Here is a 143,434-nt window from a genome sequence, read left to right on the forward strand (position 1 = left end):
TCCTCAGGGCTCATTCTATGGAAGTACTCACTGCACTGTATCTGAAAAATAATGTAATAGAAACAGTGGACTTTTTAAAAGGAAGCATAGCTAGTAGGTAAAGGTGGTCTTGTGTTCTGGGAAGATCATGGAGAAATATAAAATCCTGGATTGTGATTTGCAGACTATTTCTAAATTAGAGCTAACATCTAGTTGTGGTTAACAGGTCTACAAATATTCACTGGAATAATGGCAAAGACAATTTATTGCAGAAGAAAATAGTGAAGGCGAGTTTAACTTCTCTGACTTCTCTGATGTATCAGTATACTTAAGAAAGGAATTAAATACCTGCAAAATAAAAAGAAACTGAAGAAAGAGACCCTGAAGTTTCCCCAGGGCAGCAGAACTGGCTAGATATCTGGAAAGCTGTTTCCAGTTTCCAAAGCATAAAATTAAAACGAGTCAGCTAAATTTGTTTATGGATTTTATTTAACCACCGTAACCTTTATTTAGCCATAGTAACCTTTGTTATTTTTTCTACTAGTGAATGGCAAGTGTGCTGGAAGCATGACTAAAGCCCAGGCAGATACAGAGTAAGAGGACAGATCTCTGGAGGTAAATTAAAAAAAATAAAAAATAAAAAAATATCAGAACTACTAGAAATGGATACAACCTTTGAACCCAGACCTAACTATCCTAAGAAGAGAAAATGAGAATGCAAGGAAATAGAAGACAGTGAATAGATCTAGGGATAAGAAACTTACTAACCTGTTCTGTAATCATTGTTCTTCAATATATGTTGCATACGTCCATTCCATTTCACATGTGCACAGTGCTCAGAGATTTTTGGTACCTGTTGTGATGGTGCATATGCCCTCTGCTGCCTTGTGCTACTGTGTGATGGTATAAAGGGCCGTGCCATCCCAATCCCCACCTCAGCTCCTTCTGATAGGACAGACTCTGCTACAGAGGGAAAGGAAGCTGCATTGTGGAATGGACATGTGCAATATCTCGAACAGTAGTTAAGGAACAGGTTAGTAACAATTTCTTCTTCAAGTGATAGCACGTGTCCACTCCACTTCAGATGACTCACAAGCAGTTTGGTCTAGAGGTGGAACTAGAGTCTACCTGGATAAAGACTGAAGGACTACCTATTCAAATCTAGCATCATCTCTAGATTGCTGAGAGATGGCATAATGTGAGGCAAAGGCACGCAGTGTAAACCAAGCTGCAGCTCTACAAATGACCAGAATAGGCACCAGGGCTAGAAGGCCTGCAGAGGTTGCATGAGATCTGGTTGAATGCGCCAGCACCCTCTTCAGAGGAGTCACATTGGCTGTGTTGTAGCACAAATGTAAGAGATTTGAAGTCTTTTAATCCTGTCTGTAACTGCCACAAACAATTGGGTTAGTCCTGTCCAAGTAAAACACATCTCACATGTGGAGTCTCACCTCATTCCTTATGAACATGAAGGTTCGGGAAGAAAGTTGACAAATATATTGCCTGATGGATGTGGAAGTCAGAACCACTTTGGTGAGAAACTTCAGATAAGGGTGCAGGTGTCCCTTGTCCTGTAGAAGACAGGACTCGGAGGTCGACACTAGAGCTCATAATTCATCCACTCTCCTGGCTGAGGTAATTGCCATCATGAAGGCTACCTTTGTCAAGAGATGGAGTAATGAACAAGTGACTAACGATTCAAAAGGAGGAGCAATTAGATTTGTCAATACCAGGTTTAAGTCCCAAGGGGAAACAGGATTCTCTACTTGGGGATATGACTGGTCCACACCCTTCAAAAACCTGATTTACATGGGAATGCAAAAAAGAGAGCTATTACCAATTGGAGGGTGGAAAGCTAAGATAGCTGCCAGGTGGACCCTGATAGAACTAATGACCAGGCCTTGCTGTTTCAAGCATACCGAAGAGTCCAGCACATGTACTGGAGCCCAGACCAGGGAAACTCCTTTCTGTTGAGACCAGATGGACAATCTCTTCCATTCACCAAGTAAGTATACCTGAATAAAAGGTTTTTTACTATTCAAGAGCACATCTTGCGCCCCTTTGAATAGATCTCCTTTTGAGGTGTCAACCACAGAGTATGCAGGCTGTCAGCTGAAAGGCCTCTAGGTTGGGATGGAGGAGGCGACCCTGGTCCTGTGAGATCAGGCCTAGATCCCATGGTAGTGTCAAAGGAGCCTAGTCGGACAGGTTCAGCGGAGTGAAAAACCAGTATTGGGGATGCTACACTGGTGCTATGAGTATCACTTGGGCATGGTCCTGCTTGATTTTTTAACAACTTTCTGGGTAGGAGTGGACTAGGACGGAGCTTATAGGAGCTCGTTCATCCAGGGCAACAGAAAAACATCCGAGAGCTCCAAGACCGTGACCTGCACATGAACAAAACTGATAAAATTTCCTGTTGATTTTGGTTGCAAACAGATCTATATGGGGAATCTCCACAGCTGAAAAATGAACCTGGCTACATCTGGGTGGAGACCCCACTTGTGGTGGCTGGTGAAAGACCTGCTCAACTGGTCTGCCCGACTGTTCTGGATGCCCCGAAGGCAGGAGGCTTTGAAATGGATTGAGTTGGTGGTCACACAGCAGTACTGCCTAAAGGCATAGCAAAGTTGGCCAGGCTCCTCTTTGATATACATTTACATATACATTTGCTATAACCTATTAGGCCATTTGTTTCTTAAGTCAGGACTAAACCTTCTACAAGACAGACATGATTCCAAGTTAAATCAAAGCAGCCTGGCCAATTGTGCAACACTTACATGTGGGGGTGTTCCTTCCACTTTTAATCAGATGAGAAGGAGAGTTTGTTTCAAAGCAGGAAGATGAATGAAGAATTTTAAGAGTTTTAGAACCTTTGGAAACTCCAAATAGAGTCTCTGGAGCCACTGGCCCCTCACCGGCAATCTGTGTGTGATCTTATCCAGGTACTTCTATGGCCCTCATCATCATGGTTTCTGGTTTTGTTTGTTTTACTTACAAGAGGTGCTCAATGATCTCTTTAGTCCCTGCCCCCAAAAGGCAGGCTTCAATACTGGCTTTGTTTCTTATGGGTCTGAGAATGAGGGTATTCTTACAGGGAAGTTTGGGCAGAGAAGAGTTTTACACAAAGCCCCATCTGCTGAAAGATGCCAAAGAACCTCATCAATATCATTCTAGAGCTTTGCAATTAAACTGACATCAGGATAGTGTCAGTGAGTCACCAACGGGTTCCCATAGCAACTTGGAATGTTAAAATTAGTTCAAAGAATCGTCTCACTCCATTATTTAACAAAAAAACTGAAAAAGCATTTAAGAGACAAAATCATCTGAGGACCCAACTCCCTGGAAGCCGGCCAGCACACCCCAAAAGCAGCTTTAAACAAAGGAGACTGGCCAGGACACAGAGGGATGAGCTATCCATGTTGATCTCTACAGGACTCTGATGACAAGTTTACAGAGCCACAAGAAAGGAGAAGGGAATGGAAGCCCCACTCCTAATGAAATGAAGGAAGGCCCAGAGTTAGGATGAAGAACTTATGGATTTATTAAAGAAACTATACAAAAAGGCACAATGGCAGCATGGGGGAAGGGCTACTATGACATCCTGTTCGTCTCCAACACTGTCTGCAAGATCTCATCAATCTGGTCTGACTCATAGTTAACATCCTGCAGTTCTAGGTGAGGGAGGACCAGTGAGAGGAGCTGGCTGACATTCCTACGCAGGTTCTTCAGCTTCTCCATAGTGCTGTGGACAAGAGGAGAAGAGTCAAGAGTCAGAGACAACCGGTAGTTCCAATACATCCCTTCCCTTAACTTGCGGTCTTCCTTCCTATTACCAGTGCTGTGGGAGGCTGAGGTTCTTTGCTCCATTCTAAAGGCAGTGCAGGCTGCAGATGGTAGGATGGGAAGATCTTGGGGCCAATGCACAGGATTGGAAATAGGGGAATGTAACTCAGTTCTCAACTCTGTTGTCAGTTTCTCATGTGACACTGTGCAAATCAGTTAACTTCTCTGTAACAGGGGGGCAACAATACTTGCCACACAGAGAGGTTGTATTTGTAAATCTAACTTAGGGTTGCATAGCTCAACATTCGCACTTGTTCCTTATGATTCCATAAGTGCTGTCAGGTCAGAAGCAGGGCTAAAAAACACATCCTCGATATGGAAAGTCCCATATTTGTGGGAAAGACAGTTCAGTACCTACAGAGTATTTCTTTCCCCTGACACATTCTCTTATCCTTAAGGAAGCCAATATTGTCTGAATGATTCAACAGGAATACTCCATAAAGTGAACAACGTACTGCAGGAGAGAATCCAGCCCTGGCAAAGGAACTCTGTGTGGGGTATCCTTCAAACCTGTAGCTATTTGGCTTCACCTGTAGCTCTCCTCTGTAGCCCCCCTTCTCCTCACAACCTAGCAATCCTTAGTAATAACCCACTGTTACTCATGCAGCATCTTCAATTCATGAGTACCAAAGTGTTCTCCCAGAAGCCAGTTTCCTATGTGGATGTTCCCCCGCAAGGTAACCCATGTTCTCTCCCCCCACCTTGGGACTGATTGATATTGTCTATGGTTTAACCCACAGTTCTGACCTTTTCAAGTCTCCCCTCTCTGGGCTCCTGCAGGAGACATGTGCCTCCCTAAGCACCTCCAGGTGCATCTCTGTCTCCTTGAGCCGCTCCTTCAGCTCGGTCTTTTCCTCTATGGTCCTCTCCAGCTGAGCCTTTAGCTCTTGCAGTTCAGCCTGGCGGTAACCCATGTGTTTCTTGCTCCAGTACAAGCCTTCGGTCTCCTGGGCCCTGAGAGTTGCCAACTCCTGTTGGCTTTTCAAGAAATCTGTCTCCAAGTGGCACTTCTCCTGTTCTAGTTCCTCCACCTGAGTTAAAGAAATAGCAAACGCAGGGGAATGCACAGGAAGTGAGGTTGCACATTAAGGGGGAAAAGAAAGGGAAAAAAACAAAAAACAAAAAACACAAAACACCAAACTTTCCAGGAGCTGAGGAACAGGGTAATGGCTAGTAGAGTAAGGAAGGAATCCTAACCCCTACTAGCCTTACGTGAGACACAAGGCAAGGGGATTTTCTCTCCTTGTTAAGTCAGTCTTGATCTTCCCCATCCAATTCCCTATTGCTGCAGAACTTTATCCCTCCTGCCCCACCAGAATTCACAACCAGGTGCTAATGTTACCTTGCCCTGGAGCAAATCCCGTTCTGCTGAGACCCTCTTCAGCTCCACCGAGAAATTCTCCACAGTTTGTCTCAGCTCCTCCTGCTCCACCATATCCCTCTGATTTGTGGTCTTTGGTACCTGCAGGTCTCCTCCTCCTCTGTCCCCATCAGGGGGAGGATCATTGTGGCTCCGGGCCTTCACCTCAACCTTTGCTTTATCGAGTCTCTCCTCCCACCCAAAGGGGATTAGCTGAATGGGAGCCTCACCATACGCAGCAGCCTTTGAAATACCAACAACAGCCACGAAGGGCCTCTTGTCCACCTCCTCCACGTTCCCACATGTATTTACACAGACACTCTTATCTGCTGCCTGGCTTTCTGATATTAAGGCCGGCATTTCTTCTTCCAGTTCCACCTGGACCACTGCAGTCTCCTTTTGCTCTCCTTCAAAGTGACCGAGACTTGCTGGAGTCTCTTTGGTAGGACAGAGACCCCCATTGTGTGAAGCATCCCCAGCTTGGTTGGTTCCACTGAGTGCATCCAGATGTTCTCTGACTAGGCAGGAGTCTATGCTCCCCTCTACACTCTCATCATCCTTGTCAGACTCGCTGCATAACTGGTCCTGGTCCACTTCAGTGGAGCTCTCCCTTTCAAAAGAAGTTGCGGGGCTGGGACTGGTCAGATCTGGGGGGGATGGGTCTATCTGCTCCTGATATCGCTTCCGCTTTTCCAGCAGCTCTTCTTCTGTGGACAGCTTGTGCTTGCTGCAAAAGAGAGGACTGGATCAGCAAGCCTGAACCCCACTCTGTACAGCAGCCAGGCAGTGCCACCACCCCATCCCACTGAGAAAACTAACCTCAGTGTTTAGGGAGTAATGCTGATCTCCAAGAGCAGTCAAGAGTCGCTTTCCCTCTCCCTCTCCCTCTCCCCCTCCCCCACTGGTCAGGGGTGCTCGGGAGGCTTCACAGAAACATTAAGATGAGACCACTGCTGGAGGCAGGAGACCAGTTTTGCAGGCCTAGTGGTCTGACTACCCTCAGCACTAACACAGCACTTTAGATTTTCAAAGTGCTATACAGAAACTAATAATCATCTCAACTCTCTCCCAACCCCTGAGAGAAACAGGTAATTAATTGTTATCTTCATTTTACAGATGGGGAACTTGCCACGTCAGTGGCAGAGCTGGGATTAGATCTCTGGAGTTCCTGGTTCCCTACTCCTCCCCAAACTCAATCCACTAGAACCCACTGCCCTTCTAATCCAGTATAGCAAAGCCTGTGAATCTGTGTCCCTGAATGGAAGCCAGCTGCAGCTTGCAAAATCTCTCATGAAAAATGTTTGGTTGATACATTTCATTAAACACAACACAGGGTATGTTTAAAATGTTGGGCTTTTTTAAGTATCAGGAAAATGATCCAGTTAAATAAAGTTTACAATACATTGTGAAGCATATATTGTCCACATTCTCAAGCAAAATCTGTGCCACTCACACAGTCAGATGGCTGATGGACTTATTCACATAATTAAAAACAAAACTGAACTTCAGCCAGGAACAAGCCAGCTCATTTGTACGTGCACAGTGCACCTACACCCATAAAAACCCTGCACTGATCTAGAGAAGCTGGTCTGCGTTCGCTAAAAACTCTCAGACTCGTGCATTCCAGGCCACTTCTTAAAATAGATCTTCCCCAGCGGGCAGACACCTTCCTCTCAATTTCACACTGTCTCTGCAGTAACTACAGTGCTTGCTTATGTCAGAAAAAAATAATCAGGGCAGTATTAACTAGATGAACATACATTTGCTTTAGCACAAAGTGGCTTCCTGCTTATGTCCCCCCCTTTATTCATATTTAGGTTGTTTAGTTTTGCTCCCTGATTGTAAGGCTTCAGGTTTATTCAAATCTCCCCTTGTTGCCTCCATCCCACACTGCTTTACATTTCTCCAGGTTGCTTTGCACTTGATTCTTTACATTAGGAAAGAGCAGGAGTTGGCCATTATCCTGGCCAAATCCCACCTTGGCCAATTCCATTCTACCTTCCTAAACTTCCTGGTACAACAGTCAGCCAGAATTTAATTTTCACTTCTGTGCCTAGAAAACCCTAAAATCTGGTATGCAGTCCTGCTGATTCAGAATGGCTGCCATCATCTACCCAGAGGTGGCTGTGTTTTAGTGACAGGCTAAGTGGTTCCTCTCATGTATGGTCTACTTAGAGATCTGTTATGATTGGAAGGTTTGATCCTCTACTACAAGAGTTCTCAAACTCTTCAACACCATGGAATGTTTCAATACGAAGATTCGGTCTACCATTTGCAATGGCAACTACAGTGACTGCTCAGGGGGAAAAGCAGTGTTAGGAAGGTGTTGAATGTATTTTCAGCTTCTTGGCATGAATTAGTAGCTGGAAATAAAAGCACCAGGTAAGCAGCATTACCAAAGTGTTCCACTGACCACAGTTTGAGAACTTCTGCTCATGCCATTGCATTATTTCTAAAGTATTTTAAATTCACTTATGCTACATTTCACTACCCTTGTGCATATAGAACAGGCTTCACCATCTGAGCAGCTCCTCTTCCAAGCTGTCACCCAGAGTGGGGCTCTAAAAGGGAAGGTGGACAAATTGTGCCACCAAGTGCATAGAAGGGTGTACTGCAACACTTAAACAATGATCGATGACTTCTCACATAGTAAATACATAACTGGAGACAATGCTAGGACAAGTGAGACGAGGGGAGAAAATGCACCTAAAACCCAAGTGAAGTTCAGATTTAATTAAGAAGCTTCTCTTAACCAAAGGAGCTGTTCCACCTGCTCGTGGCCAGAAATCAACTGAATTTTCAGCTAGAGCTCTTAAGGGCTGACTTCACAAATTTTGCTGAATTTCCTGTCTCCATCTGATGACAGGAAGTCACATTGACCATTATCCAGACTGACCCTAGGGGCTGTGGGAGAACCGGAACTGCACCAGTTAGGTTTGCCAACTTTCTACTCGCACAAAACCGAACATCCTTGCCCCGCCCCTCCTCTGAGGCCACACCCCTGCCCTGCCCCTTCTCTGAGGCCACACCCCTGCTCACTCCATTCCCCCTCCCACTGTCGCTCGCTCTCCTCACCCTCACTCACCAGGCTGGCTCAGGGGATGGGGTGCGAACTCTGGCTGGGGGTGCGGGCTCCAGAAATGAAGAGTTCAGGGTACGGGAGGGGGCTCGAGCACTGGGTTGGGATGCAAGAGGGGGTGAGGGCTCTGGGGTGGGGCCAGGGGTGCAGGAGGGGGCTCCAGGCTGGGGCTGAGGGGTTTGGAGTGTGGGAGGCGGGTCTGAGTTGGGGAAGGGGGTTGGGTGCGGGAGGGGGGTGAGGGCTCTGGCTGGGGGTGCAGACTCTGGGGTGGGGCTGAGATGTTTGGGGTGTAGAGGGTGCTCCGGGCTGGGTCCGAGGGGTTCAGAGGGTGGGAGGGGGGGGAAAATCAGGGCTGGGGCATGGGGTTGGGATCGGGAGGGGGTCAGGGGTGCAGGCTCCAGGCGGCACTTGCCCCTGCTTCCAGGAGGTGCTTAAGGTATGTCCCTGCTCTGGCTCCTACGTGGAAGCGTGGCCAGGTGGCTCCGTGCGCTGCCCCATCCGCAGGCGCCGCCCCCTCAGCTCCCTTTGGCTGCAGTTCCCAGCCAATGGGAGCTGCAGAGCCGGTGCTTGGGGCGGGGGCAGTGTGTGGAGCCCCCTGTCTGCCCCTACACATAGGAGCCAGAGAGGGTACATGCCGCTGCTGCCGGGAGCCACATGGAGCCACGGCAGACAGGGAGCCTGCCTTAGCTGCTGACCAGACTTTTAGCTGCACAGTCAGGGTCCCTTTTTGACTGGGCATTCTGGTAAAAAAACAGACACCTGGCAACCCTAGAACCAGTGCAAAGAACTGCTGAGATGAATTTAAGTTGAGACTTTATGTATGTAGAGCTGTGAAGGTGGTGGCACCAACGAGATAGAAAAAGGCACTGGTCAACGTGAAAGGAGGAAAAGATTAAAAAATTAGGACATAGCAAGGATTTCTGTTCCTTCCTCTATTCCCACCCTGCTCCCACTTTCCTTGTCCTAGGCTAAGGTAAAAAATCAAATTTGTGTCACAAACTGCAAGAGGCTCACCTCAAAGAGAAACACAAAAGGAAAAACGACTCTGCAAACGTGATCCTGATTAGTTAGCAATATTCCAAACTTCGTCCTTTCAGCATTTAAGGGAGGGTATCATAGGTACCAATGTCAAGGACAGGAGAAGCCTAGTCAAACATGCCCTAGGTACTGGTTAGAGAATTAAGTGAACCACCATCCCTTCCCCTGATCTACCGTGATTCACTGAGTGCTGCTATAACTTCAGCACTGAAGGTTCAGCAGAGGATACACAGATACTAGCTGAAGCTGTAATTAAACCAGGCGGCCTTGCAATCCATTTATCAAAGCTCTCTGTGTTCCCATTTCAAGGCCAGCAAAACACTAAGAAGAAAGCTGAATTGTGTTCAGAGAATCTGAAGTTAAAAAAGGAAAGTGTAAGAGGAATGAGGGAAGATCTTCTGGCTCCAGCCAACACCTGCTTTAATCAGATTCTCAGATAATCCTCTCTCACTCTCTGCCTCATGTCCCTACACTCCAAGAGCAAGCATACCCCTCCCCCCACACAGAATCTCACACACAGGGTGGGTGTCCAACAACAGGAGGAGGGTTGTTATTGATAAGGAGGCAGTTGTTTGCACCATCGCACCTACCTTGAAGCTGTCTGTGGTATATTTTGCTCCAAAGGCCCAGTGGTCAGACAGACAGCACCGATCTTGTCAAGAGCAGGGGGAGGAGTGAGAGAGCCAGCAATCCCATCGGGCCCCTCTTCTGCAGGCTCTTGCTTTGCCACACGTGTTACACTGTTATTCTGAGCAGGACAGGGCTCTGGTGTAGTGGATAATACCTGGCAAGGAAGGGAGCATTGAAACAATATAACAAACAGCCCCTCTCACATGCCAGCTGCAGCTTTGGAAAAAGTTACTTAACCAAACTGAAAGCAGCACAGGAGTGTACTTGAGTATTCAGCCTGAGTCCCCATTCGAGCAGATCCACCAACTGGGAATTAAAAGAAAATTTTCCTAGTAGGTACCATCACTGGGGCTCTGCCAGCTAAGACTAACGTCCACTCACCCCCATCACCATTCTCTGATGGGTCATGGACTGCACCCACATAACCATCAGACAAGTCTCTACAAGTCCAGGCCTCACCCATTCCCCTTGCGGTTACCACTTCAGGGGCTCTGCCAGCTAGATGTTGAACTGGTCCCCCTTGCAATAACCACCTCAGCAGACTTTACCAGCTGAGAACCAAACCAAATTACTGCACGGTCACTGTCCCGAAGGGGCATTCCTCTCTCCTCCACTTCCCCAGTCACTACCACAGGTGGCACGGTTAGTGTTTAGAACTATAAGAGTTCATCTCCTTCCCAATTCAGGCAATGGTGCTTTAGCTTCTCCATGCCAGGATGCGAGGCGTTTCCTGGTGCTTCTGTGAGAATGTCCATGCACAGAGGGATACATGCAAGCGACAAACTGACTTTCTTTCTACACATACACGGGCATGCACCTGGGGATATTGTGGAATGACCATGTCACGAAAGAAACATTAATGACTATGGGAAGAGAGGAGGAATTGATGCCACTACTGTGGGAAGACACGACAAACATGAGTGAGGACAGAGTAACACCTCAGAGAACCTCCTAGTCTCAAACCAGATCAAATACTCTGCAACAGTGATCAAAGTCTCATCTACTTACGTGCTTCACGGTATGCATGGCTTATTGGGAGGTGGCTTATGGGGAGGAGAGAAGGTGGGAGTGAGAAGTCCTCCTGTCCTCACCAGGTTTGTCCTTCCCAATGGATCAGGGAAAGACTAGTCTAGCATGCGACATGAGGGTATTTTTGGGAAGAGGGCATGCAACAAGATTAGGCTGGGGTTGGAATGGGAGCGGGAAGATGTTTTAATACCATGATGATTGTTGGGAGGGAATTGTCCCTAAAGGACGGCCAACCTGATCGCACGCTGCAGTGTCCAGAGCTGCCCGGAGAACCCATCCTGGGCAGCCGTGTCCGAAAGACAGTGCTCCTGAAAATTCAAAACATCAGTCTTTATATAACCAGATAACCTGAAAGTGGGAAAGGGCCTGAGAGAACCAGCCCTGCGACCGCAGGACGGGAAGGGGGACCTCACCGACCCCTCTTCTGTGTTGAGAGGGGGCAAGATCAAGCCCCTTGATTAAGACAGGGCTTGGGAGAAAGAATGGCATGTGAGCTGGAGCTCCTAAGCACTGTCACGCTGTTAATAAGTATGGTGTTAATATTGCTCTGGTGTTTGCATGTCCAAGCTGTGCATACACAGGGTTTTCTTGTTCCAGCCAATACACCGTGATCCTCGTGTCAGCTCCTCTCTCAGCAAAAGACAGAAATAAGAAAGACCGGGGCAGGGCAGAGACTTTGCCATCCCCAACAGCACAGAGTTCCCCACTCTCCAGACCATGACAAAGCCTTCTCCAGTCATTTCCTTCCTCTCACCTCGTGTTCCAGGTTCTCCAAAGATGACGACGACCTCCTCCTCTTTCTCTCTGCGGTCTGCTCTCTAAATGATGGGAAGGAAGAAGGCATTCAGTTTCCGTTCTCTGTAAGGCTCAACCAGGATCTGAAGTTTATCTCTGCCAGGAGAAACAGCTGGGAGGTGGCATGGGCAAGACTTAGGACATTAAGATACCTCAGCATGAGGAGAGTTTATTACCACAGTGCAAGAACACTGTCATGGTATCACCTATGTGACTCCAGTGAGCAGGCAGTTTGGATTAACTACCGAAGTCTAGTTTCAGAGATAGAGATCCTAGAAAGTGGGTGAGAGAAACCAAGAGGATATCATTGATGTTGACCCAGGAACCACTGACACGTGCACCTCCTGTGAGAAAACTGGGACATGTCACCTGGACCTTGAGCTGCTATGCAGAGGTACTGCTGTTTCCTTCTCCCCCTCCCTGGTTGGGTTGAATGGGCAAAAGCAGCAACAGGACTGGGGAGGGAAAACAAAATTGGTTTGCTGACTCCCTTGCTGTTGCTAGTCCATCTTCAGGATGGAGTCAGCATATACTTAACTGTTTCCTGAATTTTCGGTCATAGCTGGGGCTCATCTCCTCATCACTGGGCTCCTGCTCCTCAGGTGCTGAGCAGCTTCTGCAATGAGATCAGTCCGTCATGCTTGAGCATGAGAGAGTACAGTTTGATTGTCGCCTACGAATTCCCCAAATCTTTAGGATCTTTGTATATGTCTCCAGCTGCTCTCTCAGACTCTTCAGTACTTTATCTTTCCTTATAACCTTTGCATCTATTTCAGACAAAGAGAGCTATAGGAGCAGCCTGGAAACAACAAAATTTAAAATATTTAGGGGAAAACAAGCCACTTATCTCCTAAAATTACACAGATGAGGCGGCAGAAAGTGAAGCTTTTAAGATCTGAGTTTACGGCGTCAAGTATTGTTGCATGTGTGTCATTTCCTCTCAAATTATGATTTACTATGGAGAAGAAGTGTGGCAATCCCTGCATCCCACAGTGGCCAATACCAGATGCCTCAGGGGAAAGCATAAGACCCCCATAACGAACAATTAGACTGTAATATGCCTATAGGGAAAAATAACTCCTAATCCCAGACAGTTAGTGGTTGCTTATAACCTGAAGTAGGAGGGTTTACATCCCTTATACACTAGTGTAAAAAAAAAAAATGCAACTGTGGATATGAATTGTATAAAAATATCTAATTCTACTAAATTCCTGGCCTCCATTTTACCTTTTGGCTAATGTTCTGTGTAAACACTGAGTTCCCGTGTCACTTTTAAATTTGACTGAATATTCCCTGGTCCTTATATTATGAGAAAGGGCAAACAGGAGTTCCCGACTGACCACCTTTACACCATTCATTATTGTGTATACATCCAGTAAATCCTATGTCTAAACTAGTCGGTCCTAATCCTTTTGATTTCTCCTCCTATGGAAGTCTTTCCATGGTTCTAATAATTTTCATTGACCTTCTTCTTTGTGAGATAGGGTGACCATGAGTAGGCACAGAATTCCAGGTTTGGGTTTACCAGTGATTTATATAAAAGCATTATAATAGTCTCAGTAATATTCTCTATCCCTTTTTAAAGTACCCTACCCTCCTAGTAACAACATGGTGGTTGTTTTTCCTTTTTAAACCACAACTATGGCACACTGAGCAGATGTTTTCACTCAACTGTTCATAATGATCTTAGGTCTTTCTCCTGAGAGGTTACAGTTAATTTATAAACCATCTGTACGTAAGAGTAACCTTAATTGTTCCTTCTAACCTGAATTGCTTTGCCCTTGTTTATCTTGCTCCCCAACTACTCAGTTTAAGTAGACCCAGCTGAAGTTGCTCACAATCCACTCATCTTGACTGAAAATTGTGTCATCTGTAATCTGACACCTCCTTTTCCAGATTACCAATTAATATATTAAACAGCCACCATCCTAGTCCAGAATCTTGAGCCATCCTCCTATTAACCTCCACCCATGTGGGGACCTGTATTTCAAGTGGGATTTTTGTTCCATACCTATATTTTCCGAGTGGCGATAATAAGGGCTGGCCAGGTAAGCTTCTATATTTCGAGATCTATGCAGATGCACATGTACATGGGAAAGGAAGCAAGGGTCAGCAAAAATTGGGACAGTGAGTGTTTGTATTAAGAGTGGGAGGCAGCAGGGTAGAAAGTTCAGACAAGGACTAAGATAGGTGAGCTCCTTACTTGTACTTGGGGTGGGGATGGAGATGACAGAACCACTTCTCAGGTAATGATGCAGGATCAACCTTGTCAGGGAGCTTCCTCCATTTCAAACACTCCTCACACTGCACCCAAGTCTGGTCTGGTCTCCCTCTGGAAAGAAAGATACATGGACTAGGATACAAAGCAAAGAACTACCCCTACCCTATATTTCATCCCTTGAATACTGAGAACACTGCATCCAGCGCTGCAACTGTGTGGCTGGCTAGCCTAGTCTACAGTTTCTGGCCGTGCATGTCCCTATTTAGTTTCGTTTTTAACAACTGTCCATTCTCAGATGTTCCCATTCACTCTGCAGGTAGTGCCTGGATCACATGAGCAGCCCCCAGTGAAACTCCTTCCCCATCACCAGCAACAGATTCCCTGTGGACATAAAGTGCTTGGCCTTGCGGAGGAGCGATAGCCATCAGCACCATACCCATTCCCCATCGCCTCAACCCCACACCTCGCCATGCTCCGTCTGCTGCACATAGCTCCCTCAGAATAGATTGCTCACCTCACTATTGTGCTGTTCATATCAGAGCTATGAAAGTGAAGGCTCGATTGTATTAGCACCTAATCCGGACAAGTAGCTCAGCCAAGGCATTGCATGTCCCAGCCTGGGACACCACATTATCCTCTATACGTTTGCCAATGCCCCTCCATTCTCACTATTGTTACATGTCCTGCTCACCCCCAACATTAGCCAGTGGACTAAGCTGAGATCACTAAAAACTTATTACACTAGCAGCCTTTGCAGCTAGATCTCCCAATGTAAAGGGATACTAATAAACCCTCCATACTCTCTGCCCTTCCTCAACTCCCCACCCCTTCTCTGCAGATGAAAGGCCCAGTGCTTTTAATGCTGCACTAAAATTAGACCAATATCATGTTCGAACTCACGCTATCACATTGGCAGCACTGGAACTACCCAAGTTCATCTGTGCCACCTTCGCCTTCCAATAAGTGTTGAGTTTCTGTCCCAGTGCAGTAATTGTCCGTCTAGAGGGAAGGCAAGAGCAGTGAAAAATCAGGCAAATTCCACTGAAAGTCACAACAGGTAGCACAAGTAACACAACCCAGGTGAAGAAGCAAACCTCCTTTACTGCCTGTCTCTGCCTTTCACTTCAGTAACCACAGGTGCTCAGATATGACAGTGGTGGGGACGGAGAAGGCACTCAGATGTGCCACTGCAGGAAGAGTTTGGGTTTTGGAACATTCATCGAGATTTGTACCAAGAATAACCCTGATGTATCACCCATCCCACAGCTTCAGAAGTGTGCCAGTCCCACCCTATGTTACCAGTACACAGGGATCCTGATGCTCAAGATCTCTGGGGTCTTACTCTCTGCCACCCAAAATGCTCTTAGAGCCTCTCATTGGAGCAGGATTGCCTTTTTGTTCAGAGTCAGGGTCATTTCCTTTCCAAACCAGGGGTCGGAGCACCCCAGTTTTCACAGAATTTAAAGCCAGAAGGGACCATTAAGATCATCTAGTCTGACCTCCTGTACAACACAGGCTAGAGAACTTCATCCTATACTTTCTGCATCCTTTAGGGCTCAAGGTCAGGCTGTGCACAGAAGCTAAGGTCTCATCTTTGGCCCCAAATTCGGCTACAGCATAAACACAATTTTTACCAAGGAAGACTGAGGCCTCACGGGCTAAGACCAAACCCAGGCAGCTAACTAGTCCTGGGTAGCCCTGCCTGGAACCTTTGGGCAATTCCCCCCCACCCTCCAAAGAGAAGCCATCAGGCCTCCTAACATTTCCAGATAGCCTAATGAAATGTCTCATCCAGCCACTGGCTGCTATATACGATTCAAGTAATCACTGGGACTAAGGCCAGCATCAATTAATTTAAAACAAATTAGATACAAGCCCAAGCATGGGTATTGTGCACAGGTAGAGAGGGTGGAGCAGACATAGGGTTTTCTTCTCCCAATAGGAAAACTGCATTTCTACCCTTTGCATTTGGATGAGGCCAGTATATCAGAATAAGGTCTTTAAGTGCTTTTTGGGACAGTCTCTCTATCTCCTACACATCTCAACAGAAAATGTCTCATCACACTCACCAGAGAATACCTTACAATGCAGAGACACCTGACACAGTTATGAAAAGAGAAAATCCAAATTCTAGATAGCCATGTTCAGATGGGAACACAAAGCACAGGCTTAACCCAATGTCACCCCAAAGTACTGTCTTTCTTGTTCTACAGACCAGCCTGCTATAGGGAGCAAGATTTGGGGACGCCTAGTCTCCCTTAACTTTAGGCAGCCCCTGCATTCAAGGATTAATTGCATCCATAATATACCCTTTCCACTGATAAAACAGGCTTCCTGGTGTCAGATTGACAGCAAAAGCCCCCATGGAGCAGCAGCATGAAACTCGTGAACCTCAGAAGGATGTACGTTCTGGTCAAGTCAATAACCTAGCAGCTTGGTGGGGGAGGGGGTCATGAAGATGACAGACCAGAGAGGCATTCACAAACATCTCACCTCTCACTTCCTGCTGAGACAAGGGGGCCCCTAACCTCAGCACAGCAGCCCAGAGCTCTGGTAGCTATTTGCATTAACTTAAGAGCAGCTGGCTATCTGCAAAGCAAAGACAAACGGCAGGGTCTGCTCTGACCCCCCTTCCCTCCCCAACTGCCCGTTCTAAATTTGATGCTTACACTCATTTGTAAATGTTCATCTCTATAGCGCAGCATTTCCCCAAAGTTAGTGGTAGGTCCAACTGAGTAGCTGGGAGGGTGGGGGGGACATGGAACAGTGCCAATGCCAGTTTCTCTCATGCTGCCCTGCTATCATGACAGGGTTCAAGTGGAGGACATGACTGGTTTAATTTTCCAGCTGTGGGGCTCACTTTCTGAAAGCCTGGGAAACACTGCTTTAGTGAATGAAAACACACTGTTCTATTTCAGATAAATCTCTGGGGCACGGTTTAGGGTTCATGGGTGGAGACATGCATGAAAACTAGCACTAGATGAATATGGAGACTATTCCCTCTCTCAACCCAGGAGAGCAAGGTCTCTCCAGACTGCTCAGAAACATGGCCAGACATTTTCTGGTAGGGGTGTCAGAAGGAAGATAGGCCAACATGGAGCTACTTCATACGTAAAGCCCATGCATAGCAGTAGCCCCAGCGGCAGGCCACCCTTACCGGTATTCCTTGCTTTCTTCAAAGTCCTGTTTGTTGTGTGCTGGTTTCAAGAAGTTGCATTCAATCACCCCGATCACGCCCATGCCATCCCCCTACACCAATGGTTAAAAAAGAAGGAAGAAAACCAATCATTTCAGCCATACTGGTTACAGAAAAGGAGGTAGCACCTTCAGGAGAACAATTCCTATTCCCCTGGAATCCTGGCAACAAGATTCAAGTTACCACACATCCCCCTCTGATACAAGAGTTGATGGTAACACCTCTGCATGTGCAATGTACAGCAGCAACATGCATCAGATATGAACGCTTGGCAATCTCCAAGGGCCTGATCTCAGTCCCCAGCTGGCAGATCCCCTTGAGACAGTGCGGACAAGGGAAGGCGTAAGCACAAATCCATAGGGTATAAACCTGGAATATCATCTAGCTTCCTTACTCTGAAAGCCACCAATGTATCTGTATCTAAGATGACCCCTAGAAGCAAAGGAATGACAGCCAGCTTGCTGGCACAGCTATGCTGCCCCATCACTGCACACACGATTCTGTAATGAGTACACCACTCAGAGAAGGGAGCAGTCTGGCTGAGCAAAGAGGATGACTTTCACAACTTGAGTTCCCCACCAGCATCTACCCCTTATAGCAGCAATAAATAATCTCAGAGGACGCACTTGGATCTCAGCTTCTAGACAAGAGTACAATATGGATATATGTATAGTAAACGGCTGATGGGGACAGACAGTCCAGTTACCAGCTTCAAGAACTCCTGCGCTAAGCTGGTGAGATCCTGGAAGCCCATGGGACCAGAGTAAGGATCTATGGACAGGGCCTACCTTTGGTGAAGCCATGTTCCTCTCTCCTCCCCCATTCCTGAGAGCAGAGGGGAAGCACTGATCACTCACCTTCATTTGGCAGCCCACTTTCTCATAGGACTTGATGAGTCGGTTGTTGTGGTACATCATGATCCCAAAATGGCTATTATTCTTGCAATTGAACCCAAAGGTGATCTTCACCCTCTTGTTCTGAGAGAAAACTCGTCAAAGGAGAAAAAACAGCAAGCTCCGAGGAAGAAAGAAATGAATAGCGTTTTGTGGGAAGGCCATTGTGTGTGTGGTTGGGGGGGTGGGGGTGGGTGTGGGTGAAAGGGGCCACTGATGGAGAACAGCAGAAGGTGAAGAGTCTCCAAAGAGAGGTAAATCTCACAAGTTTTCAATGTCTCAACCTCATGATGTAGGTTGTGTGATGCAGATATTGTGCTGTTTAGACTAGAGCAACACCTTTGCCTCTTTAGCAGGAGGGTAGAGCTGAGCATTGGCCTTTGTAGAATGAGGAAGGCCCAGCATACACAGCCAAAAAAGGTGGATAAGCATAACTGTAGCCCATCTGAGTTCCACCAGTTTAACACAGCCAGTCTGGACAGAACAAGACTGTTACAGATAGGTTAAAATAACATGTTTTATCCTAGGTCTCTAAAAAGGCTACAATACTAATTTTGTTATAAAGCAGTCAAGTTCTGACCAAAGAACCACGATCAAACTGAGTTATAACCCAGACGGGCCAGCAAATGACTAAAAACGTGATTAAATTTGGTTGTTTTGGCTTTGTAAACAAGACCAAAGAAACCTCAAGAAATAATGAAATGAAGACATCAAGGCCCACAAAGGTAGAGGAAATTCAACAGACACCCACTTCACTTAGTTTCAGTTCTGGGGAAGAAATTCTGCTACTAGATTTAAAAAAATAGAAGCTATTTATAAAGAATAATCTTGTTACACCAGAAGTATCCTTCTGGTTGGCCTATCCCTTTAAGAGGGCTCCCACATTTACGGAATATATGTGAAGATGGTATATTTTCATTGTGTGTCACTCTCTGGGGTTACCTTAAGTGTATTCTAACAATTTTTATTCTTCAGTGTCAGGGATATATTACATTTTATGCATGCTGGCTCTGCAGAATCAATAAAGTTGTGAGAGAACAAGCCAAAGTCCATTCCTTCTTGTTCATTGTCATCGCTTACTAAACTCCACTTAGGCATACTTATGCTCAAGTGTCACCGAAGGCAGGATCTAAATCTGTAAAATCTTTAATAGTGAGCAGGATGCACAAACAAGAAAGGACCCATGCTGAGTCTCTGATCCCTGGCTGAGTATGCAGGGCTGGAAGTTAAAAACAACTCCATCTTTTTATTCTTTTCACATTTGACGTGGAAATTGAGACAGGTGGAATCCCAGGATTCCATTTTACAGAGTCACTTTTCAGAGCAGAACCACTTTTTAAGTGTGTTTAGGGGGAGGGTAGATTTTTACAAAATGTCATTTATTTAATATTAAATATAAGCCACATTCTGTTTCAGGGATATTTTAATAGACATCTAGGTAAGCACAGCTTGCTTTGTGCTTTGCCTTGACTTGGAATCATGTCTCTCTTCTTCAGTCAGTGTGTTCTCAAAACACACACAAAGGGTAAAGAAAAATCGTGTATTCATACAGCTAACAAGCAAAAAAATGAATGAAATGAACACAGATCTCAAGCTTTCCATTCAGTCAGGAAAAATAAAGCGAGCAACTGAATGCTGATAAATGGGTTAAAGAGGGGAGCATGGAGCAAGGTTTCCCTTTTATCATACACAAGTTCTGGTCTTGTACATAGAAATCAGGCCCTGGTTTATACTGAGGATTCTTCCCTATATATTTTTAAAGATGTTTATAGTTTTAAACGGGTTTAAATAGGTTTGTGCTGATAACATCAGATAAGCTTGGTATTGGAATTCAGTTGCCAGGACTACTGAAGCATGAAGATTCCCTCCACTCATCTGGACCTCACTCAGACTTAAAACATGCAAGGGCTTCCATCCAGTAAGTTGACATACCCTTTGCTTCTCCAACAAACAGTTTTCAAGGCTCTTTCTTGAACTATTCAGGTTGGAATCTAGCCTCTATGGGGGTAAGGGAGGGCAGGAGAAGAAAAGTCAGTCTCCAAGTTCATTTCAAACCTCGGCTTCTCCACCCTGCTGCTCCAGGCCACCCAATCCAGTTTTGAGTACAAAGGAGGAGCTAATTTCAATTGGGAAACAAGTGATCCTCATTGTGTGCTACCCTGGATGCAAAGAAGTTACCAGGAGGCAGGAAAGGTTAGAGGCAGCTATAAGGATACCGTGGAGGTAGGTCTGTACACATCATATTCAATATTAGCCAAGCTCTTGGAGATCAGCTGAGTCTTCACTTTCTTCTGTCGCAGAACAATCTGCATGCGGGGCTTCAGGTACAAGATACTGCAGTATGCCTGGGAGCAGGAGACAGGGCAAGAAAAGAGGTATTATGGACACAGACTTCACTGGAGACCTTTAGGGAAAAAAGTGAAGTCATTTGACAACACAATCAGTCCCGTATAGCCAAGTAGCCGAGTCCTTTCCAGGCAAACACAGCTTGGATTCATTCCACAGCTTTTAATTCCATGAGAAGTGCTACACTGAAGGGCCCTGGCATGTCTGACATCAACACAGACTCTTAGCTCACACTGTTTACCTAGGACAGACACAGGGCAAGGACCAATCTACTTCTTTGGTGTAACTCCAGCATCCCTAACTCACCCGTAAGGAGTACTCGGTTTCTGGTGCAGAGGACTCTTGAACCTTCTCAAGGCGAGGAGGAACCTTCCTCCCAGCATTCTCTGATTCCTCCGTGCTGAAGTCTGATATCCGAATGTCATACTGGTCTGTATCAAAGTCCAATTCAGGCTTCCCATCTTTATTTCTGAAAAACATGATAAACAAAAATCAGGACATCCTATCCAGCCACTCTGTATCAGCAATAGAACAACTTTATAGCAGTCAAGCTATAAAGCAGTGGTCCCCAAACTTTTCAGGGTTGTGCCCCCCCTTCCCCTTAACCGTATCCGTGCCCTGTCTCCTGCTAGCCAGGGCCGGGAGCGGGGCTGCAGCTCCCAGTGAGGGGGGAGAATGCGGACTGGGGTAAGGGAGCCAAGGCTGGGGCCACAGCTGGGGGCCAGGGTGGCAGGGCCGCCCAGAGGATTCAGGGGGCGTGGGGTCTTCGGCAGCAGGGGTCCTTCCGCTCCAGGTCTTCGGGGCACTTCGGCGGCGGGTCCCGGAGCAAGCGAAGGACCCGTCGCCAAAGACCCGGAGCGGAGAGAAGCCCTCGCCGCCAAATTGCCGCCGAAGACCCGGAGCGGAGAGAAGCCCTCGCCGCCAAATTGCCGCCGAAGACCCGGAGCGGAAGAAGCCCTCGCCGCCGAATTGCCGCCGAAGACCTGGAGCGGAAGAAGCTCCGGGTCTTTGGCAGCGGGTCCTTCACTCGCTCCGGGTGTGTTCGGCGGCACTGAAAACCCACCGAAAACTCTCATGGGGGCCCCTGAAAACTCTTGTGGGGGCCCCGTGGGGCCCAGGGCAAATTGCCCCACTTGCCCCCCTCCCACCCCAGGTGGGCCAGGAACGGAGCCAATGGCAGGGCTGGGAGCAGTGCCCCGGCCGGGGGTGGGGCTGGGGCTGGGAGTGGTCAGGGGCCGGTGGCTGGGCCAGAGCAGAGCTGGGGGTGGAGCAGGGCTGTGTGATGCTCCCTCCCCGCCACCCCATGGGGGGGCTGGCCTGGCCCCACCATGCCCCCTCCCCGAATCATAGAACTGGAAGGGACCTTGAGAAGTCATCTAGTCCAGTCCCCTGCAATTCAAGGCAGGACTAAGTATTATCTAGACCATCCCTGACAGGTGTTTGTCCAACCTGCTCTTAAAAATCCCCAATTATGGAGATTCCGCAATCTCCCTAGACAAATTATTCCAGTGCTTAACCACTCTGACAGTTAGGAAGTTTTTCCTAATGTCCAACCTAAACCGCCCTTGCTGCAATTTAAGCCCATTGCTTCTTGTCCTATCTTCAGAAGTTAAGAAGAACAATTCTTCTCCCTCCTCCTTGTAACAACCTTTTATGTACTTGAAAACTGTTATGTCCCCTCTTAGTCTTCTCTCCTCCAATCTTCCCTCATAGGTCATGTTTTCTAAACCTTTCATCATTTTTGTTGCTCTTCTCTGGACTCTCTCCAATTTGTCCACATCTTTCCTGGAATGTGGTGCCCAGAACTGGACACAATACTCCAGTTGAGGCCTAATCAGCGCGGAGTAGAGCAGAAGAATTACTTCTCGTGTCTTACTTACAACACTCTTGCTAATACATCCCAGAATGATGTTTGCTTTTTTTGAAAAGCATTACACTGTTGACTCATATTTAGCTTGAGATCCACTATGACCCTCAGATCCCTTTCCGCAGTACTCCTTCTTAGGCAGTCATTTCCCATTTTGTATGTGTGCAACTTATTGTTCCTTCCTAAGTGGAGAACTTTGCATTTGTCCTTATTTAATTTCATCCTATTTACTTCAGACCATTTCTCTAGTTTGTCCAGATAATTTTGAATTTTAATCCTATCCTCCAAAGCACTTGCAGCCCCTCCCAGCTTGGTATCGTCCGCAAACTTTATAAGTGTACTCTCTATGCCATTATCGAAATCATTGATGAAGATATTGAACAGAACCAGACCCAGAACCGATCTTTGCGGGACCTCACTCGTTATGCCCTTCCATCATGACTGTGAACCACTGATAACTACTCTCTGGGAATGATTTTCCAACCAGTTATGCACCCACCTTATAGTAGCTCCATCTAGGTTGTATTTCCCTAGTTTGTTTATGAGAAGGTCATGTGAGAGAGTATCAAAAGCCTTATTAAAATCAAGATATACAACATCTACCGCTTCCCCCTATCCACAAGGCTTGTTGGCTTTCCTTGACAGGGTATCAGGTTGGTTTGACACAATTTGTTCTTGACAAATCCATGCTGACAGTTATTTATCACCTTATTATGTTCTAGGTGTTTACAAACTGATTGCTTAATTATTTGCTCCATTATCTTTCCGGGTACAGAAATTAAGCTGACTAGTCTGTAATTTCCCGGGTTGTCCTTATTCCCCTTTTTATAGATGGGCATTATATTTGTCCTTTCCAGTCACCTGGAATCTCTCCCATCTTCCATGACCTTTCAAAAATAATTGCTAATGGCTCACATATGTCCTCAGTCAGCTCCTTGAGTATTTTAGGATGCATTTCATCAGGCCCTGGTGATTTGAAGACATCTAACTTATCTAAGTAATTTTTGACTTGTTCTTTCCCTATTTTAGACTGTGATCCTACCTCATTTTCACTGGCATTCACTATGCTAGATGTCCAGTCGCCACCAACTTTTTTGGTGAAAACCTTTAGGGTAGTATGTGACAGACAACTGACACAGAACACTATACAATAATAGGTAAAGGGGAAATTTTGCAAAGAGACTTAGGCAGCACCCTACTCTAATGAGCAACACACAGGACCTTTATATCGCTACGCACCAAAAGCAGGATCTTGGTCATCAAAGTGCAGTTCTACTGCGAAAAGTGACTAAAGAGGGTACCGTGCAGTTTCATTACTGGGATCTCAATGACTTCTGTATCAAATGTGCTCAGTCTACAAATAAAATGAAGTATTTCTGAGGGCCAAGCCTGAAAATTCTGAGTTTCAAGATGGGTTCTTCACTTCTCATGTGCCACAAGCTCTAATAAAAGATCTGCAGGCCCTCAGTGACACCCATGCTAACCCACTAGGGAGAATACACTCCAGAAGATTCTCTCTTATTAGGGTTAATCTACACTGGCAATGCTAAAGCTTTGTGTGGTCGAGGCGCAACACTGGGAGAGAGCTCTTCCAGCACTGAAAAAAATAAAAAAAACACCTCCACAAGGGGCATGGCTCCCAGTGCTGGGGCACTGTCTACACTGGTGCTTTACAGTGCTGAAACTTGCTGCGCTCAGGATTTTTTTTCCCCACACCCCTGAGCAAGAAAGTTGCAGCGATGTAAATTGCTAGCGTAGACAACCCTTAGCTGTGGTGGCTCTGCAGGGCTAACAGGAGGGAAGAGCAGCAGCAAAACATATTTAGTCACAAATGCCAGAAGATCTGACTGGGATCCACCCAAGAAGCAAACTTGTGGAGTAGGCGCTGCCATTGTTACACTTGAAAGAACCAAACATAGCAAGTTGCATAAAACTGGGTATTTGACCCTGATGCAAATTGGGCCTGTCTAGGTACAGTAACTCCTCACTTAACGTTGTTGTGTTGTTGTTATGGTGCTGACTATTAGGGAACAAGCTCATTTAAAGTTGTGCAATGCTCCCTTGTAGTCATTTGGCAGCTGCCTGCTTGCAGGATTCTCTGGAAGAGCAGCCCCTCCCTGTGGGGATTAGAACCAGACGGGGCCAGCAGCTCCCCCCGCCTCCCCCGTTTCCCCAAATTCCCTGTAAGGTATGTGGCTCGGCAGCTGCCCAGCAGCAGTTCAGCTGTCCCTCCCCCCACTGCCGTACTGCTCGTGCCCTGCCCTCTGCCTTGGAGCTGCTCCTGGGAGCTTCCTGCTTGCTGGGGGGAGGGGGGGATGCTGATATCAGACTGTCCCCCTGCTCCTGCCCCACTCCTCCCCCCCCCCACACACACACCTCCGTAGACCCTCTCCACAGAGTGGAGGAGGGGGACCGGGCTCAGGGACAGAAAGGAGGGAGCTTGATGGAAGCTGTTGCTTGAAGTGGGGTCAGCACACTTAAAGGGACAATGCATGTCTCTCACACTCATGCATGCACCCCCCAGCACCTGGAAAGTCAGCACCTGTGCAGTCATGGATGTGCTGTCAGGAGGAGGGACTGATGCGCTCCAGCTGGATAACGTGGGCTCATCATCATGTTCAAAAGCCTTATTAAAGTCAATAAAGCTTTTCAACATGATGAGCCCACGTTATCCAGGGAAGTGTTTGCAGCTACTGCCCTGCATCTATTGTGTTTCCTCCCTCCTGCCTCAGTCCATGCTGCGTGGTACAGTATGAGGCTACATTAACAACAGCGTATTAACCGTTGAGGGCTCAGCCAAGTGCTAGTTCATCATTTAGCAGCAAGGCATTCCCTGGGAAATAGTCCACCCTCTTACTCCACCACACACTCACAATCATTCATTGCTGTGTACAATATTAAACTGTTTGTTTAAAACTTATATTGTATATGTATATAATGTCTTGTCTAGCGAAAAAAATTTCCCTGGAACCAAACCCCCATTTACATTAATTTTTATGGGGAAATTGGACTAGCTTAACATCGTTTCGCATAAAGTCGCATTTTTCAGGAACATAACTACAACGTTAAGTGAGGAGTTACTGTACTCAATCCTTAGGCTACTGAGTTATTACCTCTTTCTCCCCTCAGCCTTATAAAGGCTGAACCTATCTTTCCCACTCATCCCTCCTTGTGTGCCCTGGCTCCCTGTACCTGCGGATGTTCCAGATGAGGATCCGTGTGCCCTTTTTGCCTGGAATTGCATCAAACTGAGCAAGCAACTCCTCCTCAGTACTGAAGAGCGTATGTTTCAGGATGGCCTCGAGGCTGGGCCCAGAGTCTTCCGTAACAATCATTTTCTTTAGAAGCCACAGAGTCAAAGAAAGAACAAGACTGCCCCTGGTTTCCCCTCTCCCCACTACCAATGAGACATTAAAAATTCAGACACTACTGCGTAGGCAGGGGATGTACATGGACATAGCACCCACCAGGAGGAAAGGGGGAGAGGGGACAGAGGGCTCCGCACACTGCCCTCACCTTCAGACACCCTCCCCTCCCCCCAACCCCCAGCCTCCATTGGCCGGGAACGGGGAACCGTGGCCAATGGGAGCTTCGGGGAAGGTACCCGCAGGAGAGGGCAGCGCGCAGGGAGCCCTTTCCTCCCCCTCCCCAGGGCCGTGGGGTTGGCTTCTTCCAGGAGCAGCATGGGGCCAGGGCAGGCAGGAAGCCTGCCTTAGCCCCTCCGCGCACTCCTCCTGCACCCCAACCCCTGCCCTAAGCCCCTCCGCACTCCCTCTCCCGCACCCCAACCCCCTGCCCCAGCCCTACATTCATGGCCCTGCATGCAATTTCCCCACCCAGATGTGGCCCTCAGGCCAAAAAGTTTGCCCACCCTTGCCCTAGTACTCCATAGGGCTGACGCCCTCCACAGATGTTACCTGGAGGCAGCAGCACATGCAGGTGACACTGTGGGAGGCTACCCAGATATATCCCCTTGTGTGAAGACACTATGCAACAATGGTGCCTCATGAAACAGTGATCCATGGGCTTCCTCAGTAACACACATCTCCTACCCCTTCCTCACCACCCAGATGGTTCAGATTACACACCACTCTTGCCTTACAGGGAAGGATATTGTTTTGCTGGTTGAATGGTATCACTGGGACAACAACAGCCTGAGCATGGACACGTTCCAAATAGGTCTGCGAAAGGAGCCCCACGCTGAGTGCACCTCCATTCTTGGTGAAGACAATGGCATCCTTTCCCAGACGCATGGAGCCTGACTTGAAACCATTACCATACACTCCAATGGATGGGTGGTTCTTCTTCACTGCTTTGTCTGTGAAGCCAAAGCTGCAAATCACACACAGTCAGTCAATCAATCAAGTGGAGAGCTGTCTGATAGACAGAGATGAGCAGGAAGAGGAATAGTTGGAGTGGAAAGCGATTTTAAATGTGGAACTCCATGGTGATCACCTGGCTCACAAAGTGGGGAGAGGGATAGCTCAGTGGTTTGAGCATTGGCCTGCTAAACCCAGGGCTGTGAGTTCAATCCTTGAGGGCACCATTTAGGGATCTGGGGCAAAAATCTGTCTGGGGATTGGTCCTGCTTTGAGCAGGAGGTTGGACTAAATGACCTCCTGAGGTCCCTTCCAACCTTATGATTCTATGAAATGAATAATACTTTGCCTTAATACAGCATTTCCCATCCAAAAAATCTCAAAGCACTTTGCAAATGGAGGTTCAGGGAGGTTAAGAGACTTGCCCAAGGTCACACAATAAACCAGTAGCAGAGTTGTCATTAGAATCCTGTTCTCCTGGTGCCCAGTCCTATGCTCTAATCATTAGACAGTGGTGCTTCTTACTGCACTATGTGGCAGTGAGTGTAAGTTTTATAATTAATTAGAATTTCTTTAGTGCCTTCTGCCCAAGGACTTCTAGCATTAATTAATCCTTATAACTCTGGAATGTGGTGCTCATTATTCTCCTTTTACAGATGGGGAAAATGAGTTACAGAGAGGTGAAACAATCTGCCATAGTTTGCACACTAGGCTAATGACAATCAGGATTAGACCCAGTGTGTCCCTGTCTGACAGTGCTCTAAGCACTAGACTATGCCAGTACCGTAGACATTAGACAAACAAGCATGTTTACTCCCCAAGTGGAATAAAATCCTCAGTAGGGGTTGGCAAGACTGAAGAGAGTCCAGCTTCCCCTCCCATCAGATACATAAACGAGGTTGGTTCAGGCATCTACAATGGCCGCTGCCCTGATTTTCAAGAAAGGGTTTGTCACGACTGCCCATATTTTACTTTATGGGTCACAACAAACTGACAACACCACGCCTCACTGATACTGCAATTACATTATACGCTACCTCAATGTGATCAGCCTAACGCACCAGTAGAACATATGTGAAGAAGAACTTCAAGACGTTGCAACGATGCAGTTTAGATAAGAAGTGCATCTTCAAGACTCAGCCACTGTGACCCAAACTACTAAAACCAACCTTGTACTTGTTAAAGCCCACAGCACTACTCCATTACTCCTCTAACGCTTTGCATGTCCAATTCACCCATTTTTATAACTCTACTTTTAATAGTCTGCAGTCAGGAGAATTAATAAAAGGTGGCTCTTTGATATTGTGGCTGCCTTTGGGGAGAGAGGGGAGAATAAGGAAAAATAACCAGAAAATTCCCTTCCCTCCTCTCATTATCTGTCCTTCACATAGGTATCTATGTGTCAGCAACTCTGGGCCCCTCCATCCAATTCTCTTTTCATTCTTTCCTCTTGGTGTGCATGCATGAGACAGTCAGTCCTTCCCCTCCACCACACACCATGACAAGAAGGGTGAAGAAGTGATGTAGGAAGGAAAGAGGGTCACTTTGTGGCTTTGTCACACCTCATTCTAGCTCACCCTAGATTAGTCCTACAGAAGATTTGGAAAGCGTCTCTCTCTAGTTCTGGGGAAGAATTTTGCAATGAGCTTCACACGTGAAATGATCTCAGTCTTAGAATTTTAACAGCTAGAGAGGCCTGCTGTCCCTCCCCCACTTCAATTTCACAGCCACTTCATGTTAACTCAAGAGAACCTGAAATAAGAGACCAAGCCATTGCTTTCCTCCCTCACCACACAGAGCAGGAAGGGGCTAAGGCTTCTGGTTTTCACTTCCTGAACCCCTCTGACTTTTCGGAAGAATTGTGGTTTTGTGTTCACAGCATTTGAAGAAATGATAGATTCTCTGCCTCTGTCCCCCACCTTTTCTTATCTAGCTACAAATTGTTGCAGAGGAACAACCAAACCACGCCCTACCGCAAGTGACTATCTGCTTTGCAGACGCCTGCTGGAAACAGCAAAATTATTATTAGGTCTAATGGAAACCTAGAGGTTACATGGCATTTGTTCTGAGAGGAGAAATAGCAGAACAGGACAATGGATAGTGCAGCAGCATCCAAGTGAGGAGAAATACCCACAGATGTACTGGAACTGCAGCCTAGGGAGAGAAAGGAGGGAGGGCTTGGTGATGCTCCTAGGAAAAACAGACATGAACACCAAGACTAAGAAGGAAGATGGGAATGTGTGACTGGTGTGGCCCCGAAGGAGTAGACAGCTGATGTTCCCGGGCATCTGCCAGTCACAGAGGCATAACGGAAGAGGCAGGCACAGGAAGATGCAGAAGCAAGTTTTTACTATTTTCTAATCTATGATAAACTCCTGGAAAATTAACTGCCAGTTCTAAAATGCTTCTTCAATGTACACAGCACCTACTGCCATAGCCGCTCAGGCACATCTTTTTGGTGTTTAAGATACAGATTCCATGCCCTTCTCTACCCTCAGCAAAGGATGATGATCACATGGCGTCTAGTATGACTACTACCAGCAGATACAATTAAAGCACAAGAGGAATAAACTAACCTAAACAAGAGCAAATAAGATCAGCAGGTCTTACATCACACCCTAAAGTTTGTTGAACTCAGGCTGTGGCAGATCTGAGTGAGGGGTGGAGACTCTACTGAGAGAGCCAACTCTTGAGAATTTTACCCTAGGACCCAACTGCAAGAGCATCCAGCTGATCTTTATGCCTTTGGCAGGGGACAGGATGAGAGGTCATCTCTTAGAGAATGCTACTGAGTGTTAGGGATAAAAATATTTTAGATGATGTTACACTGAGGCAAATTTGATATTCTGTGGTTTAGAATAAAAAGTAACAAGTCAAATTTTAATTTTTTAAAGTTAGTTATATAAAAATTGAATTGAAATTCCTCACTGTAGAGAGTCAGGCCGTGTCTCTCTCTGCCACTGTTAATGAAAAGGCATGAAACTGGCAATTAGGAAAGCCTATCTTCTTACATCACAGAATGAAAGATTAAAGAAAAGTCACGTTCTCTAAAACCACAAGCCATTTTAACATTCTGAAGGGAAGGGAGACAAGATGGGCAACTCATCATTACTACAAGTCTTCAGAAACGAGATCACAGAATCATAGAATATCAGGGTTGGAAGGGACCTCAGGAGATCATCTAGTCCAACCCCCGGCTCAAACAAATCTTTGCCCCATATCCCTAAATGGCCCCCTCAAGGATTGAACTCTCAACCCCAGGTTTAGCAGGCCAATGCTCAAACCACTGAGCTATCCCTCCCCTCGACTGATTTCATGGACTTCTGATTTCATTTACTAACTCCAGGAGACATTTGTTTATTTTAAGCAAATACTCCTTGCCCCATGTACTGTACTGAAGCATGTGCTCTTGCTTACGGATTCTAATTCATGCCAAATTACTTCAGCCAAACCAGGGACAGTTGTTACATGAGGAACCCTGTGTATGGAACAGCCCTGAATGTAAAAAGTCAGGAGTCCCTGGACCATGCACTGTATGTTAAAAAGCAGCTTGTGGGAGGGTAAATCTAAAAGCAGTTATCTTAGAATTTTGCACAGTGTGAGGGAAAGGAAGAGAAGAGAAACCACAGGGAGAGCCCTGTGTACATCTGAATCAGGATTCCTTAAGTCCAGAACCCTGGGTCAATGACAACACTTGCTTGCAAGATCTGAATCTATGGTATCAAAACCACATCTGGGGTGAATTCTTACCATATCTGGGGTGAATTTTTAGCTTGTTACCTGAGCATACGGTGAAGTTTGTGAGGCGTCATTCCAGCACCATTATCTGTGAAAGTCAAACAAAGCTCCCCCTTGATCTCCACAACATCAATGCAGAGAAGCTTAGCTGTCACACCTGGATCTGAGGCATTGTCTGTGAAAGGAAAAAACCTGGCCAGTTAGGCATACTCATGGTCCTCAACTATTCCTGACACACAGATCATCTCCTCAGATCTTGGAAATGAAAGCATTCTTGAACCCTCCTTCTCCCAAATAAAGGGAAATGTCTGATAGAGGATGTACCATAAGAACATAAGAAAGGCCATACTGGGTCAGATCAAAGATCCATATAGCCCAGTATCCTGTCTTCCAACAGCGGCCAATGCCAGGTGCTTCAGAGGGAATAAATAGAACAGGTAATCATCAAGTGACCCATCCCCTGTCGCCCATTCCCAGCTTCTGGCAAACACAGGCTAATAGCCATAGATGGACCTATCCTCCATGAACTTATCTAGTTCTTTTTTGAACCTTGTTATAGTCTTGGCCTTCACTACATCCTCTGGCAAGGAGTTCCATGGGTTGACTGTTCGTTTTGTGAAGAAATATTTCCTTTTGTTTGTTTTAAACCTGCTGCCTATTAATTTTATTTGGTGACCCCTAGAGTTCTTGTGTTATGAGGACTAAATAACGCTTCCTTATTTACTTTCTACACCCCAGTCATGATTTTATAGACCTCTATAATATCCCCCACTTAGTCGTCTTTTCCAAGCTGAAAGGTCCCTGTCTTATTAATCTCTCCCATATTCCCCAAAACTGCTTATCACAAGAAAAGAACTTCTTATCTGCAGAAGAGTGTGTAAATATAAATTATACATACAGAGAATACAGGAATACTATCGTATAACACAAAAGATTTAAACAGAATGAGGTGGGGGGGCATATTTTTTATGAGTGAGGAAGCCACAAATGAGTTATGCGAGCCATCTCAAACAATTGCCAATAAAATCAACCCCACATGTCATCCTTGTGTATTCTGTATGTGCTACATGCATTACAGAAGAACTGTTTTGAAAATGGTTTAGAAATAAAAATGTTATTGGAACCCTTGCATTGTAAACCAAGGTACCATGGTTACCTTGAGTCCACTTATATAGGGCTTAGAGGAAGTCAATGTGAATTTCTAAAAAAAGTGCCTTTTCTATACATAAAAAGATCATGATTTTAAGATTGATATCTTGAGACCTTCCAGAGCTACAAGGAAGTGTCCCAAGAGGAAGCTCTCTTGTAATCCTAAAGGGTCATAAAATATCAGCCCTTAAGCCCAAGTAGGACTGATCACAGCCAAACTTGAGCATCAGGCAGGTAGAATTTGACAGAACTGGTGGCTGGAATGCTGAATGTGAGGTGAAAGCAAGAATCACTTGAGCAAGATGCTTACAAAAGAAAATTAAGATGACTGGCTATTTGTAGCTGCTCCGAAGTTTGCACAGTTGGAAACTGCTAAAGGAACATGGACTGACGGTCAGAGCAGGCAGTCAAAGAATGTATGATAATTGCAAAACCATGGTAATACATATTATATTATGTAAGTAGACACACACTACAAAAGTGATGATAATATTCACTGTATCATGGGTTAAGTAGTGATCATGCCCCTTTGACTGCAATTATTCCATCTCACCTGGAATTTATTCTAACATTCCAAATTTCTGAGCAGGTTCAAACAGCCAACACTTTGGTTCTTTTCAGTTGCCTGTCCTAGAACATTTCATCCTTCTGCATCCAATTGTGGAACTTTCCATCGAATCATGCCTACCGGAGGCACAGGACATGTAAAGTTCAATCCCCAGATGCCACAAGAGAGGTTTGCACTACCCTATGCTAGCCTGCTTATGACTCCTTGTCCTCAGTACTTGCTCAGAGTTTTCTCAAGCAGCATGAAACCACAGCTTTACTGCTGACCATAGGGTTCCGAATAGCAACAGCAAAATGTAACAGTGTTCTTAATTTTACATTCCTGCTGCTGGACAAGACACACACACACTGAAGCCATCTGTCTGCAGACTCAGATAGGCATTGCTGCACCAGTCACATTCAGGTCAATAAGAGCTTCAAACATGAGGCTAAAGAATTGCATCACTGTTAAATGAGGAGGGAGCTGAGACTCAGATGGCTGCTTCCCCTCTCCCTGGCAGAGCTGCCCTGCCCAGCACATGCACGGTGACTTAGCACAGTGGTTCTCAACTATTCCAGACTACTATACCCCTTTCAGAAATATGATTTGTCCTGCATACCCCAAGTTTCTCCTCACTTAAAAACTCGGGCTTCATCTTTCTGCCCTGGGCCCCAGCGAGTCTAACACTGGCACTGGCGACCCCATTAAAACGAACTCAACCACAGTTTGAGAACCACTAATATAGTATATAGAACTGTTACCAGTGCCATGAACACCCTTCCCCAGTGCCCTCCAACCCCTGTGGCCTCCCGCCCCGCCAGCACAGCTACCGGTGCCCTGAACACCCTCCCCAGTGCCCTCCAACCCCCCCCCCCCACCTGCCCCTCCCTCCAGCAGTTACCAGTGCCCTGGACACCCTCCTCAGTGCCCTCCAACCCCCTACCCCCCCAGCACAGCTACTGGTGCCTGGACACCCTCTCCAGTGCCCTACAAGCCCCCCTAACCCCCCCACAGCACAACTACCGGTGCCCTGGACACCCTCCCCAGTGCCCTCCAAGCCCCCCTAACCCTCCCACAGCACAACTACCGGTGCCCTGGACACCCTCCCCAGTGCCCTCCAACCCCTCTACCCCCCACCGCCCCACAGCACAGCTACCGGTGCCCTGGACACTCTCTCCAGTGCCCTCCAACCCCCCTGCCCCTCCCCACAGCACAACTACCGGTGCCCTGGACACCCTCCCCAGTGCCCTCGAACCCCCCGCCCCTCCCCACAGCACAACCACCGGTGCCCTGGACACCCTCCCCAGTGCCCTCGAACCCCCCGCCCCTCCCCACAGCACAGCTACCGGTGCCCTGGACACCCTCCCCACTGCCCTCCATCCCCCCCGCCCCCCACCACAGCACAGCTACCGGTGCCCTGGACACCCTCCCCACTGCCCTCCAGCCCTGCCCCCCGCACAGCTCCCAGTTCCCCGAGCATCTCCAGTGCCTAGCCGGCCTCACCCAGCAGCTCGGCCATGGCGCTGAAGGGCCGCGTGTGGCTGGTGCTGTTGCTCTGCAGGTAGCGCGGGCTCATCTGCGGGGAAAGTGACAGAGCGGGGCGGTCAGGGCCGGGCTCCCGCAGGCCGGACCCGCCGCCCCGGACCCGGATCCGGGCCCCCACCTACCGCGCTGAGGCGGATGCCCTGCTCCGTGTTCAGCCTCCGGGCCATGGCGGCCCAGCGTTCCGCGCCGCGGGCTCCAGCGGGAGAAGGCGGGGAGCCGCGCAGTGACAGCTCCGACTGCAGCAACGCCGAGAGCCCCTTCTCCCTCAACCACAGCAATATGGCGGCCCCCAACCCGGAGGTCCCGTCCCATGCCGTACAACAACATGGCGGCCCCTGCTATGAGCTCGCTGCCGTACAGCAACATGGAGGTCTTCACGGCCTGCGCTACCGCAATACTGATTCCCCCTTCACGCTGCAGTACAGAAAGATGGCGACCTCCACAGGGACACTTCCACATCCGTACAGCAACATGGCGGCCTTCTCACCTATCCTAATGAGAGATCCCCCACCTGGGGCTCCCTAAAGGCCTGGATGTATTTGCATATCCACCGCCTGGGGCAGCAGCCCGTCTCTGGGAGCTGCCCCCACTCTGGCTCTCCTATAACTAGGATTCCCATATGTCTAGGTCAGGAAACCAATCTCTATCAAGGAAGATTTTTGAAATGAGTAAATGTCCGTGATTTTGCCAGCTGTATTTACGCATTGCTGCTGGAGGCCCAGAAAGTGGCAGCTGCTAGTTGGGTACCCAGCTCTGAAGGCAGTGCCTCCACCAGCACTATCCCAGCTCTCCCCTTTCCCCCCCCCCCCCCCCCCCGTAGTGCCCTCTATTTGGGAATTTGAAATACAGTAACCCCCTAACCCTACTCCTGTACTGCCAATCTCTAGAGATCAAAAATCATGAGTCAGACCTAAAAAATTGTGAGTGTTTTTTTTTTTTTTAAAGGACTATATTGTGTTTTTTGGTCTGTCTTGATTTTTGAACTTACCCTACCCAATTTCAGTGCATGCATGTAACAATTAATGCACCCCACTTGTCCAAATGTATTAGGTAAGGTGATTTTGGCCCCTGTTACTGGAGCTCTCATCCTATCTGCCTGCCCCCTGCCCAGCAATTAATCCTATCCCCAGTCCCACTACCAGTTCTGTATGATCATTCAAGTATGCAGACGTTCAGGGAAGCATGGGCATGAAAAGGTGTAACCTGAATTTAAAAACTTGCCAATGAAAGGAAACAAAATAGGTAATTTAGACTTACCTCTGGCATGTCCCTCTGTTTTCTACTCTCCTGTAAAGTGGAAGAAAATTCCACCTTCTCCGCTCCCTATGAAATTAAATTTAAATCCCAGCCAGTGTTGAGCTTGGAACCATCCCCATTGTGACGCACAAACATTCCGTGGCAATGTAAACTAAGCAGGCTGAGGCCACCAGACAGGGCCCAAAGGAACTCTGGTGTTTAAAAAGTCCAAGAATGCTCCTCAGCCATTGTGCCTATCACACTGCTGTTTTGAAGAATTAAGCCTCCAGAGTTTGTAAGGACAAAGGTGGTCAGGACCAAAGCCAGAGAGCTCTGTTGTACTGTGTAGAGCATTCTTCAAGACTGGATGTAGTAACACTTCTGCATTCTGCTTTTGTTTTGCTCCAAAGCCACCCCCACCCCCGCCAGCATTGCAAGTAGGACACTACACATCGCTCCATTTGAACTCAAGCCTGGATTTTGCGCATGGCACATGATGAAAGGCTACCGAGAGCTGACAATAGCCAGAAAAATCAAACTGACAGGCTAGGGGTAGAGTAGACAAGGGGAGAAAAAAGCAACAGACAGCAAGGCTATTAGCTGGATTCTTGGGGAAGGAACCAGCTGTTATAGGGAATTTGCATCCCTTCTGGGTGTGTGGCAGGTGTTGCACAGCCCATCTCTGTTAAAGCCATGAAATCTGGTTCCATCAATCAGAGGGCAAGAGGCTCTCAAATGCTTCTCTACAGAGACAGTCAGGTTGGTGGGGAAGAAGCATTACAATGGCCTGCCATATTTGTTGACAGAGGAGCCTATTCCTGAAGAAAATAGCATAATTCTCAGAAAGCAATTGAACATTTATATCAAGAACAGCATCTGCAGTGAGACTAGCTGGGAAAAATTACAAAGGCTACCAATCTTTGTGCTTCGGGGCTCTAGCGGATCAAGAGTGAGGGGTCAAGTCGTTTTCCCAGTCACATAGCATAGTATAATCAAATACACTGATGTAATCGTGTTGCTATGGGATGAGGGGAGGGGCATTTATGTCTTTCTTCTGAACCCTCCAGTGCTATCCACTGTCAGAGACAGGCTCCCAGACCAGACAGACCATTGCTGGTAACTTGTGAGGAAGGAGTGAGATCTGCTGTTATTATCTAGAGTCTGCAACGCACAATATACCTGGTCCTAAAAGAAAGGCCCTATGCAGAAGGCTTCTACAGTCTCCAAAAAGATTTCTGGGCAAAGGAGATGATGGATGCAGCTCTCCTGCAATACTGAGAGGGCAAAAGGCTCAAGAGCATCTGGGGAACTGAGACATGCACTAGGAAAATACAACTTGAACACATTTATTTACATATTCTCCCCCCTTAAAGGCCATTCGGATGGCAGCACCAAAATACAGATATAAACAGGCGGGAACAGCTATCACTTACTCTGGAGGTGGTGACAAAACAGGCATCCTGTACAAACAGCATAAAGCTATTTGTTTAAACTATATACAGAATGGAATACAGCACAGGACTCAGCCCTCAGAATATGCTGCATGGTATGAGTGTTCAAACACACAGCAATTTAAGATCCTCAGACTCCTTCAGACCAGTGTCTGTTACCAAGCCACTGACCTCAGCATCCCTTCTGCCTTACACCGGGTGAGGTTGCCTCTGTTCCTGTCATCCTAAGAGTCACCTCTGTCCCATGCTGAGTGGGGCTGCCTCTAGCTTTCCTCTCCGTCTCACTTGAAGGAACTTAGCTCCCAGGACTCCCCTGCCCCACGCTGGGACTTATATACCTGAATGTTGAGCTCAGAATCAGAGCATTAAAGGACTGTTCCAACAGCTGAGTAACCACAATCCATGAGGATCCACACACACCCCACAGATTACTTGTCCACTAGTTGGTAGTGGGTTTCTCTGCACTGTCTGTGGCACACGAGCTGTGGGAGGCAGAGTCAGCACTTGATGACTGCACCTTACATTTCCCAAACTCTATCACCAGCGTTTTCCCCAGCAGGCTATAGCCGTTCACCAGCAGCATTGCTTGCCGTGCAACCTCGACACCTGGAACAGGAGAGTAAAGTGAGCTCAGGTTACAGGGCACATATAACTGCTCTGACAACCAGCTCTGCTCTCAAGGCCACTGGGTTGAAGCACAGACCTCAGGACCATGTGGTCTTCTCCTGGCTATTTCTAGCTCTTGTGCACTGTTATACAGCATAGTGCTGGGAGCTCATTGGTAGAGCAGTATGTGGGGAATGCCAGCACTGAGTGAACATATGACACTGAATCACCCTTATTCTATGGGAGGGCTGGAATTCATCACTGGGGCAGTGTGGGGATGCGGAGGTCAGATAAGCATGGCGGCCAAATTCCCCTCCTACCCCAGGGAGCGTGGCCCTTCCAGCACAGTGCACTGTGGAGCTGACACTGCACCATCACTCATCAGGAAAGGCCTGTGAGATGCAGCTGAGCGACTCACTGGGAAAGGTGATGAAGGCCTGGCCCCTCATGCGGCCACTCAGCAGGCGGAACTGGATTGGTGGGCCATCCTTCTCCTGGAACCGAGCAAACAGCGAGACCAGCTCCCTCACTGTCACCCGAGTGCTCAGGTTCTTCAAATACAGCACCTAATCAGCCCACAGAACAATAGGGGGGAGAGAGAAAGAGACACCACAGCCTTGTGTGAGAAGGGCCATCTCTATACAGCTAACTCCCCTCTCACTTCCACAGCCCCTCTGCCACACACCGGAAGGGGCTGGCCCTGCCTCTCTCGCCCCCCTACAGCCCCCCACCCCACACGGCGAGGGGCTAACCCGCCCCTCTCGCCCCCCTACAGCCCCTTCTGCTCCACATGGGGAGGGGCTGGCGCTGCCCCTCTCACCCCCCTATAGCCCTCCTCCCTACCCCATACTGGTGGTTGTATGTTTAGAAGACAGAGACAGGCATATATAGGAGGGCATCTTATGGCTTTTTTGAGGCTGTATCATGCTACATCTACATCGGTTCTTGTTGGCTCCAGTTATTTATATCATGAGCTCTTGCTGCCTGTTAAACAAGGTTTAAACATAGCATTGCGGGAAGGCATTCAGATTACTCATAACTAGTTATGGAGGCGGCACTATGTCTGTCTAGGTCTCTGAGAGCCAGAGATCTTCCTCCCACTATAGTCCATCTGGGGCTGGGTTTGAAGCATGGCTGGCAGTTAGGTATCCTAGGAGTATTTAAGCAGGGGAATCTCTTTTGTTGACTCCAAAGATCATCTTTATTCCCCCAGCAGAGGAAATTATTTCTCCTTTGGCTGGGAGGCAACTGCACACACTTGTTTGGTGATGCTCCATCATTAGCAAGCAGGAATCTTTACCCATTAGGATTCTGCCCACTAGCCCCTTCTGGCCTTGGAATCCAGAAATCTAATACAGGTGCCAGAACAGTGTCCCCAGAGCTCTGCATTAGGGCATACAATCATAGGACTGGAAGGAACCTCAAGAGGTCATCTAGTCCTGTCCCCTGTACTCTTGGCAGGAAGAAGTATTATCTAGACCATTCCTGACAGGGGTTTATCTAACCTGCTCTTCAAAATCTTCAATGATGGAGATTCCACAACCTCCCTAGGCAAATTATTCCAGTGCTTAACCACTCTGATAATTAGGAAGTTTTTCCTAATGTCCAACATAAACTGCCCTTGCTGCAATTTAAGCCCCTTGCTTCTTGTCCTATCCTCAGAGGTTAAGAAGAACAATTCTTCTCCCTCCTCCTTGTAACAGCCTTTTATGTACTTGAAAACGGTTATCATGTCTCCTCTCAGTCTTCTCTTTTCCAGATTAAACAACCCAATTTTTTCCAATCTTCCCTCATAGGTCATGTTTTCTAGACCTTTCATCATTTTTGTTGCTCTTCTCTGGACTTTCTCCAGTTTGTCCACATCTTTCCTGAAACGTGGCATCCAGAATTGGACACAATACTCCAGTTGAGGCCTAATCAGCATGGAGTAGAGCAGAAGAATTACTTCTCGTGTCTTGCTTACAACACTTCTGCTAATACATCCCAGAATGATGTTCGTTTTTTCTGCAACAGTGTTACACTGTTGACTCATATTTTGCTTGTGGTCCACTATGACCCCGAGATCCCTTTCCGCAGTACTCCTTCCTAGGCAGTCATTTTCCATTTTGTACAGGTGCAACTGATTGTTCCTTCCTAAGTGTAGTCTTTGCATTTGTCCTTATTGAATTTCATCCTATTTATTTCAGAGCATTTCTCCAGTTTGTCCAGATCATTCTGAATTTTAATCCTATCCTCCTGCACTTGCAACCCCTCCTAGCTTGGTATCGTCCGCAGACTTTATAAGTGTATTCTCTATGCCATTATCTACATCATTGATGAAGATACTTAACAGAACTGATCCCTGCGCGACCGCACTCGATATGCCCTTCCATCATAGATTCATAGATTATAGGACTGGAAGGGACCTCGAGAGGTCATCGAGTCCAGTCCCCTGCCCACATGGCAGGACCAAATACTGTCTAGACCATCCCTGATAGACATTTATCTAACCTACTCTTAAATATCTCCAGAGACGGAGATTCCACAACGTCCCTAGGCAATTTGTTCCAGTGTTTAACCACCCTGACAGTTAGGAACTTTTTCCTAATGTCCAACCTAGACCTCCCTTGCTGCAGTTTAAACCCATTGTTTCTGGTTCTATCCTTAGAGGCTAAGGTGAACAAGTTCTCTCCCTCCTCCTTATGACACCCTTTTAGATACCTGTAAACTGCTATCATGTCCCCTCTCAGTCTTCTCTTTTCCAAACTAAACAAACCCAATTCTTTCAGCCTTCCTTCATAGGTCATGTTCTCAAGACCTTTAATCATTCTTGTTGCTCTTCTTTGGACCCTTTCCAATTTCTCCACATCTTTTTTAAAATGCGGCGCCCAGAACTGGACACAATACTCCAGCTGAGGCCTAACCAGAGCAGAGTAGAGCGGAAGAATGACTTCTCGTGTCTTGCTCACAACACACCTGTTAATACATCCCAGAATCATGTTTGCTTTTTTTGCAACAGCATCACACTGTTGACTCATATTTAGCTTGTGGTCCACTATAACCCCTAGATCCCTTTCTGCCGTACTCCTTCCTAGACAGTCTTTTCCCATTCTGTATGTGTGAAATTGATTTTTCCTTCCTAAGTGGAGCACTTTGCATTTGTCTTTGTTAAACTTCATCCTGTTTAACTCAGACCATTTCTCCAATTTGTCCAGATCATTTTGAATTATGACCCTGTCCTCCAAAGTAGTTGCAATCCCTCCCAGTTTGGTATCATCCGCAAACTTAATAAGCGTACTTTCTATGCCAATATCTAAGTCGTTGATGAAGATATTGAACAGAGCTGGTCCCAAAACAGACCCCTGCGGTACCCCACTCGTTACGCCTTTCCAGCAGGATTGGGAACCATTAATAACAACTCTCTGAGTACGGTTATCCAGCCAGTTATGCACCCACCTTATAGTAGCCCCATCTAAATTGTATTTGCCTAGTTTATCGATAAGAATATCATGCGAGACCGTATCAAATGCCTTACTAAAGTCTAGGTATACCACATCCACAGCTTCACCCTTATCCACAAGGCTCGTTATCCTATCAAAGAAAGCTATCAGATTGGTTTGACATGATTTGTTCTTCACAAATCCATGCTGGCTGTTCCCTATCACCTTACCACCTTCCAAGTGTTTGCAGATGATTTCCTTAATTACTTGCTCCATTATCTTCCCTGGCACAGAAGTTAAACTAACTGGTCTGTAGTTTCCTGGGTTGTTTTTATTTCCCTTTTTATAGATGGGCACTATATTTGCCCTTTTCCAGTCTTCTGGAATCTCTCCCGTCTCCCATGACTTTCCAAAGATAATAGCTAGAGGCTCAGATACCTCCTCTATTAGCTCCTTGAGTATTCTAGGATGCATTTCATCAGGCCCGGGTGACTTGCAGGCATCTAACTTTTCTAAGTGATTTTTAACTTGTTCTTTTTTTATTTTATCCGCTAAACCTACCCCCTTCCCATTAGTATTCACTATGTTAGGCATTCCTTCAGACTTCTCGGTGAAGACCGAAACAAAGAAGTCATTAAGCATCTCTGCCATTTCCAAGTTTCCTGTTACTGTTTCTCCCTCTTCACTAAGCAGTGGGCCTACCCTGTCTTTGGTCTTCCTCTTGCTTCTAATGTATTGATAAAAAGTCTTCTTGTTTCCTTTTATTCCCGTAGCTAGTTTGAGCTCATTTTGTGCCTTTGCCTTTCTAATCTTGCCCCTGCATTCCTGTGTTGTTTGCCTATATTTATCCTTTGTAATCTGTCCTAGTTTCCATTTTTTATATGACTCCTTTTTATTTTTTAGATCGTGCAAGATCTCGTGGTTAAGCCAAGGTGGTCTTTTGCCACATTTTCTATCTTTCCTAACCAGCGGAATAGCTTGCTTTTGGGCCCTTAATAGTGTCCCTTTGAAAAACTGCCAACTCTCCTCAGTTGTTTTTCCCCTCAGTCTTGATTCCCATGGGACCTTACCTATCAGCTCTCGGAGCTTCCCAAAATCTGCCTTCCTGAAATCCATTGTCTCTATTTTGCTGTTCTCCCTTCTACCCTTCCTTAGAATTGCAAACTCTATGATTTCATGATCACTTTCACCCAGGCTGCCTTCTACTTTCACATTCTCAACGAGTTCCTCCCTATTTGTTAAAATCAAGTCTAGAACAGCTTCCCCCCTAGTAGCTTTTTCAACCTTCTGAAATAAAAAGTTGTCTCCAATGCAGTCCAAGAATTTGTTGGATAGTCTGTGCCCCGCTGTGTTATTTTCCCAACATATATCCGGATAGTTGAAGTCCCCCATCACCACCAAATCTTGGGCTTTGGATGATTTTGTTAGTTGCTTGAAAAAAGCCTCATCCACCTCTTCCACCTGGTTAGGTGGCCTGTAGTAGACTCCTAGCATGACATCTCCCTTGTTTTTTGCCCCTTTTAGCCTAACCCAGAGACTCTCAACACTTCCGTCTCCTATGTCCATCTCTACCTCGGTCCACTGTGACTGTGAACCACTGATAATTACTCTCTGGGAACGGTTTTCCATTCAGTTTTGCACCCAGCTTATATGGTACAATAATAACTGGGAAGGGGGAACATACCCAGTTTATTACCTTCAGCTTGACGTTTATCATACCTTGCTTGGCTCTCCCGGCTCGTAGGAGGAAAATCGGGAGATGCTCCTGATCTCCTCCTCCGAGAGACGATTCTTGCGGATCTCCTCTTCTGGGATGAACTCCACAGGCTCCTTTACAGTTGCAGGCCCCAGGGTGGATCTCTGGGCCACAGACCCCGCTGCCTTAATAATGGGGAGGCTGGGACCTCCACACTGTTCTGTCTGCTCTCCCTGGTCCGGAAGCTGTGTGGTACCCTTAACCAAAGGTCCACTTGGGGAGGGGAAGCAAGGCAAGCATGGATCACTTTTTGTAGACTGGGATTCCCCGGGCAATGGCTTTTTTAGCATCTCTTGACAGACAGTCTCCAAGTGACCCATGGGGTCCTTTTCATTCACCATCCTCTTCTGAGCTTCATCTAATCCACAGTAAAGAAATATGGTGACATGACAAAACCCACCACCACCACAAGTAAATAAATAGATCACTGAATAGAGTTAGAGCCTGGGCCCCAAAGACCGGAAGTTCTGCTCTGGGGCAGCTCAGTCCAGCCTCCAGCAGGAGACTGGGGGTTGCTGAAAGGCAAAATGTAGGCTGCCAGCAGTAACTGATGGTATTCTAGATTAGAACAGGTTTCTATGAAGAACAGCAACTCTACCAGAATGTTATCTATGACTCTCATTCCCAACTCAATTATCCTGTGGACTTTATAATCTGCCACTTGATTTCAATACGTTCCAGAGATCAGCACACTGACTGGTTCCCCTGCGCTCCAGCTAGCAGAGACCTTTCTCCACCTGGTCCGTGCTTATAGCTAGTGAAGCTTATTTCCTACCATGCAGCTTTTTAAAATGTGATTTTGAACAAACACATTTTGTTGAGCTTTCAGGGACACTATCAGGTTAAAAATCAGGGATTTAAAGGAGCTTCCTTGCCTTGGTTACAAATAACATCTGCCTTGGTTTATTTAATGGAAGCAATGGCAAAAATGAAGCTTTCCCCCCATCCATGTAGCATTAAACAGGGTGCTTTTTTACTGTGTTAGTGTCACAGCGGAGTGCAGTGTAACACCAGAGGGGTTAGTCCACGGACAGCTGCACTTCCTGGACGCTGCAGCTGTAGGTGGGAATGGGGTATCAATGTCATTAGATTGTCAGCTCTTTGGGGCAAGGACCATCTTTCCGTACTGTGTTTGTACAGCGCCTAGCACAAGGCATTGACCAGGACCCCTAACCACGCCAATAATACAAACAAACAACAACAAGGCATTTTTTAAAATAAGTCGTGAAAAGCACCTTCTTTAAACAGTTTTTCTAACAAACAAAACCTAATTGTTAGGCTTGCAATACCCCTTTAACTGTGACCCTCGCTATGATCTGGTGTATGATGCGTTTCCGCAGTCGCCTAGGGCAGTGCTAGATACGGGTCAGATTGTGAGACAGAATACAACAAAGGGGCAGGCAAAAAGTGATGCTCAGGTGAGAAGCAGTGTGGTGAAGTGGAGAGGGTCCTGGGCTGGGAATCAGGACACCTGGGTTCTAGTTCTGACTCTGCCACTGACCCTGCTGGGTGACCTTGGCCAAGTCACTTCCCTCCTCAGTTTCCGTCCCATCCTGTGTCTGTCTTGTATATTTAGCCTGATAGAAATTCAGGATAGGTACACTCTTTGTGTATTCACTCTGCCTAGTACAATAGGCACTGATTTTGGGTGGCCCACTAGGCACTACAGCAGTATAAATAATTAATAACAGAACCAGGTTACATGCTGCTATTATATATACAGGCTGAATTCTGTCTCCAGCTACACCCATGCCATCCCAGTGAACCAACTGTGTTGCACAGCTGTCAGTGCTGAATTCAGCCTGCCAGTGGGGGCACGTTCATTCCAACAGCGGCTCTGTGCAGTCTCATATGCTAGAAAGTCCTTTCTTTAAATGGTCTGTTCATGCAAGATGCTCTGGGCAAAAGGAAAATAGCTCCTCCCCTCGCATCACAGGGTCCAGAAGTAGAACCATTTCTTCAGGGAGAAAGGGCAAGAAGGACACAGCCCAGATCTACGTTCACAGAACACTTGCTCCTGCACTCCCAGGTGCTCAGTGAGTTACTCCCACCCTAATGGCGTTGGGGAGCCCGCGTACCTTGGTGGTAGAGTGCTCGCAGGAAGGAGTGACGGTCCATCCCCTGGAAGAGCGCATTCTCAATCTCCATCTCCCGCCGGCTCAGCTGTTTGCTGCCAGCAAACCTCTGCGGCAGGGACAAAATGCGCTGGCGCTCTGTGATCTTCTCCTGGATCGCTTGCAGCCGTTCCTGCATGGCTTCAGGGGCTGCCCCCAGCCCAGAGCCCTGAAACGCAGTAGCAGCACTGCTTAGGAGAAAACCCACCCAATTCAGACTAGAGGGACGCTTATTAGCAACAAGAGGCAGAGACAGCATTATACTCAAAGCTAGGAACCCACGACCCAGAGGGGGTTAAAAGGACATGCAGCTCATTCTCATCTGACCTTACTGATAGTTCTGATTTCATTTACTTTGCTCCTTATTTACTTGTATCCATATATCCACCTGTTTCTGGCTCTCTTTAACTGAGCAATAGGTAACATCTGCTCCTGTTCGCCGGTCTATTTGTAGAGCCCTGCACAGATATAAAATTTATATCCACGGATATAAATCAGTATCTGCAGAACTCTACCGGGAACCGAAGTGGCGAAAGCAGCAGCCTGGCGGGCCACCGCTCCCAGGAGCCAGTGCCCTGCGCCAGCAGCTCCTCCAGCTGGGCTGTACCTCTCCTAGCACTGCCCACTGCACTAGTGCAACCAGGGACAGCTGCCGGTGAGCGTGGTGCCCGCCCCAATAGGCGGGGTTGGGGGTGGTACAACCACGCAGGAGGAGCTGCCAGCCCAGGGCACTGTCTTCTGGGAGCGGCAGCCTGCCAGGCTGCTGCTTTTGCCACTGCACTTCCCGATAGAGCCCTGCAGTTCTGTGGATACCGATTTATATCCGCAGATATAAATCTTGTATCCGCACAGGGTTCTACCTATTTGTGAATGCAGCTCTATGGAACATAGACTTACTGTTAGCCATTCCTTAGTAGAATGCTTAAGGTGCCTTAAAAGCTGCAATTTATTATTGGCTATTATTAATACCCTCTGCAGAGCTTTGGACTCCAGATTCCATTATGTTCTAGAGGGCCCTCTATGCTGGATTCCAGGTTCCTGCAGTTGCTAGTAAAGCTCCTTCCCCACCTTATCTGCTGAAGCATGTTTCTTCCAGAGCAGGATCTCTGAGTCTGAGAGCCCCAGTTCTCGAAGAGAGGCTGTTTCTTGCTCATTCTCCTGCAGTGCCTGGAACTGCGATAAGGTCAGAGTCCCTGCCGCCTCCTCTCCAAAGGGCTTATAAAGAGTGGCTGGGGCGAAGCATTGCCGCTTGGACACGCACCTGCAACACAAATCAACAGCAAAGTGAGAAGTCCTTAGGGCTCAGAAGTTAAGTGTGAGGGGTAGGATCCTGGCCTTTAGATAAACCTGGACACACTCTCACCACCGGCAGCCTAGCATGGGCACCAGAGATGCTGTGCTTCTGAAGGTCTGTCCTCTCTAACCTGGGCACATTCCACATTCTTTTACCTGATACTATAAGATTATAAGGCAGGGGCGCATCAAGCAGTGTATATTTCTATTATGTGCAGTGTCACCTAGTGGCTGAAAAATCTAACTACACCATGTGTTTGCATGATGAGAATGCTGGGAGAAAGAACCATGCTCCAGTGCTCACCGCTTGAGTGAGAGACAGCACAGGAAGCTCTGCTTGTGCAACCTGCCTCCGTGTGTTTGTCAATGACTCACCTACACCAATATCTTCTCATCATCTGCATGCTACAGTATTAATGCTGTTGTACTGCTGGTGGTGCTGCCCTCAATAATCTGAATATGCTCTGTCGGCCAGCACCCAAGTGCCAGCAAGGGCAGCCTTTAGCCTTGTGCTTTGCTGGGAAATGCTGGCTAGTTCAATACTTACTGTTCAATGGAGACAGCAGTATCAAGCTGATGATGAAGGAGGCTCTTCAGCTGCCTCTCTCCTTCTGTCTCCAAATCCTCCAGAAGGAGATCATCGCTAGACAGGCTGCTGTTGACCCTGGGCGTGGAAACACAACAGAGGGAGTCAGTAAGTTACAGAGAGTGCTTTACTCCCCCCCACACACCCAAATCTACCATATTGATAATTCTACAGATGTTCGGTCTTTCAGCCCTTTATTAGACCACTAGGAAGACAATGTGACAGTCCAGATGGGCTATAAAGCACAAGCTGGAACTAAAAATAACCTTCATGGCAGAACTCTCACTGATGTCAATTAGAAAGGCACACAGATGATTTTTGGAAAATTAAAAATATCCTAGGAGCCCCTTCCCGGCCCCGGCCCAACTCCACCCCTTCCCCTGAGCGCCCCGCATTCCCCCTCTTCTCTACCAGCCACAAGAAACAGCTGCCCGAGCGCTACCGGCTTCACGGTTGCCGGGCAGCCCCCAGACCTCCAGACCCTGTGCCCCTGGCCGGGCGCTTCCCCTGCGCAGCCGGAGCCCGGGAGGGGAAGCGCCCGGCCGGGGGCACAGGGTCTGGAGGCTGCCCGGCAAACCGTGAAGCCGGTAGCGCTCAGGCAGCTCCGCTCTTCAGCTGCGCAGAGCTGAGGTGTGTGGGGGGGAGCAGCAGCAGCCACCGCTGCAGGGGAATCCGCCTGCAGCTCGCAGCCTGCTGGAGCCGCTCTAAGGTAAGCAGGGGACTAGTATTTTCCTGGACATGTTCGGCTTTTTGGCAATTCCCCCTGGACGGGGATTTGAGTACCAAAAAGCCGGACATGTCTGGGAAAATCCGGACGTATAGTAACCCTAATATCTACCCTTAGTTGTCTCTTTTCTAAGCTGAACAGGCCCAGCATTTTTAATTTCTCCTCATACAGAAGCTGTTCCATACCCCTAGTCATTTTTGTTGCCCTTCTCTCAGTACTTTTCCCAATTCTAATATATCTTTTTTGAGATGAGGTGACCAGAACTACATGCAGTATTCAAGGCGTGGGCATACCATGGTTTTATATAGTTGCATTATGATATTTTGTTTTACTATCTATTATTGGTATGATGTGCCAACTTAGTATGACCCCTCTCTGTGTTAAATAGGAACTTTCTTTTTTAAAATCTCTACTTGGTTTTGCCCTTGCCAAAAACTCCCCCCATCTCACCATAATCTCCCATGTTTAACTGGAGTAGAAATTAACACAGAAGTGTTTAGGGTATTGCATCAGTGATACTGAACTTTGGTAGCAAATGGATACTGTTCAAATATCTCACTGCAGAGCAGACAGGCTGGCCTCACTCACTCCAGGGGGTGACAGGCTCATGAAAGATTGCAAGGTGGCCAACCCAAAAGCCTCAAAAATCATGACTTGGGCCACCCACTGAAATAATTAGATTTATTTTAAAATAATAAATACTGGGCTTTTTATTTGTGTTGAGGTTTAAGATCCTTTAAGGCAAACTCGCTTGGTGTTTTCAAGCTTTTCTCTGCCATCACGAGAGCCAGTACCTTTTTTTAAAAATGGAAGCTGAGATATTGTTGCCCTCTCTTGATTCCAGGAACTGGGGCTTTAAGAAAAACACTAAGTATTGTAGGACTCACAATAAAATCACAAGAGCTGGCAATGCAGGAATTCACGTACAGGCTGTCTGCATTAGAGGAATCTCACAGGAACTTGCATACAAGGAAATCATCTCCCCAGAGCACCTTCAACCCCCACTCTTCCTCCCCCAGAGCACTTCAACTCCCCATCCTTCCTTCCTGCCCCCAAACTCCCCCTCTTCCTCCAGAGCACCCCAACCCTCATCTTCCCCCCCACCTGAGCATCCCCAACCCCCAGTCATCTTTCCCCATCCTCTTCCTTCCTCCCTAGAGCACTCCAACTCTGCAGCCCCCAGCACCCCCTATCCTTCTGCCCTGCTCCCTCCCATCTCCCCTCCCTTCTGCCCCCAGAACACCCCCATACTTCCACCTTCAGAGCACCCTCAACCCCCCAGTTCTCATCTTCTCCCCACCTGAGCATCCCCAACACTCAGTCATCATCCTTTCCCCGTCCCCTCCCTTCCAGAGCACCCACAACTCTGCAGGCCCCAGCACACCCCAGCCTTCCTCCCCAACCCTCCTCCTTCCCCCACTTCCCCTTCCTTCCTCCCTCCCCTAGAACACCCCCAACCCCTACCCCAGAGCACCCCACTCCCATTTCCTTCCACAGCGCCACCCCTATTCTGCCTCCCCACCCCGCCCTCCAACTGCCCGAACCCATCAGCAGCCCAGTCCCTGGCTGCCCCCGAGGGAGTCACGAGCGCCCAGCTGCGAGATCCGAGATCCCCCGCCCCCCGCCCGTATCACCAGGACCCCTCCCCTCTCACCTCCGCATGGCTCCGGCCCCCAGCACCTCTCACTCCCCCTGCCCGTCAGCTCAAGGCCTAGACTGCAACTCCCAGGAGCACCGTGCGGCGGGGGCCCGAGTAGAGAGGCGGGGCGGCTCCAGGGGCTGCTGGTTGTTGTAGTGCAGCCAGGCTCAGCTAAGCCACCATTGCTAGCCGGCAGGGGAGTCCCATAAGGGCCAGCCAGAGCGCGGCTGCCGTATGGGGACTCTATTAACCACGCCCCCTTCCCAGGCGCCCGAACCCCACCAGGTTTCGTCACAGCGAGCTAAGTCAGACAGACTGGGGCACATGAGCTACAACCTCTTGCCCCAGCTAGGGCTACCAACTTTCTAATTCCAGAAAACCCCAAAGCCCTTACCCGGCCAACTATTTTGCCCCTTCCTGAGCCCCTCCCTCCCTCCATCCCCTGTCCCTCCCTCTCTTGCTCTCCCCCACCCTCACTCACGTGCTCAGTTTCACTGCAAGTCCCAAACAGGCTTAGGTTTTTTTTGGCACCTGGATCATGCTAAATTCACGTTTTATTTATTACAAGATGGTAGAGCTGGCAGCAAAATAGTCAATAAGGGTAATTTAAAAAAAAAGGAAATTTCACTAAGATTTTCATGATTTTTTTACCCTTCCCTCTTCCCATTTTTCATAACCAGCTCTATGGTTTTGGTTCACTAAAGTTACTGTAACTGTATGTGTGGAATTAGGACCACACATTATCACAGCTGCAATGGGTCCATTAAAGGCTCACTCCCACAGCCTAAATACAAATCCATAGAGCACAACCACAGAAATGCACACCTGTCCAGATATCTATAAAAATAAAGCAGTTTCTACAGATTCTCATACTTACATGTAGCTACACATGTATTCAGGTGTACATCTCCAGCATGCACTAACACATCTACTTCCACATTATTTATTATTACAATTGTTTAGTGCCTAGAAACCCCAAATAAGATCAGGGCTCCAGGGTGGTAGGTGCTAGACATACACATAAAAAGAGACAGTCTGCAAGTGTTTATAATGTAGCTAGACAAGGGTGGGGAGAAATGTATGATACATTGGCTCTTCTGCAATTACTAGTCAACATTCACTGTTTAAGAAATAATATTTTTCTTTTACAGTTCCCTTCTCTTTTAAAAACTTGTTATGAAATGAATACACATTTTATGCCATCTATTTTCTTGTGCCAAGCCAGCAAAAGGAATAAAAGTCAAAGAGAGTTAGGCTACAACTTTTATTCACACAGGTATATACACATGCAGCAATACATGCACCTCTCTACACAAAGACACACTTGCCATGCATGTATGCACACACACACACTTGCCTACACAGACACTTTCCCATACACTTTTCCAGAGGCTGCCTAAATCACCCAGGCAGGAAGGGAGGAGAAAAGATGGGGGGGGGGGGGTAGAGGAGAGAGGATGGGAAGGGAAAGAGGCCAAGGATAAGAGCAGGGTGGGGGTGAGAGGGGGCAGTGAAGGAGAGAGGAGGGGATGTGGGGTGGATGCAGGGCCGGCACTTTGATTTAGGTGACTAGGGCGCCAGGATTTGGGGGGGGGGGGGAGGCATTTTGCCGCCCTCGGCAGCAATTCGGCGGCAGGGGGGTCCTTCCACGCTCCAGGTCTTCGATGGCAATTCTGCGGCGGGTCCTTCACTCACTCCAGGACCCACCATCGAAGTGCCCTGAAGACCGGGAGCGCAGAAGGACCCCCCCGCCTAGGGCACCAAAAACCCTGATGCCGCTCCTGAGTGGATGGAGGGGGAGGTAGAAGGCTACAGGTGCATGAGGATGTGGGGTGTATAGGGCCATAATGGGAGTGCAGCAGGGTATTATGGTGAAAGGGGTGAGGGACATGGGGGTGGCAGCTCTGGGAGATGGAGAGGATGGGTGGGAGAGCACTGTAAGGGGTACAGGGCTGGGATGGGTAGGTGTGGGGGGCAGGATGGAATGGGACAGGGGAGAGATGCACTGACGGGGGATGGGGATACAGCCCCACTCCCAGCACTGGGAGACGAGGATACACATACCTCCAACTCCTGGGTCCTGGTGATGGGGTGACAGACTGCGGTTCACAGCAGGGCACATGCCGCAGCTTGAGTGAGCCACACGAGAAGAGGGCCAGGCAGCAGTGGGAGAAGCGCACGCCACACAATACCTCAACAGGCACCTGCTGAGCGCTTGGCAGTGGCGCTAGTTCCTCCTGCGCCCTGACCCAGCCAATGGGAGCTGTGCCTGTGAGCAGGGACACACACACACACACCCTCCCTCCCCCCCTCAAGGCTAGGAGCTGGACATGGCGGCTGCTTTTGGACCCGGGAGCCACACGGGCTGCGGCGCTAGGAGGGAGTTTGCCAGCCCTACTGCAGCAGCGCAAACCGGACATTCAGAGGTGCTGACCGGAGCCATCAGGATTTCTTTTCGACCGAGTGTTCCAGTCCAAAACCGGACACCTGATCACCCTAGCCCCAGCGTAGCTATGGCCCTGCTATGCAGACTGGCCTGCTAGTAATCATCACATTATGGTGGGTCCTAGGCACCAACCACAATCAGGGCCCCCTTGGGCCAAGTGCTGTACAAACACAGACAAGTCCCTGCCCCCTTATTACACTAAATCTTCATCCAAATAGGGCAGTAAGCCCCTCGGGGCCAGGGCTGTTCAGTTCCTATACAAATATGTAATAAGGAAGGCCTGATTCTGACCTCACCTTAGTGAGTGGCAAGAGTAACTCTGTTAAAGTCAGTAAATGTCAGGAGACTTAGGCCCTTACTATATTGCAGGTGGCAACTGGAGCGATGGGGCAAACCAAGTGAGGAAGAATAGCAGCATGCATTAGCGTTGTTATATTAGCATTGGTCTGGAGATATCCATGTATACTTAGTGAACTGGAGTTAAAGAGAGTTGGGTAGAGAAGCTGCTCCTTCTCCATCAGCAAATTACTGTACAAATTAAGATCAATCCAGTTTCACAACATTCCTACAAATAACAAAATCAGTTTAAAACCATATAAAAGATAGAGGTCTACTGCCACTTACCCTCACAATCCATATATGGTATAGAAGAGCTCATTGAACACTACAAGTGCTAGAAGATAAAGCCCAGATCCTAACTTCCACTGAAGTCAAATATCTTTGTGAATCTGGGGTTAAGTGTTTCTGAAGTGCCAATTTTCCTCTGGAGAGAGGTGGGTGAGCTTTTGAGCTACACCAAGACCTGAAGAGCTCTGTATAGCTTGAAAGCTTGTCTCTTTCACCAACATCAGCTGGTCCAATAAAAGATATTACCTCACCCACTTTGTTTCTCTAGCATCAGGGAGCAACACACCTACATTTCCCCCATAACCTGATACACCATCTTTGAAATCAGAAAAGAGATTGGCCGAAGTTATGACATCTCAGAAAAGATTTGTGGAGTACAAGCAGGAAGGGAGCACCCAACTTATTGCAGACAGCAGCATGCAGACCAAGTTTTCAGATGTGAAACAGGCCCAATTTAGGATGGACTGATTTCAGTCTTGCATTTGTACTTTAGCTAGTTTGCTAAAGAGCTGTGAACTAAAGAAAGGTTTATTCTTATTAGTTGGCTAACCATTAAAACATGATTTGCAATAAAATACAGCCTATACACTAAATTTGATACTTTTTGCTCAGCAGGATATGGTCCATTTATACACATTTAAGTAATTTTATATCTTAAATTAAGATTAATATTTACAGTTAGAAAATGACGACTAGTGTATTTCTTTAGTAGATTAATTTTTCACTTGTGATTTTTGTCAAGCTCTATTTGGATGGAATGTGGAATTCAATTATAAATGCCCCCCCCCAGCATTTTAAATATTTATTTAACCAAATAAAAAAGGACAAGCAAGCTTAAATGTGCTGGATGAATTTAAAACTTATTTATTAAAAACAAAGGAAGTATTATCTGTACTTAATGAATGGAACTAGTTCTTTCTAGTCACCATCCACTCATACTTGTCATAGATTGGAAGAGAAAACAAGCTTCCCTGTTTTGTTTTTCAACTCCCACTCATCTTAACATTTAATGAACTAGTCATTGAACTGAACTAGTTGAATAAACTGAAATGAAGAAAATATTCTTTGCATCTGCAGAAGAGGCTATTGTTTTCAAAAGCTGGTTTAGCACTTCAACAAACTGGTTCCTGGTGCTTTGCCAGTGACTTCCACCAGTTCAATGATTTGACTTCCTTTAAAACTTCAGCAGCGAACGTACTGCTTGAATTATTTAAAATTATTTTAATAGCACATACTAAGTTTAGATCTTAATATAGTTCATCATAAGTCCAATTTTAAAGCAAAATTGAGCTGGAGAGGTTAGTCATGTGACTACACTGTAGTTTAAAACACTCAAAAGATAACAAACAAGAACTGAGTAAAATACCTGAAACATATGTACAAAAACCACAAAACAAGGACACAGATGCTGCAGAACTAAGAAGCTCCAAGCAATCTCTATGGTATGAGTCAATGTGAATTCCAGTAAGGTGGATATTGCAGACAATAGGAGGTTTGGCATGAAAAAGCATTTTATTGAAACAAAAACACAACAACGTGATATCACAATTTTTACTCTATTTTTCCTAAGTTTTTACATAAATGGCTATCAAGTGAATATTACAGCAGTAGAGATTTCTTGGATCACTCAATCGAATGTGATCCGAAAACTGCGTTCCTGTTCCTTTCGGCGGCTCTCACAAACCTTCGTCACCTCCTCTACCTTCCTCTGCAGCAGGGCTATGGGGAGAGGGGAAAAAAACGTAATACACACATAAGGATCACATGAACATCATAAGAGACAGCCCTAGGCAGTACAAGTCTGGAGGAGAGAAGAGTGTCTCAGAAAGAGTAAAGATCAATGGTTAAGATAGGTTTGGGAACAGAAGGGGAGAGAAAAACCCAGCATGAGACACTGCTGAACTGCAAAAGGCTCATCGGATGGCTATGATGGCAGAAACTCTCAACACCCAGAAACAAGTGGACAAGCCCAAGAGGACATTTTGGCCATCACTCCAATCTTCCTTGCTGACCCAACTTCAATTTGGTTTACGTTAATTTATGTTATTTCATTTACATTTTCAACAAAAGTTTTACAAAGTTAGAAACTAAACACTTGCTGAACATGAGTAGCTGGAACAGGTTCCATATCTGGAAATACACAAATCATGCACAGGCACACGCACACACTATCCACTCTGCCCCCTTCATGACCTATAATCTGTTCTCAATTATTGTCTATAAAATAAGTAAATTACTGCAATAGTGCTGTATGCTGTAGGCACTGAACTGAAAAAGCCTACTCTTTCTGAAAGCCTGTAAATGACTCCTGCAGAATAATTTCACCAATCTTGATCATAAAGCTGCACTATGGGTCTGTAGTATGGAGACATTCTAGTCCATTTAAGTTCTTGTAATACATCTAACATGTGATACCAGACTCTTCCAGTAGTACATTAAGTGACCTAATTAGCATTTGGGATGTTTTCTTTCTTCTTTCCTCTTAAAAGGGAAAATTATATATGGGTTTATTATATATAGCATATTTTACGTTCATTAAAATGTATGCGTTTTTGTTAATGAAGGCAGGTTGAAACGCACTTTGCACTTGGAACAGAAAGCAGCACGTTTTGTGTTGGTACTTAGAGTCTGCAGGAGTTCATTCCAATCTTAAGCCAGACTCAAGGAAAGCTCTGTCTCCTGGACGAACAAGCTTCCCCTTTGCAGTTAACGTGCAGTAGAAGCATTAACACACATGCAGTGGCCCATATTTTCAAGAACAAATAACTCTGCAAATTTAAATATCCTTTCAAAGCTCCAAATTATGCAGGGCACTCTTTTTGTACTGCGAGTTTTAGCCCCACTATCAGCTACACATACAGTATATGCATCTCAAAATTTAATACTCCCATTACAAAGCAGAGCTCTCACCAGAGTCCAGTCAGCTATTGTAACCCTCAAACTTTTAATAAGAGAAATAGAAGAAAGTAAAATTCCTTAGAGTTCTTTTGGCAAGAGGAGAGATTTAAGATCATCTAGACTATACCTGTGTTCCCCCAGCTAAGATCTTGTCATCTTAGGGTACCATGGTGTGCCAAGGAGTGGACTCATTGGAAATGGGAAGCAAATTAGCCAAAGGTATGTTTACAGATCTCAGCAATGTGAGAGTTTGGAATCTACTAGGTGTCTGTTCCACATTTTAAAACCCCCACACTGGGCTAATACAGCTCTCTGGATGCAAATGTTAAAGTTACACAAGTCTTAAGAAACCCCTCAGCAAGATAACAGATGTTACAATTATTATCTAGAAAAGCTACTTTGCTTTTATGAGGTGGCCCTGAAGGTGTTTTAAGGGAATGGGATTTAGAAACTTGTGAACAGTTTCTATGTTTTACATTTTTAAAATCAAGAAAAATATAATCTTGGAAGCATCACTTCTCCCAGTCCTGCCAATGGGACAAGCCATTCTGGCTGTTGCAGAAGGGGGGCACATGATGGGTAAGTGTAAATCAGAACAGGAACTTTTACATTTGCTAAACATCCCAAGGGAACAAAGGAAGCACACAAATCATTCAGGGAAAAAAGTACATTTTGTAACATCAACTGCTCCTACCCCTGCTTGAGGGACTTGCCCTACCATACTAAAGTTGACAGGTTCCTCTTTGAAACTTGCATATCCCCTAAAAATAGACACTGGACTATTCAATTAATCTAGTGATCTAATTAATTGGCTGAATAGCCATGATTTATAATTAGGACCCTACCAAATTCAGCCATGAAAAACGCATTATGGACCGTGAAATCTGGTCTTTTAGACTACAGAGATTTCACGGGGGATACCAGTTTCTCAAATTGGGGGTCCTGACCCAAAAGGGAGTCGTAGGGGAGTCGCAAGGTTATTTTAGGGGGATCACGGTATTGCCCCCTTCTTGCTGCGCTGCCTTCAGAGCTGGGTGGCCGGAGAGTGGCAGCTGTTGGCCAGCACCCAGCTCTGAAGGCTGTGCCCCGCCAACAGCAGCACAGAAGTAAGGTTAGCACAATACCATACCATGCCTCTATTTCTGCGCTGCTGCTGACGGTGGCTCTGCCTTCAAAGCTGGGATCCCGGCCAGCAGCCGCCGCTCTCCAGCTGCCCAGCTCTGAAGGGAGCCACCGGCTGCAGCAGTGCAGAAGTAAGGGTAGCAGTACCACAACCCCCCACCCCACCCACTCCTTTTCGGGTCAATTACAACACCATGAAATTTCAGATTTAAATAGCTGAAATAATGAAATTTACTATTTTTAAAATCCTATGACCGTGAAATTGACCAAAATGGACCGTGAATTTGGTAGGGTCCTATTTGTAATACAAGAAAAATTCTCACGCTGATGGAACAAATTGCAACCCCTTTAATAATCATCTTCAAAAGAAACAGGCAACTGTTTTACACCAGACTGACATTGAGGACTGCAACTGGACCCACAGATCTGCTGCTACAGGTGACATCCCAGAAGCTGTCAAATCTCATCATGACGACAAGTACTGAGAAGTTAACACCTTTTAGGAATCTGGAAGCCAAATACAGCTCTGGTATAATCAGACAAACCTATTTAAATCAAGGGAGTTTGCCTTCTTTCAAAAGGGATGAATATAAACCATGGGTTTGGGGACATTCACAGCTTTGCAGGAGTTGAGAGTGCAGCAGAGCTAGTGTACCTGGGTCCTGGAAAGAGCAGCACCACATCACCCAACAGTGTCCCCTTGTGGCTAATTAGGTTCAGTTAAGGAGAGCTGCAAACTAGCTAGAATACACAGGATCCTTTACTGGGAGACAGATGGTTCCTGGTCATGAAAACTATGTATAATAACTTCAGAAAAAGCAATTAAACCCTGGAAGCATCCCAATATTTTAGTGAAAAAACCCAGTCCCTGAAGAGCAATCTTCCTTTCTAATACCCAGCATAACATCTGTTCAGTATTATCTTTTCAAAGTTACTCTGCAACTTCTGCAGTGTCCCTCAGAAAATGGAGTTACTGTACCTGCAGGGAACGAACGTTTGACCTCAGCTAACAGTGTAAGGAGCAATCTTCCTGAGCTGAAACTTGGGAGAGAGAGGGGCCACAGGATAGATACTGAGGTAGGAAGGCCAATGGAGGTGACCAGAGCATTTTAAAAACTGGCATTTGTGACCCTCAAAAGACATTTTCCATAAAGAAAAGGCTGATAACATTGTAAAAGCCCATGCTCAGACTATCAATAGGGAAGCCATTTTCTATTGATAGTTTTAGAACACTGATTTTCCTAACATATTTAGCAAATGGCCAGGAACTTCATCCAGAAACTACTGAGTCTATAGCACTTTAATGGAGAATGAAGAGAGAGGGGAATCCAAATGATATTAGGCTGGTACTTGGGGAAGACTCCTCATGTAGCTTTCTGAAGTGATCTATGGTCAAGAAACGCACACACACACACACCAGAATTGCACTTAGTACTTTAACTTCATAACAAGTGATTGTTTTGCACAGTCCACTACCAGTACCTGTCACTGTCTAGCTGATCTCTCAACCTACAGTCCCTCCACTAAGCACTGAATAGAGAGGCCAGAAAAAGATTACACTTCCCCTCTTCCTTCAAGATATCCAATCTTCCTTCCTAAGTGCAGTTCAGACCTGACATTTTGGCCAGTCCATTTTTTTACTTAAAAAAAAAAAAAAAAGGCTTCATTAAGGTTCTTACCCGAGTTCTGGTCAATCCACTGCAATGAATCCATGTGTGCATTCAAAATTTTACAGATCTGCTGGAGCTGGAGAGAAACAGATGCAAGATTTTAGGCGTGAGTTATTCTGTTGTAACATGTGGAAATGAACAACAGTAAGAGAAATACCAGTTATACACCAGTCTAGCCTGGTCCTCGGGGCTTGCTGTAGCAGTCAGGGCTAAGTACTCCATACATTTAGCAAATCTAGCAGTCACTTCACCCAGGTGAAGCTGATACAGAAGAAGCACATAGCACAGCTGTATGGGGACCTCTGGTTTGGAAAATATCCTTGTGGCCTGTGCTTTCTTAGGCTAATAGAGATCAGATACCTCATACCCATAAAAGGTTTACTCTTAAGGTGGTGTAGAAAAGGCTGGGAAAGCTCCCTGCTCTGCAATGTTCAGCAAAAGGGAAGTTCTCCACTGACAAGCCTACAGGCAAAAACCATGATGGAGATTAAAATCAAGTTGATATGTAGGAGAAAGATGAGAATTCAGGTCTGAATTAGAAGATGAAAAGTATAACAGAAGATGGAAACAATGACAGATGTACATGGGACAGAAGAGAATTCTGATCCGTCACAAGGAATATGCAAGAAGCATAATAATAAGCAGGATTACAGCCACGCTATCTGTGGTATTTAGTCCTAAACTCAGGCAAGAGATGGCCTGTTGTCCTTGGGGCAGCTGAAGTGGCACACAGAGGACTATCCAAAGTTCACACCCAAAATCTGATAGGTCTGTCTGCAAAAGTCTACAATATGGTGGAAAATATCTTCCAGACTTCAAAAATATATGTATATAAAAGATAAATACAACAACAAATGAGTGATTGTGGGGGGAGGTTTTGCAATCTCTCTGCTGGCAGCATTTATAATGTTCATGTGACCCTAGAGTAAGCATAAGGGAGCCACGTTGGCTTGTGCTGGAACAGGAGTTTGATCAACAGAAAAAAACTAGGGAGTAAAAGCTGTAAAATCCTCTTCAAATCCTGAAAATACAAACGACATGAAGAGTATTCAGAACTACACAAGTTAAATGGCCCATAAGAGATTTTTACCACCTTCACAAGAGAACTTGGCTCATACTCACTGGGTCGCTGGTATCGGCAGGGCCCCCAGATGTGTTCAGGTGCTCAATGATGTCTTTGAGATCCTGTGCCATACGCTTCAACTGGGCATCTATGTTTTCAGCCAATTTATAGCTGTAAAGCACATAGGAGGAGATGTGGTCAGAGTGTTTCATATCAAACAGATATACCAAGTACACTGGAGGAACATTTTGCCCCGCCAACTAGGCAACACCAATATTCTTTCATAGGAGAGAGACGTGAAGACACTGGGAACAGAGATGTCGTCAATGCTCTTTGACATTTAAGATTCAATAGAATATTCTCCTCACACCCTGCCAGAGGAATAAAACAAACCAACTGGTCCTGATCCTGCAAGACATCTCTTGGGCACGTCAGACACCCTCTCTGGTTGCCTTACTAGAATTCACCAGTCCTTGCCCTAAAATGCTTCCATGACTTGAATAATCACACACACTGCTTCCCTGGCTCTAATCAGCACCCATGGGACTTCACTTTCAGTAGTATTAGAGAGATCATTCCAAAAATTAATAGACTGACCTCAAATAGCTAGTTAAGTCCACAGCCCCCAAAAGAACTCCATTTATGTTATCTAATAAAATATACTGACAGCTCTACTTCCTCATTCCTCTATCTACACTTCCAATATGGGAAATGCAAGCCACTGGGAAGACTATGTTCCAGAAAAAGGTTTTACCAGTTTCCTCATCCTATAGCAACCCCCTAGAATGCCCTGTAGTCCAAGTTTAGTTCTTCCTGTCCTCAAATGTTACTACATTAGCTCTGCCCTATCATGTGCTTAACTAGGATCGCTTCCTTACGTTCGCTCCCGCTCCTCATCTGCGTGCTGCAAGTAGATAGTCCCACTCTGTTCCTTTACAGACTCCTCCAGAGGGATCAGCAAATCTTCCAGCTCCTTCTGTTGTGACAGGATGAAATCAAGTTCCTGATCCAACCTGCAGAAAGGCAAATGAACACGTGTGCTACTGAAAGCAACTTAGGGCAGAGTTATATGTGGTGTATAAACTCTTCATCATCGGAAGGCTGCAAGGAGATGGAAAGATCACTATCCCAGGAAAACATAGCACATCACTAAAGCACACAGTCTCTCTTACCTCTTCTGATCCAGCTTCACTTTCTCCACTTCTCTGTGTAATGAAGTAATCTAAAACCAGACAGGAACACATAGCATTTAACAGACTGTAGCAATAGAATTCAGAAATCATCTGTCAGGATGTAGGGGTAGAGGGAAACGGGTGGATTGAGAAAATACACCATGAAAATTGTGTACCAGAAAGACGAAATAGTGGTATACATGTTTATAGAGAACATTTTAGATTTAGCACTGGAGTTATGGCCACAAAAGCCAACTCCTAGGCAACAGGCTGGCCTAAGATTTCTCATCTTATCTGGGCAACTCTTAATCATTCTGGGCCAGATTTGTAAAGTTGTCTAAGAAGCAGATAGGTGCCTAGTGGGATTTCCTCCTCCCCCCAAAAGACCCACCAATGGAAGTTCGGCATCTAGGTACTTTTGAAAATCCCACTGGGTGCCTATTTGTATCTTTGGGCACTCAAATATCTTTAAAAATCTGGCCCTATGTGAAAAGCAGGTTGATAAGGCATGCCATCTCACCTTCTCTCCATTCTCAATCAGTGTCCGATCCCAGGCATTGACCTGTGTAGCCTGATGAAGAAAATGTTTCTCCTGGTCTTCCAGTTCTAGGCTCCATTTATTAATCAGACTCTCCAGCTGAGCATAAGTCATCACTGGGGGAGCACTAGGGTTGGGGAAGTTGAGAGAGCATTAAGCTAGAATGAATACAAGCTCAAAAATGACAAGATATAAAGCTGACAGCACAGCTAGTGTTAACCGCACGGCCACTGAATTACAAATAGACCTCAACAGTACATCCTTGCCAGGATATAGTATATCTATGATACTCACTGTACTTCTGCATTCCAATCCCACCACAGTCTCTTTGTCTGATTCCTCTACTCAAAATCCAATAAACTGACATCATCATGAATTTGAACACACACTCTCAGTACCCAGCCACTGAACTAGGACACTTGGCAGTAATTCAATTGGCTGAAAGGACTCACCTGGTTGTTGTGGTGGCTATAGTAGCAGTAGAAGTCACAGCACCAATGGTACCAGTGGTGGTCAGTGGTTTAAGATTCAAGGCAAAGCCTGTGCTAGGGGCAGAAGAAGTGCCTGCAAGGAAAGATTTAGTGTCACACCACACATAAAAGGAGAGGAATGAATACAGAGGAGGAGAGATCAGCTGTGATCTAGCAGATTGGATGCAAGATTGGAAATTAGGAGGCATGAGTTCTATTCACAAATTACCTTGACTATGTGATCTAGATTAGCCACGTCACTTGAGTTTCTCCATTTGTAAGATGTAGATAACACTACTTATCCACCTTTGTAAGGTGCTATGAGATCTTTAGAAAGCTCTATTCTGTATAAGCAGCAAGTAGTGGCTTATTTCTCTTAGTTTTCAAATTATATAGATATATAGAGAGAAGAATAAATAAATAAAATCAATTTTGCTACAATGGACAGGGATGGATTGAAGATCCCCAAGTTCCCTTCCAACCCAAGTGGCTCTATTAAAAGGAGGGACTGAAAGCACATATTTAACCAAGTAATATTGAGAAAGATACAATGCAAACTCTGCACACATCTCTCTCAACCCAGATCTGCAGGACCCCAACTACAATAATACTGAATCTACACATAGCTCTGCCAATGCATGCAATTTGTGAGCTGCATCACCACTCTTCTTTGGAACTGGACTTCTTATAAGCAGAGCTGGTGAACTAAAAAATGTTTTAATGATGCTGATGAACATCTGTTAATAAAACTTGACAGTTATACAGCACCTTCTGTCCCAGGATCTCAAAGCTCTTTATGAACCTTAAGGAAACAAGCCACAGTGCTTGTTGGGCAATAGCTTTCCTTTTTGCAAAATAGTAGTAAGACAGACAGGCAAGGATCACAAAGCAACTGACTGGCAGAGTCAGGAACAGGATGCTGGGTCCTGGATCTTGGTACTGTGCTATTATTAAATCTAGACAAGGACTTCTCAACCAGTCGGGTGCAACTCAGAAGTGTGAACAACCCACTGGTTGATGGAAGTGGGCAAAAGGCTTCAAAATTCTGCATTCTCTAGGATCCAGGGCAGGGAAGAAGCTAGATGCTCCCTTTCTATCCTATTTCCACCCCATCCTAGTCACCCCAACTAATCTTACTGCAGCTCCTCAGTCCTCCCTATTTCTCCCTCCCCTCTATCCCTACACAATGTGCAGCTAGATCCACAGCCTCTTGAAGCAATGCTATGCCTGCTATGTAGGAAGGCTGGTGGCTGGAGAGGGAGATGCTACCCCAGTAACCAGCAGCCCCTCACCAACCCTGTAAACCAGACTGCCAAACTCTTACAGCCCCCAGCCAAGACAACCTGTGGTTTTTTGCTGCGAACACAAGTCCACAATGGCCACAAAGAATTGTGGGACCAGATGTATCACAACACAAAACAGTGGATGGCTTTCAGATCCTGTGTAGAAAGAGACTGAGAATCATGGGACTATACAATAGTGTTATCAGCATGATCATTCTCATTCTTTTCAGAATCTAGTCCTTACTTGTGGTAGTGATGGTTGCAGCAGTCGTTGTTCCAGGGACCTTTAATCCAAATCCAAGAGTACCCAGACTGGTTGCTGCAGTTGAGGTGCCACCAACTGTAAACAGAAGAGAATAACACAGTTTCCTGTGCGTCCCACTGGACTGGGATCCCCTTTAGAAAGTTACTGTGCTCTGGTCCCTGTTTTATCTGTACTAGCAATGAACCAATAACTAAGTAGGCTGAGGGAACATCCAGGCACCTAGGTGAAGAATGGCAGGTTAAAACAATGGATACATACAGAAGGCTTCACAGCTGTTTTAAGAGTTCTTCTCAATTCAGCTGCAAAGCTACTAACTATTATATTTGGATAATTTGAAACATGCAACATTCAACTGATACAAATTGCTAGAACAGGCAATAGGACCCAAAAACCAGTCTCAAGGTAGCTTGGGAACACAGTCCTGGAACTATAAGTACTCAGAGGCTAAATGAGAGTGAGGATTGCGAGTAACTCATTATGGAAACAATCCACTGAATCAAATACAGCATCCTGGATATGGCTAAACTCAGAAGACTATCTTGCCAAATTTACTAAGCCCCACAGAGATACACTTTGGAAAAGGGATGCCAAAACATAAGCAGAATGAAGGCAGTAAGCCAAATTCATTTCTGGTAGAACTCCACTAACTTCAATGGAGTTACACCAGGGACAAGTTTGGTCCCCACGAGGTGCATGATTGACTCCATTCTCACTGAGTTTTTGCAACATGTAATGTAATTTGATTGGACTGATCTGGCTAGGCTGTGTTCCCATGAACACAGCCTAAAGATCTCAAAATACTGTCTGGTTTCTTCTAATGCAAGTGAGCTGCTATTTCTTACTTCAGGTGGCTCAGTTTTGCATGCTCTCTCTGGTAAATTGCACTGTTTCTCTCTTATACAGAAAATGAAGGTGATCCTGAAGTTATGTAGCATACGTATTTAATGATGGACCGAACTTTCTGCTTTTATGTCCTAACACCTGAAACAGCTGAATAACATTCAAAACAAAATTACTCTGGTCCACAGAGTAAAGAAAGTGTCATCTATGAAAAAAACCCTCCACAAACAGTGCAGCCAAGGTACAGGCCTTTATCTAAAAAAGAAGAGGACACCTGATTGTCATGAGCAAGCCAAAAGCCCTCCTCCAGGCTCTTTGCAAGGGTAGGGGCAAAGAAAGTGGGCATTCTGGAGAGCTTGAATCACAGCTGATTAGACCAAGAACCACCTTATCCTGAAGCTTTAAGATCTTAACTATATGTAATACTGTTGCAAAAAAATCAAACATCGTTCTGGGATGTATTATCGGGAGAAAGTGCAAAGGAGAGCAACAAAAGTGATTAAAGGTCTTGAAAATAAGAACTAAGAGGAAAGATTGAGGGGGGAAAAAGGGTTTGTTTAGTCTGGAAAAGAATAGACAGAGGAGACATGATAACAGTATTCAAGTGCATAAAAGATAGTTATAAAAAGGAGGGTGATAAATTGTTCTCCTTAACCACTGAGGAAAGGACAAGAAGTAATGGGCTTAAATTGCAGCAAGGGAGATTTCGGTTAGATATTATGGAAAACTTCCTAATTTTAAGGGTAGTTAAGCACTGGAACAAAATTACCTAGGGAAGCTGTGAAATCTCTGTCATTAGAGGTTTTTAAGAACAGGTTGGACAAACACTTGTCAGGGATGGTCTAATACTTAGCCCTGCCACAGTGCAAGGGACTGGACTAGATAACCTATTGAGGTCACTTCCAGTCCTACATTTCTATGATTCTATGTTTTACATCAAGTACTTGGAGAAAATCTGGTAAATTATTCTATTATTCATACAGCAAATACATAAGCTACTAAAAGTTACAGATGGGCAATCAAAAAAGATATTCTCCAGTAGCCAAAAGGACTGTAGTGCAATAAACCCACACTTTCACTTCCCCAAAGGACTTTTAAAACATCTCTCTGGCTAGGTACAAAGTGGTATTTTTCTACACAAATAGCTATATTAACAGCAGAAATCACTCCTTGTGGCAAAATTCTTGTAGTCAGGTTTATTTCCCCATTGGTGACTATGACTGTTAACACATTTATAGGGTTGGAAAGTGAGAGAGCTGTTAGACACAGGGTCAGATTAACTACCCTACAGTGGGCAGAAGAGAGTTAGTATTTCCTGGTATGAAGTAGCTGGCACATCTTCTACCACAAAGGAATTACCTAGATACGCAGCATATTAAAACCACCAAATATTCACATACACCCTTCCCCAAACCAGCACCTCACTTGAAAATGGAATGTGAAGACCTGACCATCATCAACACTATCTCAGAGATAATAGCACAGGGAGGGCAAATCTACACTACAAAATTAAGTCAACTTAAGTTACATTGCTGTACAGTCACTGTAGTCATTAAATTACATTTTTCCATGTCCAAACCCCTCCTCCTGCTGTCGGCAGTGCACGTCCTCACCAGGAGCGCTTCCACCAATTTAACTGACAGTGTGGAGCACTGACAGCTCTGGGCTGTCAGCCGTCAGGGACTGACAGCCATAACAATCAATGCAGTGTCTATACTGACACTGCATCAACCTAACTATACAAACCTAAGCGGTACAACTCTCGGACAGGTGGAGTTATTAAGTCAGTGTAGTGAGTGACTTACATCAGCAGGAACAACACTAATGTAGACACTCACAGAGTTAGGTCGATGTAAGCAGCCTTATGTCGACCTAACTCTGTAGCGTAGATCAGGCCTGATTTTAACACATGTAATCAGAGTCACTGGCATGTTCAGCTGTGATGATATCAGGACAATGGACACAAAAAAAAATCAGAGTTAGTTAAAATTGCCACTCTTCTCACATGCATTATGTTCTGGACAAAAGTTTCTATGCAACAAACAGGATACATCACTGACAAGATTTTTGCCCTGAAGCAGACAAAGACAAGCTGACACTATCAAAGACCAAAATAACTGTAGTTGTACCTTAACGTGATTCCTTTAGTGAAAAAGCACCATCACCACAGACAGAACCTGCCAACCTACTCCTTGACCATCTACTTGCCAATACGAGGACAGACTGTGAGGAAAACTGTCTGATACATGTTCTGTGACTTACGTGAGAGGCCTGTGGCAGCAGAGGAGTTTGGTGCTGAAGAACTTGCTATGGATGCAAACAAAGTAGGCCCAGATGAACCAAGAAGGGAAGCTGTGGTGGTAGGAGCTGTGGATGTTGCAGTCAAGCCTAGAACAGAAAAAGCCAAAACCCATACAAACATATCCTTCTCTGAAGCTTCAAGACACACACTCAGAATAAACAAAGCAGAGAATGGGACCTTCTCTTTGACACACCTTTTCTCCATTCATCTACACCAGCAGTTCTCAAACTGTGGGTCGTGACTCCATTTTAATGGGGTCGCCAGGGCTGGCGTTAGACTTTCTGGGGCCCAGTGCTGAAGCCCAAGCCCAAGCCCCACCAGGCTTCAGCCCTGAGTGGCAGGGCTCAGGTTACAAGCCCCCCACCCTGGACCGAAACCCTTGTGCTTTGGCCCCCACGCCCAGGGTGCCGGGGCTCAGGCTTCATCTCCCCCTCCACCCCCGCCTGGGGTCATGTAGTAATTTTTGTTGTCAGAAGGGGGTCATGGTACAATGAAGTTTGAGAACCCCTGATCTACACTAATCTTCCTTCTATTGATGCAAGAGTCTTCTCCTCTGCAGCTTCTGTTTTCAACTTTAATTTTAAAGTATCTCTTCCCCCTCCCCCCCCGCATCACCCTTAAACTCCTCTGTTTTATTTTACCCCATAAAGAATTGTGAAATACAGTTTTCATACGCAAAATTCTGTACAAAGTAAAATTGAGCTGTACAGTAAAATAAGAAGGTGCTTAGAGAACTTACAGAATCTGACCAAGGAGCAAATTCCCTGCAAGACAAAGTATAACGCGTCCACTCCACTCCTATTTTGATCTGTTCTCCACTTTCCAATAAACAGAACTACTTCAAGCAGGGTAGTCAGATCCCCTTCACTTTGACTCATCTTTCAGTCACCATGCCCCAGTCACCACCTACCTCCGAGTTTGGTTCCAAATGATAAACTAGGTCCCTGGATGGTAGTAGCTGTCAATGTTCCTGTGGGTGCAGAGGTGGCTGCTGTCGAGGCCAGTATTCCAAAATTTAAACCTGGATTAAGAAATACAAAAAGACATGAAACAAGAGCAAACAGTTCTAAAGCAGAGACTCTGAAATAGCTGCAACTGCAGAGAGAGAGAGAGAGAGACTGAAAAAAACCCACAATATCCAAATGAGTAGAGCTAAGAATATCTATTATCAGATTAATATCGATGTCCCTCTGACAGACCTAGATCCAGCACTGTCAATGGGATTCACTAGATCTAATATATTCTGTCCATAACAACTTGTAAGATTTGCTCTAATGCAGACTAACTGCAGCTGACCATCACCCACTCAGGCTATAGACTTCCCCCCACTTTTTAATGTTTAAAAGACCATCACTGTAACTTCGTGCTGATGTGTCAAACTTGACTTTTTGCTGTTTCTACTTTGTCCCTGTCCGCGGTACTGGAACTATTCTTAATGGCCTGGGAAGTATACAGTAGTGGCTTCAAACCCCTGGAACAGAGTCCATTGAGCAACTGACTATAAATGCAAGGTCTTTTTACCCACATCTTATTTCTAAAGAGAACTGATTTTACAAATGCAACCAATTTGCAATGTGGCAGAATTATTTCAGTCCTTTGAGGTTGAAACCCAGCGCTTACGGAAAACACAGTTCTAACAAGAGATAGTCATCTGTAACAGTCACAGTACTATGGTACCAAACCCTTTCCACAAAAGGTTTGTGGAACTGTGATTGCAAAGACATTCCAAGTCCTGCAAAATAAAGGTCAGATGATCCCAGTCATCTCTGCAGTTCTGTTTCTTTCTAAACTCTTATTTCATCTCATCATCTGTGTGTATCTAGATGCTCATACACAAGACACGAGTAAGTCAATAGCCCTAGATAAGCCTGCAGACCACTCATCCCAGCATTATGGCCTTAGATTGGAGTGCTGTGAAAAAATACATTTCCTCTGCAAAATGGCCTACAAAAGAGACAGTGGCCTATTAACCAAGCTGGACTAACTAGACCACAAACTAATTTGTTGACTCAGTGCCTGTTCACACTCTGTTACTTCCCATTATAGCAATCTGAAATAGCAAACAAAAACACTTCTGCTAAGGTTCTGTGTGTATTTTCTAAATTTCAGATTATCTGGTGGGCATCAAGAAAGAGATAAACCTGACTATCAACATTTAGGATACGAAGTATACTCTGTAATTCTGTCACATTATTGAGACCATCCATAGAGATGCCATATTAAAGACAACCTGAAAAACTGTTACCGATAACTGGCGACTTTGGGCAGGCATATATTGAAAAATGGTGACCTACAGCACCAATTCTATTTCACACCAGACTGAAACAGCAGACTTCAGTGTCCATTTCTCAAACAAACCATCAATTCACCTGCATTATTAAAACTTTTAATAGGTAAATACCATTTCACTTACATAGCTTCAGAAGGCAGCTGACTGGAGGAGCTTTAATATGAATATAGTACAGTAACTCCTCACTTAAAGTCATCCCAGTTAATGTTGTTTCATTGCTGATCAATTAGGGAACATGCTCATTTAAAGTTGTGCAATGCTCCCTTCCAACGTAGTTTGGCAGCCGCCTGCTTTGTCTACTGCTTGCAGGAAGAGCAGCCCATTGCAACTGGCTGGTGGGGGCTTGGAACCAGGGTGGACCGGCAGCCCCCCTAAGTTCCCTGTGCAGCAGCTGCCTGCAGTTCAGCTGTCCCTCCCCCCACTGCCATGTGCTGCTCCTGCCCTCTGCCTTGGATATGCTCCTGCTTGCTGTGCGGGGGGAGGGAAGGAAGAGGGGGCTAATGTCAGGGTGTCCCCCTCCCTCCTGCTCCCCGCTTACCCCACCTTCCATAGAGCAGGGGGGACACACCAGGGCTCAGGAGGGAGGGAGCTTGCAGCAGCTGCAGTCTCAGCAAGCTGATCTAATTAACAAGGCAGTGTACTTAAAGAGGAAATGCACATATCTCCCTCCATTCCTGCTGCCTTGTAGAGTGAGAGAGTTAACCCATGAGGGCTCAGCCAATTGCTAGTTCAACATTTAGCAGTAAGGGAAATATCCCACCCTCTGACTCCTCCACCTCAACCAAGCTTCACAATCATCATCACTGTGTATCAGTATTAAATTGTTTGTTTAAAACTTATACTGTTTGTATGTGTGTGCGTGTGTGTGTATATATAGTCTTTTGTCTGGTGAAAAAAATTTCCCTGGAACCTAACCTCATTTACATTAAATCTTATGGGGAAATTGGTTTTGCTTAACATCGTTTCGCTTAAAGTCGCATTTTTCAGGAACATAACTACAACTTTAAGTGAGTAGTTACTGTACTGCTAATACTTGGGCTTCCGATTCAAGATTGATACTCACCTGTGGACTGTCCCCCAAGACTGAAGGCAGTGGCTGGTTGTGCAGTAGTTGGTGCAATGGTGGCAGCAGCTGGGGCTGCTCCAAAGGTTAACCCTGTAGGTGCTACTTGCTGAGTTGTATTTCCCACAGAGCTGATATTAAAGTTCGGGGTTCCAGTCTGAGCTGTTCCGCTGCTGGCAAAGTTGAACCCTCCAGTTGTCCCAGCCTGAGCAGTGGTGGTGGTAGTGGGGCCAAAAACAAAGCCAGAAGGAGCTGCTACTTGACTTGAAGACACACTGCTTGGTATAGAGCTGGTAAGGGCGGTACTATTAGCAAGTCCAAACCCCCCAGTGATTCCTGTAGTCTGAGGGGTGCCACTGCTGCCCAAGTTTAACTTTGGTACACTTGCCCTAGACAGAAAAAGAATAGCAAGATGAACTGCCATGTTTATAATATAGTCCAGCAAGCTGCTGAAGGGCAGTTTTTCACAGCTTGTCTTTAACACTTTAGATAAGCAAAGTTTCAGGAAGGTCAGCCATTTACCAGAATTCTTTGTAGAGCATTGGATTTAATCTCAAAGAGATAGCTCAGTTCCTATACACTGTATTACAACCCATCATGACTTAACTCCACTTACCTTGAGGCTTCCTTAATTACCTCCTCTCAGTAAAGTCTACCTTTTCCATACCACTTGGTATGCCTGGGACAGCCGCTTTCCTTTATATGTCAAACATCTTCCCCATCTTCCTTCTTTTGAATCCCCCACAAGACTCAATCTTTCAGCTAGCTTTCCACTTGGATCCTCTCCACTCCCAATGTATTTTTAAAAAATGTATAGAAAAAGACAACTCAATGATGGCAACTCACAAGAACGATAAGAACAGATACTTCCTCTAGTTAGTTCTTACCCCAACGAGAATACATTTCCTGCTGGGGCTGCAGTTGATGTGGCTGGTGATCCGAAACTGAATCCAGGAGCCTGTGCAGATGTAGCAGGGGTAGCCAGGGAGAACAGACCTGTAGACTGGGTGCTTGCTGGGGTCTGAGTTGGTGTCCCAAAACTGAATCCTGTTCCACTGCCAGGTGTGAAGGAATAGCCTGTCGGTGCTGTGGTGGCTGCTGTCTTTGGAGTGCCAAAGTTGAACCCTCCCCCAGCAGAAGCAGATCCAAAGTTAAACTGACTCATGATGATTTCTGACTCTGAGAAGAAAAAGAATAAATAAAAAACCACTCAACAGCCCATTGCACTTTGTGCCACCCTAATTTCTGACTGGCTAGGGAATTTAGCTGTTCTGTGCATCCACACATTGTGAGTAGGCGATGAAATACAGTTAGTGTGATTCCCTTTCAATGTGCTACTGAGATCTACCTTCAAAGGAATATTTCAATGCTTTCATTTTCCCCCATGAACATTTGTACCAGCGAAACACTAATTCACCAGAGTCACCAGAGGCTACAAAACAAATATGTTAACTATAAGAATTTGCCAGTCACTAGTGCTACAAGGATGAGCACTAATGAAACTGACCTTAAGTTCTATGATCTACAGAGAAAGGCAGAGGCTGAAGTGGGCAGTAGCCCACGAAAGCTTATGCTCTAATAAATGTGTTAGTCTCTAAGGTGCCACAAGTACTCCTGTTCTTTTATCCTAACCTGAGACACACAGAAGGCACATGACCGTACCCCTTGGGAAATGCGCTATAGCAGGGTACAGGTATCCCTAACTGAGCTGCAAGGCTGTGCCATGAGATGCCAACAGCAGTTGATTAGGGGAAAGATCACGGCAGGTACCGCCTGCGTAGGGGTGGATCTTACTGCAGCAGGCACCACGGAGAGCATCCACCCCCCACAATAGACACCCCTTCGCACCGAGAAGCTCCGTGCTGGGCCCGTAGCACCCGGGGACGGGACAGAGGAAAATGTTCTAGATCCCAAGGCCCTGCCCCCACTGGGCTCATCTAGTTAAATGTCACTATGCCGGGGGGGGGGGGGGAATCGGGACGCGCTGCCCGGGGAGGGGCAGGTTTCACCCCCGTGCCGCTGGGAGGTCAGCGAGGCCCATCAGGTCACCGCCCCCGCCCGAGCCTAGCGAGCAGGGCCAGGCCCAGGCCGCCCCTCAGGGACCGCCGAGCCCGTGCTCCTGCACGCGCCGCCATCGCTGCCCCCACCCCTCAGGGCAGAGCGGCTCGGCGGGCGGGGCCGCGCAGGGCCGGGGGGAGCAGGCGCCTCCTCACCTGGTCACTCAAGGCCCAGCCCCGCACCACCGGTCTTTGCCTTACAGATCGCGCGCGCCGGCCCTGACAGTGAGAGACGACTGTGCGTGCGTGTGTGACGCTTACAGAGCGCGAAGGTGGTGGGCCCAGCTTTCGCCAATCACCCGCAGAGTTAAGGGATTCTACCATGTTACTGGCTGAACGTGCTGCCATTCCGATGTGCTCTCACGGGGTTGGCTGAGAGGTCGAGATCACGGGCCGCGTCGGGAGGGGGGAAAGACTCGCCGCTGCCATGGTAACGGCAGACGCTGCGCTGGAGCTCGGCTCCCCGGGTTGGAGACCGCCAGGTATCGGGCCGGGGGAGCGAAGGGCCGGCACCCCGGGGGTGGGGTTGGGGGAGTCAGGGAGTGGGAGGGACCCTCGGGGGATTGGGACGGGGAACGCGGGGAGCCAGGGGGTCCCCCCGGGAAGGGGACGGGGACTCGCGGGAGGGACAGGAGCGCGGGGGGTGACGGTGGAGGGGCCAAGACCCACGGGAGGGCTTGAGGCGGGAGCTGGGGAGAGGAGGAGGAAGGCCCGGGGCAAGCCCGTTGCGAAGGCGTCGGGAGGTGGGACAGAGACCGGGATCGGGTCGGGCGAAACCCTCGACGTGCCGAGTAGTACAAGGGGCATCGGCCGCATCGAACCACCTGGCCCCCGTCACCGCCTCCGCTGACCGTGGCTGCCAGGGCACCTGGGCTCAGTCGCTGGGGAAGACCCTGAAAGCATGTGCTTGCAATATCGCCAATGCCACTCCTATTACTCAGGCTCCTGGTTGCCTGCTGCATCATGTGCGGATCCCCTTCCCCCAGGGGTGGGATTTTCCCCAATATCCTCTGCATTTGGGTCATAACGTGCCCCCCCCCCCCCCCAAGAGTCCCGCTATGTGCTCTGGAGGCGAAGCTGTGAGCAGGGGTGAGGTCCATAACCTTTGGTCTGTGGCAGAAAGCTCTGATACCAGGTGCTGTAGCAAAGCTGGAACTATATAGCTTAGACAGTTGGCAGTACATGGTTTGAAGGTTGGGGAGTAGAAAGAGCAAGATGAGGATAGTGGGCAGATGCCTGTGCCTCAGCCTTCACCCTGGAGCAAGGGTAAAGAAAGAAATGTATTGGAAATGGGACCTAACAAGAGCAAAAAGGGGACAATGTCCCTAAGAAAAACAGGAGATACACCAAATGCCCAGGCCTATGAGAAATGGAATAGTCCCAGAATCAGCCAAAGAAAGTGGTTTCTTTCCCAACCAACCCCACCATCCACCATCCACATTGAGAAATCTGCCAGACACCTTTGAAATAAAAAGAAGCATCTCTCAAGGGGATAGAAAAGTTACTCAGAGGCCTTGTCTACACTCACATTTTGCTTCAAATTTCCCATGAAGCATTACCACTATTTCAGCTCCAGCACTGGTAGCAATAGTGCAAGCATAGTTTAGATAGGCAGCCACCAGCGTTTTTATTCTATGGCTAAGAATTTAAAAGGTAGCTGCCAATTTTGCATGCCTCAATTTTCTGGTGCTCAATTTGAGATATCTTAAAGAGGTCTGATTTTAATAAAGTGCTGAGCATCCACCCTCTGAAAAACAGGCCCTTTTAAGATGTCTCAAATTGGGCACCCAAATATTAAAGCACTCAGAGCAACTAACCACTTTTGAAAATCTTGTCATAAGTTATCTGTACCTTCTCTGTACAGGATTGGATGACACAATAGTTAAAATAAAGTGGCTGGTTCGCACGAGAGCTGTGCCAATGACAGCAACAATTAGACATTTTATGAAAAATAGTCAGTATAGATATAGCCTTATATCCTAGGAAAAGGACAATTGATGGAAGAACCACAAAATGATTCTGTATGATGCCTGTAGAAAGAGTCTCACCGGCTGCGTCTACACAGGGGAATGGAACCATAGGTAGTTGATGCAGTGGGATAACACCAGCATAAGAACCATTGGTATTGTGCGTCAACAATAGTTGTGTTGTTTTGTGTGTCATTTTCCCCTGTGTCCCAACTAGTGCTGTACTACATTGTTGTAGTTGAATTGCCCTTTGAGTACCAATCCCACGGTTCCTGGCACAGCTAACTAAAGCAAAAACTTATGGGAGATTTTGAAAGACCTTCTGAGATCCCAAGGGAATTCTGGAAGAAGAGGGCAAACAGTCATCGTTCACCTCATAAGTAGAGCCCTGCAAACCTTGGCTATTCACAGACTATGTTTTCAGATCGCGGATCAGATGTGGACATAAATTTTGTATCCGTGCAGGGCTCTCTACTCATAAGGTTTAGAGTTGGAGGCTTAGAGAATCAGAGAGTTTGGAAAATGCTAAGTATTTCATCTTCCATAAGATCATCTTTATTATTTTATGTTATTTTTATTGGTTTTAGGAACCATATAACTTTATTAATACTATCAAGTGATTATATCTCAAAAATTATATATAAGTAAAAACAACTAAGAAGTCAAAATCATCTCCTTATCACAAAAAGCCTTCACCAGATTACATCAAACAGAACAAACAAATTCACCAACATTCACAATAAGTTATAAGACCATATAACTTAGCAATTTTCTCACATCCATAACATCTCTGTAACAGAGGTTGACATCTTCTGTTATATAGGGCTAGCTGAAATTTAACCCCAATTCTGTAAGGTGTTTAGATGCTTCTGTGATCAATAGAAACAAAGGGGTTAGGGCATGAGCCTACAACTGGGAACACCCAGGTTCAAATCCTTGTTTCACCACAGCCTTCCTGCGTGACCTTGGACAAGTTGCTTAGTCTTTCTGTGTATCAATGCCCCATCTGTAAAATGGGGATGATAGCACTTCCTTATCTCACAAGGGTTTTGTTAGGATAACTACATTAAAGAATATGAGGTGTACAGATTTTTTCCTTTTACCCCCATTGGTCTGTCTGTATCCATCTGCTGTGTCTTGTCTTATTAGATTGTAAGCTCTTTGGGGCAGAGACGGTCTCTTTGTTCTCTTTTTGTATAGCATGTAGCACAATGTGGTCCTGGCCCATGAGTGGGGCTCCTTGGGGCCACAATCATAATAAATAATGAGGCAATAGGGGCTAGATAAGTACCTTAGAAAGTTTTCTAAGTATCTTGCTTCATAAATAGTGGGATCAGCGTGTGAATTTCTGACCAGAAATGATCACATCTAGAAAACAAACAAAGTGCTTTTGTATTGTTATTTAAAAAAACAAGGAAAAAGCAATTGTTCTTTCTTCAGCTGTTATGTTTGTTTCTGTACACAGGTGAGCAGTAGATATGGATCTAGATAGCGTTTCCTCATTCTCTTCTCTGCAAGCTCTTGCTAAACTGCTTGCTGACCCTCAGGAAGAAGACAGTGATGACAATGACTTCGGGGTGAGTACCTGACAAGAAATAAAGAATTCTGTAGTCCAATGGGGTCAAATGCAGGTCCGGTAGAAAATGCTGCAACTCCCATGGAAGTAAAAAGTTCAAGGGCCTGATTCTCCTCTCTCTTGCTGGTTTTACGTTGGTGTAACTCCATTGACCTCTATAGAATGATTTTAATTTTCACCAGTGCAAGTAAAAAGAGAATCAAACCTCAGAAATTTTTTCAGGTGCTAGACTGATTGAAACAGGAGGAAAATTATTGCAGGGTGGCATTCTACAGAGAGAGAAAAGAAGAAATAATAGGAGAGCTCATGGCCTGGGAACAGGAGAAAAATTGAATGCTCTAGTCAAAAGGAAATGAAAACATGTATCTGAAATAGCCTCAAATGCAGACTTAGCCCTTCCTTTCCCCACAGTCTGCTATAGATGAAGGCATTTACTCCTAGAGACAAATGGCTTCATAGGAAGGGATACAAAGATGCAGTGCAACTTGACAGTAAAGCCTGTGATAATTGAGGAGACTGAATGTACTAATTCTGTGTGTCTCTGAAACATTTTAGAGATAACTGATCATTCAAGTGCAATAGATATTGTTGGAGGGGATAGAATTGGGAGATGAAATATTTGGAAACAATGATTAAGGAGAGAAACATCTTTGCATTCTTTTATCTCAAATCATTGTGGGACTAGATGATAGTCATGGCGTCTGGAAAGTGTACTCTGTGCCCATACTATGCTATTGTCATTGTTGTTGGCATTTTCTGAGTGTATGTATCAGCAGAGTTACGTGTCTGGCCCTGTTTTGGCCACAGCAGGCTAAGCAACCTACAGTGCTCCAAGGAGTCTTCACAACTCTTTGAAAAGTCTGATAGTATCTGTTGTGGCATAAATAAAAATGACAAATGTCTCAGTCCTCCTTCATGGCATGGCATCCACTATAGGAGCCAACTGGCTGGCCTTAGAACTTTCTTGTGTAGTAGCCTGCATTTGGGGTTGGATGCAAGTCCCTCAAGATCCACCTTCAGTAGCGGAAGGATATGAATCCTCCACCCTTCCTAACCATCCCTCAGTTCTTCTATATCTGCCTTTGAAAGTTGTTATTATGCCTTAACATTTTGTCAGAAAAGAGATCTCGATCATTTGTTTATGTCTTATTAATAAAAGGAATAACACCTCTGTGCCAGCAATGGAAAATTGCCCTCAGTGATACCCATAAAGTCTGTGTCAGTCTTTTTGTATGCCATGTAGCTGTAGCCATGTTGGTCCCAGGATATTAGAGAGACAAGATGGGCGAGGTAATATCTTTTATTGGACCAACTTCAATAACAGCTATTACCTCACCCATTTTCTGCCTGTCCCAAGTCAGGAAAAAGGAGGAGGGTTGGGCGTGGGGCTAGCAACTCCACCCCGTAAAAAAAATTAATTTGCTACAGAAACGCCAACAATAGAGATAACAGAGACTTTTAGCCTGGAAAAAGAAGGGCCTTCAACTCGAAGACGCATGATGCTGGGTGGTGAAAGTCGTGAGGAAGCCACTAAGCCGATTACCCTTCTTGCAACCAGGAGGATTACCATCGGTACATGGAACGTGAGGACCATGTACGAGTCAAGAAAGACGGCGCAGGTCGCAGCAGAGATGAGGAGCAACAACCTGACCCTACTAGGCATTAGCGAGACAAGATGGACGCAAGCTGGACAGAGACGATTGTTGACAGGAGAGCTGTTGCTGTATTCCGAATATGAAGAGAGCGACGCACCCCACACACAGGGAGTAGGCTTCATGTTGTCCAAGCAGGCACAGAGAGCACTGATTGGTTGGGAGGCACATGGTTCCAGGATCATCACAGCATCCTTCAAAACTAAAATGAAGAGGATTAAGATGAATGTTGTACAGTGCTATGCTCCAACCAATGACAGTGAAGAAGGGGACAAAGACTATTTTTACAACAGACTTCAGAAAATATTAGAGACTCTCCCAGACAAAGACATTATGGGAGACTTTAATGCCAAAATTGGACCTGACAACACAGGATATGAACAAGTCATGGGGACCCATGCTCTGGGAGAGATGAGTGAGAATGGAGAGAGATTTGTGGATTTAACAACCTGGTCATAGGAGGTAGCATCTTTCCTCACAAGCGGATCCACAAGAGTACCTGGGTATCGCCAGCAGGCACGATAGAAAACCAGATCGATCATGTCTGTATTGGTAAGAAGTTCCGAAGATCTTTGCAGGATGTTAGAGTTAGAAGAGGAGCAGTTGTAGCGTCCAACCATCATTTAGTGGTGGCCAGATTGAAGCTGAAGCTGAAGAAGAACTGGATAGACGCGTCAGAAGAGCGAAGTACAATGTCAGCCTTTTGAAGGATCATAAGATCAAGGAAGATTTTGGACTGATGCTGAAGAATAAGTTTTCAGTACTACAGGATCGGTCTGAGGAAGAGGAAGACAGTGTACCCAACAGATGGCAGCAAGTGAGAGAGACACTTAGGTCAGCATGCCAGGAAGTGCTTGGAATCAAGAAATACCAGCAGAAAGAGTGGATCACAGCAGAGACCTTGACTAAGATAGAAGATAGAAAGAAGAAGAAGGCAGTAGTTAATAACAGCAGGACTAGAGCAGCAAAGGCTAAAGCGCAAGAAGAGTATGCTGAAGCCCATAAAGTAGTGAAGAGGAATATTAGGAAGGATAAGAGAGATTATGTGGATGGCCTGGCAGCAGAAGCGGAACAGGCAGCATACAATGGTAATATGAAACAGCTGTATGACATCACCAAGCGACTGTCTGGAAAGTTCAGCAAGCCAGAACGCCCCGTCAAAGACAAGCAGGGGAAGTCTATAACAGAAATAGAACAACAGATGAATAGATGGGCAGAGTACTTTGAGTAACTCTTAAATAGACCAGCACCACTAAATCCACCAGACATTGACCCAGCCAATGAAGACCTTCCAATCAATTGTGATAGACCTACCAGAGATGAGATCAGAAAAGCCATCACTATGATGAAGAACAGGAAGGCGGCTGGACCTGACGATATTCCAGCAGAGGCCCTGAAAGTAGATCTGGATGCTTCAGTGGAAATGCTGTACCCCCTTTTTGAGAAGATATAGGAAGAAGAAGTGATTCCGGCAGACTGGAAAGAGGGATACCTTATTGAAGGAGACCTCAGCAATTGTGCTAACTACAGAGGAATCACACTTCTGTTGGTGCCAGGGAAGGTCTTCAACCGAGTTCTCTTAGAGAGAATGAAGGATGCCGTCGATCCACAGCTACGAGATGAGCAGGCAGGTTTCCGGCAAAATAGATCATGCACGGACCAGATAGCAACGCTCCGCATCATAGTCGAGCAGTCTATGGAATGGAACTCCTCGTTATACATCAACTTTGTTGACTATGAGAAAGCATTCGATAGCGTGGATCAAGAGACTCTCTGGAAGCTCCTTTGGCACTATGGCATCCCAGCAAAGGTGGTTAACTTGATTAAGAACTTATATGACGCCATACACTGTAGAGTGATCCATGGAGGGCAGCTTACAAACAGCTTCCAGGTGTGAACCGGAGTCAGACAAGGATGTTTGTTGTCACCATTTCTCTTTCTCCTTGTCATTGATTGGATTATGAAGACATCCACTTATGAGCGCAGGAACGGAATCTAGTGGACATTGTGGACCCAGCTTGATGACCTGGACTTTGCCGACGACCTTGCACTCCTTTCGCATAGCAAACAGCAGATGCAAGAGAAGACCAACGTAGTGGCAGCCACGCCATCACAGGTTGGCCTCAACATCCACAAGGACAAGACCAAGATCCTCAAGATTAACTCCATCAGTAATGACCCAGTCACACTGAATGGAAGCCCTCTGGAAGAAGTGCAGTCCTTCACCTACCTAGGCAGCACCATCAACCAACAGGGTGGCACGGACACAGACATCAAAGCAAGGATCGGTAAGGCAAGAGCATCTTTCTTACAGCTCAAGAACATCTGGAGCTCCAGAGAGCTGTCTTTGGCAATAAAGATTAGACTGTTCAATTCCAACATGAAATCAGTCTTATTGTATGGAGCTGAAATCTGGAGGACAACTAAAACAACCACCAGGAAGATCCAGACCTTCATAAATAGTTGCCTTAGAAGGATTCTCCAGATCCGCTGGCCAGACACCATCAGCAACATCTACCTCTTGGAGAGGACCCGTCAACTTCCAGCAGAGGAAGAAATTAGAAGGAGAAGGTGGGGCTGGATAGGACACACACTACGGAAGCAGCCAACCAACATCACTAGACAGGCATTGCGGTGGAACCCCCAAGGCAAGCGGAAAAGAGGCCGTCCAAGAAACACCTGGCGACGCGACCTTCAGGCTGATAGCATAAAAATGGGCTATACCTGGAACCAGCTAGAGCAAATGGCCCAGGATAGAGGACTCTGGAGATCTGTGGTTGGCAGCCCATACCCCGATTGGGGTGACGGGCATGAGTGTGTGAGAGAGAGAGAGAGAGAGAGAGAGTCACCCATTTGTCAATCTTCTTGGTAATTTGGAATCTTTTGTTTTGATTTATTTTAATGTCCTCAGCATGTGAGATGTTTTTATCAAACCAAGACATTTTTATATACATAGCAATGCTGCACACTGACTGCCTATTAGCATTATAGTGATTCATCATTTAAAATAAATGCTATTGCCTTGCATGACCATTGGCGTTAAAAAGATTCTAAATGCTATGATGGGACTGCATGTAGTACACAGAATTGGTATGCAGCATTGTCATGGCAGGCAAAGTGGGGCAGTTTTCCCAAGTGCCCTATAGGAAAGATCCCTCGGATGCTAGTACTTGTGGCTATAAAGCTGTAGTTATGGGGTTCTTGTTTAAATGCAGCACCTCAAGGCCATGGTCTCATGGGTGAGAATGAGGAGGGAAGTGTTACATAGTGGTTAGAGCACAAGACTGTGACTCAAGACTTTTCATTATTGCCATTGACTTGGACAAATAATTTAACTTTTCTGTGCCTCATTTTCTCCATCTCTAAAATGGGGATGATAATAATACTCACAGGGAAGTTGTGAAAATGTAATTAATGCTTGTAAAGCATTCTAATATAGGTAGCTATTGTAGATATTCTCTGATGAACAGTGCTCTGTAAATACCAAGTATTATTGCAAAGTATTATTGCTATTAATTGTTTATTAACAATTATTACTGATGTGGGCAATGGGAACATTCATGTCAGTTGTATTTGGCTTTTTTTAGTCACATTCTTCTTCTGTTAGCACTGTGGGTCCCGGGAATATCGGACCAGCAAAGAAAGCAGAGCCCACAGGTAAGTTGAGTTGTAATCGAATGGTGTCAGCAAAGACATGGATCCACCATTACACTACCATAATAAAATAGCTGTAATAGCAGCTGCCTCTGACGCAGCTCGTCTCAGCTCTGACTGAAGGTGGTTGCTTTCCTCTTTGTTGAGAGGGGAACAATAATATTTTACATGTACATTATATGGCATTTTTTAACCTGAAGGGTTGAAACACTTTATAAACTCTATACATACAGTGCCACTGAAATGTAGCATCTCTGAGATGGAGCGTGTCAGCCACAGAAGACAGCACACTGCCCTGTTATGGGGCAAGGGGAAATATTGGAAAATGTCTATTCTTACAAAAAGTGCTGTGGAATCTTTAATGCTCACACAAAGCAGACAAGAGCTTGGTTTTTAGAGCTCATCTTCACATAATAAACTGTATGGAACTCAGTTTATCCACCCAATAAGGAGGAGAAGCTACTACCTCACCATGAAACCATAGACACCTTCCTCAACCCCCCCAAAGTCACACAAACCCATTTAGAAAAAAGCTTGAGAGAAGAACTAAGCCTTACTATGTGCCCTGAAGATCACCAAACTCAAACTGTGCCAGAGCAAGGGGAAAGGAAATTCCATCCCTCATAGAACATGCTGCCTCCAGTCCTCAGTTGGGAAATTGGAAATTGCAGCAAAAGTGCTGACAACTCCAGTGGTCACACGTAAAGAGAGAGACAGCTGCATTTGTGTCAACACCTTGAATTGCATCCAAAAAAAAAAAAAGAAAGCCAGTGCAGTCTTTGCAGAATGGGTGTAGTATCCTTCCTGCTGCTAACACTATCAGACAGTTGGGCAGCTGCATTATCCACCAGCTGTAGTATTTGCATAGTCTTCAAGAGTGGCCCAATAGCCGTGAGTCATTCCAGAGGTCACAATGACATGGAGAACTGCAGTGAGAGCTGTGTCCAAAAGAAACAGTTGCAAATATAACAAAGATACTTTTCAACACTGTTTCTGCTTAGGAATCCAGAAACAATCAGGGAGCCAAAAGAACCCCAACCTGTATACTGGATGAAGGGAAGACACAACCCACCAATAACAGGGGTAGATACCATCCCTGCCGTATTCCCTATATGCTTTTCCCCAGTGTACATCATCATCTTTGTTTTTCATATCCCCAATGATTTATGAAAAGGACCGTGATATATTGTGCTGTTTATAAATGAGAGGAGAAAGGGGATCACTTTATAAATCATTTCTGCTCACTTAAAATCCTATTTGGAGAAGTCTCAGTATCCCATAATCCCTTTAGATTTCACCCATCCCAATTTGAGGAATGTCTGATGTTTTGTGACGTGTAGCAGAATGTTCCCTGACTTGTTCACACAGGATGGGCAAAGGAGAGTAAAGTTTATGGAAATAAAAAAATCTCCTTTTCTAAATCTCCACTTAGATTGTGGCCAAGTAGATCCTAGGGAGACTAGGAATACCTTGAAATACCTTTCCATTCCATACGGCTAAATGCAGTGCCTTGCATGGTGTCAAGTATCAGAGGGGTAGCCGTGTTAGTCTGAGAACCAGATGCAAGCAAGTGAAGAAGTGAGGTTCTTACCCACGAAAACTTATGCTCCCAATACTTCTGTTAGTTTTAAAGGAGCCACAGGACCCTCTGTTGCTTTTTACAGATTCAGACTAACACGGCTACCCCTCTGATACTTGAAATACCTTGTATCAAACAACCACACCATGGTTAAACACAGCAACCCTAGAAAGACAGACCTATACTAGAAGCTGACAGTATCAAATTCTCTCTTTCACCCCCTCTCCTAGTCACCCCTGATGTGAAGTCTGGAAATCGTAAAGATATCTGGAATACAGAGGAGGTGCCAGAAGGATCAGAGTTTGATGATATCTGGGATCCAAGGGAACAGCCAGAGTAAGTGTAACAGAGCTAAAACTGTGTGCATGTGTTTTGTGTAGCTGAAATACAAGCATGTTCTACGTAGCATATATATTGTGTTTACAACAAAACTTGTGTCATGGAAGGGCAGAAGGGATGTACACTAGAGGTACATTTCACTGCAAAGTAAGCCCATGGTTAGTGGGACATGAGTCAGCTGACCTGTGTTAGGGAACCTTGGGCTTTGAGCATCTACATTGTATTTTAACCCTATGTTAAGTCTTTTCTAAGCAGTGCTTGAACCTTGGGCTCTGGCATCCACATTGCAGTGCACAGACCCAAGTCAAAGTAACCATATACCAGGGTCCTTAATGCCCCCAACTCCCCCAGCTCTAGAACTGTGGTGCAGTGTGGGAAAACTTTACTGCCCACCCTGCACATTAGAGGAAGCATCTTCATTGCAAAAGGCTTGATCGGTTTGCTCTCCATTGCAAACCCAGGAGGCTCTCTGATAGTATACTTGCAGATCGGTGATCAGAACAGAATGGGTTAATGCTAACCTGAGCTGCTGCTGTTTGCAAAGTGTAGATGGCTTCCATTTTCGATAGAGTGGATTGTAGACTGTTGGAATACAAAGGGCTAATGAAATTGTCCCATGGAATTGTGGGATACTGACTCCCAGGACCCAAGTCAAGTGGGGCTGGGTCTACACTGCAGGTAATAGGGCTTGGGTCCTGGCTTAACTCAAGCTTGGACCCTTCAGCCCTGCAGGGTCCTGGGGCCGAGCCCTGGATTAGCGCAATTGCAGTGTAGATGCAAGGAGGGTTAGGTTTGGGCCCAGGCTCAAGCCTGAGCTTATGTTGCAGTGTAGACATATCCTGATGAGCTTTGCCTCCAAAGCAGCAACAATTAAAAAGTGACTTTAATCTCTTCTGTGGAGGAGACCTTCTAATCTCATTACTGAAATTTTGAGCCTGTTATTCCTGTTATAAGATTATTCCCAGTGTCAGCTGCTTGTGTAAAGTAGGATTAGGAGGGAAAGGAGGCCAGCACCAGAATTTATTAGCCTTCATGCATGCCAAGTTTGTATACAACATTACTGAATTTACCTGCTGCTTTTGTGACAGTAAGTGAGAGTTCCATTCTTTTGATAATGCTGTACTATGTGCGGGAGGGGGTTGGATTTATATTTATATTTCAGGGAATTAAGTGCTTTAGAGGCAAATACCTGCTGTCAGGGGAGTATTTTACAGGCAATGTTACTTTTCTAACGGATTGCATTCAGTCAGAGATAGATTAGGTTGTGAAGTGTTCTTCCATGATCTGGAAAATTCTCTAGCTCCAAAGGGTCAGATAATCCAAAAGGTAGCCTTTACATTTATCATCACAAAATATTGCACCCGAGGGCCAGATCCTCAGTTGGTGTAAATTGGAGTAGTTTAATTGAAGTCAACAGAGCTACACAATGTATACCTGATTGAAGATCTGGCCCAGAATTTCCACTTTTCTCTGTGCATAAATACAATTAGCCACTCAGTTGCCTGATCTAGAAACTAGGCTGAGTTTTCCCCTTTAAAATTAGACCTTAAAAATGAACATTTTTGACAGCCCTCTGTTTAACCTCCACTTATGCACCCACATACACTTGTGTGCAGATTTTTATTTAAAACTATGACTTTTATTGTCCTATCAAGGTAAGGTGAATCTATCCAATGCTGATATGAACCAAACTCTCTGGACCCATTCAGTCTCTGCTGAAGGAGGTACAGCTTTTCTCTAGCCCTGAGCAATTATGTACTGTGTAGCACAGATAAAATGAGTATAAATCTTTGTAATAGTTCGTCAAATTAATGCATGGAAAAAGCCTTGAAAGGTAAATCGAGAGCTATTATTAGATAGATTTTACATTGACTGAGAGACTAGAATTGTGTTACATGCATGCATGACCGCTGGAGATTAAAAAAAAGAGCTTTTTTCCATACAGCCTTTCAACAGTCTGGAGAAATTGCTCTATTTATTTTGCTCAATTTACTAAGAGTGTTACATGTTCTCAATACAATCTTCAGTTGCGTTTCCTCATTCATTAAAGACCAACAGAAAGAACATAGAATTCCAGATTTTGCTGCATTCTGAATTAGACAGACTGATTTGGAGAGAAAAAAAATCAATGTTTGTAAAATGGAATATCATTAAAATTAGCAGAGAAAGCTATGTTATTTTTGGGCTCCAAGAGCCAAAATGATGGACAGGAAGTTGTTTGTAAAATAATTACTTGACTGCATCCTTTTCAAATTTTTCCCCCAGGGGTCTATCTAGGAGGTCTAGGAGATAAATATCACATCCACATGGTTCAATTTCCAGCCCCAGTGTCTTATTCCCTGGTCCTGCAAAGGCTGATTGTGCTGTGGAGGCAGCATGCCCAGCATCTGGTGACAAGTGAAGGGTGACTCATTTTGTTCATCATGAGCCCTCCAGCTGACTATAAGAGACAGTGATGGTTACGAATGGAGTCCAAAGCCAGGTGTCCCTTTGAAGGGCATGGAAAATGGAGGAAAATGGGGAATCCTAAGAGTGCCAGCAGAGATAAAAGGACCTATATTCCAAAAGGAAACAATATTATACTCTTCTTCTCTTGTCCCCCCTTAACATGGAGATTCATACAGGGTTTGATGACCAGTTTTGTCTCTGCTAGGTATGAGATTTTATTCAAGCAGCAGGTAGGAGCGGAGGACATCTTCCTGGGGATGAGCAGAAAGAACCCTTCCACAGCCTGTTGCGAGGACATGCTGGTGAGCATGACCCACATCTCCAGTCGCTTCTTCCCCTTTCCTCACTGTCTCCTTCAATGTAGCACATACCTACACAGCAGCTCTATTACTGTCTTTGGAACTAGGCAGGATCTGCTAAGTAGATTTCAGTGAATCTGCCATTGCCTGTACTAGCCTGAGTAATCATGCAGCTCCTTGAGAGCCAGGTATATTCAGAAAATACACAACCTGCTCAGTTCTATGGGCCAGGTTCAGACCTGGTGTAAGTGGATGCAGGTCCAACTGGATGTTTCACCCTCTTACCTATGACCCCGTGTGGTTGGGGTTTTTTTTACACTTGCATAAACTCACTGAAGTGATAGTGCAGTTAATGAATAGACTGTCACAGCCAGATTGTGGGTGGCAGACCAATTAGTCAGAGCCATAGTCACGAGACAGGAATCAGCTGCATCAGGTTACCTGGAGGTCAGAAGTAGGATACAAACTGGAGATCAGCAACCACAAGTCAGATGCCAAGAGTCAAGCCAGGTTAAGGTGCCAGAGGAGCAGGATAGAACTCAGTTGTTCAGACAACTTCCCGTTCCTGCTGCTGGCTTAAATAGGGCCACTGGGCCAATCAGCTGCTCTGGGACTCCACCAGTCGGTGCTCAGGGGCAGAGTCTCATACTAGGGCTGGACTTCATCCGGCCCAGGTAAGCTTCTGTTAGCAGGCTGCCAGCAGGAGGGTTGGAGTGTGGCTGCTCCCATGAATCCTGGAGGTCATAGCACTGTGTGAAGTAGTGGAACGTTACAACATTGTGACAGTCCTCAAAGTCACATGTATCTGAGCCTCTCCCCTTATTATACGATCAGTGACCTCCCTCGTCTGCAGCATTCATGTGTATTTTATTCTAGTTGGTGCAAGGTGCTCTGGGCCTTTACCAGAGTAGGGGCTTTAAGTGACTGCAAAAGATCTTTCACGTAGGCTTTCAACTCTGGATTTCTGTAAAGGTTAGGGGTATCTGCAGACTTCATGAAACCATTGAAAGAAATTACTACTTCATCTTTCTTCTGATAGAAATCACCTCTGCAAAATGCTGGCTCTGATCTTCTATAGACCATAGTACTGCAAAGCTCATCCCAGTCTCCAGTGCAACTCTGGATTCCCCCTGCCATTACCTCTCCCACCTTTCTGTCTTATCTGTATCTGTCTTTTCAGATTAAAATCAAACTGCCAGATACAAAGTCTTCAGACATTACACTTGACATCCAGGACAAGATTCTTGACCTTCGAACCCCAAAAAAGTAAGTGAAGCAGAATTGTTACAAGTTTTCTCTCTAATGGAATTTAACAAAGGCTTCAGGGGAATGATCAGCAGCATGCAAAGGTGATGATGCAGATGTGATTATTTAATTGCAAAGAAAAAATACAGATAGATGGAAACCCAGCCATTATTAAACTGTTAGATTAATAGTGGGCTGAGTTTGGGGCCCTGTAGCGAAGCAAGACTCACTGGTGCAGCACCTCAGGTTGGTCATCTTGGGAATTAGCTCTTGTCCAGCCCAGAGCGCCCTCTGCAGGCCGGTGTCTTGCCTGCCTTAAGGCCCCCATGTCCCTCCCAGACCCCAGTGCCCCTTTACCTAAGGTTTCTGCTCCGCAGTATCCCCACACTCTGGGTCTCCCCTCCCAGGGGAGCCCCCAACCCTCTACACCTACCTCACCTCAGTGGCTACTGCCAGTCATCATCTAGCCCCTATTCACTGGGGCAGACTGCAGTGTAATGGCCACTTATCATTGGCAAGAGAGGTTTGGACCTAATACCTTTCCCTGAAGTCCAGTACCTCTCAAGGCCTTCCTGTCAGGCCGCAGCCTGGAAGGTCGCCAGGCCTCAGCTCCCCAGCTCAGCCTGCCCCTTCCCCAGCACTGCTCTGTCAATGGTACCCTTTGCTCCTTCAGGTAGCTAGGTCCATCTCTCTCCAATGCTAGAGAAAGACTGTCTGCCTTCTCCCCAGGAGCCCTTCTTATACTGGCCCAGCCAGACCCTGATTGGCTGCCTCAAGCCCACCCATGATTGGCTCCCGGGGCAGCCCTTTCCCAGGGCTGTTTTAACCCCTTCAAGGTTGGAGCAGGGCGACCACCTCACTACAGGCCTGTAACAGGGTTCCATGCCCCACCCCTCTTCCTGGGGCCCACTTACTGTCCCCAGCTCAGAGAGGCTTCAGGTTTGTGAAACACCTGGGTCTTTATTTATATAAGGGTCTCCCACCACCAGTGTCTAGCTATATACAAGTCTTGCAGGATTAGTCACCTCCTTTACAGGCAGAGTCAGCCTTCAGCTAGGAGGCCTCCAGTTCCCTCCCTGCCTGGCTGCCCCCCACCTTTTGGCTCCCTTCCAGCCTTTATAACTCTTGGCTTGTCAGGCCAGCAGGTGTTGCCAATCCTCAGGCCAGCATCAGGCCTTTTCCATCAACCCCAATCTGCTTCCCCTGATTGGAGCTGATTGGGCAGGGGCTAATTAGGTGCTTTTGCACCAGTACCCTGCTACAAGGCCCCTAAGACTAACCTCTCTAGAGACCTCTATAATCCTTCTTTGACAAGGACAGCCTTAAAACAGCAAACCCTATGGGCCAAAATTGTAGTCCTCTAAAATTGGGCCTACAGTTCTGAATGCCTACTTGGTTATTTGGCCACAAATGCCAAGTGTACATGCATACAGCTGTGTACACACAAAGATGGAGGGCCATCTGCAAGTGGATCCAAGAGGTGTGATCTGGATTAAGGCCAGAGGAAGGTTGTCCCTAATAGGCTAACTATATAATACCACATAAAGGGCCAGCTGCATATCCTTCCAAAAGCATTTCAAGCTCTACATAACCTTTATATACAGAAATCAGATGTTTTCCCTATCTTCCACCACAGGTTAAGTGTTTTGGGTATCCATGATTAGTAGGCTGAACAAATACACCCAGCTCATACTCTTCCCTATTGAAAAGATCCAAACAGCCCCAGTGTTTATTTTTAAGTTGATGCACAAATACACAGAGCATCAAACCACATATTTTGATAAATACTAAAGAAAAACTTTATTTTAAACATTAAAAATATAGGAATTGCCACCCTGGAAACAAAAGTCCATAGGGCCTTCTGAGCACTGATCAGACCCACTGAAGTCAATATAGTTATACCAGGGATGAATTTGACCAAAAGACCTATGAATACAGGAAGGTCACACTAAATTAATGTGGCCACCAAATTTTCCCTTCTGAAATGCAACACTAGCCTTTGGAAGTGATGCCAGTCAAAAAGAAGGAGAAATGCATATTAAGCCAGCAACCACTGGCTAGGCAAAAACCCCTAGTTGCAAAATCAGACTCTAAGTATACACTGCAGATGTAGGGAAACCTCAACATGCTGTTTCTCTTGTGATCCAGTTTCTTTGGTGAGTCAGGGAATTGCCATATCTTCTTTGCTTCTAGACATTGCAAGTCCTGAATCCAGCAAATAAAGAGATTCTCAGTAAATCTAAAGGCTGTAGGGGGCACTATCTGAGCTAGTGTTGATTTCCCAAGTGTAGATGCAATTCCTTGCACTATGAAAGAAAGTAAGATTTTCGGTCCTATATAGAATCATAGACTTTAAGGTCAGAAGGGACCATAATGATAGTCTAGTCTGACCTCCTGCACAATGCAGGCTACAGAATCTCACCCACCCACTCCTGTATCAAACCCCTAACCTATGTCTGAGCTATTGAAGTCCTCAAATCATGGTTTAAAGACTTCAAGGTGCAGAGAATCCTCCAGCAAGTGACCTGTGCCCCACACTGCAGAGGAAGGCATAAAACCCCCAGGGCCTCTGCCAATCTGCCCTGGAGGAAAATTCCTTCCCGACCCCAAATATGACGATCAGCTAAACCCTGAGCATGTGGGCAAGACTCACCAGCCAGACACCCAGGAAAGAATTCTCTGTAGTAACTCAGATTCCATCCCATCTCACATCCCATCACAGGCCATTGGGCATATTTACCGCTAATAGTCAAAGATCAATTAATTGCCAAAATTAGGCTATCCCATCATACAATCTCCTCCATAAACTGATCAAGCTTAGTCTTGAAGCCAGATATGTCTTTTGCCCCCTCTGCTCCCCTTGGAAGGCTGTTCCAGAACTTCACTCCTCTGATGGTTAGAAACCTTAGGGTACGTTTTCACTACTCGCCGTATCAGCGGGTAGCAATCGATTTATCCGGGATCGATATATCGCATCTCGTTAAGACGCGATATATCGATCCCCGAACACGCTCACCGTCGACTCCGGAACTCCACCAGAGCGAACGGCAGTAGCGCAGTCAACGGGGGAGCCGCGGCTGTCGATCCCGCGCCGTATGGACCCCAGGTAATTCGATCTAAGATACTTTGACTTCAGCTACGCTATTCGCGTAGCTGAAGTTGTGTATCTTAGATCGTTTCTCCCCCCCTCCCCCAGTGTAGACCAGTCCTTAGTCTAATTTCAAGTCTAAACTTCCTGATGGCCAGTTTATATCCATTTGTTCTTGTGTCCACATTGGTACTGAGCTTAAATAATTCCTCTCCCTCCCTGGTATTTATCCCTCTGATATATTTATAGAGAACAATCATATCTCCCCTCAGCCTTCTTTTGGTTAGGCTAAACAAGCCAGGTTTCATAAGACACGTTTACCATCCTAGTAGCCCTTCTCTGTACCTGTTCCAGTTTGAATTTATCCTTCTTAAACATGGGAGACCAGAACTGCACACAATATTCCAGATGAGGTCTCACCAGTGCCTTGTATAATGGTAATAACACCTCCTTATCTCTACTGGAAATATCTCACCTGATGCATCCCAAGACCGCATTAGCTTTTTTCACGGCCATATCACATTGGCAGCTCATAGTCATCCTGTGATCAACCAATACTCCGAGTTCCTTCTCCTCCTCTGTTACTTCCAACTGATGCCTCCCCAGTTTATAACAATAGTTCTTGTTATTAATCCCTAAATGCATGACCTTGCACTTTTCACTATTAAATTTCATTTTATTACTATTACTCCAGTTTACAAGGTCATCCAGATCTTCCTGTATGATATCCCGGTCCTTCTCTGTATTGGCAATACCTCCCAACTTTGTGTCATCCTCAAACTTTATTAGCACATTCCCACTTTTTGTGCCAAGGTCAGTAATAAAAAAAGATTAAATAAGATTGGTCCCAAAACCAATCCCTGAGGAACTCCACTAGTAACCTCCCTGACAGTTCACCTTTCAGCATGACCCGTTGTAGTCTCCCCTTTAACCAGTTCCTTATCCATCTTTCAATTTTCATATTGATCCCCATCTTTTCCAATTTAGCTAATAATTCCCCATGTGGAACCATATCAAATGCCTTACTGAAATCAAGGTAAATTAGATCTACTGCATTTTCTTTGTCTAAGAAATCTGTTACCTTCTCAAAGAAGGAGATCAGGTTGGTTTGGCACAATCTACCTTTTGTAAAACCATGTTATATTTTGTCCCAATTACCCCTGACCTTAATGTCCTTAACTACTTTCTCCTTCAAAATTTTTTTCAAGACCTTGCATACTACAGATGTCAAACTAACAGGCCTGTAGTTACCCGGATCACTTTTTTTTCCCTTCTTAAAAATAGGAACTATGTTAGCAATTCTCCAATCATACGGTACAACCCCTGAGTTTACAGATTCATTAAAAATTCTTGCTAATGGGCTTGCAATTTCATGTGCCAGTCCCTTTAAGATTCTTGGATGAAGATTATCTGGGCCCCCCGATTTAGTCCCATTAAGCAGTTCAAGTTTGGCTTATACCTCGGATGTGGTAATATCTACCTCCATATCCTCATTCCCATTTGTCATCCTACCATTATCCCTAAGCTCCTCATTAGTCTCATTAAAGACTGAGGCAAAGTATTTGTTTAGATATTGGGCCATGTCTAGATTATCCTTAACCTCCACTCCATCCTCAGTGTTTAGCGGTCCCACTTCTTCTTTCTTTGTTTTTTTCTTATTTATATGGCTATAGAACCTTTTACTATTGGTTTTAATTCCCTTTTCAAACTCCAACTCTACATGGCTTTTGGGCTTTCTCACTTTATCTCTATATGTTCTGACCTCAAGAAGGTAGCTTTCCTTGCTGATCATTCCCATCTTCCACTCCTTGTAGGCTTCCTACTTTTTCTTAATCACCTCTCTGAGATGCTTGCTCATCCAGCTTGGTCTACAATTGCTGCCTATGAATTTTTTCCCTTTCTTGGGATGTAGGCTTCTGTTAGTTTCTGAAACTTTGACTTGAAGTAATTCCAGGCCTCCTCCGCCTTTAGATCCACAATTTCTTCAGTCCAATCCACTTCCCTAACTGCAAATGCTGGGCACAGCTGAGGAGCGGGAGCACAAAGGAACTGTGCGCAGCTCTCTGGTCCTGGGGCTGGTTCTGTGTCACTCCACTGTAAAGCTGCTTTAGGCTGCTCTGAACTATGCCAGCTCCCAGTGGCTCATTCCAGCAGCCAGGGCACAGGGAATTCAGACTACACCCCTCTCCCAGTGACCCCTACTACAGCAGAGGGCCAGGATGGGCATGATGTAGAACCAACACAACTGAGAGACTAGTTTAGAGCAGCCATGAAACTATGCTGACTCTATGTCAGCCAAGGATTCCCCCACGCTTGGAGTAATCCTTGGCTAGCCAGATCCCCTGGGTTCAAGGTCTCTTGTGTCATTGGGGTGGCCAAAGCCTTTAATTAGGATGCTCCTATTATTTTTCCTTCATTGGGGAAGTTAGGTTACTGCTCCCTGTGCTACATTTTCTTCAAACACATGTTCAGACTGTATGCATTACTCAGATTTTTACCACTGTGACAGCATTGTGGATGTGTCTCATTCTCAATCTGCATCTAAAATGCACCACTATGCAGCAGCAAGAGCTGTGAGAGGCCCAACAATCCTTCACTGGAAATCTTTGTCAGAGCACAAAGCCAAGAGCGTGTTGAGAGAGAACCAGATTTGGAATTATTCAAGGGCCCAGTGGGGCAGATCTCCAGTAGTTCAGTGAGTCCCACCACCTCACACTGTCCCGCCACATCACACTAAATTAATATGGCCCATCACATTCTGGTTTCTGAATAGCAAACACTAGCGTGGCGCTAGTAATTTGCATTCCCTTCTCTAGTGTCTACTTAGGGCTGAGGTTGAAAAATCCCATTTCCTGTTTTCTAGGAAGCTGCTACTGCATCTCCCCCACCCTGTGGACAGCAAGAATGGCAAAGCTTGTTTCATTTCAGAAAAGGAGACCCTGGAAGTCACCTTGAGGATGAAAAGAGAGTTTGACTTCATCAATTTTGCCTAAGAGAAAATGGGGAATGTTTTCAAACAGTGATCTATATGGCTACCTGATTGATAGCCAAACGTTGGCCTATTCCCCTTGGGAATGGTTCAGGAAGGATAGATCCTTCCACTGCAGCTCCTAGTTGTGCAGTTAGGCAGTGTGATGAACCACCCCATATGTCTATTGGAGGTGAATAGGAATCAGAGGTGTCTCTGAGCAAGTATAGTATAGTATTTCTATCTTTGTGCAATTCTATCTCTGAGCTTGGGATCCCAGCCTTACCATACAAATTCTCCGAACTTCTGAATTTTCTCTGAACTCATCTTTGTGAGTGAGTGTGACCCAGAACACTAGGTGTAATGGCCAATGGAACAGGACTGTGAGACACCTTTTCTGCCTCTTAGATAAAATCCTGCAGAGATCATGGATGGAGATGATCCCATCTTTAGCCTCTCATGGAACTCTACTGTTTGTTGTGTGAGGTTCCCAGGTTAAGCTTGATCTTCCCAGTTAGATAGCACTCATCATTCTATATCTCAGAAAGAAGATGCCCGGGAGTATGTGTTTTGGAATAGAAGCCATGGATCTGATCCAAAACCCATTGAAGTCAATGGAAACACTCCTATTGACTTCACTGAGCTTTGGATTAGGCCTTAGATGGTAGTGTATCACTTGGTCCAGAGGGCAGGACCAAGACCAGACATATATATTTGGTTTGAATTATTTGTCACTGGGTTGCTGCTGTTAATGTGATGCTGTAGTCTACACTTCATGAATAATTAAAATGTTACTCCTACTCTAACTAAAATGCTTGCATTGACACCTTTTTGGGGAGATCGGGTCCTGAAACCAAAACATATAATGGCTGGGAAAAAATGGGACAAACTTACTCGGTCAGTTTGGTTTTCAAATCTTGTAAAGCGCCATCATACTGAGGTTCAGTTTTAATTTACAGATAGGTTGATTCATTATAACAGTGTGCATATTTGTAAAGTCCCATTACGTTTAAAAATAGGAATGTAAGTAATTTCAATAAACAGATTTGAAACATGCATAAAGATATAAAAAATATTGAGGAGAGTCATGCAGTTGGTGTTAATGCATTTAAATTGGGAGTATTTTGATGAGAAAGGGATTTAAAATACTCCACAGGGTAAGATACAGTATACATTCTATGTCCCAGATTTAGAAGGCCTCTTCATAGCTTCTGTTCCAAATAGGAAACCTGGCCAATCTGCAGTATTTAAATATATATTTTCATGTATACTATATGTGCAACAAATGTCATTATTTATAGAACAAACATGCTGAAAATATATGGTGTCTTTATGGCCGATACCACGTTATAAACCCTCAGTTATTCTATTCCTCCGCTTAGGCCAGGAATGGAGAGGAAGATGGAATGGTGGTGTTAAACCATCTGTGCTTCCTGTGTTCTGGGGCTTTGCAAGGGGCCTGCCTGATCTTGTAATCAGTTTAACAATACAATGTCTTGGAGCTGCATGAAAGTGAAGGAAGGAGATTGACTGTCTCCGCTGTGACCAGTGCTCATGCAGCTAATTTCATGACAGGTTGTAAAGGGGAGATGGATCCCTCATGATGGAGATGACACACTGCCAATGATCTGCCACGAGAAGCATTTTCTGTTGGATCAATGACAATTTGCAGCCTTCAGTGTATGTCTCTATTAGGCTGTGTCACATCATAGGAGAAACTGAGGTGTGTCAAGGCATTTCAACCACTGCCTTCAAATTGGTCCCTTTGCTGAAATCCGGGTAACAATACCCACTGCTATAGTGTTAATATTCTGTCTGGAAAACAAAGGAAAATTGCAGTTTAGCGCATCTTAACTTCTGGCAAGGCATAAGGGCCTCCTGAATTTCTGTTTGCCAGAGGACTTCAATAAATCACCCCATGCACTGGCTCCAGCTCTGAGAATCAATGCGCAAGGAGATTGTGCTCATGTATGAGAAAGCTGAGATCATTATTTCTGGCTGAGTATATACAGGCTGCTGCTGCCAGAAGTTACAGCACCGGCCCTTCTTGGAAAAAGGCTAGCTTTGTGGTCGTTCGACGAAATGATGCTACCTCTGTTACATAATAGGAATTGCGTTTATGATAGGGCTGTCAAGCGATTTAAAAAATTAGTCGCGATTAATCGCATTGTTAAACAATAATAGAATACATATGTTTTCTACATTTTCAAATATATTGATTTCAATTACAGCACAGAATACAAAGTTTACAGTGCTTACTTTATATTTATTTTTGATTATAAGTATATGCACTGTAAAAAAACCAAAGAAATAGTTTTTTCAATTCACCTAATACAAGTACTGTAGTTCAATCTCTTTATCATAAAAGTTGAACTTACAAATGTACAATTATGTACAAAAAAACTGCATTCACAAATAAAACAAAGTCCACTCAGTCCTACTTCTTGTTCAGCCAATCGCTCAGACAAACAAGTTTGTTTTTACATTTACAGGAGATAATGCTGCCCACTTCTTGTTTACGATGTCACCTGAAAGTGAGAACAGGCGTTCTTATGGCACTGTTGTAGCCGGTGTCACAAGATATTTACCTGCCAGATGCGCTAAAGATTCATATGTCCCTTCATGCTTCAACCACCATTCCAGGGGACACGCGTCCATGCTGATGACAAGTTCTGCTCGATAACGATCCAAAGCAGTGTGGACAGATGCATGTTCATTTTCATTATCGGAGTCAGATGCCACCAGCAGAAGGTTGATTTTCTTTTTTGGTGGTTAGGGTTCTGTAGTATCCACATCGGAGTGTTGCTCTTTTAAGACTTCTGAAAGCATGCTCCACACCTCGTCCCTCTCAGATTTTGGAAGACACTTCAGATTCTTAAACCTTTGGTTGAGTGCTGTAGCTATCTTTAGAAATCTCACATTGATACCTTCTTTGCATTTTGTGAAATCTGCAGTGAAAGTGTTTTTAAAATGAACAACGTGTGCTGGGTCATCATCTGAGACTGCTATAACAGGAAATATATGGCAGAATGCAGGTAAAACAGCAGGGGACATGCAATTCCCTGCCCCCCAAGGAGTTCAGTCACAAATTTAATTAACGCATTTTTTTTTAAAAGAGCGTCAGCATGGAAGCATGTCCTCTGGAATAGTGGCTGAAGTATGAAGGGGTATACGAATGTTTAGCATATCTGGCACGTAAATACCTTGCAATGCTGGCTACAAAAATGCCATGCAAATGCCTGTTCTCATTTTCTGGTGATATTGTAAATAAGAAGAGAGCAGCATTATCTCCTGTAAATGTAAACAAAATTGTTTGTCTTAGCAATTGGCCAAACAAGAGGTAGAACTGAGTGGACTTGTTTGCTCTGAAGTTTCACATTGTTTTGTTTTTGAATGCAGTTATGTAACAAAAAAAAATCTACATTTGTAAGTTGCACTTTCACGACAAAGAGATTGTACTACAGTACTTGTATGAGACGAATTGAAAAATACTATTTCTTTTATCATTTTTACAATGCAAATATATGCAATCAAAAATAATATACACTTTGATTTCAATTACAACACAGAATATAATATATATGAAAATGTAAAAAACATCTAAAATATTTAATAAATTTCAATTGGTATTCTATTGTTTAACAATGCGATTAAAATTGCAATTTATCATGACTACATTTTTTAATCGCAATTAATTTTTTTTAGTTAATTTTGTGAGTTAACTGCAGTTAATCAACAGCCCTAGTTTATAAGAATGGAATGTAGCCCCGAATATATACCCATTTGGAAGCAGCAGTCACTCTGCTTCACTCTCCATGGTGTTAATTACAGAAAGCTCCACTATTGAAGGCTTTACACTTTTCCAGGACTTTTCAATACATTATAGCATATTGACAGCCCGGAAGACTGAAGCTCTCTATCCACCAGGATGAGTATGGTATGAGCAGCAGCTTTGTCAGTTTGCCCTATCACTGTGATTCAGTGCTGACCTGGAGGAACCAGCTCTAGTTGGCCCATAAAATCCATAGCCACTCTGCTAGAACTGACAGCGAGGGGGGCGGGGGCAGTTTTGATCATCCTTTTTGTAATATCAACACTTGCTCAGGAAGATCAGAGCTGAGAACCACCAATTTATTTCAGAGACACACTGAAGATCCTCCAGACAATAAAGGATATTTGGTCACTGCCACCGTAGGATAGATTTGAACTAGTGGTGTCTGAAAGCATTAAGTTCTACTTAAATCTTTGATTTACTGGTACATTTGTTATTAATAACCTCTTGGAAGCGCAAGACTGCTTTCAAATCCATGAGGTGAATCTGGCCCATTGTGTTTTTATTTGCTTTATTGGTAACAGAGTAGATCCCTATTTGTCTGGAGGCTTCTGTGTACAGTTTATCATCCCAATCAAGTGCATTTCCCTAATTCTGAACAGAAACTACTTGAAGTGGCTCTCAAATTTTCACATCCCTCCCATCAAGGGTGACAGAGGCATGCCACTGATAGAAGGGATTTTTCCACAAATTGAGCTGAAATGCAATTGGACTGGAGGGACAGAGGTGTTGCCAAGTCTCTGAGAACTCTTGGGCTGCTGTCCGCCTGAAGGGGTTAATTTTAAGCAAGGACATTATTGAAGTTTTGCTTTACTGAACCAGCACCTGCACTGCAGAGATCTTTCAGAAGGGACACAAAGCATCATTTGCCGCTGAACAGCACAGCCACTTACCACTTCATCACCTGCAGGCATCGGCATTAACCAAAATTACCAGCCCAGTCAAACAGCAGCCCTAACCATTAAGTATCATCAAGCTTTATTTCTCTGCTTGAGAAAGTTAAGAATATAAGAGCTGCCATACTGGGTCAGATCATGGTCTATCTTGCCCAGCATCCTGTCTCCAACAGCGGTCCATACAAGAGCTCAGGATTAAGTGTGTCTGTGAAAGAGTGTAGTATAGTACGCCATTAAAGGACAGGACTGGAGCCTACAACCAAGACAGCCTGGATATAATCCTGGAGGCCCTTGCCCACCCTGGGGCTGGGCTATTTAAACAGGAATAGGAAGCTAAGTGAGAAGAAGGGACTAGAAGCCATGCAGGCTGTAGTGGTTGCTGTCTCAGGCTCCTGGAGACTTGACTGATCAGGGTCAGAGATTTTGTTTTGTGGACTAATTTAAGTTTGGGAGTGCTGAACCAGGGTACTAAGATGAGGGCTTTATGAACTGTGGTTAAGCTGTTCCTTCCCTGAGACCTTATTAAAGAAAACAGACATATTCTTAGTTTGTATTCTGTTTCCCTTTGTCTTTTAAGTGAATTAATTGGTGCCCCAATTGGGGAAATTAAGGTGGGGCACACCCATAGTGCCACACCTGACTGCAAGGGGGCATGCAGGGATGGCACATGCCTTTTCTTTTCTTTTCTTTTTACTCTTTCTCCTCCCACACTCTTAGGTGCATAGGGCAGCTGCCAGTTTCTGCCATTTATTTCATCTTGTGCTGGTCTGTTCAGGCTTCTGAGTGTCATTCTGATGAATTTAGTTTTTTTCCTCTGTTGTTCTGCATAATATTTCTCTAGGTTGCCCTCTGTTTCTCTTCCCAGGTGGTGTCCATATTATTGTTTGACATGGAAGTCATGCTGGTGATATCTTAAAGCATGTCCTAAATATGTCCATAATTGTCTTCTTACTACAGTTGATGCTTTAGGGTATGTCTACACTACGAAATTGGGTCGATTTTATAGAAGTCAATCTTTAGAAAGTGATTGTATACAGTCGATTGTTTACGTCCCCACTAAGCTCAGTAGGTCAGTGGAGTGCGTCCAACTCACAGAGTGGTGCACTGTGGGTAGTGTGACAGACCCAGACCAGTGGAGTACAGGAGTCTGGTAGAGGGCAATTATACTGGTCACTGGATGAGTAGTTTTCTGTTCCCTGAGTGACCAGAGCAGGGCCTGCACTAGAGTAATCAGGAACCTGCTAGAACCAGTTAAGGCAGGCAGGCTAATTAGGACACCTGGAGCCAATTAAGAAGAAGCTGCTAGAATCAATTAAGGCAGGCTAATCAGGGCACCTGGGTTTTTAAAAGGAGCTCACTTCAGTTTGTGGTGGGAGTGTGAGGAGCTGGGAGCAAGAGGCACAAGGAGCTGAGAGGGTGTGCTGCTGGAGGACTGAGGAGCACAAGCGTTATCAGACACCAAGAGGAAGGTCCTGTGGTGATAATAAGGAAGGTGTTTGGAGGAGGCCATGGGGAAGTAGCCCAGGGAGTTGTAGCTGTCATGCAGCTGATACAGGAGGCACTATAGACAGCTGCAGTCCACAGGGCCCTGGGCTGGAACCCGGAGTAGAGGGCGGGCCCGGGTTCCCCCCAAACCTCCCAATTGACCTGGACTGTGGGTTCTCCCAGAGGGGAAGGTCTCTGGGCTGTTCCCCAACCCACATGGTGAATCTCTGAGGCAAGAAAATCCGCCAATAAGCGCAGGACCCACCAAGATAGAGGAGGAACTTTGCCACACTGGTGTCAGGAGTGGGATCTTGGGGTGCACAGCGTGGTGGAAAAAGGAGGGTGATTTAAATAGAAAAACAAAAAAACAAAACAAAAAAAAGGAGGGGTTTTTTTTTCACCACAATGGATGACGTAGTGCGGACACTGATACAAGCTACGGCGGCCCAGCAGGAGGCTACCCGTGTCCAGGCAGCCACCCAACAGGAGGCAGTGCGGCTGCAGCAAGAGACTAATCGCCTGTTGATGGACCAGGCTGCTCAAGACCGAGCTATGTTGCGGGAACTGGTAAACCAGGTAAAGTCTCTTACAGAGCTGAATCGCGGCCATGATGGGACGCGGCTCATACGGGCCAGCCATTGGCTGCAGAAAATGACACAGGAGGATGATGTAGAGGCATACCTTCTGGCCTTTGAGAGGACAGCACTACGGGAGGCCTGGCCTCGAGATCAGTGGTCTGGCATCCTTGCCCCATTCCTGTGTGGGGAGGTCCAGAAGGCCTACCATGATCTGCCTTAAAAGGCTGCGGCAGACTACCGCCAGCTGAAAGCAGAGATCCTGGCCAGATCTGGAGTAACGACAGCAGTGCGGGCCCAGCAGTATCATGGTTAGAGGTACCAGGAAGACAAAACCCAATTGTATGACCTCATCCATCTCGCACAAAAGTGGTTGCAAACAGAGTCCTGGAGTCCGGAAGAAATACTAGCAGTTCTGGTCATCGACCGATACATGAGGGGACTACCACCAGACCTTCGTGCCTGGGTAAGCCAGAACGAACCCTCCACCTATGACGAGGTTGTCGCCCTGGTAGAGAGGCGAAGGACAGCAAGAGAGCTGACCTGACCAGTTAAGGAAGAGGCACTCTGGGTTAAACTAGCAGCACCAAGCCCTAAAGTTCGGGTGACTGGACCACCAGGAGGGCCCAGGTGGAAAAAGAGAGAGGCTGAAGGCCCATCAGAGGCCACAAAGAGTCGGAGCACTGAGGGAGAAGAGGATCGTGATGTTAGACTGCCCAAACCAAGAGACCGGGGAACGCCTAGGGCTCCATACAGATGTTATGCCTGCGGGGAGTGGGGACACATAGCTGCACAGAGTCCCAGTGCTGAGGAGCCTATGCAGTGTAACCTGGGGAACTGGGCAGATCCATGCTCCCTAATCCACCTTGTGGGGGTCCCCACATATGTATACCAGACCAGTGAAACTAAATGGGGTAGGGATCACGGCACTGGTTGATTCAGGGAGTGCTATCATGCTTATCTCAGGGAAGCTCATGAAGCATAGTCAGCTGCTGCACGCTAAACGTACGGGGATAACATGTGTCCATGGGACAGTTAGTTACTACCCCACCATCCCAGTAAAAGTCGAGATCCAAGGGAACACTACTGAGGTAGCAGCAGGTGTAGTCCCTAACCTCCCATACCCAGTGCTCATAGGGAGGGACTTCCCAGAGTTTGGAAACTTACTCCCAGTAGGGGGATTGGAGAAAGATGGGGACCCTAAAATTGATGAGGCATCCACAGCAGACTGTCAACCCCCAATCTTCTCTGAAATATCCCCAGATTTGTTCTCCACTCCCAGACAGGATAGAAAGACAAAAAGGGAAAGAAGGGCAGCTAAGGCCTTGGGAACCTGAATACTGACCCAAAGCCAGAGGGTTGCTCTTGTAGGTAGGCGGACCTGCGCAGCTGAAAAGGAGGCCACGCAGGAGGGAGAAGCACCCGAGTCTGACCACCACTCTAATGCTTCTGAACCAGTAGAGGCAACAGAGACTGGGCCCCTAGATCTTGGGCAGATTAGTCCCGGGAGAAGAAATTTTGGACGGGACCAGGCAGAAGACCCAAGGTATGACAACATTTAGGAAGGAGGTGAGTGAAATAGATGGGGTCCCCGTGGAAGAAAAAACCCAGGGACCAGGACCCTTCTTCATAATGAAGAAGGATCCCTTATACCGGGTTGCACCAGTACAGGGGCAGAAGGTACAGCAGATCCTAGTACCTCAAAAATACCAGAACGCTGTATTAAGTCTTGCTCATAGTCATCTTTTTGGGGGGCATTTGGGGGTAGAGAAGACCCTGGCACGAGTCCTACGATGGTTCTTCTGGCCCGGAGTACATGAAGAAGTGCGGAGGTACTGTGCCTCCTGCCCGGAGTGTTAGCTGCACAGTCCCCGTCCCCACTTGAGGGCACCTTTAGTACCCCTTCCCATCATAGAGGTCCCCTTCGAGCGAATAGCCATGGACCTAGTGGGACCCCTGGAGAAGACGGCTCAGGGCCACCAATATATACTTGACTACCCTAGACTTGACAAAGGGGTACTGGCAGATTCCCCTTGCAGAAGATGCAAAGGAAAAGACTGCGTTCTCTACACCAGAGGGTCTTTTTCAATATACTGTCCTCCCTTTTGGACTACATGGGGCCCCTGCTACCTTCCAGCACCTCATGGACAAGCTATTACGCCCACATAACAGTTATGCTGCTGCCTACTTGGACAATGTGGTCATTCATACCCCAGACTGGGAAACCCACCTGGAGAAGGTGGAGGCAGTCCTCGATACCTTCAGGCGAGCTGGCCTTACAGCAAACCCTGCCAAGTGCGCTGAAGGGTTTACAGAGGCCAAATATCTTGGCTACATTGTGGGAAAAGGTCTGGTAAAACCCCAAGTGAACAAGTTAGAGGCCATCCAAAATTGGCCCCGACCAAGTCGCAAGAAACAAGTCTGGGCGTTCCTAGGTGGGGTATTACCGACGATTTATGCCCCACTTTGCCACAAGGGCAAGCCCCCTGACAGACCTAGTGAAAGCCCGTGGACCTGATCTGGTGAGATGGTCTGACGCAGCAGAGGAAGCATTCACAGACCTACGGACTGCCCTCTGCAATAACCCCGTACTGATAGCCCCTGATTTCACCAAGGAGTTTATCCTGCAGACGGATGCATCGGAAGTAGGGTTGGGGGCCGTTCTATACCTCAGTCGGAAACTCCTTCCAAGGGAACAAAAATATGCAGTGGTGGAGAGAGAATCCCTCACTGTAAAATGGGCCATGGAAACATTGCGCTACTACCTGCTCGGGCGCAGATTTGTCCTTGTGACCGACCATGGCCTTCTTCAATGTATGCAGCGGAACAAGGAGAAGAACACAAGGATGACCAGATGGTTCTTATCCCTCCAACCTTTCCAGTTCCATGTGCAACACAGAGCAGGGAGCCATCATGGCAATGCCGATGGCTTGTCACGTGTACACTGTCTGGCGTCCCAAGCTGCCCAACCCCTTGGCGTTGAGCGGGGGGGAGGGATATGTGACAAACCCAGACCAGTGGAGTACAGGAGTCTGGTCCTATTGGGATCCAGGATGTGAGTCCCCCCAGCCTAAGGGGGGGTCCACAGGGCCTGGAGACCAAAAAATTACGGGGGACAACTAATAAAAGAACAGGGACAGGAGTGAGGTCAAAAGGTCAAAAGAAGGGAAGAAGATGGGGACACTGAGCAGAGAACCCCAGACAGCGCCCATTGCTCCTCGAAGGCGTCAAGGGAGCCAGTGGACGCCGCCCAGAGAAACTCTGCCCGGATACGTGAATAAACGGAGGACCGGAAATAGGCCCCACAGTCACAGGAGACTCCATCAGCCAACCTCCTCTCCCTGGTTTTATAAATGGCCAGTTTTGCTAGGGCCAGGAGGAGGTTGACCAGGAGGTCCTGCGACTTTGTGGGGTGACGGATAGGGAGTGCATAAATAAAAAGATGAGGGGAAAAGTGCAACCAAAATCGTAACAAAATATCTTTGAGGAGCCGGAATAGGGGCTGCAGCCTGGCGCACTCCAGGTAAACATGCGCCAGGGTTTCCCTCACGCCGCAGAAGGGGCAGGTGTCTGGGATAGGGGTAAACTGCGCCAAGTACACTCCCGTGCTCACGGCTCCGTGAAGGAGCCGCCAACTTATGTCCCCGGTGGGCTTCGGGATCAGAGTAGAATAAAGGCTGGCCCACCGGGGCTCCTCACCCTCCAGAGGTGGTAGGAGGTCCCGCCACTTTGTATCGGGGCGGGACGCGAGGGTGAGGACATGAAGAACATGGAGCACGAGCGTGTATAGATGTTTCCTTGGCGCAGTCCGGAACAGAACCGGCTGGAGATCGTGCAGCCGGCTCATGGCGAAGGGACGGGGGGAGGGCCGATGAAAAGGTCTGGAGGGCTCGGAGTGGAGGGGGGGCGGGGCATGCCCTCTCGCAGGACCCGGTCGAGACAGTCCTGAGCAGCGGGCGGCAAAGCGGCCCTCACCTCCTGAAGCACGCGCCGGGGAGTACGAGGTCTGGAGAGCCCCATGCGCTGAGTGAGCATCAGGGGATCCAGCCAGTCTCCCCGGTCGTAGTCCAGGAGGTCTCAGACTTTGGTGACTTCTGCCAGGACCAACCTCTGGCGCACCATGGGGGACTCCGCCACCTGCACACGGAGCTGGGGATTGTGTAGCAGGGGCTCCGCGAGGAGATTTGCCCCCACGGTGGCTGCCACGGACCTGGTCACTGAGAACAGTTTCCAGGTCTGGAGGAGGTCCTGGTAGAAGACCGGCAGCCCGGAGAGGTCTCGCGGAAGACCTCTCGGATGGAGACAAAAGAGCTGCCGGTCATATCAGAGCCCTCGGAAGCGGCGCAAGAAGGCGTGCGCCAATACGCTCCACGCCGGACTACTTGCACCATAAAGGAGCCTCTGCAGGGCCTGGAGGTGGAAGACGTGGAGCTGAGCATGCAAACACTTCAGGCCCTGCCCTCCCTCCTCCAGGGGTAGATGGAGAACCCCCGCAGAGACCCAGTGCAGTCCTTGCCAAAAGAACTCCAGAATCAATGTCCGGAGGTTGGCCAGGAAACCTGGGGCCGGGACCAGGGTGTTGAGCTGGTACCAGAGCATGGACAGGACCAGTTGATTGAGCACCAGTGCTCTCCCTTGAAGGGAGAGACACCGGAGCAGTCCTGTCCATTTCCGGAGCTGCTCCGACACCCTGCCCTCTAAACCTAGCCAGTTCTCCGGCGGAGACGGATGCGTGGCAGAAAGGTAAATGCTGAGATAGAGTAGCGGACCCGCGCTCCACCGGACGGCCTGAAGCGCGGGTGGGAGGGAGCTCGCCTGCCACCCGTCCCCTACCACCAGGCCAGAGCTCTTGACCCAGTTGACCCGGGCAGAGGAGGCTGCCGAATAGATGGTCTGGCAAGCCTCCACCCGCACCAAGTCGCCCGGGTCCTGGACCATGAGGAGTACGTCGTCGGCGTACACCGACAGGACCAGCCGCAGCTCCGGCTCCTGCAGCACCAACCCTGTCAACCTCCTACGGAGGAGACAGAGGAAGGGCTCGATCGCCAGAGCATACAGCTGGCCTGAGAGGGGGCACCCTTGACGTACTCCTCGCCCGAAGCTGACCAGTTCGGTCAGGGTCCAGTTGAGCCTGACCAAACACTCTGCGGAGGTGTACAGCACCTGGAGAAAACCCACAAACTGGGGCCAGAAGCCAAACGCTTGCAGCGTACCCAGGAGATACCCGTGGTCCACCCTGTCGAACGCCTTCTCCTGATCCAGGGACAGGAGGGCGAACGACAGACCATCCCTACACCCAAGTTCCAAGAGGTCCCGGACCAGATACAAGTTGTCGAAGAAGGTGTGGCCCGGGACGGTGTAGGTCTGGTCTGGGTGGATCACGTCCGCCAGCACAGACCCTAGCCGCAGCGAGATGGCCTTTGCTACGACTTTATAGTCCGTGCTGAGGAGCGAGATGGGATGCCAATTCCGTAAATCGCGGAGGTCCCCCTTCTTCGGCAATAAGGCGAGCATGGCTCGCCTGCACGAAAGAGGGAGGACCCCGCTCCGCAAGGTCTCAGCCCAGACGGTGACTAGGTCCGGGCCGAGGATGTCCCAGAATACGCGGTAGAACTCCAGGGTCAGCCCGTCCATGCCCGGAGATTTATTGGTGGGCATGCGGCGGAGGGCTTCCGAGAACTCGGCCAGAGAGAGAGGCGACTCTAGCCGGTCCCGGTCGACCACGCTGACCGTCGGGAGTCCGTCCCAGAGCACTCTGCAAGCGGTAGGGTCAGTCGGATCCGGGGAGAAAAGGTGTGCGTAGAAGGCCCTGGCCCTCTCGCACATCTCCACCGGATCCGTGAGGGGGGTGCCATCCTCCGCCAGGAGGCAGGTGACGTGCCTCTTGGCCCCCCTCCTTTTCTCCAGGGCATAGAAGAAGTGGGAGCCGCGATCCATCTCCCGAAGGAGGCGGATGCGGAATCGAACAAAAGCACCCCGGGCCCGATGATCGTCGAGGTCCCGGAGTTCCTCCCGCTTCTCCCGGCACGCTCCGCAAAGGGATGGATCCTTAGGGCTGGTGGCCAGACGCCTCTCTAGCTCTAAGACCTCCCGTTCCAACTGCTCTGTCACCGCATCCCTCCATCGGCTGGTGCCCCGGGTGTAGTCACGACAGAAGAGCCGGGCGCGCACCTTTCCTAGGTCCCACCATCGCCGCGCCGAGGGAAAGGCCCGCCGCTGCCCTCGCCAGACCAGCCAGAACTCCCGGAAGGACGCCACGAAGCCCACATCCTCCAGCAAGCTATTGTTAAAGTGCCAATAGGCCGGCCCCGGCCTCTCCGCACATAGAGAGGCCGTCACGGTGGCTAAATGATGATCTGAAAAAGGGGCTGGCTGGATGCTGGAGGAGTGGGCCCGTGAAAGATGGAAGCGTGACAAATAGATGCAGTCCAACCGGGAGTGGCGCGACCGATGGACCTCCACCCGGACAAAAGTGAACGTTGAAACGTCATCCGGGTGGTGGTCGCGCCAGACGTCCACCAGGGAGTGATGTTCGACGATCTCCCGGAGAACGTCCGCGGTGGCCGGGTGCTGCTCGGTCCCCGAGCGGTCCCGTTTCTCGAGGGTGGCGTTAAAGTTCCCGCCCAGGACCAGGCACTCGCGAGGATCCAAGGTGCCAAGGAAGGCGGACGCCTGTTGATAAAAACGCAACCTTTCCGGGCCCGATGTCGGGGCGTAAACGTTGACAAGATTAATCACAAGCCCCTCCATGCGGACCTGGAGGTGCAGCAGACGGCCCGGCACAGCCTCGGCGAGCCCCAGTACCTCGGGCCGTAGGTCGGGGGAGAACAGGGTCGCCACTCCAGCCATACAAACTGTGAGGTGGCTAAAGTAGACCCTGTCCCCCCACTCCAGCCGCCAACTAGCTTCAGCGGCCGGATCCGTATGGGTCTCCTGCAGGAAAATCACAGAGTACCCCCCCCCCCGAAGGAAGGAGAGCACCTGGCTCCTGCAGAGACCCATCCTACAGCCCCGGGTGTTCAATGTTGTGAAAACGATCGGTGCCATGAGGAGGGCTGGGGGGGATCCTCGCCAGCAAAGACGCCCACGGCCTCCGTTGGGCCGCGCAACAATCCGTGACCTACCCCGTAGGAGATTAAGGAGTCACGGAAGAGGCGGACCCGTTGGTAGGCCGCGGCGGCCTGCCTCCCGGTCCTCTTACCCTCCCCCATGAGGGCCCTCGCGGCCCGGAGGATCTGATGGAAATCTCCCCATCGCTGGAGTGCAAGCTGTACCTTGTTGAGGGAGCCACGGACGTCCTCAAGGAACTTCCGTAGCTCCTCTCTCAGTGTATGGGGGGGGGGGGGTTACCGATCTATGGCTATCCCCCAGTGGGGCCCCTGTCACAGCCCCTTGGCCCACCGAGACGGGCAAGCAGGGGGCAGGCCCTCGACGTGGCATCCAATGGGCTGGCGCCATGTGGCCCGCCTCAGACCCTGGCTCAATGGGGAGCGGCGGAGGGAAAATAGCAGCCCCTGGTGGGTCGGGACAGGGAAAAACAAAGGCCGCTCCTTGGGGGTCATCCTCTGGGATATGAAAGGAGACAGCCCCAGGGGTGGCAATAGCATCATGGGAAGTGGAGGGGACAGGGACGGGGTCGGTGTCAGGGGCAGGGTCGGAGTCAGGAATAGGGACAGGGGAAGGGGCGATAGTGGGATCGGGGGTCCCAGCAGCCAGGCCACTGGGTGGGGGGGTGGCACTCCACATATGGGCTCAGGGATTTGCCGGGAGGGAGGTGGGCCCTCGGCGATGCCGGACTCATGCTCCAAGGCAGATGGTAAGGCCACGGCATCCGTAGTTGGAGAATCAACGATGGGGCCCCCACCCGGGAAGGAGGTCGGCTGCCCCTCAGCCATGAGGGAGTCCCCTGGTGACTCGGGTCCCGGTTGCATGGCACTGGCCCTCGCCTCAAGAGGCTTGGCGACCGCTAGCGGGGTGCCATCTGCGGCCAGGTTGGTGGAAGAGTCCAGGGGCTCCTTGGAGGCGGGAGCAGAAGCAGTGGGTAAGGGGATGGAACATGGGGAAAGGGGGGCCGAGGCGAGGTCGCTCAGATCAAGGCCCGCTGGCAGAAGGTCGTCTTCCCTCTGGGTAACCGGGGTCAGACCCAGGGCCTCGATCTCCTCATAAATGGAAGGGAGGTCACCTTCCACCACCCCAGGGCTCTCCCCGCCTGCACCCGAAGCGATATGCAGAACCTGGCTAGGAGACGCCAGCACGAGGACAATTGTGAGGAGGACATGAATACAAACGTTCCTGAAAGCACAGGATGTGGCAATTGTGACATCATGGTGGTAGTGGGGCAGGTTGATACAGTGAATTCTGGCCCCGGCAAACAAGCACAGACTGGTGGGACTGCATAGTGTTGCAGGTATGGGATGATTCCCAGTGGCTGCGAAACTTTCACGTGCATAAGGTCACTTTCATGGAACTGTGTGAGTTGCTTTCTCCCACCCTGAAGTGCAGGAATACCAAGATGAGACCTGCCCTGACAGTTGAGAAGTGAGTGGCGATAGCCCTGTGGAAGCTTGCAACCCCTGACTGCTACTGGTCAGTCGGGAATCAATTCGGAGTGTGCAAATCTACTGTGGGGGCTGCTGTGACCCAAGTAGCCAAGGCAATCAGTAATCTTCTGCTAGGAAGGGTAGTGAATCTGGGAAATGTGCAGGTCATAGTGGATGAGTTTGCTGCAATGGGGTTCCCTAACTGTGGTGGGGCGATACATGGGACACATATCCCTATCTTGCCAACCAGTACATAAACCGCAAGGGGTACTTCTCAATGGTGCTGCAAGCACTGGTGGATCACAAGAGATGTTTCATTGACATCAACGTGAGATGGCCAGGAAAGGTCCATGACGCTCGCATCTTTAGGAACTCCGGGCTGTTCGAACAGCTGCAAGAAGGGACTTACTTCCCAGGCCAGAAAATTACTGTTGGGGATGTTGAAATGCCAATAGTTATCCTTGGAGACACAGCCTACCCCTTGCTCCCATGGCTCATGAAGCCATACACAGGCAGCCTGGACAGTAGTAAGGAGCAATTCAACTGTAGGCTGAGCAAGTGCAGAATGGTGGTAGAATGTGCCTTTGGACGTTCAAAAGCTCGCTGGCACTGTTTGCTGACTAGGTCAGACTTCAGCGCAACCAATATTCCCATTTTTATTGCTGCTTGCGGTGTGCTCCATAATATCTGTGAGAGTAAGGGGGAGATGTTTTTGGCGGGGTGAGAGGTTGAGGCAAATTGTCTGGCGGCCAATTTTGAACAGCCAGACCCCAGGGCGATTAGAAGAGCACAGCTAGGTGCACTGCGCATCAGAGAGGCTTTGAAAACCAGTTTCATGACTGGCCAGGCTACAGTGTGACAGTTGTGTGTGTTTCTCCTTGTAGTGGGGCAGCTGCCCCACTCCCTGAGATTATGGGCTGTGGCAGGCCAGGGGGCCTGCGCAGACGCACAGCCAATGAGAGAAGGGCTTACTGGGAGCCAATCAGGGCCCAGGTTGGAGAGAGCCAATCAGGGCCAGGCTCAGCCCTATAAAAGACTGCACAGGGTGAGAGCAGTCAATTTGTCCCAGGCCTTTGAGAGGGGAAGGTCTATTGCCAAGCTGGGAGACTAGCACCACGGACAGCAAAGTGCTGGCCAGGCTCAGGGAGCAGAAGGGAGCTCTAGCCTAAGGCCTGCCAGGACCTAGTGGGTGCAAGGGGCTGTAGGGGAAACGGTCCAGGGAAGCGGACAGATGAGGGGAGAGAAGGAGGACAGCGAGGTTGTTGCCAGAGGGTCCCTGGGTCAGGACCCAGAGTAGAGGGCGGGCCTGGGTCTCCCCCTACCCTGCATGCAGTACAACCAGTCATTGGCTGTAGGGAGCAGCTATTACAGGCCATGCCAGATCCCTGATGGGAGGGATTAGACTTCGGGGTGTGCGGTTGACCACGGTGGCTGGAGCGCAGAGACTGCTGATTGATGCCCCCTTCCATGGGGGGTCAGTGGAAGCACAGAGGAGCACTGCTGGAGGGCAGTGGTCCCGAAGAGGATGCTGCGAGTTGGTGAGCGACGAGGGCTCAGACACGCCAACCGAGGGCGAGATGATGGATGGGACACCACCAGGAGGGGGCGTGCCACTGGACTGAGCTAATTCCTGGAACCACCAGTAGGAGGTGCCACGGTGGTGAGTCCCAATCCTGTTACACTCCTTGATGTAGAACCACCCCCTTTGTTGAATTTACTTCCCTGTAAACCAATCCACCTCGACCACAGCTGGCAAAGGAAATAAAGTCCCTATTGTTTTGAATCCATGCATTCTTTATTTTAAAAAAAAGTGAGATCACTGACAAGGTAGCCCGGGTGGGGTCGGGGAGGCAGGAAGGACAAGGCCACATTGCTTATTGTAGCCACACTACAAATCAAAGCTGTTTGAATGAAAGCCTTCTGTTGCTTGGGCCATCCTCTGGAGTGGAGTCGCTGGGTGCCCGGCGCCCCCCCCCCTCATTCTTGGGTGTCTGAATGAAGAGGATATGGAACTTGGTGAGGAGGGCAGGCAGTTATACAATGGATGCAGCGGTGATCTGTGCTCTTGTTGCCTTTCCTGCAGCTCTACCAGATGCCTGATCATGTCCGTTTGCTTCCCCATTAGCCTCAGCAGCTCCTCTTGCGTGTTCTGAACACACTCACTGAATGCTTTCCTGGCCTCTGCCACTGAATGCCTCCATGCATTCAGCTGTGCCCTATCCATGCAGGAGGACTGCATGAGCTCTGAAAACATGTCATTGCAAGTGTGTTTTTTTTTCGCCTTCTAATCTGTGATAACCTCAGGGACGGAGATGTTACAGGGAGCATAGAAACATTTGCACCTACAGGGGGGATAAAAAGGGAGAGTAAAATTTAAGAAGATATATTTCTGAGAACAAAAGGGAGACTCTTTCACAGTGAATCAAGCAATTCACAGCAGACAGCACATGTGCTTTAGGTACAAGGTTGCATTTGGCCTTTTATATTGAGTGCCTGCCAGTATGGTGACACATCATACATGGCTGGGCAACAGAATTTGGTTTCCAGGTAGCCATGGTAAGCCAAAGGGTATGCGGGGTTGGCTTCTAATGCCTTCATAACATGTGGGGTTTCAAACTGCAGTGCCCTCCTTTCCCATAGCAAGCAATGCTGGTTGGGTTTGCCATTTAAAAGGAGGGGGCTGCGGTTTTGGGTTGGATGTGCAGCACCCCTCTCCTCCCACCATGTGGCTATTCTCAGGGATGATCCCTTTTAGCCAAGCGCAAACAGCCCAGCATGAACAGGGTCCTTTTATTGATCCCTTACAAAAATTCCCCTATTTCAACCAGGTGACCATGAATGATCTCACTCTCCTAAGGCTGACACAGAAAGATAAAGACCGAATGTTGCATGAATGCAACCAAAACCCAGGACCATTCGCTGCCATGCTTTGTGCTGCAATGATTCCAGACTACTTGCTAGGCATGGTAAAGTATCCTACCGTGGAGGATGAAATAAGGCAGCCCTGCCCAGAAACCTTCTGCACAGGCTTTCAGAGTACCTCCAGGAGAGCTTCATGGAGATGTCCCTGGAGGATTCCCGCTCCATCCCCAGACACATTAACAGACTTTTCCAGTAGCTGTATTGGCCACGAATGCATCCCAATTCTTCAGGGCAAATCAAACATTAAACACAATTGCTTTTAACCCCTGTAGTGTAGTTACAAACGTGCACCCACCAGAGGTGCCTTCTCAGTCTTCAGGGTCTGGGAACCCACCGTGGAAGGGTATTGGCTCCAGGGTGATGAAAAGGTCCTGGCTGCCAGAGAGAACAGATTCTCCGCTTGCCTGCTATGCATTCTCCTCCTCTTCCTCATCCATAAAATCCTCCTCTGTGTTGTGTGAGACTCCCCCCTTGCAGGTGTCCACGGACAGTGGTGGGGTACTGGTAGGGTCACCCCCTAGACTGGCATGTAGCTGATCATAGAAGCGGCATGTCTGAGGCTTTGACCTGGAGTGACCGTTTGCCTACTTTGTCTTGTGGTAGGCTTGCCTGAGCTCCTTAACTTTCACGCGGCACTACTGTGTGTCCCTGGTGTAGCCTCTCTCCACCATGCCCTGTGCGATTTTGGCATATATATTAGCATTTCTTCTTTTTGATCAGAATTCTGCCTGCACAGATTCTTCTCCCCATACAGCAATCAGATCAGTGTCTCCCATTCGCTCCATGCTGGAGCTCAATTGTGATTCTGGGGGGACTCCATGGTCACCTGTGCTGCTGAGCTCACCACACTGACCAAACAGGAAATAAAATTCAAAAGTTCCCAGGGCTTTTCCTGTGTAGCTGGCTAGTGCATTGGAGTTGAAAGTGCTGTCCAGAGTGGTCACATTGGAGCACTCTGGGATAGCTCCCGGAGGCCAATACCATCAAATTACACATTGCTGCGTCTGCACTACCCCAAATTCGACCCAAGAAGGTCGATTTTAGCGCTACTCCCCTCACCAGGGAGGAGTACAGCAGTTGATTTTTAAGAGCCCTCTAGGTTGACGGAACAGGGTTGGTTGTGTAGCCCCATTGCTTATAAAATCGACCTAATGCAGCTAAATTTGACCTAATGTCATAGTGTAGACCAGGGCATAGATTGGTTTTCTCTGATGTTGTAAGAAACTCTCTCCAATGGACTCTGAAAATCTTCCACGGGCATTTACTTTGGAATGAGTTGATCTTATTAATTTCTGTTGTAAATGTATATGACTCTGCTCTGTAAAGGACAGACATAATGTTGGTGTTAAAAATTTGTGGTTTTGTATCAATGTCAGTCATGCTATTTTTCCAAATCTTTTCAAGTTTATGAAAGTTGTTTGCTGCTTTTGATATTTGTTGCTTGACATCTCACTCCATAAATAGGTAAAAGGACTTACTTCTTCTAGAGTTTCTCCATCTCTGACGGCTGCTTTTGAGACATTGATCTATTTTGTCTTCTCCTTGCTCCAACTAAGTAGAGTGTCCTGTGATTGCAAAAATGGAAGGGAGGCAGTTTGTGATTACATCCTGCTACTCCTAATTCACAAGCATTGACAGGTTGCCCTGCTGCCTTGACTACACATCACATCCTGAATGTATATTATGTACGCTCACTGATTCACTGTTTTAAACTACACCTCCCAGCTTGAATGATTCCTACTGTGTCTGAGACTTTTTTTCTGCCAGTTCAACTCTGCTCCAAGCCCCTCTCAGCCACAGAGAGTGGATCCAATTCTGAGTTCAGTGGCATTGGTGTAAATAACTCTGAGTTGTTTTAGATCATGCTCAGTGATAGACAGCTCATTCCATCTTCTTCGTGGGCTACCTCTCTTATTTAATGTGGAATTTTTGTGAGTACTTGGATCTTTTGCCCTGTTGTGACCCTCTCCTGGTCATGTGCTCTCTCCTTTAGTTTGTGTTCTTGGGCCCAAATTTGACAACGGCTTTGCAGGCAAATTTTCCCAGGGAGAGATACTGAGTTGCATCTGACAAAAGAGGTGACATTAGCTGCTGCCAGCACAGGGAAGTGAGAGCTATCCAAGTTATTCACACCCACACTTGGCTCCAGTCAAACCTCTCTCTGAGCTGGTTTTGTTAGCTTTCTGATTGTATTTGTGTAGGCAGGGTTGTGTTCAGACCTCTGTCCTCCTCTCTTTATAGCCATCTTTAAGGCTTCTCCTCCCTGATCTCAAGAAGCAGGAGTGCAACAAGTTCTGATTTTCCAGGGTTGTCAGGCCATACAAGAAAGTTTCACAACATAAGGCCATTGGGCCAGATCCCAGCTGGTGTAATTTGGTTTCACTCCCTTCAAGTCATGGAGTTAGGTCGATTTACACCAGCTGGCCCTGAGTCTTCACGTCTTGACATGGCTCAGTATTATGTTTATTGTGAAGCACTAACAACATGACTGTTGCTGGACAAGGCATAGACAGGAAGTCGGTCTCTGCTCCAAATAGCTCACCTTGTGAGGTCATTTCTACCTGTGCAAAGTGAGGGATAAATGCTAGCAGCAACGGCAGCATTTTATACACACTTTGAACTCAGCATAGGTGTAAATGACAACAAGATGCACTGGAGTGTCAGACCCAAAATCTTTAGTGTCTTTACAACATTTTATGGTACTCAAAGGGAACGAGCTAATCAGAAAATGCCCTGATGGTGCTGAAGGGAGCATTGGCGTTCTGGCAGGCTTTGGGAGGATGTTAACGCCTCATGGAAATGAATCATACTTGGCATATCCCCTTACATCTGTAGATCTCAAAGCACTTTACAGAGAGCCTCGCAAGCAAGTACAAATGATCCTATTAATGTTGGTTATTGGGCAGTAGAATATCCTGGAATGATCTTGTTGCATTTCTCTGACCAGGGCTTTGGGGCAACCAAAATGAAACTAACTCCCAATGAACCTGTCATAGGTTTTACCCAAGAGCTGGGGCAGTTGCCTTGGCTATTTACCTCATAGGCAGCCTAGTAAGATGCATCCTATAAACCTGCTTGCTCTTTAACACTGAATATTAGTGTATTAATTAGGAACTGTGAGTAACCTGTGACACAACTGTGTGTTTTGAAGGTGACTCTCCAGAGTCTTTAGCACCCTCTCCAGGTCCCCTGTGTGTCCAGGGTAGCTTGGGTTTGTTTGTTTTTTAAATTCCCTGCTCTCAGCTTTGGCCACTAAACACCTGCATTTCTGCTGCTGCTGCTGGACAGGTGCTGGCAGGGCCGGCTTTAGCAAGAGCGGGGCCCGATTCCTGGGGGTGGGGCTTGCTGCAAGCCCCACCCCAAGGAATCAAGCCGTGCTCCGGCCAGGGTCGCCAGGCTTGGGTCCGGCCCAGAGCCGCTCGGCGGCCAGAGCCGAGCCGCGCCGCGGGGGCTGGGCCAGGGAGCTGGAGCCGCACCGCGGGGGGGCAGGCCCGAGCCGTGCCGTGCTACTCTCCTTCTCAGTCACGCAGGACAGGGAAAATAGACTTGCTCCAGCCTCAGAGGGAAAGGACAGTGCGTCTACCAGTTGCCCCCAGCCATCCCAGAGGTCAGCAGTAGGCCAGTAGGGCCTCCCATTGAGAATACACGAGTTGGGGGGACCAACATGTGGTGGAGGTTAGGGATGGTTGGCAGGTGGAAAGGTAAGGGAGGGGAGTCTTGTGGCCTATATTGCAGTCTGCCCCAGGGAGCGGGGGCTACTTGATGACTGGCAGTAGCCTTATTCTGAGGTGAGATAGGGATAGTGAGTGGGGGTTCCCTGGGGAGGGGAGACCCTAGTACTGAGGGGTGTACTGCCAGGGGGCAGCACCTCAAATAAAAGGGCACTGGGGTCCGGGAGGGACATGGGGGCTGGAGGACAGGCGGATCACCAACCCTGGCAGAGGGTGCTCTGAAGCTGGGTGGAAGAGCTAATTCCTGAGATGACCAGCAGGAGGTGCCGCAGGGGTGAGTCTGGACCTTTTACAGGGTCTAAACCCAAATAAATCCATCTTACTCTCTATAAAGCTTATGCAGGGTAAACTCATAAATTGTTCGCCCTCTATAACACAGAGAGATATGCACAACTGTTTGCAGGGCCGGCTTTAGGCCGATTCGGCCGATTCCCCTGAATGGGGCCCCGCGCCTAGAGGGCCCCGCGCAGCTGTCCATCCGGCCCACGGCCCACTTACCCCTCCTCCCCTGAACACTCCACCCACCTTCTCCTCCCCGCGAATCAGATGTTCGCGGGAAGCTTGAAACAAGCAGCAGGCAGGAGGTAAGCAGGGGGGGTGGAGGAGAGTTCCAGGGGGTCTCAGTGCGGCCCAGGTCGAGCGCACGGCTTTCTCCGGTCTGGCCCCGGCCGAACACCCCCAGCCCGGTCCCGGCCAAGTGGCTCTGTCCCGGCCTGGCTCGGGCCCCGCGGCGCTGGTCTCTGTCCCGGCCGGGCGGCTCCGGCCCGGACCCAGAACCGGCCGAGCGGCTCCGGCCCGGCTCAGCTCGGGCCCTGCGGCTCTGGCCCAGGCCCGGACCGAGCGGACCGGACCCGGCCCAGACCCGGACCCGGCCGAGCGGCTCCAGGCAGCGCGGTTTGGGGGCAGGGAGCAGGTGTTGGAAGAGGACAGGGGAGTTCGGAGGGTTGTGGGGGGGTGGATAGGGGTTGGGGCGGTCAGAGGGCAGGGAACAGGGGGATTGAATGGGGGCAAGGGTCCTGGGGGGGCAGTCAGGAAGGAGCAGGGGTTGGGTTGGGCGGTGGGGGGCAGTCAGGGGCAGGGGTTCCAGGGGCAGTCAGGGACAGAGAGAAGGGGTGGTTGGATAGGGCAGGGGTCCCAGTGGGCCATCAGGAATGAGAGGAAGGGTTGGATGGGGTGGCAGGGGACAGTAGGGGACAGGGAAGCGGGGTGGATGGGGCAGGGGTCCCGGGGTGTGTGTCAATAACTTTAGGTAGGCTTAGCATGCATCCACATTACGCAATGTATGTAATATATAATTTTATTTATATAGTTATGGAAAGTAAATAATACATGGAAGAAATGAAAGGTGTTTTTTTTTTTTTAAAGTAATTCCTGTCGGGGCCCCGCCGAAAATGTTCGAATTGGGCCCCGCACTTCCTAAAGCCTGCCCTGATTGTTTGCTCCCCAGGTATTCATACATACCCTCAGCTAATTAATAAATAAAAAGTGATTTTATTAAATACAGAAAGTAGGACTGAAGTGGTTCCAAGTAGTAACAGACAGAACAAAGTAAGTCACCAAGTAAAATAAAATAAAATGTGCAAATCTGTCTAATCAAATTAAATACAGATAATATCACCCTCAGAGATGCTTCAGTAAGTTTCTCCCCTCCCCCCCCCCCCCCCCCCCCCCCCCCCGACTGGACACCTTCCAGGCCTGGGCACAATTCTTTCCCCTGGTACAGCTCTTGTTCCAGCTTAAGTGGTAGCTAGGGGATTCTTCATGATGGCTCTTCTCTCTCTCCTTTGTTCTGTTCCACCCCTTTATATATCTTTTGCATAAGGCGGGAACCCTTTTTCCCTCTGGGTTCTCCCCCCCCCCCCCCCCCCCCACTGGAAAAGCACCAGGTTAAAGATGGATTCCAGTTCAGGTGACATAATCACATGTCACTGCAAGACTTCATTACCCACTTGCCAGCACACACACATACAGGAAGAGTCACAGGTAAAACACCACCATCTGCAGACAATGGTCCTGGTTAATGGGAGTCAACAAGATACCAAACCACCATTAATTTGCATATTATGATAGGCCCTCAGAGTTATATTTTATATTTCTAGTTTTAGATACAAGAGTGGTACATTTATACAAATAGGATGACCACACTCTGTAGATTATAAGCTTTGTAATGATACTTTACAAGAGACCTTTTACACGAAGCATATCCCCGTTACATTATATTCACTTATAATCTTTTTATAAAACCATATAGACTGCACAACATCCTACACTCTACTGCAATACTATTTGTATAAAATATGCCATGTGTGGGATGATATGAACGCTAATAACATGCTGGGTATTAATAGTGTAAAATGCACATGTTCACCTGATATATGATGTTATGAATTCCCTCTTTGTAATGTTACTAGAATATCTTTGAGAGAGACTAGTCTAGATAAAGGTGATAAACAAAGTCTGTCCTAGACAAAGGAATGAGTGAGGGTTTACTCAATGTACATAATAGCCATAAACAAACCTATCAAGCTAAATCAGCAGGTGTTATCTTGAGCCTGAACTCTAGAGACAGAGAATTAACATAGCTCCTGTACCCCAGAGGGACCCAGAAGACTGAATCCCCAGGAGCCTTCCTGGCTTGTAAAACAAAGACGTCCCTTTGGAATATGAGGAACAGAGAGAGACTCCACCTTGATTTTTCACCTTAAGGAGCCAAAGAAATTAAGCAATTTGATCTCTGTGATGGGTCCTGGCCAGGAAAGCTGGAAAGGAGACTGGGAGTGAGTGAAACAATCTTCAACAAAGACTGTCTTGTGCTAGATTAAGTTTTAGACTGCTAGATGCGTTTTCACTTTTATTTGCTTGTATCTGTCACTACCTTTATTTTTTTTAACTTGTTATCACTTAATCTATGCTCTTTTTACTATAAACCAATGCAGTGCTGTGTTTGAAGGGAAGGGTGTGTTTACCCCAGTTAAATTAATAAGCTGTGATGTACTGACTCTTTTTAATAAAGCAGTGAACTTAATATCTTCTATGACTGCACAGAAGATAGGGACAGTGTGTTGCAGAGAAACAGCTTTGAGGGGCTTGGAGACTGGCGTTTGCTCATTGTTACCTGGTAGGCAAGGTCTGGGCAGGGAGAGCTGTGAGGAAGATGGACTGGTGTGGCAGGGAGTTGACACACAGTCTCATCCTCCACAATGCTCACTCTCTCTGAGGCAGAGAGGGAACACAGCGGGTCACAGCTCTAGGTATCCCAGCAGTGGGTGACACTCCCAACTATCAGCAATACATGCATTCTGTCTCCCCCACTCAGCTTAATGCGGGGAAAAAGACTATTCTTCCATAGTTCCTGTGTGTATAGTATGTGTGCACATGAGGGGCAGAAATGTACTGCTGGTCAGAACTGAGGTACATTAGCAGAATTGTACTGGAGGCCCAGGACTACATCAGTAGCAGGTGGGGGAAGGGATAGCTCAGTGGTTTGAGCATTGGCCTGCTAAACCCAGGTTGTGAGTTCAATCCTCAAGGGGGCCACTTAGGGATCTGGGGCAAAATCAGTACTTGGTCCTGCTAGTGAAGGCAGAGGGCTGGACTTGATGACCTTTCAGGGTCCCTTCCAGCTCTGAGATAAGTATATCTAGAAGATGGAGGTGCATAGAGACCATGCAGCTCAGGAGTGAGGGGTACTGGCAGAGCAGGGGGGGGGGCACATCTCTGAATGGACAAACTGACCCCACCACTCTGTTTAAAATGAGTTTGACTATGGACATGAGATGGGTGACCCACATCAGATAAAGTAAGAACCATCCTGAACCTTCACCTAGAGTCCTCCAAGAAGTTTAAAAAACCTGCAGTGAGCTTTTGTCCTTGCTGTTTAGCATTTCCCTCTGTACTCCTTAATCCCGGTCAGGCCCAGTGAAGGGTGTAGCTGAGATCCATTTCCAACAGGCCGTGGTTTGGCTAACACAGAGAAGCATCTCAGCTCTTGGGGGGGGGGGGCTCATCTGATCTACAACAAATCTCTGACTTATCTGAGGTTTACTCATCACGATCCAGGGCTCCTCCCAGCCCCATTTCCCTTCTTTGCCTCCTGCTTCTGATTCACCTAAATGGCTAGGGAGAAGGAGGCAGTGAGGGGTAGGAAGTTGTTAACATGGTAGCTGATCCCACCTACCCTACAGCTCTCTAAGTCCCTCTCCCTCCTGGCCTCACAATCTGCCCCCTGCCCAGGGCTGGCTCTAGGCACCAGCAAAGCCAAGCACATGCTTGGGGCAGCACAATTTCACAGGTGGCGTTCCAGACACCTTTTTTTTTTTTTTTTTTTTTTTTTTTTTTTTTTGCTTGGAGCGTCAAAAAACTTATAGCTGGCCCTGCCCCCACCCACCATGTAACTCCCTCCTACCCCATTATCTTTTGAACCTCCCTCATTGTGGGGTCCAACAACCCTAGCAGCCTGTCAGCTGGACCTTACTGATGGTGGATTATCTTCTTTCATGATCTGGGGCACATAGCCCCAAAAGTCTGTGATATTTTAATTCAGTGGCAGCCGGGGCCAGCACAAAGACTTCCACAGCATCTAAGCCACACATGGGCTACTTGTCTCTTGCAGCTGCCACCTCCAATCAGCCCTCTCCTTGGAGATTCTTGCTGGGGAAGGGAATATGTCACGGCAGTCATATATAAGAAGGGGATGGGGAGGGGTCGGTTGCAAAGAGGGAGGGAGCTGGCGATGGTCTCACTGGGGTCGGAGACCTCGTGGAGTGTGAGAGTGCTGCAAGAGGGGGCATTGCTGGGTGATTGCAGGTTGGGAGCCTTAAAATGTGTGGATAGGAATGCTTCTCTGAAGTGAGCCTCTGAACCCTTGGGGCTGGGCTGTGCCCCGGGGTGGAAGATCCCTCCTCACACCTTTGTGGGTTACCAAGACCTTGGGCCCAGAGTAAGCTGTGTAGAGTAAGCTGGGCCCTTTCCTGGATCCTTAACTCGCTTGCCAGAATAGCTGAGTCAGAACAGGGGGGCAGGCTAGTAATTTGCTGATGCTGGTCTTTAGCATTAGGTCACTACCCCTGGAGCAAGGAAGAAGCAGGGAGGAATTGTCTCAGGAGAGTGGGGCTACTCCTTGGGCAGTGCAGCTTACACACCATCTTTTCTTAGAGCTGTGTCTAAAGGCACAACCTAGCACTTGGCCCCATAACCTGACTAAAGGAGGTTGCTGTCAGGTCAGGAGCATGGTGCATCTGTAGGGTTTTGTTGGGGGTTAAGGGCAAGGTACAGCAGGCAGTGCTGCTGGTCATGACAGAGTTGTATTGCCAGAACTATGTGAAAGCTCCAGGACTAGAGTAGCAGGGGGAGCTGTAAATCGGGACTTGAGGGCACTGGCAGAGCTGTGTGGAGCGCCCAGGACTGAAACAGCAGGAGGGGCTGCAGGTGAAGATTGAGGTGCAATAGGAGAACTGCTTGTCTAGCCAGGAGGAGACATGAAGGCTAAAGTGGATGTGTGAGATGAGGAGAGAGACTGTACAATTACTAATTGGGAGGAGGAAAGAATTACAGAAGTCTGTCTAAAGTTACAGTGCTGGAGGCAAAGGTCAGAGCAGACTGATGAGAAAGCCAAGCCGAGAGGGCAGATAGGAAGCCTGGGCACAAAGGATGAGTTAGTGGAGGGGGCCTGTGCCATGAAGGTCACTTGGTCTCTGAGAAGAAGCTAATGCAAAGGCTGCACAGATCTATCCAGTCAGGAATCCTCTCTTCCCTAAGAGTTCATAGAATATCAGGGTTGGAAGGGACCTCAGGAGGTCGTCTAGTCCAACCCCCTGCTCAAAGCAGGACCAATTCCCAGCTAAATCATCCCAGCCAGGGCTTTGTCAAGCCGGGCCTTAAAAACCTCCAAGGAAGGAGACTCCACCACCTCCCTAGGTAACGCATTCCAGTGTTTCACCACCCTCCTAGTGAAATAGTTTTTCCTGATATCCAACCTGGACCTCCCCCACTGCAACTTGAGACCATTGCTCCTTGTTCTGTCGTCTGCCACCACTGAGAACAGCCGAGCTCCATCCTCTTTGGAACCCCCCTTCAGGTAGTTGAAGGCTGCTATCAAATCCCCCCTCATTCTTCTCTTCTGCAGACTAAACAATCCCAGTTCCCTCAGCCTCTCCTCATAAGTCATGTGCTTCAGCCCCCTAATCATTTTTGTTGCCCTCCACTGGACTCTTTCCAATTTTTCCACATCGTTCTTGTAGTGTAGGGCCCAAAACTGGACACAGTACTCCAGATGAGGCCTCACCAATGTCGAATAGAGGGGAATGATCACATCCCTCGATCTGCTGGCAATGCCCCTACTTATACAGCCGAAAATGCCATTAGCCTTCTTGGCAACAAGGGCACACTGTTGACTCATATCCAGTTTCTCGTCCACTGTAACCCCTAGGTCCTTTTCTGCAGAACTGCTTCCTAGCCATTCAGTCCCTAGTCTGTAACAGTGAATGGGATTCTTCCGTCCTAAGTGCAGGACTCTGCACTTGTCCTTGCTGAACCTCATCAGGTTTCTTTTGGCCCAATCCTCTAATTTGTCTAGATTCCTCTGTATCCGATCCCTACCCTCCAGCATATCTACCACTCATCCCAGTTTAGTGTTATCTGCAAACTTGCTGAGAGTGCAGTCCACGCCATCCTCCAGATCTTTAATGAAGATATTGAACAAAACCAGCCCCAGGACCGAGCCTTGGGGCACTCCGCTTGAAACCGGCTGCCAACTAGACATGGTGCCATTGATCACTACCCGTTGAGCCCATACTTCTTTAACTTGCTGGCAAGAATACTGTGGGAGACCATATCAAAAGCTTTGCTAAAGTCAAGGAATAACACATCCACTGCTTTCCCCTCATCCACAGACCCAGTTATCGCCTCACAGAAGGCAATTAGGTTAGTCAGGCATGACTTGCCCTTGGTGAATCCATGCTGACTGTTCCTGATCACTTTCCTCTACTCAAAGTGCTTCAGAATTGATTCCTTGAGGACCTGCTCCATGATTTTTCCAGGGACTGAGGTGAGGCTGACTGGCCTGTAGTTCCCCGGATCCTCCTCCTTCCCTTTTTTAAAGATGGGCACTACATTAGCCTTTTTCCAGTCATCCGGGACCTCCCCCGATCGCCATGAGTTTTCAAAGATAATGGCCAATGGCTCTGCAATCACATCCGCCAACTCCTTTAGCACCCTCGGATGCAGCAGATCCAGCCCCATGGACTTGTGCTCGTCCAGTTTTTCTAAATAGTCCCGAACCACTTCTTTCTCCACAGAGGGCTGGTCACCTCCTCCCAATACCATTCTGCCCAGTGCAGCAGTCTGGAAGCTGACCTTGTTTGTGAAGACCAGAGGCAAAAAAAGCATTGAGTACATTAGCTTTTTCCACATCCTCTGTCACTAGGTTGCCTCTCTCATTCGGTAAGGGGCCCACACTTTCCTTTACTTTCTTCTTGTTGTTAACCTACCTGAAGAAACCCTTCTTGTTACTCTTAACATCTCTTGCTAGCTGCAACTCCAAGTGTGATTTGGCCTTCCTGATTTCACTCCTGCATGTCTGAGCAATATTTTTATACTCCTCCCTGGTCATTTGTCCAATCTTCCACTTCTTGTAAGCTGCTTTTTTGCATTTAAGGTCAGCAAGGATTTCACTGTTTAAGCAAAGCTGGTCGCCTGCCATATTTACTGTTCTTTCTACACATCGGGATGTTTTTTTCCTGCAACCTCAATAAGGATTCTTTAAAATACAGCCAGCTCTCCTGGACTCCTTTCCCCCCTCATGTTATTCTCCCAGGGAATCCTGCCCATCAGTTCCCTGAGGGAGTCAAAGTCTGCTTTTCTGAAGTCCAGGGTCCGTATGCTGCTGCTCTCCTTTCTTCCTTGTGTCAGGATCCTGAACTCTACCATCTCATGGTCACTGCTTCCTAGGTTCCCATCCACTTTTGCTTCCCCTACTAATCCTTCCCGGTTTGTGAGCAGCAGGTCTAAAAGAGCTCTGCCCCTAGTTGGTTCCTCCAGCACTTGCACCAGGAAATTGTCCCCTACACTTCCTGGATTGTCTGTGCACCGCTCTATTGCTCTCCCAGTAGATATCAGGGTGATTAAAGTCTCCCATGAGAACCAGGGCCTGCAATCTAGTAACTTCTGCTAGTTGCCAGAAGAAAGCCTCATCCCCCTGGTCTGGTGGTCTATAGCAGACTCCCACCACAACATCACCCTTGTTGCTCACACTTCTAAACTTTAATCCAGAGACTCTCAGATTTTTCTGCAGTTTCATACCAGAGCTCTGAGCAGTCATACTCCTCTCTTACATACAGTGCAACTCCCCCACCTTTTCTGCCCTGTCTGTCCTTCCTGAACAGTTTATATCCATCCATAACAGTACTCCAGTCATGTGAGTTATCCCACCAAGTCTCTGTTATTCCAATCACATCATAGTTCCTTGACTGTGCCAGGACTTCCAGTTCTCCCTGCTTGTTTCCCAGGCTTCTTGCATTTGTGTATAGGCACTTAAGCTAACTTGCTGATTGTCCCGCTTTCTCAGTCTGAGACAGGAGTCCTCCCCTCTTGCACTCTCCTGATCGTGCTTCCTCCCGGTATCCCATTTCCCCACTTACCTCAGGGCTTTGGTCTCCTTCCCCCGGTGAACCTAATTTAAAGCACTCCTCACTAGATTAGCCAGCCTGCTTGCGAAGATGCTCTTCCCTCTCTTTGTTAAGTGGAGCCTGTCTCTGCCTAGAACTTCTTCTTGGCACACCATCCCATGGTCAAAGCCTTCTCTCTGACACCACCTGCGTAGCCATTAGTTGACTTCCACAATTTGACGGTCTCTGCCCAGGCCTTTTCCCTGCACAGGGAGGATGGACGAGAACACCACTTGCGCCTCAAATTCCTTTATCCTTCTTCCTAGAGCCAAGTAGTCTGCAGTGATCCGCTCAAGGTCATTCTTGGCAGTATCATTGGTGCCCACATGGAGAAGCAGGAAGGGGTAGCAATCCGAGGAGCAGGAAGGGGTAGCGATCTTTGGTAACACTCAGAAAGTACCCCAGCCAACACTGGAGGAAGAGGGGAATCCTGGAAGAACAGAACTTGTGTGTTCTGAGAAGATGGGGGGGGCCAGAAGGAGGTTCTCAGAAGGAGGGGGCCAGAATTCATGCACTTCCCCAACAAAAGCCCTGCTTAAAGCAGCTTGATTTTCTGTGATGTCCTCACTCGTATATTTTTCTGTCCTAGTCAAATTTATGTGTGAATTGCACAAGCATTGAGGAAGAGACTCTCCACCAAACCAGTTCCTGGGTCCTAGAACCATAGCCAGGTGCATCCTAGACTCTGTTCTCCTTTCCCCATTGATAAAGGACCTTGTAAGGCAGGTTTGAGTCCATCGGTTGCACACTGTGGGGGCAGCTCAGTTCTGAAAGTATGTGAAGACAACATTCCCATCTGATTCTGCAGAAAGGAGCTCCCTGCAAATCAAGATTGTGGGAGTCCACTGGGAGAAGAGTGGGTACTTGAAGTCCAGTACAGGATGGACATGGCCACTGAATTTCTCTCACAATCAGGGAGGATATTCCAGACTGGGGGTGGGCCACTGCTGTGGCAGTGTGAAAGTGAAACTGTGGATTGATGGCTTGATCCAAAGCCCCTTGAAGTCAATAGAAAGATTCCTATTGACCATTTGCCTTGGTTCAGGCCCTGAGTGGAGAGCGAATTCCTTTCTCGCCCTGAGTGAAGACGGTTGGGAGGCAACAGAGCACAATTGCCTCCATTCTCTCTTTTTAACCCTGAGATCTCTGGCTCCCGCTCTGTGAGTTTAGTTAAATCAGACCTTTGCCGTTATTGGCAAGCAATTTTTTGTGCTTTTGAATAAAACATCTCCCCCAGTGCTGTCACCCCTGCCCAAGCCACAGAGAAGTGGCATCTCGGCCTACTTCTTTAAATCAAGGGAAAATTATTTGTGTCCTTGGAGGCTCTGAGAATAACCAAAGAAAGCTAGGAGCCATGGGAGGAATTCATTTGTAAGTTAATGAAGATTGTGCAGAGGGGGCGGGATGAGGATAGGGGCTGTTTCTGGGCAGTGTTTGCCAAGCTAAGCCTCCTCCTGTTGGCACTGCGTTCCCCATGGAGAGACGGCTGGACGGTTTAAATACCACTTGCGTAACTGAGGGGCAGATGCTAATGAAACGTTTCTTTACACAACGACATCCGCTGAGTCTCGGGTGGGGGGGGGGGGGGAATCTGGCACTACAGGGAAGAAGAGATGTGGGGGAAATGAAGGGGGGGGAACTCATTCCCTAGTTTTGTGCCATATCCTAAAAATCAGCCATCTGTATGATATTTTTCATATAGTTTGCAGTTTGTTGCATTGAAGCAGATTCATCCCTCACTGAAGCCCACTGAAGTCGCTGGCAGTGCACGGGGAGGAGTCTAGTCTGCACCGTGCGTTGTGTGTGCAATCCATTGTATGAAACACAAAACATATGAATGGGATGGAAGTAAACCTGCCCCAGGGATTATGCTGCTGGCCTCCAGGCAGGAGGGAGGGGCCAACAGAATAGAGAGGAGGCAGGAAGTAGCAGCTCATACTCCAGACAGTGGGGGAGTCTCGATGAGTCTTTTCCAGGTGGTGTTTGGTTCAGATGAGGTCATTGTGGGCTCTGACCTTGTTCCACTACTGCAGTTTGTGCAGGCTGCTAAGGGGGACCAGGATTGGGGCCCAAAAACTTGTTGGTCTTTTAGAGACAGCAGAATATGTGCCCACTGGGTGCCATAAATTCTTGGGTTCTGCTCCCAGTTTTGCCACTGCCTTGCTGCTTGGACTTGGACAATCATTTAACTGCTCCAGCCCTTGGTTTCCCTATCCGTGAAATGGGGATAATAACACCACAAGCTCTTGTCTGGCTGTTGTGCAGATTAATTCATATCTGTACAATACCTAACTGCACAGACATCGTAAATACTGCATTTCCCTCACCCACCCCTCCCTGCCAATTCAGGAAGAATGAGTGATAGCTTAAGAGAAGCTGTATAATAAGAGATTTGCTAACCAGTGTACATGTGGCCTGCTCTTATTTGGACATCTGCACTGATGGGACTCATGTGCTATGGACAGAAAGAGAATAAATATCCATCAATAACATTAATCCATAGCCCCGGTGCACACATGGCCCTTCAGACTAGAGGGCCAAATACCTCTGCAGTAGCGCTTAGCACCACCTAGGCGGTCATTACACTGGTCTACAATTTTTGAGAAGTCGTCTGCTTCAGAGATAAAATGTGCTATTTATTATGTATTTTGATGTGCTGAATTCAAATATGACAATTAAAACAACTGGCTACTGTTTCTAAGATATTTAAGTTTTTACATTTTATGTCTATGTATATTGTGTAGATAGTAGAGTTTTAATCATAAATGGTAAACCTAGGTCTTTTCATGTGTTTGGTTGCTTTACATGATGATTCACCTGTTCTGTTTATGTAACACTTTAAAAATCAGCAAAAGGGTTATATAAATAAAATTTATTATGAAACAAAAGGCAAAAAACTATTCTGTACATAGTTTAGTCCTATTCAGTGTCTACTCGGCGCTTCTTGGCTTGTCTCTTGTATTCATTAAATCATAGAATCATAGAATAGAATATCAGAGTTGGAAGGGACCTCAAGAGGTCATCTAGTCCAACCCCCTGCTCAAAGCAGGACCAATTCCCAGCTAAATCATCCCAGCCAGGGCTTTGTCAAGCCGGGCCTTAAAAACCTCCAAGGAAGGAGACTCCACCACCTCCCTAGGTAACGCATTCCAGTGTTTCACCACCCTCCTAGTGAAATAGTTTTTCCTGATATCCAACCTGGACCTCCCCCACCGCAACTTGAGACCATTGCTCCTTGTTCTGTCATCTGCCACCACTGAGAACAGCCGAGCTCCATCCTCTTTGGAACCCCCCTTCAGGTAGTTGAAGGCTGCTATCAAATCCCCCCTCATTCTTCTCTTCTGGAGACTAAACAATCCCAGTTCTCTCAGCCTCTCCTCGTAAGTCATGTGCTCCAGACCCCTAATCATTTTTGTTGCCCTCCGCTGGACTCTTTCCAATTTTTCCACATCCTTCTTGTAGTGTGGGGCCCAAAACTGGACACAGTATTCCAGATGAGGCCTCACCAATGTCGAATAAAGGGGAACGATCACGTTCCTCGATCTGCTGGCAATGCCCCTACTTATACAGCCCAAAATGCCGTTAGCCTTCTTGGCAACAAGAGCACACTGTTGACTCATATCCAGCTTCTCGTCCACTGTGACCCCTAGGTCCTTTTCAGCAGAACTGCTACCTAGCCATTCGGTCCCTAGTCTGTAGCAGTGCATGGGATTCTTCCGTCCTAAGTGCAGGACTCTGCACTTGTCCTTGTTGAACCTCATCAGGTTTTTTTCTGCCCAATCCTCTAATTTGTCTAGGTCCCTCTGTATCCGATCCCTACCCTCTAGTGTATCTACCACGCCTCCTAGTTTAGTGTCATCTGCAAACTTGCTGAGAGTGCAGTCCACACCATCCTCCAGATCATTAATAAAGATATTAAACAAAACCGGCCCCAGGACCGACCCTTGGGGCACTCCACTTGAAACCGGCTGCCAACTAGACATGGAGCCATTGATCACTACCCGTTGAGCCCGACGATCTAGCCAGCTTTCTATCCACCTTACAGTCCATTCATCCAGCCCATACTTCTTTAATTTGGTGACAAGAATACTGTGGGAGACAGTATCAAAAGCTTTGCTAAAGTCAAGAAATAACACATCCACTGCTTTCCCCTCATCCACAGAGCCAGTTATCTCATCATAGAAGGCAATTAGGTTAGTCAGGCACGACTTCCCCTTCGTGAATCCATGCTGACTGTTCCTGATCACTTTCCTTTCCTCTAGATGTTTCATAATTGATTCCTTGAGGACCTGCTCCATAATTTTTCCAGGGACTGAGGTGAGGCTGACTGGCCTGTAGTTCCCCGGATCCTCCTTCTTCCCTTTTTTAAAGATGGGCACTACATTAGCCTTTTTCCAGTCATCTGGGACCTCCCCCGATCGCCATGAGTTTTCAAAAATAATGGCTAATGGCTCTGCAATCTCACCCGCCAACTCCTTTAGCACCCTCGGATGCAGCGCATCCGGCCCCATGGACTTGTGCACATCCAGTTTTTCTAAATAGTCCCGAACCACTTCTTTCTCCACAGAGGGCTGGTCACCTTCTCCCCATGCTGTACTGCCCAGTGCAGCAATCTGGGAGCTGACCTTGTGCGTGAAGACAGAGGCAAAAAAATCATTGAGTACATTAGCTTTTTCCACATCCTCGGTCACTAGGTTGCCTCCCTCATTCAGTAAGGGGCCCACACTTTCCTTGATTTTCTTCTTGTTGCTAACATACCTGAAGAAACCCTTCTTGTTACTCTTAACATCTCTTGCTAACTGCAACTCCAAGTGTGATTTGGCCTTCCTGATTTCACTCCTGCACGCCTGAGCAATATTTTTATACTCCTCCCTGGTCATTTGTCCAATCTTCCACTTCTTATAAGCCTCTTTTTTGCGTTTAAGATCAGCAAGGATTTCACTGTTTAGCCAAGCTGGTCGCCTGCCATATTTACTATTCTTTCTACACATCGGGATGGTTTGTTCCTGCAACCTCAATAAGGATTCTTTAAAATACAGCCAGCTCTCCTGGACCCCTTTGCCCTTCATGTTATTCTCCCAGGGGATCCTGCCCATCTGTTCCCTGAGGGAGTCAAAGTCTGCTTTTCTGAAGTCCAGGGTCCATATTCTGCTGCTCTCCTTTCTTCCTTGTGTCAGGAGCTCTCCTTTCTTCCTTGTGTCACTGGATGCAATGAAGCATCTCTTGTCACTGTCCAGCAATAGTCTGCAAGCATTGATGGGCTCCATTTGCCCTGATAGCGTTTCTCCATTGTTGCAATGTCCTGGTGAAATCGCTCGCCGTGCTCGTCACTCACTGCTCCGCAGTTCGGTGGAAAAAAATCTAGATGAGAGTGCAAAAAATGTATCTTTAGTGACATGTTGCAACCAAAGCTTTTGTATGCCTTGAGGAAGTTTTCCACCAACAACCTGTAGTTGTCTGCCTTGTTGTTTCCGAGAAAATTTATTGCCACTAACTGGAAGGCTTTCCATGCCATCTTTTCCTTGCCACGCAGTGCATGGTCAAATGCATCATCTCAAAGTTCATGAATCTGAGGACCAACAAAGACACCTTCCTTTATCTTAGCTTCACTTAACCTTGGAAATTTTCCACGGAGGTACTTGAAAGCTGCTTGTGTTTTGTCAATGGCCTTGACAAAGTTCTTCATCAGACCCAGCTTGATGTGTAAGGGTGGTAACAAAATCTTCCTTGATTCAACAAGTGATGGATGCTGAACACTTTTTCTCCCAGGCTCCAATGACTGTCGGAGTGGCCAATCTTTCTTGATGTTGTGGGAATCTCTTGCACAACTATCTCATTCGCAGAGAAAACAGCAGTACTTTGTGTTTCCAGTCTGCAGACCAAGCAAGAGAGCAACAACCTTCAAATCACCACAAAGCTGCCACTGATGTTGGTCATAGTTTATGCACCTCAAAAGTTGTTTCATGTTGTCATAGGTTTCCTTCATATGGACTGCATGACCAACTGGAATTGATGATGGCTTGCCATTATGCAGTAAAACAGCTTTAAGACTCGTCTTCGATGAATCAATGAACAGTCTCCACTCATCTGGATCGTGAACGATGTTGAGGGCTGCCATCACACCATCGATGTTGTTGCAGGCTACAAGATCACCTTCCATGAAGAAGAATGGGACAAGATCCTTTTGACGGTCATGGAACATGGAAACCCTAACATCACCTGCCAGGAGATTCCACTGCTGTAGTCTGGAGCCCAACAGCTTTGCCTTACTCTTGGGTAGTTCCAAATCCCTGACAAGGTCATTCAGTTCACCTTGTGTTATGAGGTGTGGTTCAGAGGAGGAGGATGGGAGAAAATGTGGGTCCTGTGACATTGATGGTTCAGGACCAGAAGTTTCATCCTCTTCCTCTTCCTCGTCTGACTCAAGTGAGAATGATTCTGGTGCATCAGGAACCGGCAGTCCTTCTCCGTGGGGTACTGGGCGTATAGCTGATGGAATGTTTAGATAATGCACAGTCCACTTTTTCTTCTTTTGATACACCTTTCCCAACTGGAGGCACCATGCAGAAGTAACAATTGCTGGTATGACCTGTTGGCTCTCTCCAAACCATTGGCACTGCAATAGGCATAGATTTCCTTTTCCTGTTCAACCACTGGTGAAGATTTGTTGCACAAGTGTTGCAGCATCTGTGTGGGGCCCACCTCTTGTCCTGATCTCCAGTTTTGCAGCCAAAATAAAGGTGATAGGCTTTCTTAACCATAGTGGTTATACTGCACTTTTGTGATGCAAAAGTCACTTCACCACAAACATAGCAGAAGTTATCTGCACTGTTCACACAAGTACAAGGCATCTCTGCTCACTTTGGCTAAACAGAAATGTGTCCCTTTGCAAAATCAAACACTGACAAATAAGAGAGCACGACACTGTAGAATTTCTAGAGCTGATATAGGGCAATTTGTTCAGCAGAGTGATGTAAGCTTCGTTATGATTGCATCATCCATGACTTCTAGGAATAACATGATGCAATTCATATCATGTATGACACAATACCAGCTTCAGATTGCATCATTCATTGTTTTGCCTAAAAAGCAAGTACTGTCCAAACCCAGTCATAGATTTATTCATAGATCCAGTCAAAGATGTATTTTAGTCATTTCTGGTTTAAATTGAGATCCCTTCCCTTTATAACTGACTTATCCTCCGCCATTCCCAAGTCAAGGGTCGTATATACTGACCCAATAGCATATCTTGAAAACTAGAGCCAATCAACAATTTTTAAGCATCATTTTCGTTCTCAGTGACCCAGAATTAATAAAGTTTGACTACATTTATTTCAGAAGCATTTTGGCTGTAGAGCAGTGTTTATCGTCCAAGTGAGCCTGCAGAGAGAGAAGCGGCAGTGGTAGGGTGTGACAGTGGCCTTTAATAACAGGGAGAATAACAGCTGCGTGGAAAGTATTACCCCCCTGCAAATGAGCTTCAGTGCAGTCCGTGTAACCAGACACTGGGTGTTAGGGGGGAGAGAATGGACAGGTTGGGGAGGGAAAACCTATTAACTGCGGTTTACTGGCAGCGGAGACACTAGAGAGATTGCTGCTGTTGAGTGAGGGAGAGAAAGGGGATATGTCCCATTCAACTGATCCTCTTCATGCAATTCCCTGATTAAGGGGCAGCAGAGGATTCAAGTACTGCTTAGTAACAACTTTGCATTCTCCAGGCAAAAAAGAAAGAACCTTGCTCAGAGCCTCAGCTGTTGTAAGTCAGAACAGTCCTCCTGACGTCAATGGCACTGTGGCGATGTACGCTGGCTGAGCATCTGGCCCGTTCACTCACAGGCTGAACTCTTCCTATGAATGAGATGCAGACTTTATTTCCTTTTGTTTCCTGGGTAGACAACCCTGGAGATCAGAGTCTCTTTGAGACCATAAGCCAGTCATGTAAACTTTCCCAAACAAACCACCCCCTTCATGGATGTGCCTCAGCCTTCACTTTTGTTTTACAACCAAGATTGGAACTCCATCATCTGACAGGCAGAGGAACAGAGAGATGACATGACTTGCACAAGGTCATACAGCTGGGCAGTGGCGGAGCCATTCTTCTGACTCCCATTCCAGTGCCCTATCTCTAACAGCAAAAGGGTAGTTCACTCTTCAGGACCCATTCAGTGCTTGATACCTCTTCAGAGTCTAACAACTAATCACAATGTGGGAATGGTTTCTGGGATGTGAATACCTTTCCAACTGGAGGTGGGATCATTTCACGATGGTCACTGAACAGCCATCAGGTGGTAACCACTTGCAGTTGTTAGCAGCTTGGCTGGGTGCTAACACAGCACATGCTGAAAGTCTTTTTCCCACAACTCAGTCCCTGAACCATCTATTCCCCCAGACGCAATCTTACATCTTGCAGCGAAGTCAAATGTAGATTGGTTGACAAGGAGGGAGGGTGGGGAGTGGGAGAGGCACCATGCACGAAGAATGTGACTATTATACCCACTGCCATCCCCTTTTCTGCCTATGGGGGTTGTAATGAGGCTTCCATTTACTGTCTTGGGGCTCTACTAGATCGGGAGGGAACACAGACTCTTGGCTTAGCATGCAGGGGTGCTAGGAGGTGTGCAGGTTCTATGTGGTTTTACTGATGGATGCTTGTAGTGATCTTTTGGCTGGTTAGATCACATCTTACTTTCCAAAAGCCAGTTTCCATGTGGCCTAATAAGCTTTCCTTTCACCTCAGTTGCTGTGTAGGGCTGTCCGTTATAAGATCTGGTTGGAACCACTGCAGATAAATAACATTACACCTAGTGGGAGTAGCAATGTGAGCCAGCTCTGACCCAGTTAACTTGTTTTGGCATGATAGGGACTAACAATCAATTTGCCCTTCTGAGATTGAGATTTTCCTTCTTTTGCTGTGTCTGATTTGGAGAGATGACTGTTCATTCAGATGGCAAGGACAAAAGAGGGGCTGCAAAGTTCATCTTTATGACAGAAGATGTGTGTGATTTAATCATAGATATGCTTGAGTTTTTCAATATATGTATGCACTGACCATGTTTGTGTGTGGAGGGGAGCTAACTGTGGACTATTGGTACACATGTTCTTTATCTGAAGTGCCGTGGGGGTATGATTCTGTACACATGTGGGGGTTATCATATATACAAGTGTGGTTTTAGACCAAGTGTTCGGATGGATTGTGTACATGGAACTGTGTATGTACATTTGGATGGGCTGCATACATTGTGTGTGTGTGTATGTTTGGACTGCTTACGTGCATAGGTCTGCCAATGGATCATGCACATGTGAGGGTTAACCATGTAAATGTTCTTCTTCAAGTGGTTCACGTGTATTGCACTCAGGGGTACACATACCCAGCGTGCCCAGAGCCGGAGAATTTTCTGTACCATCACTGGTCAGGGAAGCACATGCACTCCATGCCTCCTGCTGGCTCCTCCCAAGGCTATTTAAGGGCAACACCACCCCAACCCCCCTCAGTTCCTTCTTACTGCCCCAGCCTGATTCGGAGCTCCCTCTGTGGTTTACCTCATGATTAATATGCAATTAGTGATTTTTTTTTTCTCTAACCTGCTAGTGTTTGTTAGTTTGTGCAGTAGTAGTACCCAGTAGCTAGTAGTTTAGGTAGTTATTTAGGTTAGATTAGAGGCTGGTGGCGTGCCATCACCAGGCTTCAAACATTGGCTATCACATGGGGTCACTATTTTTGACAGTGATCCCCACCCACGCTGCCTCTAATGCCTCAGTGAGGGCATATTAAAGAGAGGTGCAATATCTGTCATTCCTTCACAAAGAGGATGCAGATTTTGTAGAGACTTACGCCCGAAGCAGCACCTCTTGGAACAGGCAATGATGCCTGCGTGCCTTGGCATCGGATCCTTCAATTCATCATCTGGCCCCTTAAGCAGCATCCAAGACTCGGACAGGCCCCTGGACTCAGACTCCTTTCCACACAGGAAGGGGGGTCAATTTTCTTCTCCGGGCCCTCCATCTGAGAGGGCCCGTGAGACAAGCAAGAGTTCCAGGTCCAAGAAAGGTTCCCCTCTTTGTCAGAGAGGGATTCCTCAGGTGCACAGGGCAGAGCCGAGCCCTCATCCTGTCTCTCCCCAGTGCTGAGAAGGGACTGTACTGCCATGCTGTGGATTCCAGCACTGTCACAGAGATGGTCAGTGGGTCCGGTACCAACAGACTTGATCTTGGCACCAGTCTGCAGTGCCCATTTTTTCGGTAGCATCTACTCTACAGGCATTTCAAGCAGCTTCCAATCTGCTTAGTCTCTCGGTCCCAAATTCTCCATGGCACATGAGGACCTACTTCTTGCCATGTCAGCTCTGTTGGGATTTGTACCCTTGGTATGGAATCCACTGATGGTACCAATATCAGCATCGACTAGGAGGGACAGTGAGGGTGCTTCCTCAGCTCTGACTTAGGTACCGTCACCTCCAACGTCCATGATGCCAGCACCAGTAGAAAGGCCCTGCCTGGCAGCGACCATTGACATAGCCCTGTCAACATCAGGTACATGTAGGGTTGTATGCAGGTAGGTAATTTATAGATTGTGAGAGCCAAATACATACCTGGTGCAATCAGCTGCAATTCCATCAAAATCAAGAGTTGCACCAGCAGGTCCACAGGATAAATTTTGTCATATTTGGGCTGCCACCTGTACATGACTCGCTTGCTTTCACATGTGTGTGCCTCATATATATGTTTGTAGGATAATCATGTGCACATGATGCTCCATGTAAATAGCATGGTTTATTGGACAGGGCACTGGACTGAGATTCAGGATTCCTCAGTTCTGTTCCCAGGTCTGACACTGACCTTCGTCTATGCCTGTATTTCCACTCCTGCCTTTGTTTGTCTTGTCGGTTAGACTGTGGGCTCTTTACAGCAGGGAATGCATCTTATAAGCTGTTTGCACAGTGTCTGGCGCCAGAGGGCCCACCCTCAGCTGGCTTTTGAAGGTGCTACTGTGGAGGTTGTGGTTTATGTCAGAACGTGTGAGAAGGTTTACTGCAGGGCTGGCACAGGAGTATGGATCTGTGTGACCAAGAGTGAGAGTCTGTCTCTGCAGCTATGCTGCACCAGCGCTCCTCCAGGCGTACCAAAGACAATGGGGGTTGTTGGCTCTGTGGAGGGACTGCAGATCATATGGTGTCAAAAGAAAGACTGCAGCAGGAGAGTGAAAACATCCCGGACTCATGGCCAAGGCAATCTGTGTGTGAAGAGCTGAAGACTGATCAAATAATTATCAGTGAAGCTGTCCAAAGCAGAAAAAGGGGAGAAGGCATTTTAAACAAGAGATTAAAAGATGCTGTGTGGAAGATGAGATACAGCCCCTCCCACCATCCTTAATTCCTTTTCTCTCTCTTTTCTACCCTCCTTAATTTCTGTCCTGTTCAGTGCCCTCCTGCTTATTAGCATGCAGCATGGCAAAGGTTACAGTATTGTCCCTGGAGCAATTCCCAAGGCAGGCAAAGCTGGTAAAGTTGATAACAGATAATCTATCTTGTTATAGAATTAAGTGGCAGTGTGACAACCAGTATGTGTGCGGCCCCCATCTTCGCACTCTCATGAGTCATGGAGAAGACAAGACCCACTGGGCTTGTAACCAGCAGCTTGATCTCATCCCTAAGTAGGCAGCATTGCCTAGTGGATAGAGCACTGGAAATGGGGAAACCTGGGTTCTAGTCTTGGCTCTGCCATTGGCCTGTTGGCTGGCCTTGGATAAGTCACTTTGCCTTGCATCTGCTCCTGGAATGTTTGAAGCCTAAGGTCTGTTCATGATTAAGATTTCAATCTACTTGGGGAAGGGGCCAACCTTGCAGGTGTGAGGCCAAGCAGAGTATTGGTTTTCAATGAAAAATAATCAATAGCAGAGCTGTTTTTTGGGATCCAGTAGAGGTTCTTCTTCCTCTACTTGTTTATGTAATTCAGCCAGGCTTCTGGTCTAAAAGGGTCAAACCACTGTCATCCTTCCTCTGGCGAAAATGAGGCAGCACTTCATTTCGTGACCTCGTTTTTATCCTCTGCCCTTCATTAGCACCAACTGTCTCTGTCTGTCTGATAGAGGGCTGCTAGCCTCTCCACATTGCTGGGACAATACAAATAGTGCTCAATTAAATGGTAATGTTCCAAATGTAATTATTCAATTAACATTGTAATTGAATTATTTCAGTTTAATTACTCCATGAGGAATTCTCTCTCTCTCGGTCTCTCCCAGTGGGATGGTTGCACAATGCAGCATCTGGCCTTGAGAGGAGAACTGGTCTCATTCAGACTCTGAAGGGGCACTAATTAGGTTCAGAGAATTCTGACACTGCTGAGACATAACTGATTTGCTCACGTCCCAGCTGAGGTGAATGCACTGTAATGGTATTGCATGCGCCTTTCCATTGTTTTTCTTCAGCAAAAGCATTTTGACATGCAAGAACGTTTGTGGGAAGAGAGAGAATGGGAATCGGTGCCAGACGTGTTTGGCAGCCATCTTCTGGGTGTGGATGTCATCCAATAAAACACCAGACACAATGTAATCTCTTTTAGATGACCAATCACACAATGCAGCTGTCAAACCAGGACAAGTGAACGCTCAAAGCGATGGTCGCTGGGATTTGTTCATGACGAAGGTATCACTCAAGACAGCAGCTGACTAATTCCAAATAATGAACCCATCTGTGCAAACGGAAGTTTCTCTGTAGATGGTTTACAAGCAGAAGGCGGAACTATGGCTGGGATTAGAAAGACAATAGGAGTTGGGCATCTAATTCCCTTAGGCCCCTTTTGAAGATCCCAGCCTAAGTGTGTTGAATGAATTGTCTGCTGGGATTAGTTTTTCTAGCTCTCCTCAAGACATTCCTGAGGCTAATGGGACTGTCCTAGCCCCCCTTCCCTGCTGTGTTTGTCTGCACCACTCACCAGAGTCTAATTCATTAATTAGAACAGTACTTTGCCTGGGAATTCCCTTAAACTTGGGTTAAGATCTGTTCAATGACAGGTTTCTCTGTAGCCCCTGTTCATCCCCACACTCCACTGCACATCCCCAGGTCTGTCTTCTGCGCAGTCTTTAAGCCGAATCTCCCACATCCCACCATGTGATGTCTTGACTGCCACTTGCTTCATCCTGGGCTGAGTGCTGGGTAGCGGGAGCCTGGAAAGTAGATTGAGCAGGGGAGAAAGGATGGTCCAGTGGTTACAGGGTGCTAGCTGGACACCTGGGTTCAATTCCTTGCTACGTCACACACTTCAGTGCAGCCCTGATTTCTAGGGGTATTTAGGCAACTAAAGAAGCAGATGGGGCCTAGCAGGATTTTCAGAAGTGCCTCAGGGGCTAGCTCCTTCTTTATATGCCTATAAAAAAACTGCCCTTAGTCGTCAGGGCGGTGCTGCTATCCCCATTGTACAGATGGGGCACTGAGGCCCAATCTCAGAGAGGTGCTATGAGGATAAATACATTACAGACTGCGAGGTGCTCAGATGCTAGAGTAATGGGGGCTGTGTAAGATCCTGAGATAGAGGGCAAGCTTGAGCGGGATTCCCCATTTCTTCCTCCTGCCCCTCAGCCATGCGCCTCAGCTCCCATTTGTTAAGCAATGAACAGTTTCCCCACAAGCTTCCCAATCCAAACCAAGGCAGCAGATGGAATCACTTCTGGAGTTTCTAGACCAAGTCAAATAGAGTTAGAGGGGTATTGAAGAGGTGAGATTGCCTTATTGTTAGATGGCTCACACCAAACGGCTTGGGGCTCCCACCCAGGGTGAGCTCCTTAACACCTTGCTGCATTCTCCAGAATTAATATATTGTAGTATGTTTCTCCAGTGCCTTCCACCCCCACGGGATCCCACAGCCACCTACAGGCTATGGATCAGCTTGTGGCTGGCTGGCTGTGGGACTCAGGAGGCGGCGTGGAAGAAGCATTGACCCTCATGCAGGGGCCAAGCACATTGCTGTGCCTGGGCACACCTAGACACAGGAACTGCTCCCTGACAGCTGCCCCTGCTGCACTAGCTACCCCGAAAGGGATGGGGGGAGCATCGCACCAGATAGCTGTGCTGGCTGTCTAGGAAGGAGAGCATGCTCTACACCCTCCCAAGGGGTGAAGCTGACAGCAGCAGTGCTCCCACTCAGCCCTGGGAGGTATGGTGCAGTGCCTGAGGTACATGCCTCCCATAGTTCGTGCGGGGGCAGGGATGAGGGGTAGCTCCCATGGCTTTTATTATGGGCATGTACCTATGTGCGGTAGGCACTATTGAAATAGAGCCACCTGGAGAGTGGAAAGCAGCCGTGGTTAAAAGGGACACAGTGAGAACCCTGCCCAAGAGGGTGAATGCCATAACCACCTGAAACCACGAGGGGGTGAGCAGCTGGAATTCTGCCAGGGTGCTGGTGGACAGTCGCTCAACACTTCCAAACTAATGACATGGGATTATTGTTTTAAAAGTGCCTGTGCATTGAGGTGTTGCAGAAAGGGACTGGCCTGATAGCCCTGGAGAAGTAAACCCTGCACTTACACCCAGAATGAGTAGTGACCAGTACACTGCCCTCCTTGTGCCTCAATCTCATCCTGTGGGGTGAATTGGGAGTTGTCTCCTTGGCCTCTCTGCTGAGACAGCCACCACAGCACTGCATACTGGACTGACTCCAGCAAGCTCCTTTGCCCACAAGGTCTCTAATGGCCATGTGCGATCAGGGCCCCTGTTTTACATCACAGCTGCAAGGAGGGAATACACTGGATGAAAAGAGCTAACGTCTCCACTTGTCATGCAAAATGCATCGTGTAGAATTGCAAAATACCATTCAAAAATACTTCAAAGTTGGGCAGACTGCAGTACGTTCCAAACAGATGGGGCCAAATCCCCCCTGCTGTAACTCCAGTGATGTCAGTGGCATGGCATCAGGGATGCATTTAGCTCCTGGGGCCAGGCCGTGTTTTTTAATCTCCTACAAGCTGGCTGATTTTTATATTCATTTCCATATTCCCCTATATTACAGGTCCTTATGGGCTCCCTCAGTCACACCCCTCCCACCCGCTCTCCCGCATCTATGACCTTCAGCCTTGTCTCTGTTCTAGAGCCTTTATCCTATCAGCATTATCTTCAAAGCACTGCCTTTTCCAATTTAACAGGGAATTGGATTTCCTTAGCCTGTGGTATCTCAGCATCTCTCCCTTCCCCACTCCTCCTCTCCCCCCGCAAGCACACTTTATTTTTATATACACTATATATCAGGGATTCTCAAACTTCATTGCACCACGACCCCTTCTGACAACAAAAATTACTGCGTGACCCTAGGAGGGGTGTGTGACATTCTGTACCTTGGGGGACACACTGTAACCTCCCATATTCCTCATCTGTATGTCATTGTGATACTACACATAAAGCATGCCTTGTAAGGTATTGGGAAAGGTTATGATCTGTTGAAAGTGCTTTCTCTATCCATATATGTATATCATTAATGCATATGAAGTTATGAGAATTGTGAAGTATGGTTGTCACTAAAACATGCTGTAAATTGGGGAATCAGCCAGATTTAGCTCCCCAGAGGCAACAGCAAGGAAAGTAACCAATTCCTGGGCGGGGTGTGAAACAACCCATCAACAGCCACTGTCCAGCAAGGGAGCTGCAATGCAATGACTCCCCTCCATGAGGCCACACCAGGGGAATTGCTCAACCTTGCCTGGGGACTCAGCAATGCCCCCCAGACATGCCTGGATTTGTGTTTTCCAAGCACATGCACTGAGGGTACAAAACAGAACACGGGAGGCCCATGCTGGGCCTTTCTCCTTTACCCACCTATGCTGCAAGCAACAAGGACACTCTGAAGACTCCAACTGAGGGGACTGGCCCAGATTTCAAGGGTGAAATCTGTGTACTATGAATTGCAATATCCAGTGGGGTGAGGAAAAACTGCTTAATCTAGATGTTACCCAGTCTAATAGGGTTGAGAGTTTAGACTGCGTGCTTATATTTTATTTTATTTTGGTAACTAAGTCTGACTTTGCCTATCAATTAATATCACTTAAAATCTATCTTTTGTAGTCAATACATTTGTTTTACTGTTTATCTTTACCAGTGAGTCTGTATGCAAATCTGCTCAGGGTTTGCAAGGCTGGTGTATGTCCAATTTCCATTGATGAAGTGGTGAACCAATCAATAAATCTGCATTGGTCATCTTGAGCAGTGCCAGACAGTATATTCCTGGGGTACAGTGCTGGGAGCTGGGGGCTATGGCTGGTGCCTTTCCCTGTGTGATTCATGAGTAGCTCTGGAAGCATTCATGCAATATAGCTGGGTGTGGGGCTCCACCTGCAGTTGTTCTGAGTGATAACAGCACCTGGAGGCGTTTGCTGCTGGTCACTAGCAAGACATTGTGAGAGACCGCCCAGGCTGGAGAGAGTTCAGGAGTCACAGCGGTCCCACAGTCCCAGGCTGCACCCCAGGGATCCCACCACAGGGGGACTGAAGCCAGAGTCTGCCCGAGCCCTGCTGCCCCAGGTCGGGGAGCCAAAGCCCAAGGGCTTCAGCCCTGAGTGGGGGGCTCTTGGGCTTCGGCCCTGGGCAGTGGGGTTCAGGCTTTGACCCTGGCAAGTCTAACGCCAGCCCTGGTGACCCCATTAAAATGGGGTCCCAACCCACTTTGGGGTCCCGACCCACAGTTTGAGAATCGCTGCTATATATGATGGCTCTGCTGCTTTGGAGGAGCCTTGTCATTGCCCTGCATATGATTTAGGTTCTTGGGGCCAGATTTTCAAAGGTATTTAGGCACCAAAAGATGCAGTTTCAAAAGCTGCTTTTGAAGATTTTTTGGAGCTAAATACCTTTGAAAATCTGGCCCTGAGGGACTAGAAAAGGAAATGTACAGGTTGCTGTGGTGGAGGATTCACCTCTCAGTGCCTCTTCTTTTACCCTCATCTCTCTCCCTTTCTCCTTTCCTCTCTCTATCCTTTCGCTTCTGTGCACTTTGTTCCTTAATCTCTTCCTTTCCTTTTCTCTGCCCTACCATCTCCTCCATGCCTTTGACTTTACTAAGCAGTGGCCTCTTCCATGGGCCCCATTGAATCTGCACTCCATCTGAAGGAATAATTTCAGTCTTTTCACCTATTTTACTGGGCCTGATCCATCGCCCACTGGACTCTATGGAAAGACTCCAGTTGAACTGGATGGGCTTTGGATCAGGCCTTTTGTTTTTGATACATCTCCCTTAGGCAACAGAAGCCAATGACACCTGCAAGTGCACAGACATAATTGACATGTAAGAAAGGTGCCTTCAGAGTCAATTTAAAGTAGCACATCGTAATCCACGTACTCTGCAGCAACCCAGCCCTGAATTCTGAGCAAAGGGGGCTGGTTTCTGCAGAACTCTCCCACAGTAAGGCCTGGTGCCTGGAGATCAGGCTTTGATTCTCTGATGCGCCACAGATGCAGTGTGTGACCTTGCACAAATCACTTCCCCAGTTGTAAAATGGGACTAGTACTGCCCTCCCTCAGAGGAGCACTATGTAAAAAAGGGGGCACCCCCATACTACAGCAATGGGGGCCACCTAAGAATGGAAATTCTGTGGCCGCTCCAGAGAACTTAGCAAATGGAATGTTTTCTTTAATTTCATAGAAAAATGAATAATACACGCAGGAGAGATTTCCTTGTGCGATTAATCATGAGCCAGAGTCTGCTCATTGTTACTCACGCTGAGGAGCATCTTGCTGCACAGATATTCCCCACCGACTTCAGTAGAATTATTCATGGCGTAAGACACCATGTTCAGTGTGATATCAGAATGTAGTGCTTTGATGTGACATTCAGTTCCTTTGACTCTGTCCCTGCATTTTAGTTTTTCATCATATTGGGCAACTTATTACTGCACTGTAGAAACCAACAAGGGGAAGCTGGAAGTTTTTGTAATTGACATCAATAGGCTTCAGAGTTAACAATTATTGAGTTAAATGGGGCAGTTCATCCATATCATAGCTCCAAACAGGGTTTTCAGAAGTGCTCAGCATTGGCTTAACTCTTCTCCCACTGAAGTCTACTGAGTTCATGGACAAGACAGGACAATACTGAGTGCTTTTGAGAATTCCACCCATTTTTAAATTTTATTTATTTATTTATTTTAAATCAGAGCCTTGCTTTTGGGACCCAATTCTGTGGCAAAGGTTAGATTCTGCCACAAAGTCAGTGGTTGTCAATTACACAGGGCCTTGATTCAAAACAAGATAGGTGGTGCCTCCTGCCCTGAAGAGTCTCCACAGTCTACAGAGACATCAGCAATTTAAAAATCACTCTTCTGTCTGGAAATATTTAGTCTCCTCTTGTCGCAGGTAATGCCTAAGGTCACTGTAACAGAAAGACTAGAGAGAGATTATTTTTGCATTGTTTTCCAGTGTGTTTCACTTTGGCCCTCTGGCAGCGCTTTGTGCACAATCCACCTTACGCTTCTCCCCTGCTATGGTCAGTCAGTTTCCCCTGTTGGTGTGGGTCTTTCACACACACACACGGAGGAGAGAAATTGAGTGTTAAAATATAGGAGAGTAGGAATATAAGACTCCAAAACCTGGCAGGGAGGCTTAGGGATAGGGCACCGGTCTAAGACACAGAGACTGTGGGTTCAAGTCCTGGTATAGCTACAAACTTCCTGTGGGACCTTGGACAAGTTAATGAGGGGAACATTTCAAAAGTGTCTATGTGACTTAAGAGCCAGTTTCACTGAAAGTCAATGGGATTTCCACTCCTAAAAGCTAGAATTTTCAAAAGGTGTTTAGGTGCCTAGAGACCCAGCATCTAGGCACCCCACTCCCATTCATTTCAAAGGGAGTTAAATGCCTATGTGTTAGAAAATCCTGGCAGGCATCCAGCTGCATCTTTAGGTTCCTAAAGGCCTTTAAAGATCTGGCCTTTAGGAGTCTAAATCCCACTGAGTGAAACAGGCTCCTAAGTCACTTTTGAAAATGGCATTTAGGCTCTCGGTCACTAAGGGTAACACTTAAATCTCTCTGTGCCTCAGTTCCCCATCTGTGAAATGGGCTAATAGTACTAGCCTCTCTCGCAGGAGTTCTGGGTGGATGAATCCATTCATGAGGGTGAGATGCTCAGAGCCTATGGTGATGAGGAGCCTGATAAGCATTGAGATCAGTAGATCATGTGTTTCTCACCAACAGTTACAGTCTGTTTCTCACCTGAAATCAATTTTTATTCATTTTTTAAAATTGATTTTTTGCTTACATTCTGGGTGTCAAGTCTCTTCCCCCTGCTCCCCAGCTGGAGGATCCAGTCTTGCAACCACTGCTCCCACTGACATCAACTCACCAGAGAAAGGCTTATTCACATGAGTATGGATTGCAGGATCGGGGCCCAAGTCTTTGAAAGGGACTAGAATGGCAAACAAATCTGCTCTGCTCCTGTCCCAGCCAGAGGGAGCCCACACACTAAAAAGTGTCCAGCATCCCTCTGTATTCGTGATTGCCTCACTGACGCTGCTTCTGGTTTTCTTAAGATCCTTTCTTTCCTTCCCTGTTTCAGTCACTATCACGTTTCTTCATCGCTGTAGATTATTCTTTCCAGTCTCCTCAAGAGCCTCCTCTTGTCTCTTAAGTCTTTTCATTTCACCTCATTTAAATCTTGCAGCCCATTCCAAAACCCGATAAGGCCGAGTGAGATGAAGATTAGGTTTTAAATAAGTGTTCAGAAGAAAAGCTTTCATTCTCCCCCAGGAGGTGCTGAAATTATTTTAAATATGGAGGCAGGATTGTTAAAGGGGAAAATCACTTTAGCGGTGATACTACACTAATTTACACCACTTTGAACCCACTATACACTCTTCGGGGGGCTTGAGCCATGTATCACATGACCTTTGGCTCTGATATCACCATCTAAGAGAGGTTGTGCCAAGCCAGGCCTTGCATGTAAGGCCACCAAGGACGGCCCAGATGTTGCATTCTTTCCACTGGTCTAGCCTGGTGCTAGGGGATGCTGTGACGTTGACAGAGTCTTTTAGAGGAGGCCATGTGCCACTTTTCTTTTCCCAATGTGGAGATTGCTAACCTTATGGTCCTGGCCAAGTTCCAGCTGGAGTAATTACATTTGTTCCTTTCTCCTTACTGTTCTGATGTACACAGGGACACAAGATGAGCCTATAGTGACTCTGCGAAGAAACCTTCCTCTTCCATTTTTTTTAAATAAACCACATCTTATCCTCACATCCTGGTATTCCTTAACCACCTAGCCCTTCTCAATTCACCCAAAAGTTTTCCATTTTTCTCTGCACTGCAGGGGGAGTTTAATCTCCATTCATTATTTCCTTAACACAGTGAACACTTCGTGCTGTGATTTAAACACTTAGGTTATGTCTACACTACGGGGTTAATCCGAATTTATATAATTTGAATTTGGGAAACAGATTGTATAAAGTCGAAATGTATGCGGCCACACTAAGCACATTAATTCGGCGGTGTGCGTCCAAGTACCGGGGCTAGCATCGATTTCTGCAGCGTTGCACTCTGGGTAGCTATCCCATAGCTATCCCATAGTTCCCGCAGTCTCCCGCGCCCATTGGAATTCTGGGTTGAGATCCCAGTGCCTGATGGGACAAAAAACATCGTTGCAGGTGGTTCTGGGTACAGCCTCACCTCCTCCCTCCCTCCCTCCCTCCCTGCATGAAAGCAACGGACGGCAGACAACCATTTCGCGCCTTTTTTCCTGGGTGAACACTGCAGACTCCATACCACAGCAAGCATGGAGCCCGCTCAGCTCAAGACAGCAGTCATGAACATTGTAAACACCTCTCGCGTTCTCGTGGAGTTTATGCTGAGCCAGGACCAGAAAAACGAGGCGTGGAGGCGGCGGCGGCGGCAGGGCAGCGACAAGCATGATGAGGACATGGACATGGACACGGACACAGAATTCTGTGAAACCACGGGCCCCAGTGCTTTGGAGATCATGTTGTTAATGGGGCAGGTTCTATCCATGGAACGCCGATTCTGGGCAAGGGAAACAAGCACAGACTGGTGGGACCGCATAGTGTTGCAGGTCTGGGATGATTCCCAGTGGCTGCGGAACTTTCGCATGCGTAAGGGCACTTTCATGGAACTTTGTGACTTGCTGTCCCCTGCCCTGAAACGCCAGAATACCAAGATGAGAGCAGCCCTCACAGTTGAGAAGCGCGTGGCGATAGCCCTGTGGAAGCTTGCAACGCCAGACAGCTACCGGTCAGTCGGGAATCAATTTGGAGTGGGCAAATCTACAGTGGGGGCTGCTGTGATGCAAGTAGTCAAAGCAATCACTCAGGTGCTGCTACGAAAGTTAGTGACTCTGGGAAATGTGCAGGCCATAGTGGATGGCTTTGCTGCAATGGGATTCCCTAACTGTGGTGGGGCGATAGATGGAACCCATATCCCTATCTTGGCACCGGAGCACCAAGCCACCGAGTACATAAACCGCAAGGGGTACTTTTCAATGGTGCTG

General features: G+C 47.1%; 3 protein-coding genes across 15 annotated transcripts; 1 reads left to right on the forward strand and 2 right to left on the reverse strand.

Moving 5' to 3' along the window:
* Positions 1-3,499: 3,499 nt before the first annotated feature.
* On the reverse strand, positions 3,500-48,863 carry RBM41 (RNA binding motif protein 41). Of its 10 annotated transcripts, none has more exons than XR_010590221.1 (22): positions 48,420-48,863; positions 46,000-46,116; positions 45,228-45,420; positions 44,124-44,328; positions 42,009-42,403; positions 37,289-37,436; positions 30,379-30,511; positions 26,393-26,611; positions 25,472-25,618; positions 20,719-20,881; positions 20,283-20,411; positions 18,031-18,150; positions 17,135-17,226; positions 14,878-14,976; positions 13,960-14,088; positions 12,295-12,372; positions 11,716-11,779; positions 11,196-11,269; positions 9,893-10,086; positions 5,168-5,912; positions 4,573-4,856; positions 3,500-3,724 (listed from the first exon to the last, which is right to left on the reverse strand). XR_010590221.1 is itself a non-coding variant. In XM_065556431.1 (21 exons), the coding sequence occupies exons 1-21, from the start codon at positions 48,425-48,427 to the stop codon at positions 3,574-3,576; spliced, it is 3,813 nt and encodes a 1,270-aa protein (XP_065412503.1). In that variant the 5' UTR covers positions 48,428-48,863; the 3' UTR covers positions 3,500-3,573. The 10 variants fall into 10 exon arrangements, 6 of the variants coding, with proteins under 6 accessions (XP_065412503.1, XP_065412504.1, XP_042717470.1 ...); XR_010590222.1 differs by having other exon boundaries at positions 11,152-11,269; XR_010590223.1 differs by lacking the exon at positions 11,196-11,269 and having other exon boundaries at positions 12,295-12,555.
* A 4,107-nt stretch (positions 48,864-52,970) lies between these two features.
* NUP62CL (nucleoporin 62 C-terminal like) lies at positions 52,971-71,245 on the reverse strand. Of its 2 annotated transcripts, none has more exons than XM_005285688.5 (13): positions 70,667-71,245; positions 69,341-69,632; positions 68,454-68,842; positions 66,011-66,121; positions 65,061-65,186; positions 61,938-62,033; positions 60,393-60,504; positions 59,923-60,067; positions 59,403-59,452; positions 59,109-59,243; positions 58,290-58,401; positions 57,177-57,243; positions 52,971-53,196 (listed from the first exon to the last, which is right to left on the reverse strand). In XM_005285688.5, the coding sequence occupies exons 2-13, from the start codon at positions 69,616-69,618 to the stop codon at positions 53,105-53,107; spliced, it is 1,713 nt and encodes a 570-aa protein (XP_005285745.1). In that variant the 5' UTR covers positions 69,619-69,632; positions 70,667-71,245; the 3' UTR covers positions 52,971-53,104. The 2 variants fall into 2 exon arrangements, with proteins under 2 accessions (XP_005285745.1, XP_065412508.1); XM_065556436.1 differs by lacking the exon at positions 70,667-71,245 and adding an exon at positions 70,302-70,605.
* Positions 70,872-92,137, forward strand: DNAAF6 (dynein axonemal assembly factor 6). 3 transcript variants are annotated; one of them, XM_065556437.1, is made up of 7 exons: positions 70,872-70,992; positions 73,943-74,054; positions 79,293-79,362; positions 81,169-81,274; positions 83,916-84,027; positions 85,205-85,290; positions 91,221-92,137. In XM_065556437.1, the coding sequence occupies exons 2-7, from the start codon at positions 73,956-73,958 to the stop codon at positions 91,348-91,350; spliced, it is 603 nt and encodes a 200-aa protein (XP_065412509.1). In that variant the 5' UTR covers positions 70,872-70,992; positions 73,943-73,955; the 3' UTR covers positions 91,351-92,137. The 3 variants fall into 3 exon arrangements, with proteins under 3 accessions (XP_065412509.1, XP_005285743.1, XP_042717475.1); XM_005285686.5 differs by having other exon boundaries at positions 83,931-84,027; XM_042861541.2 differs by having other exon boundaries at positions 70,953-70,992; positions 79,313-79,362; positions 83,931-84,027.
* The last annotated feature ends 51,297 nt before the right edge of the window (positions 92,138-143,434 follow it).

The sequence above is a fragment of the Chrysemys picta genome, chromosome 9 (genome assembly GCF_011386835.1).
Source record: "Chrysemys picta bellii isolate R12L10 chromosome 9, ASM1138683v2, whole genome shotgun sequence".
Classification (NCBI taxonomy): domain Eukaryota; kingdom Metazoa; phylum Chordata; order Testudines; family Emydidae; genus Chrysemys; species Chrysemys picta.

Coding starts and splice junctions, on each gene's coding strand:
- NUP62CL (XM_005285688.5), bottom strand. CDS start 69,618: ATGAGTCAGTTTAACTTTGGATCTGCTTCTGCTGGGGGAGGGTTCAAC. Junction 65,187..66,010: donor ATTTGGAACCAAACTCGGAG/GTAGGTGGTGAC, acceptor TTTCTGTTCTAG/GCTTGACTGCAACATCCACA. Junction 60,505..61,937: donor TGCAACCATCACTACCACAA/GTAAGGACTAGA, acceptor CTTTCCTTGCAG/GCACTTCTTCTGCCCCTAGC.
- RBM41 (XM_065556431.1), bottom strand. Junction 44,329..45,227: donor AACATGCTTCAGCAGATAAG/GTGGGGAAGGAG, acceptor ACTGCGTTTCAG/GGCTCTGGGCTGGGGGCAGC. Junction 20,882..25,471: donor CTCATCTGGAACATCCGCAG/GTACAGGGAGCC, acceptor CATGTTTTTCAG/AAATAAAGATGGGAAGCCTG.
- DNAAF6 (XM_065556437.1), top strand. CDS start 73,956: ATGGATCTAGATAGCGTTTCCTCATTCTCTTCTCTGCAAGCTCTTGCT. Junction 79,363..81,168: donor AAAGAAAGCAGAGCCCACAG/GTAAGTTGAGTT, acceptor CCCCTCTCCTAG/TCACCCCTGATGTGAAGTCT. Junction 85,291..91,220: donor GACCTTCGAACCCCAAAAAA/GTAAGTGAAGCA, acceptor CCTGTTTTCTAG/GAAGCTGCTACTGCATCTCC.